Raw genomic sequence first — 121,546 nt, forward strand, 5'->3', positions numbered from 1 at the left:
AGAAGATACCAATTACCATATTATTTATAATAATAATTTAACAGAAAGAGACAGAGACTGGTAAAACAAAATAAAGGTAAAATAAAAAAAAAAACAAAATAAAGAAAAATATTACAGCATCTCTACTCTTGTGTGCACGTAAAATAACAGTGAATTTAACTCATAGTCACAATTGATAGGCAGGTATTATTAAGATACAGAAAAGTTAAATAAGTTTAGCTGAATATACCAGTTAGGACTGTGGTCATTTTATGTGAAACAATCTTGTATTTTATTGAAACAAAAGTTTTTTTTCCCCATTTTTGTAAAACTTATATGACAATATTAGATGGATGATTGTATCCATAATATGAAGTTCATAAGTGCCAGCGTTGCGTGTGAAGAATTTGTAGGTTTTTTTCTTCACTTTATGAGGGGGAATAGTTCAATCTCTGTGTTTATTTATTTATTTATTTATTTATTTATTTATTTATTTATTTATTTGTTTGTTTGTTTTTGGTTAATTTATTTTTCACTTAAAAACCTCAGGAACAACCTAAACTGCCTTTCTTCATGAAAGAAGTCACAGGGCACATTGGAATTTGAAAACCTTTCCCACAATAGTTTAGTTGACGCATTTACTGATGACAATAATGACACATTTTATTGTGTACGAAATAGCTAAAATCCATTACCATTTGATAAATCACTGATCAAATCATCTTTATTTATATGGCACGTTTCAGACAATCACCGGCATTAAAATACATTTCGAAGTGTAAATCATTGACAAAACATTAAATGGAAAGTTATTTCTAAGCATGCACATTTGCTAAAAACACAGACATGTATAAAATAGTGTTTTGATGAAGCATTTTTTATACAAGATAGTAGCAGAAATATTTTTGCGTCTTGAAAATAAAGAACCCTCTATCCTCACAGATCACCTCCCCGACCTCGATCTCTCTACACTCAGATGTGAGAATGAAACAAACTGAGAATATGAGGAATAACATAGAGAAAAAAAACAAATCCACACTGATAAAATAAAATGAACACTTGAGTATCGTCAACCAGTGTTGACAAACCACCATATCAGGGAGGGTGAAGAACGTCCTTGAACTTCCTACAGATCAGTAGTAAAATACAGAAACATGCCATGCATAAGCATGTCTGATAAATTTGAACAGCTGTAATGGCTGCCAATAAAATAAAATAAAAAAAGAACAGGATGTTACATGTGAAACTTTACTGTACAATTATCTAGTCGTATCAACAGAATCAAAGAGGTATTAAGAAAGTTCATTTAAATAATAAATTGTCATCTCATCTTCAATTTGGAGTATATCACCAACTCAGACATCAATATTTCCTAACAGTTTGATTGTGGATTTCAATGCTTTCGGTAAAAAGGAAAACAACATTTTGGATAAACTGTGAGGTTGTGTATGAGGGTGTCATTATGTTAGGAAAAGAAATATTTTTTTCTTTTCTCATTCAGTTTAAGGAGGAGATGTTCAAGAACGTGATTGTAACAAGTGGAACATTGCCTTTTTCATTGTACACAAGGATTTTTGTAGACTTTGATGTGTAAAGAAAGCAGTATAATCAGTTATAGGACTGAAAAATAACACTGGACATAAGGTTAATTTTAATTATGGGGATCAGAAAGTGTTTTTGATTTTTTTTTTTTTTTTTTTAACTTTTTATTGTTCTCTTTTTTCTTGTCTGTAAAACTAACTTCAGTATCACATTGGGTATTTTTGTTTTGTAATGTCAGAATGTTTTTATGCTTCTTTTCTTGAGTATAGTGGCTTTTTTTCTCCCAGATACTTTTTCCTCATACTATTCTATTCAATGATTGGATAAATAAAAGGATCAAGTTTAAAGATTCCAAAATAAGTTATAGCTATAATTTTGTACTGAACACATACTTTTGTATTGAACACTAGATGAATTACACAAACACAATATTAAAAAACACAAATGGTACACACAAAAACACACATACAAACGTGAATACAAAAACACACTCCCACTTCTGTGGCTGAAATTAGATTAGGGAGATATGGCATGGCACTGAGGATCATTGAAAATACCACCATTTAGGCCATCCACTCCGGGAGAAGGCATAGGCCGTGACTGGGCACCCACAACAGCACCCCCAGCAACCAACCAGATCCAGGGCCCTTTCACACCAGCCCTATAAAATCCGGATTTTAGACCAAATCAGGATTTTCTCATCATAATTTAGATCCAGATCTTTCAGGCGAACTCTCAATCCCTCGAATTGCTCGGGTCCTAGAGCGGATTATTCAACAGCTGCAGTGAGAGGACGTGATGAGGAGCACAATGCATTTGAATAGCAAAATGAACAAAGCCAATGGCAGAAGACACAGAAGCATAAAGAAAGAAATAGAAACTGATGAAATTTTTAAAAAAATATATTAGATATGGTAAAATTTGATGTAAAATAAGTAAGATAGGGTTAAAAAGTAAAGGTGCATAATAAAATAAATGACAACAACAAGAAAAAAAGTAAAAGGTCAGTTAAAAGCCTGATTGAAAAGGTGTGTTTTAATATTCCTTTAAAATGTTGATAGTCTCTCTCTGCGCTGTTCCACAAGTGGGGGCCATAGTGGGTAAAGTTTGCCTCACCATGGGTCTTGCTTCTGTCTGTTGGAACGCGCAATAGGCCACTGCCAGAGGACCTCAGATGTTAGCATCAAAGATGCTAACGTAGCTACAGAAGATACTGATACCAGCCCTAACTTAGCCACCCAACAAGCTAGATTACTGGAAAGCATTTCATCTCTCATCAAAGAGCTTTTGAATTTCAAACAAGACCTTGGTGACTTTAAAGAAGAGATGAGAAAAACCATGAAAAATGACTTCAAAGAGTTTAAAGAGGAAATGGTACGGAATCTTGAAAACCAAAATGTTAACTTTGCTGATGCTCAGTCACGCATAACAGACCTTGACACAATGTGTGTGGAATTGACAGAAACGCTGCTCTGTACACTCAAACAAATTAACGAAATGCATGACAGATAGTGTCTTTGGAGAGTTGCGGACAGAGAAACAACCTCCGGATATATAGGGTTGCGGAAGGAAAGGAGGGTAAATCTGTCCTTAATTTTGTGCCGGAGCTGCTGAAAACACACATTGAGCTACCAGATGATGTTCATTTTCAAATACAACGGGCTAACCAAGTACTCATCCCAAAACCAGCTCCCACCATTGCACCAAGATCTAGGTATAGCAGTGAACTTTTAACAGTTTCAAGTTAAAGAATTGGTGCTCAAGAAGGTATGGCAACAAAAGATCAAGATCGATAGCAAATGCCTTTATTTTGATAACGATCAAACACCTGACACCACGGAGAAGCGTCTTGCTTACAGCCCATAAAAAGCTGTGTTGAAGGAAAAAGGTGTCAGATTTCAGACTCCATATGATAATGTTCTGGGACTCAGGGCTGCTCTCTCAGAACCTGTTTGCCACGGGAGACCCTACCAGGGGCATAAAGACAACATAACTCCTGGGATCATGTGGGCACCCAAGCCCCCTCACCACATTAAGGTGGCACTTTAGGGGAGCCAGAGAAAGAGCAGCTCAAAAGCCCCTATGAAAAGAATAATAACAAGAACCATGATGCCACCCGGTACAGTGTAGTCAGGGCCCCACGCTGGAGCTCGAATGTGGGCACCTGGTGGACGGACCTATGCCCACGGGGCCCAGCCAGGCTAAGCCTGAATGGCTCTTGTGGCATGGAACATCACTTTGTTGGGGGGGATGAGCTTGTGAGGGAGGTTGAGAGATACCGGCTTGATATAGCCGGGCTCCCCTTCACACACAGCCTGGGCTCTGGAATCCAGTCTCTCGAGAAGGGTTGAACTCTTCACTTGTCTGGGGTTGCCCGCAGTGAGAGGCTTTGGTGTGGCTTTGCTCATAACTCCACATCTCAGCCACCACGTGTTGCAGTTCACCTTGGTGAATGAGAAAGTTGCGTCCCTGCGCCTTCGCGTCGGGGACAAGTTCCTCACTGTTGTTTTGACTTACAGGCCGAACAGCGGTGCAAAATACCCGGCCTTCTTGTAGTCCCTGGGAAGGGTGCTGGACAGTGCTCCGACTGGGGGCTTCGTTGTTCTACTGGGGGACTTTAACGGCCATGTGGGCAGCGACAGTGAGGCCTGGAGGGGGCGAATGGGACGCACAGCATCCCAATCTGAACCCAAGACTTGTTTTGTTATAGGACTTCTGTGCTAGCCACAGCTTTTCCACAACAAACAACATGTTCGAGCACAGGAGTGTCCATGAGTGTGTGGCAAGGATGGGATAAATTATTGTTAGGAGATAATGTATTATTATGCACGAGAACGCCACCTTGGGAATTTCCCCCAGGCAATTAAATTAAATCAAAAGGCACACAGGTTCGTTGCTCAATAGAGGCGCGAGATGTAATGCACATATTCCAAATGTAAAATACAGATTTTATTAAATTAGCCGGTATAAAAGAAATAATATACATACATTAATACTCACACAGTCAAGGGGAAAAGGGGAGATTTATTCTGGCTGAGGAATCATGGGGCATGAGCTAGTGCACGGGAGGGATCCACCAAAAAGAAAAAAAAAACAACTTAAATCACGAAATGCGTGGCAAGCACACAATGAAGTGCGCTGCTCACACGGCACACGGAGCGTCTGGGCGCCCACGTGTATGGTCAACTGACCTTCGGTCACGTGTCTTGGGCACTCGGGTGAAGAAAAAAGACATAGCTGTCGACCAGTCACAACCTGGTGGTGAGTTAGCTGAGGAGGAAACCGGACAGACTTGGCAGGCCCAAACATGTCGTGAGGGTCTGTTGGGAACGTCTGGTTGAACTCTCTGTCAGAAATTAATTTCCCAGATCCAGGAGAACTTCTCCTAGATCCCAAGGGAGGGTGAAGACATTGAGTCCGAGTGGATCATTTTCTCCACCTCCATTGTTGAAGCAGCTGCTTGGAGATGTGGATGCAAGGCCCCCAGTCTCTGGCGGCAACCCCCAAACAGGGCCGGTCCGGCAAGCCCGACACGAGCAGCCCGACAGTTGTTGAGTGGGGGGGGGGGCCAATAATTCCGAGCAATTCCGGGCGATGCCGAGAAGTGTGCTGCTCACTCGAACCGTCAGAGCGGCGCAGAGCGGGGCTCACACTGACGGCCACGGCACCCCCCCAAGTACGTGGCGCCCCAGACAATGAATTGTTTCACCTGTAGGACGGACCGGCCCTGCCCCCAAATCGTGGTGGTTACTAGAAGTAAGGGATTCCGTCACTCTGAAGAAGGAGTCCTATCAAACCTTGTTGCCTCGTGGGAGTCTCGAAGCAGTAGCAAACCATGGCCCGAGTGGTTGTGGAGGCAAAAAATCAGGTCTGGGAGGAGTTTGGGGAGACAATAGAGGACTGCCGGTCGGTTGTGGAAACACTGGCAAACTCTCCGGCCCCTCAGGAGGGGAAAGCAGGTGTAGGAGCCACATGGGTGATTTTGACATGGCACAGGTGACGCACAGCATCGTGGTGGTGGATGTGTCACAAAGATGCATCGGCATTGCAGAGTCCCTCAGTAGGAGCACATTTGGATTCATCGCGAGATTTCACCCGCCATAACCGTGGACATACAGTATATGATGGGGAGAAAGCTCCCCACAGATCTCCACAAAATACATCAACATAACAACATAATTGTAAAAAAAAATATGGTGTCTTTCAGCTTCTAAAATAAAATGATCATTGTCCATGGTTGAACAAAAAAATACCTCTGGGAACCAGTAAAAGTTGTCTGCAGAAATGAGTGCTGATACAGCCAGAAGAGGAGCTGTAGTTTGGAGGACCAGCATACAGTTTTCTGTGGCATTCCAAATTCCCTTTTTTTTCTCCGGTCCTGTGCATGTTGGCTGCAGCATATGGAGAAAATAGACTCGCTGCATATCACCTCCTTGCGGCTGCATTGCGTCATGCCGCAGGTAAACTGCACCCATAATGATGATCACTAAACTAGAATTTTCACAAGATTTGAAGCTGATGGGTCCTTGAAAAGTAACATTTTAAAAGAATAATACAATTACGTTGTGTATCATTGTATTATTAATACAGTTAATATTTTTTTAATGAAAAGAGCAATTTAGTAATGGTTCCCATTGTACTTACACATTAAAAACTTTATTTTTACAATATTGATTTTCTTGATTTTTTTCTTTTTAACCTTCAAGCCTCTTGGTATTTAATGACATTTTCTTTAGACAATACAGAGAATTTGCTTTGAGATTACACGGAGCAGCTACACCCTCTGGTGGCTCCCAGAATCACATGCATTTAATCCAACCCCGGGATGGGGAGCACTGGAGATGATCCCCACTGGATTATGAGTGAGGTCAGGAGAGATCTGGAAACGCACAGACACAGTTATGCACTCTCATTCACACCTCGGCTAATAGAGAGTTCCAAATCTGATATTCATGTGTTTGGATTGTGGGAGAAAACCTGGTAATCAGGTCATATCTGGACGTTCAAGGTGCAGCATCAGCACAGGATGCTCAAACTGAAGTGTTCAAGTACAAAGACAACCTCTATCACTGAGCTCACAGATATCAATCAATCAATCAATCAATTTATTTTTGTGTAGCCCAGTATCACAACAACAGTTGCCTCAGAGGGCTTCAAGATGTTACATTAATTGGTAAAAATAAAAACAGTGAATAAGCATAATATTAATATGTCAAATTCACAGTAACGAGACAAAACGAAGCAACCACCGCCTTAGACCCTCACATCCGGCAAGAAAAAACTCCAAAAACCCAGTGGGAAAAGAAGAAATCTTGGGAGAACCACAGTATGGAGGGATCCCACTCCCAGGGACGGACAGCTTTGGCAACAGCTAGCATGAGACAATAAAAAGTAAAGCCTAGGACTATGTTGAGTACAGTCCGTTGGACGGTCCAGCACAGGAACTACGGATCCCAGAAGTAGAACTGAAGCCAGTCCGACAGGAGTGTCCTCCCGGTCCGGACGGAGCTTGTTCGTAGGCCCTCGTGATAGTGGAGTCAGCAACTGAAACTGGAGAAGACTCCCCCTCGAAGCGGGGAACAACAGGTGAAAAGCAATGAACGGACTTAAGGAAATAACATTCAGACATTAGAGGATAGGGCTCAGTGCACCGTATTTCCCACAGCATTCTAGCTCCTAGGGCAGCTTTGTGAATAGTTTAGTATTTAAACTAGTATTTAGTTAGTATAGTTTAGATAGTTTAGTTTAGTTTAATTTAGTTTGATTTAGTTTGGCTTAGTTTAGTTTAGTTTAGTTTAGTTTAGTTTAGTTTAGTTTAGTTTAGTTTAGTTTAGTTTAGTTTAGAATCCCTAGCTGACCTGATCATAGGCTGCATCGAAGAGAAACAGAGAAACACAAGTGTTACTGCACACATTTTGTAAACAATGTGACTAACAAATAAAATATGAGTGTTTTGTATCAGTGTATCAATGTGTTGATGTTTTTCTGTGTGTATTTTTTACAGTATATTTTGTTTGGCAGTGTTGTTTCAAATCAAAAATCCTCCGGCGCAACAAGCTGTTCTACAATAAGTAAGTAAGTTTGCCCAGCTTTGAGTTCAGTTTAAAAAATAAAAGAAGAAAAACAAGGTACTTTGGGAAATAATTTGTAATTCCTCAAGGTGGAAAGCCTCCATGAAAGGAGTCATTTGAGGTGGTTCAGGGATCTGATTCTGATGCCTCAATTTGCTTTCAATTTGAGATCTACCAGCTACATCAACTGAGAGCAGGTTCCTGGGTCAGTCCAGGAGCTGTTCATAACTCTAGAAGCTGCTTGGCATCTCCCAAGAGGATCTGGAGGATGATGTGATGACAAAGATATCTGGGTTTATTTAGTTCTTCTTATTTCCACTGTGACACTGTGTGAACTGAGTTTTAATGAAAAGGGATGGATAGATGGAAGGACGTGACTTAATTTTCATTTAATACATGAAACTCATTGACCTAACGCTGACAACGAGGAACAGCCAAAGAGCTGCATCAGAGACGTGTCATAAAAAGTTTGCTCAAGGTCTGCAAAAAAGATTTTCTTCTCCTCAGTGTTTGGATACATTCACAATATCGCCAACTCTGCATTTGATATGATTTTATAATGCATACCCGGAGTTGGGAGGGTTACTTATTTAAAAAAATGTAATTAGGTACAATTACAAGTTACTTGTCAAAATATGTAATCAGTAACTTACACTAACCACTGAAATAAAAAAAAGTCATGTACCAGAGTACTTTTAATTACTTTTAGATTACTTCACCAACAAACATAAAAACAAAGACAAGGACAAATACGTGTCATCCGCTCAGTGTGTCAAGAGTTCAGAATTCATTCATTCCGTCCTTGACAGAGGGTAACAGTCTCCGATTAATACGCCAGACAGACTCAACATATTATTGTTGAATTTTCAGAGTTCAATGCTGGTGAGTTTTCGGATCTCAACAGGCAGGTCACTGACAGGTTAGCAAGCTGAACAAACTTTAGCTCACCGAGTTCATGTGTGAATCCTACCTGTAGATGTCTCTTCAGGCTTGATGTCAAGTCCCTGGATGATGAGAGCATTTTCACAGCTGGGAGGCAGAATTTGCATTGTTCAATGACTGTATATAAAAGACGGATGGAGCTGAAGTAACGTCACCCATATCGTTCCCAGCAGGACGTCTCTATATTGAACTCTTGAAACCAGATGTAAACGTGATCGGTAAGGCCTGGCTCATGACCGCATCACAGTGGCAGAGGAGGCGCTGTGATTGGATGATTTATACAAAACTTTAACTCATTAAATAAGATCAGCAGATGACTTTTATGAAAATTGTAGTCTGGTCAAGCAGACATTATTGTGGAAACTAGTGATAGACACCAAAACCAGGCTTTTGATATGTTTATATGCACCCTGGAATTTGGCATTTTTTAAATGATTCCAAAGGTACACGGGCTCGCTTTCAAACCAACATCATCCCAACTGCTGGAATTTCCCTGGAATTTCCAGCAGTTTCCAGCTGGAATTTTTTGCACTTTTGCACCAGAGGTTGCCATCTGGCATTGTACAGAGAGGTCAAAGGTGCAATAAGTAAGAAATTTACTTGAAAAATTATTAAAATCATTCCCATTTTTCACCTGTCACTGAAGAAACATTCCCTTTAAACAATCTGTCGTCTCCACCAGAAATCTCTTTGCCAAGTTTTTTTTTTTTTTTTTTTCTGTCAAAATGACTTGTTCTGGGGTGGAACAAAGGTTGCCAAGGTGTTTTATGACCGCACTGTTGGCCGTACACAGCCGTGCATGCATGCGCGAGATGGCGGCTGCACCCGTGCGTGACACACGTGCGCCACTGGCCGCATGCGTGCGACACCGGCCATGCATGCGCGCCGTGCACAACTGGGATGACATACCTGACCTGTCCAAACTCTCTTAAAGTCTCAAACACTGGTGATCTGCACAACGCTATCTGAAGGGGAGGAGCGGGAGGAGGGGAATCACGTTATGATGTAATATTACTTATTGCACCTTTACAGGCCGTGTCTGACTTAAGTGCAAAATGATGTCTGAATTTCCAACCAAAGAATGAGTGTCTCTCCCTGGGACCAGCCATGACTCCAGAAGCAGGTGGCAAAATCCATGGCAATGCGGAGTGTTTCTCTGTTTTTACACACTTTCATCTTTAAATTTGCATGCACAAGAAAAAAAAAAAAAAAAAACAGAAACAAAAACATAAAAGGGTCCCTGTTATATATGTACCATTTTTCCCATATTTGTTCAACCCATGAACGCTGAGTTACAATTACAGATGCGACCCTTTGACAAAATCCTTGGCCAGGCTGCCCCCCCCCCCCCCCCCCCCCCCCCCCAGGTCAAACAGGTCTACATCCGCCACAACAAAGACTGCTCCAAGACGGCGGTCGATGCGGCGTCAGTGTCAGTGTCTATGGATGCCGTATGCCTCTGGTATATTCCATCTGATTTTCAAGTGTAATACTGTCTCCGAAAAAATATGCACAGATGTGTTGTTTTTGCATTTGATTTAATTTCACAATAAAAGGCCCAGATGAGTGTACATTTAGGCTGATGTTGGCTTGGTTTGCTTGCACCTCCCTCTTATCTGTTGGCTTCTGTTCTCTTTTTCTTGTTTGTCTGAGTGATTCCTTCCACTAAAGTTTGTATATATTCCTCTTTTTTTTTTTTATTAAAAAATCACTCTCTGTAATCAATGTTTTTATCAGATGTACATGTCATGAGATTACACATTTCTTTATGTATTATAATAGATCACCATTAAATTTGTTTTGTTTCCGAATTACATAATGCTATTCCATCACATGGAATTTGTTACTCCCCAACCCTGTGCATATCTTGATCATTTACAAGCCTTTCCTTTGCAATGACCTGTCTTACGTTGTATCAGGTAAATGCTTATGATGTGTAAGAGTCAAAATAGTGCACCATTCCTTTAACACACACATAACGGCATCATGTTGTACATCTGTTTCAGTCATTTGTGTGATACTTTTTGGAAATTAATAGATATCTGATGCTGAGCTTTTATTTAACTTCTATCTTTCAACTATTTGTGATGATTCGGACATCCTAAATCGTTATCCTATACAAGTGTGTCTATGTGGCTACCGGGCTTCATAATGTTGGTGAGTTGATTTGGAAGCATGACGCACAGTGGATATGACCATGCATAGTCTTTGACTTCACTCTCATCTTCAGCATCTTGCGCGTGGACCCGAGCCATCACACATGATAAAAAGTTCATGCAGCCAACAGACAGTTGTCTGACATTGTCATCAGGCCGTAAAGTTTGATGAGTGAAGGTCAAGACTGTAAAGATTAAAATATATCAAGCTGTTTGATGACCTCTTGATCGCCCCACCCTTTTATAAAATCATAGTATAGCATTGTAATCTACATGGCCTTATTTTATCAAGTTTTAGGATACTGAATGAAATCCCTCCATTCAGCAGATTTTTAAGAAGTCATCTGGGGCTACAGTCACCTATCTCCTGGAGATTCACCTGTTATAGTTCATGCAGACTAAACATTATTTCATCAGGAGTATGTCGATGTTACATAATGTTGTGTATATCAGAGTTGCACTTTAAAGACTGGTTTTGTTTGAAACCATTTCACTTGCTTTGTTTTTTAAAATCATCAATAAAAAAAATGAAATACTGATCTACATGGCTTCAGTTATATAATATTTTTTAAACTGTATCTTTTACAAATGAACTTAAAAAAAAAAGCACAGTTTACACTGTAATCTGTTTTTATACCACATTTGAACCCTTTAGCCCACAACTGTAATCAGTATTTTTTTGTTCTGGATATTTGGAGCCAATAAGCTTCATGTAACAGAAATCCTTAATCAATAAACATCCGTGTGTTTGAGTGTTAGGATATCAAAGATCCATTGCAGGGCAGGAGGCGTGGGATTGTTTTGAGGGGGGGGGGCTCGAGCAGCACAGTTTCAATAGACAGGTGTGGGTCAGCACGAGGCAACTCTCAGCCAATCACAATCCAGAGTCCAGGTTCCGCGAGCCTGCAGGAGTTTTACAGGATAAAAGCTGCCAGCCGAGCTCTGTCTGGTTCGAAGTTTGAGTGGAAATCCTGCTGGACTGTCAGCCTGCGCTGCTCACTCCACACCTCCATCCATCTCTCCCCAGCAGATACTGAACATAAAGAAAGGCTTTGAAGAAAGCGTGAAGATGTTTTCCTCCGCGCTGCCTCTTCTTTTCCTGCTTTCCGGCTGCGGTTTGTTCGGTTCCGTGTCGGGAGCCGTCACCGTGGAGCAGGTCTACCGGGACGTGGTGAGCGTGGTGTCTCCGGGCCAGGAGAATCTGACCGAGGAGGCTGTCCGCTCGCTGTTTAATACGCTGGAGGCTCGTGTGCACTGCGGCGACGGGCCGTGTGGAAAGGTACGTTTTATTAGGTTTAACTCCGCAGGCAGGTGTCCGCCCGCCGGGAGCGGTGGACGATCCAAACCCATTCACCACTTTTTACCATAATGATATACCTATTACTTTATTATTGATCATAATAATTCAAGAGAAAGAGACATAGATTGGTAAAAATTAAATGAAAAGTAATGTTTTTACTATGAGATTGATCGTCTGTTTATTTTTGTTTATCTTTTTTAGTTTTGTTGTTAGTACATGCATAAAATAACAGTGAATGTAAAATGTTGGTACAAATGACAGAGTTGTATTATTATAATGTTAAGAAAGTTGAATAAGCCATTATTGATAATAATTTAAAAGAAAGAGAGAGATTCTGGTCAAATAAAATAAAATAAAGTAATGTAGCACCCCGTTCTGCTATTACATTTATTTATCTATTATTCATCTATTGTTTTTTTGTTGTTGTTGTTGTTTTTTATGATATATATTTTTGTTCTGTGCACTTGCATTAAATAACAATGAATGTAGCTAGTAGTCATAAATAACAAGCATGTATTACTATATCAAAAATAAATAAATGTTGAATATATCAGTTAGGATTATGGTCATTACATCTAAAATGATTTTTAATTTTCTATTGTGACTGTATGCCGATGACCAGATTATTTATAGTAATCATCATTTAAGAGAAAAAGAGACAAAGACTGGTAAAATGAAATAAAAGAAAATAATACAGAATCCCTTTCAACAATTAGATTAATCAATTAACTTATTTTTGTTTATTGTATACATTTTTGTTGTGTGTGCGTGCATAAAATAACAGCGAGTTTAACTTGTAGTCAAAATTGATAGGCATGTATTATTATGATATGAAAAAAAGTTAAATAAGTTTAATTGAATATATCAATCAGGATTGTATTCATTATTTGTGAAATGATCTTGTAATTTTGTTTGAAACAGAATGGGTTTTTCCCCTTTCTTTAAATCTTCTATAAAAGTGTTATATGGATTATTTTATAGATAATAAGTGCCAGCTTTCCGTGTGTACATAATTTGAGTATAGTGTGAAGTTTTGGGGTTTTTTTCAAGGGAATATCAAGGGAATAGTTCTTTCTCTCTATATTTTTTTTTGTGTTTCTTTTTTACTTCCCTCAGGAACACCTCAAACTACCACCAAACCTTTCTTTATGTAAGAAGTGACAGGGCAAATTGCAATGTGAAAACTATTTTATAATAGTTTAGTTGAGGCATTGATTGACAACAACAATGATACATTTTAGTGTGCACCAAAAATCCCATCATCTGATTTGATGAATCACAGATCAAATCGTCTCTAATTATATAGCACATTTTAGACAAGAAAATGGATTGAAGTACATTTCAAAGAGCAAATGACGAACAAAATATGAAAAGGAACGAAATTTATCTGCACTTATAAAGTGCATGTATGGGGAAAAAAGAGTGACATATGTCAGTGTTTCTAAATAAAATAGTATTTTGATCCCAAACAGTAGCAGAAATACCTTTGCGTGTTGAAAACAAAGCAGTTTATGTCCTCACAGATCACCTCCCCAACCTCGATCCCTCTTCACTCAGGTGTGAGGATGAAACAAACTGAGAAAATGAGGAATAACATAGAGAAAAAACAAATCCACAATGATGAAAAAGCTCTAAAACAGAATGAACACTTGAGTGTCTTCAAACAGTGTTGACAAACCACCATATCAGGGAGGGTGAAGAACATCCTTGAACTTCCTACAGATCAGTGGTAAAATACACAAATATGCCATGCATAAGCATGTCTGATAAATCTGAACAACTCTAGCGGCTGCCAATTTAAAAAATGGATATGTATTATATATAAAACTTAACTGTACTATTGTGAAATTATATTGTAAATGATGAATGGAATCTCAGCAGTAGCGGTATTAAGGAAGTTCATTAAAATAATAAAATGTCATCTTAACCTCAGTTGGGAGTACATCATGTCAACGCAATATTTCTGTACAGTTTGACTTCGGATTTAAATTGTAGACACAGTCTTCCCTTTGGTAACTAAATACAAAAATAATCCAACCGCCGAACAGATTATTTTGATATTTTGCCGCACACTTTATCGCCTTCCTTTTAACTACAGTATAATAACACCCTCTACAGAAACTTGTAGTATATCCACAATGTTGAGTATTTTTTTGTTTTTGCCCAAAGCAAGACAATCATTTTATCATTCAGTTTAAAGAAAGCTGCCTTTTTCGTTGTACACAAAGATTTTTTTGGTCTGGTTAAAGAAAGCGGCATAATTACTGATAGGCTTGAAAAATAACACTGGACATAAGATTTATTTTAATAGTAGGGATCAGAATGTGTTCTTAATTATTTTGTTATGAGCGTTTATTCTTTGTTTCTTTTCTTGTCAGTAAAACAAGCTTGAATATGACTGTTGACTTATTGACTTGACTGTTGACTTATTGTATTGACTTGAATAAGACTTATTTTTTCTAGTACTTTTTTCTGATACTATTCTCTTCAGTGAATGGATAAGTGAAAGAATAAAGTTTATAGATTCTAAAGTAAGTTAGTGGTATTTTTGTGTACATTGAAGACTAGATTATTTGACATTAATGCATTTTTAATATAAGAAAACTACAAATGACAGTTCAACAGTTTATAATCTGTCTTCATTTTTCTTTTTCTCTTTGTAGTGTGATCTTGCAGGATCTGTTCACCAGCTGTTCCACGATCACGATCACGACCACATTGAGGAGAAAGTTGGAAAAAGTGGTGAAAACTCCGTCAGTGTCTCTCAGTTCCCGACTTTTGCTGCCGGCTCCGTCCTGTACCTCTCCTCTCCCAGTGTGGTCTGCGCCGCGATTGCAGAAGAGAAGTGGGGAGAAAAAACTGAAGAGTTCTTACACAATGTCACACATCACGATCACAGTGGACACACAGACAGGGCAGGACACCCTCACAGCGAAATGGACATTCATGGACTGGAGACTGTGTTTGAGGAACTTCAACACCACTATGAAGCCGTACCACATGAGGTAAACGTCAGATCTTATAAGTGAGTGCATCAGTGATGATAATATAAGGTCATGCAACGGTTGTGCAAAAGAAACTGGCTTTTCCATTTACCACAGCTCTATTACTGGGCCTTTAAAACAGTTTTTACAACATTACTGTGGAATTCAAAGTCACATATGTATGTATTTGCTTCTGCAGCCTTGATATTTATTGTATTATTATTGATACTTTTTGAAATGGTACTCGAGGAATTAGCATTTAGCTTAAAACTGTCGTGCTTACACCAACAGGGCGAGCAAATGTACCCTTTGTGTGTGCGTGCGTTTGAGCGTTGTGAATCATTTTTGTGAATGTAGTCAGGGTTAGCTCCTGAAAAAAATGAGCCCGTCTCGACTCCAGCAAAGCTGATCCAGACCTCATAAAACAATGATAACAATGTTTTGTAATCTTTGCATAAGCAATAAGAGTCAACAAGTTAAGCTGCATGTTGCCTCTACAAATTCATTTCTGCAGTTGCAGTGATTTACAATGAGCTATTATGAGCGTTGTTAATGGATGGTATAAAACTTGGACTTTGAAAGCTGCTTTCAGAGAGCTTATGTATCAGCAGTGTTCAGTTTTGTCTTACATTTGGAAATGTCCTGATTAACTTTGGCTTCTTTTTGACATCTAGCACTGTGTGACACCCAGTATCATCATGACGGAGGTCAACGCATCTTCAGGACATGACGTGGTAGATGTGGGAGTCGTTTTGGGCCGTGTCCTGTATCACGCCCTGCACGGACATTGCTTCACAGATAAACTGCTGCCTGAAGAGAAATTCTTCCTGGACTACATTATACATCTAATTGGGTCAGAGGATTTCTCTATTGAAGGTAAACGTCCTGGAAAATGTTTGATCTTTGTGTTAATTCTCAAAACTATTTTATCTTCTGGGAGGTAAAGCTTTTTATTATATCTTCACTGCGCAGCTTTGGAGACACTGATGAAAACGTTGAGTATTGGACCTCAAGAGAGCGACCACGATCATGACCATGACCACGGTCATGAGCATGACCTCCAGCAGGCTGATCACGATGAGCATGCCGATCACGGCAGTCGGAGGCAGAGGAACCTCGAACGCGAAGAGGCACATGACCACAATTCCACCTGGGATCATGTGTGTATACATGCACAATATTATAACATTTCACTAGAAAATTCCAGAGGAAATTTTACTTTGTGCCTGCCAGCTGCTGCCGACTGGTGTGTGGGTGTGTTTGTACAACCCCTCCATATTCACTGTGAGCTCTGAGCTGAGATCAGCCACAACAGAGAGTCTGCAGGTTGTCTGTTGCCATGGAGACCAGCTGCACCCAGCAGCCATGACAGCGAATCAGCAGTTTTTAATCCAGTTTGCACAGCTGAAGAAATGTCGTTTCTGAAAAACCGAGAGGTGAAATTGACAAAAAAAAAAAAAAATGTTGTTTCTTACAGCTTAAATTTGGTACAAGATATTGAAATGGGGTTTTCTCATCTGAATAGAGGATAAAAATTAAAACGTTTTATTATTTTAATAATGCCTCCACCTTAAGTATGACGAGGCACGATGGGCTGGTTTGAGGATGACTTTTATGGTGTATTTTGGGTGACTGTTATCCAGAATACATGGGAAAAAATTGCCAGTTTTTGGAATCTTTTTTTGCCAGAACACCGAGTAAGGTCATAGCACACGAGTCCCAGAATTTAGACATGTTTTGATGTGTTTTTTGTGGTGCTGCTCCAAACGGTGTGAGAATAATTACACACCCAAGTTTTTGTGGCAGAAGATTATGATTAAGTTGGAGAATAAACCGCTGACCAAGATAGCAATTTTTGCACCTTGCCAGGGGCAGGCACAAAGAATTAAGAAGAAGCTGGAAAGTACTGAGTTCTTGAAATATGATTCCCAAATAAACATCCAGTGTTTTCTCCTTTTCTAGCATTGTTTCTCTGCTGAAGATCTGGTTTCGATCTACGGACTACCGGAAAATGGCTCCTCTTTTCTGGGTCGATCTGATGTGGCTCGACTCAGTCCTGCGTTCATCCAACAGATCCTCAGTGGAGCTTGCATACCCGTCACTGAACCAACGATTCCAGAATCAGATTCACTCTCCACGACTGAAAGTAAGTGTATCGTAGACAAATACAACCACTACTTTACTGATCGCTTTAATGTGTTGATAACTTCATACACAGAGATTCCCTCAAATGTGTAGAAGCAACATGTTGAAATGGGTTTATTTCTCAATACACCTCTTATGCTTTGTCTTTTGTCCATGAAGGATACCTCTATGCAACCCTTGCCAACGTGGTGATAACACTGATGGCCATGAATGGAATTGTGATCTTGCTGTTCACCTCTTGCACCAGCGCTTTCCAGCTGTGCATACAGTTTTGCATCAGCCTGGCTGTCGGTTCTCTAAGTGGAGATGCCCTACTGCACCTCGTACCCGTGGTACGTTGTCTAGAATATCTTTATAACAAGTTTGTTAACTAATATATTTCAGTAGTGCTTGTGCTATTTTCTCTTAAGCATTCTGTTGATTGTTTTTTTTACCAGCTTGTACTCATTATGACTTCTTCTGGTCTTTGTCTAGGCCTTGGGTTTGCACTCACATGAGGGCGAGCATTCACATAGTCATGACGAAGTCCCAGATTACGTCTACAAAATGCTGGTTGCTGTGGCCGCAGTCTATTTATTTTACCTGATGGAAATGATCTTTTGTCTTATTACGTATAAAGATCATGGTCATCAATATCAACTTGATCATGGGGTAAGAAAAAAAACCTGCGCTTTTCTTAAATACAGTAGCTCTTTATTTTTATATCTGCAGTGAAATGACTGATTGTATTGTTCTTGTTTCACTTTAGAATGACTCAGACCCCCACCACTGTGATCATGGGAGGGTTTTAGAAATGTATCAACAGGAGAGGGCAGAAAAAAAGAAATCTCAGTCGGCATCAAGAGCAGAGCTGGTGAGAAATATGCACAAAAAGTTTAAAGCTTTATTTCAAGTATTGATTCCAACATCATCCAAGTGAATCACACAAATGCTACTGCATGATGGAAAAGAAAAAAAAATATTGCTTGTTTATGTTTGTGCTGGAATTTCAGTTATTACAGCTTAATGATATCTCCCGATTTTGTGTCAAGCATCGAATAACATCGTCAATAATTCTCAGGCGGGAAATGTGATTAAACTTCACCACCAGGACTGATACTGAATGACCTGCATGTTGCATTATGTATACATTTCAGGTTGATGATGAAAATGACACCGCTGTGGAGGTGAAGGAGCGCACGAGAAGTGAGTAGAGTTCACTGACACAAAAACAAACGTAACATCATCAAGCTGAGACGACGACAGTACTTATGACTGAAGCTTCCCTGTTTGTGTCCACAGGAATGCGTATGCTGCCTTTAATGATCACCATCGGTGACGGGATTCACAACTTTGCAGACGGATTAGCAATAGGTGCGGCTTTCTCCGTGTCATGGAAGTCTGGTTTGGCCACGTCGTTGGCTGTTTTGTGCCATGAACTGCCACATGAACTCGGTAAACACGACTGTCAAACACAATCAAAAGCTTGTTGTCCAATCTGATCAATCTTGTCAGGATTCATTCACGTCATCCTGCTGCCCTTCTTTCTCTGCAGGAGATTTTGCCATTTTGCTCCACAGTGGTTTGTCCGTCTGCAAGGCTTTGCTTTTGAACATTGGCAGCGCCTTGATGTCTTTTATCGGTCTGTACATCGGTCTGTCAGTGGCCACTGACGAGGCGGCCCAGCAGTGGATCGCTGCTATTACTGCAGGACTCTTCCTGTACGTGGGACTGGCAGACATGGTGAGTGTTGCTGAGACCAGATTAATCAATCTAACATCTCTCTCAGGGAGTTGGAGGATGGACCTCCCCTCACAGAGCCTGAACTTCCCCTCTCTTTGTGATTCCAGCTGCCCACCTTGCTCCATGTCAACAGCAAGAGACCCTGGCTGGTATTTGCGCTGCAGAACGCTGGCCTTCTGACTGGATGGGTGGCTTTATTGTTATTGTCACTTTATGAAGGGAATCTGCAATTTTAACGGGACTCTGAGGCTGTTCAATGGGTCCATCCCAGTCTGAGATCAGCAGTGCTGCTTCGAGAACGTAGATGACTCAGAGTAACGTGACTGGGAGTCCAGGACCTCCAGGGATGAGCTGACAAATGTGTCACTTCATAAACTTTGACATGAAGATATTAAACTTTGCTGCAGCTTGTTATTCGGATGTTTTAAACACAAATGGCTTTTTAACCATGTTTATTTTGCTAATTTTAAATTCTGATAAAGCTGCTGTCTTAATGCACTATGTGATATGTACTGTATCTGACACTGGAAAGCTGTTGAGTATTTGAAATCCATGGATGTTATTCAGTTATGTAGAAAACAGGTTTTTCTCTTGTCTTTATCACCACTTTTGTGATATTTAATCCAATTTTATTTCACATTTTGTAAGAGGTGACACATGATGTCATTAAAATGACATTTTAGACAGAAAAGTTACTTCATTGCCAAAGTACGTATTTGTCAGATTTAAATTCACAGTAAATGAGGACCGATAATAATACTGTTTGACTTCATTTTGCTGCCATAAGAGTCCATTGAGGACAAATAGTAGAACAGACTGTAAGTGTGTTTTTGCCAATGTATTAAACAACTTTGTAAAGATTTTTATGCCTTATTTTTAAAATATATCCTTTATGTCAAGCACCAATGTATAATTATAGTGTTTCCCTAAAACGCATTTTGATGAAATGAAAATGAATGATGTTGCCATCATATATTTAATAAATTTTGTTAAAAAAAATAAAGAACTAAAATATGTTAACAGTCTGTTGTTTGTCATTTCTTATTTTGACAGTAGAGCAAGCAATTTTGTATGAACACTGCAGACTTAGATGAAGACTACTTCCCTCATCCACATCACCTCCAAACAGCAGTTTGTTGCTTCAAAATTAAAATTTGGGGATTTTAAATCTAAATCTTCCATTTTCAAATTAAATGGGCGTACTTGAAGAGTTCTGATAGAATATTTTGTTTGTTTTCCCTTTCAATACAGTCATGTGATCAGACTGGAAATGCCTGTTGGAGTCAATGATAAAATCTTTTATATGTCATAGTGTTAAAACAGATGTCATTGGCTATGCTGTATAATCTTTGTGTGAGTGAAGCCAGCAGAGCTGTACAAATCTGACATTATCTTTCTCAAAGGAACTCCTCAACTCAAGGTATATGGTCGTCGTCACTAGGGACAAAGTTCACTGACAACTCATCACGTACAGAAACAGCAGAATGATAGCTGTCACTATGTTGGGCATAAAAAATATATATACAGCGTGTCCTGCATATGTGCACCTCATTGGTGAGTAGAGTCTGTTAGAACACACTAAGTTATCTGTCTAATGAACACAATTAGAAAGTACACTCCATTACATTAAATGCTGAAAAAGCAAAACAATTACATACAAAGCATGTAGCCGAAGGTAGGAAAAAAACAGGTTTCCCTAAAGCATATTTTCTGGCCGTTATGAAGTCTTATATGTTACTGCACCAATACAAAGCATGATTTCACTTCCCCCTTAACCTGTACCTTTGATCCATTTCATTTTACTACCTAATAAAGCCTTAACAGCAGAGCTGTTACAGAAAATGAAGACCCATGAGGAAGAACAAAGGCAGAAAGTGAAAAAAAAACATTGAAACAGACCACAGTTTGTGCGAAATGTTACTGTTGTATGTCATTTTAACCCGCAGAGGCCATAAAAACATCTGTAAAGATATTTTATTTGATGCAAAGGTTGCCGGAAGAAGCACCGTACTGCCACAATGGAAAAGCAAAGTAATGAATTTGATGTTACATTAGTGTCAGGTTTCTTAACATCTTCAGAAATGTCATTACTTGTCATGTCCTGATAACATTCTGAGAAAAATTTTATCACTTATTTACTTGGCACATGTGTGTTCATGAGTGACTTAAAGTGGGAAAGTACCGATTTCTAATGGTAAAAAAATACATCTGACACTGTCAAACTTGACACTTCCCATTTGGAAAATATGAAGGGCTATAACCAGTAAATTTACAACATTAATACATCTGCGTGAGTGTAAGACGTTCACTGACGCCTGCACCATCTGGATGCCACCTCAGGCATGATGGATTGATAGAGCATGTAACTCACCCACATGTTTCGCCAAGGAAATGGCCAGTAGAAACGTAGTCTTGCGTGACACACACTGTAGCTTTGCTTTTGCCAGGGGCTCAAAGGGAAGCTGACACAAGCCCTCCAGCACTAAGTGCAGATTCCGTTCTGAGACTGGCGTGGCTCTCAGGGGGTGAAGCCTAAGAGCCGTCTTGAGGATGGCCGACCCAAGGATGTGGCTCCCGACTGCCGCCTGCAACCTAAGCATGTTGGGCTGATATTGTTGCCACATACACCCTCAGGGTTGATGGAGACCAACCCCTATCCAGAAGAGATTAGAGGAAATCCAAGCCCTTGGGGACTGGGCAAACCATAGGGTCCTTCCTATAGATGATGCACCACTCTACAAACAACTTCCACCTTGTACTGCAGCTGGGTGGACAGCGCTCCATCATTCAGAATGTTCTGCCTGACAGGCTCTGTACAACTGCTCAGCAGCAATTCTTGCCCCTCAGTAGTCAAACGCATAAGAGGAGGCGGTGGGGACTGGAGTGCCAAATCCGCACCATGCTTGGACAACAGATCCCACTTGTTGGGGAGGCACCACAGTCTTCTGCAAGAGAGTCTGTGCAGCAAGGGAAACCACGTCATAGCTGGCCAGAAGGGGGCCACCAGCAATAGCATGTGGCCCTCCTGAAGAACTCTCTGGAGTGATGGCCATTTCAAAGGGAGTGGCAGAAAGGGGTAGAAAAGGCCCTCTAGCCATGGAGGTGCCAGCATGCTCTGGCCCAGAGGGCTGGTGATTTTTCCTCAGGGAGAACCAGAGTGGGCAGTAAGTCGACTCGTCTGAGGCTAAAATGATCGACCCCCGCCCTGCCAAAAAGATCCCAGATTGTGTGTACTATCTCTGGGTGGAGGTGCCACTCTCCTGGTGGAGTCCGACGGAAGAGGAAGTCTGCTAGCTGATTCAGATCCCCTTGTAGATATATGGCCACCACAGAAGTTGTTGAAAGACCTGTAGCAGCCGGGCAGACTTGGTGCCACTCTGGTGGTTGATGTGGAAGACGGCCGAGGTGTTGACTGACCATACAAGTATGTGCCCCCCCCCCCCCCCCTTCAAGTATGGCAAGAAGTGTTTGAGAGACCGGTGTACTACTCACAGCTCCAGCACATTGATGTGATCTGTGCTGTCCGGCACAGACCACTGCCCCTGCCAGTCAACCACTTCAGGGGGGGCAATTACCGCAGACCCAGTGGGACCACAGCTGCATTGATGTCAGCTTGCCTCGAAGCCACAGGAAAGTCACGCATGGCAGCCATCTGTTCTTTGGTAGAAGAGTGAGGAAGTGAAGAACAGTGTTGCTTTCATTAACTATGACGACAATGAAAATATTTAGTCAACGTCCCTTTTTTCCATGTCTAAAACGAGAGGTGACGAGCTAAGAATATCTCTTTAAAGATGGAAATTTGACGAGACGTATCTGTTGTTTTCGTTAGCGAGACGAGACGAGAAGAAAATGTCAGTATTTTGGCTATCAAAATAAATTAAAACAAATGCAATTCCCTCAGCTGGTTCACACACCCGGTATGCTTTACTCTAGAGCTGTGACATTCAATGAATGAGTTGTTCGTTTGAACAGCTCTTTCAAGTGAACACCAAGAGCCGGTTCACAGTGAGAAGCGTTCCTATGTGCAAATTGTCCATGCTTCCTTCACGTGTCTCCTGAGTGCTTTTGAGTCCAAGCTGTCACCGCTGCCTTCATTTGAACAACCGAGTTTCAGTTCAGTTTGAGCTTTTCTCGCTCCGGTCACCTGAACGCAGCAGCTAGCTAGTGGAGGAGAAGTGTCCAGAAACCGGAACGGAGCCGATGTTTTGGAATAACTCGTTTCCCTATTAATTGGCGACTGGTTTTCTTTCAAGTCCCTTGTTACTGGTAGATGTTAAAAACCATACAAAAAGCCAAGTCAGACCTTTTATGATCTGATTTAAACGTTGACTGCTACTAGCAGGAGCAGCAGGAAGTGCTGAAGGAAGTAGGTCACCAGTTAACAAGGAAACCAGTTAATTTTAACACTTTATTGGAGGTTTTAGCAATGCACAACATAGCATAAAATGCTCTGCTCAGTTAAAAGACACGTAGCAGCATTTTGAAACTCTTCTCTGGGGACGGTGTTCAAGGTAAACCAATGTGTATTGTGTGTCAGAAAAACATCTCTTAAATCATCAAACAAATGAAACCACCAGATGAAAACTCATAACCAACAGTAACAGAATCAGACGTCAGATAAATTATGGTTACTTGACGTAACTACTCGACGTAACTCTTGTCCTTGCTCACCACAACCCCAAGGCGTGTGACGTGGTGGAGAACCTGGGCCGTGTGATCCACGGCCTCCTGACGAGAAGACGCCATTACCAGCCAGTCGTCGATGTAGGTGAGAATCAGTGGCGATTGCTCTAAGACTGCAAGGGAGGCTCAACTTCCCCTAAAATGTCAAAAAATAAGTGGTCCAATATTTACTGTTGTGTGAACATTTCATTGACTAAATATGCGCTACAACACGTTCATCTTTTGTTCAGAATCAGCTACTTATCTCAAGTAATTGACTCGGCTTTTTTCTCACTCCTCCTCGCAGCGGCACGGCGCTTTAAACAGCCGGACGCTGAGCGTCCATGCGGAAGCTAGAGTGGGTTGTTCTGCTGCAGTGAAACTGGACACTCATTGGATAAAATACTGGGCTGGTCCCGCCCACGGACGCTCAGCGTCTCTGGGGGTCTATGGGGCAGTGGGCTGGCCTGGACGCTGAGCTTCTGCATGGTGATTGGATGATCTGTCTGAAGCTTGATTGACAGCGAAATGAGCAAATCAGCGATCTTGAAGTAAAAAAAATGCACCAAAGCGCTTCTGAAGTTTTTCATTCTGTTGTTCTGAGTTGATTCGGAGGCTTTGCTGATCCCTGGAGACTTTGTGTTTGTGAAAAACGACTAGCGTTGTGTTTGGAGACTCGTTTCGGTCACTCTGTGGTTTCTGTCCTCGACTAGCAGCTGTGGAGCTTCTCCCCTTCTCTCACACAGCCTCCAGCCTCCAGCAGCTCCAGCTGCTCGCTGCACACAACGGCAGACAATGTGAATGTTGTGGACCGGATTTTGGCGAAGCCATTTGATAGTCTTCCTTACGAAGAGAAAATTGGTGTTAAACTGCATAACAGATCAACTCCTAAGACTGAGCTGGTGCCGAAAGGTGGGGAAAAGTAACAGGTCCTTTCAGCTGTCCTGGTCTGACCAGGTGAGCTGCTGACTGGAAGCGCTGTCACCAATAAAATGTACTGCTGGCCACACCTCTGGATGAAACCGACTCAGGGAGGTGTTGTCTGGTCACAAGTGGGCTTTGAGGATCTGTCTAACTTTGACAGGGCGTACAAAAGGCATGAAAGCTGATAGAATTTACATACAAAAAACAGATTACACATATTACAATGTATGCTGAAAATTAGCTTCCCCTCTTTGGAAGACCAGCAGCCGCCACTGGTGAGAATCCTCAAACCTTGACGAAGGAGTGGCTGCAGCGCAGCCTCGACGCATTTGGTCCACCTCCATATGGTCCACCGAGATTGTAGTTCGACACTGACAACTTTAACAGTGATTCTAGTCTCCCTTTCTCTTAAATTATGCCATGCTTTTTCCATGCTTTATTGATCATTACTGTTTATCACTGTTCCAAGATCATTATGGCCTTTGCAAGTCTGAAATTTCACCAAATATCAATGGGTCCTTTTTTTATTTTTATTTTTATTTTTTTTTTTTCTCTTTCTCTCTTCCCTTTGTGTACTTTTGGTCCCACGGGAGGGTATATGGGAAGGGTTATGGGGAGGTATGTGGGATTATGTTTTCTGTCATTTTGTATGTCTGTTTGCTTACTTGTTTATATAACTGAAAACCTGTTTAAATAAAGTTATATAGATTAAAAAAAAAGAACACAACGAGAACCTACGAGCAATGTTACAGCCCACAAGAGAGAAAGGACTTAAACTAAATCTGGACAATTGCAAAATCTGTGTCCAACAGGTAAGCTACTTTGGCCACACGCTCTCAGACAAAGGGGTCAGCCCAGACCCACAGAAGATCAAGGTCATACAAGAAATGGAGCCACTGCAGACCAAGTCTGAGCTGGAGACTGTCCTCGGGATGTTCAACTATTTGGCCATATTCACACCTCGCATTTCAAAGGTAAACGCAGCACTCAGACAGCTGCTGACAGTGCTGACAGTGAGCTGGGATGCCATCCATGACAAGGAGTTCATCCAGATTAAAGAACTGATCACAAATCACCCAGTTCTGGCATACTTTGACCCTCAGAAGGAGCTCACACTTCAAGTGGACGCTTCGAAATGCGGCTTAGGTGCTGTCCTGCTCCAAGACGGAAAACCAGTTGTCTACGCATCCAAATCATTGAACAGCACAGAGCAAAACTATGCCCAAATTGAAAAGGAGCTGTATGCCGTGTTATTTGGATGTAAGCGCTTCCACGAATACATGTATGGCAGAGGAGTTATTGTGGAATCTGACCACAAGCCACTGGAAGCAATGCTCAAGAAGCCACTCGCTACTGCTCCACCATGACTACAAAGGATGATACTGCAGCTCCAAAAGTATAGCATCCACATCACATACAAGCCCGGCAAGGAAATACCTGTGGCGGACACCTTGTCTCGGAAGGCAATCGAGCACAATGACGACATCATATGTGAAGGTATGGATGCACATGCTCATGAACAACATAACATAACAAACTCCAGGAAATCAGAATGGCCACCGCACAAGATGTCCAACTCACAACTCTAAAACAAATCTCAAAGACAGGGTGGCCCAACAGGCGCAAGCAATGCCCACCACTCACCCACGAATTCTGGGACGAGATTTGTGAAATCAACGGCATAATGTTTAAGGGAGAGAAGATCATTGTTTCCCAGAGCCTCAGAAAAGACATGCTGGACCGCATCCACACGGGTCACATGGGCGTTGAGAAATCCAAAAGCAGAGCACGTGACCTACTGTTTTGGCCTCTCATGGGCCAACAGATTGAAACTCTGGTAGGACAATGCAGCATATGCCAAGAACAATGTAGTGCCAACCTAAAAGAACGACTACTCTCACACGCTATCCCAGAACGGCCATGGCAGGTGCTTGGAACAGACTTATTCACATAGAATGGACATGACTACATCACTGTAGTTGACTACTACAGTCACTACTTTGAAATAGAAAGACTGAACAGCTGTACGGCATCCGCTGTCATCGCCAAACTCAAGGCAGCATTTGCACGTCACAGAATTCCTGAGTGTGTCATTAGTGATAACGGGCCTTGCTATAGCGCAGAAGTATTTCAACGCGTCACTGGAAACTGGGACTTCATTCACACCACCACCAGTCCAAAATACCCTCAGAGCAACGGTCTCGCTGAAAAGACAGTGCAAACCGCCTCAACACATCTTGAGCAAAGCTAAAGCTGAAGGCAAGGATCACTACATTGGACTTCTGGAATACAGAAACACACCTGTCGACAACCTTAAGTCTATTCTCCCTGCAACACCCAAGCAGCTCCAACCCAAGATCACTCCCCAGATTGCTGTTAAAGAGTGCAGAGCAGCATGCCAGCAGCGTCAGCAGTTCTACTACAACCAATCTGCCAGAGCGTTGCCACCACTACCAGCAGGAACGCACATCCTGTTCCACCAGGATGACGGTTCGTGGCATCCAGCTAAGGTGATACAACCAGCTCACACCGACCGGAGCTACCACACTGAAACCGAGGAAGGTCAGCGTCTTCGGCGCAACAGACGCGACCTGTGTGCAACCAAAGACACTTTCCGTACAACTGCAGAAGGCCAGCCTGTCCCGCAGATCTGTGATGATCCACCAGAACTGGCCCACATTGAAACCAGTCCATCTCAGGGCCAGCCCGGTTACATCACAAGATCTGGTAGAGCTGTCAAGCCAAGACAATTTCTTGATCTCTAAATAAAAACAAACAAAAAAAAGTGTGTACTTGAAACAAATGTTAAAATGTGCTGATGTTAAATGCAGCATTTAAAAGGAAAAAAAAGGTCCTATTTGCTCTGGTAATTGTTTTAAAGCCAGCACTTTATACTGTTCATAAGCAGGTCACTATGTAGCAAAAATTTCGGAAAGCCATATGTACTAAACACATTTACACATGTATCTTTAGTTGTGTGCCTTATACGTACATGAAGGTTTTTTGTTTTTTTTTAAGAAGGGAAATGTAATATACTGACGCCAAAGGTGCTATCACAATGTAAATGTGTACTGAAGTATCGCAAGATCTGTATGTACGAACGTGATTCAATCTGGTCGAGTAAAGCGACCTGAGTTCACTCATTCTCTGCGGAAGCGTGCGAGCGCTACCTCATTTTCTCCGGGCGTGCACGGCTCTGTTTACAGTTTCTGCGATCTGCCTTATTTTCCGAAACAGTTGCAGTTTCATTATGTCAGACTCACCATCGGTAAGTACGAGCTGAAACCGAAGCTCAACAGCTATATAAACACTTATTGGGAGCGAGCACGTAGAACAGCCTTACGAAAGCAGCTCGTCAGAATGATTGACAAACAGACTCACCAGTTATTTTGATGATCCACCCGGAACTCAAAGCAAATAGAACATCCTATATTACACGTTAAAGTCACATTTTAGTTTTTTAGTTTTGTTTCGTTTTAGTTAAAATTTAGTCTGTGGAAATTAGTTTTAGTTTTAGTCTTAATTTTAATCTTGATGAAATTTGACAGTTTTGTTGTACTGTAGTATATTAGATAGATAGATAGATAGATAGATAGATAGATAGATAGATAGACAGATAGACAGATATATAGATAGCTTTATTGTCCCAGTGGGAAATTTGTCTTGGGCAAATTGCAAAGTGCTACATCAACATACATATACATATAAAAACAACACAACATAAAACCACAGTAGCAGAAGTGCAAAAGGATATTTGTCACGGTTGTAAAAACTCCATTGTAAGCATATGTTTAATTATGTTTAGATATTTAAATTTAGAATGTATCATAGAACCCTTGTATCATAGAAAAAAAATTAATACATAAACTTAAAGCGACACTAAGGAACTTTTCAACCTTAATAAAACATTTTAATATTTTTTGTGATGATACATTGACTTACAACTAGTTGAATGACCCCTCTGCCATAGCCTGAGGGCGTCAGTATTGCTTTCACTTGGACTAAGCACCTGTGAGGAGGGTGGTAGGAACCCTGCACACTAAAAAACTCCAAATGTGCGGACTGCTTTACGGCATGCGTCATATCATAATATAACATTGTTTAGCCACCATTAGATTCATTACCTCATCGTTATCCATCCTTCACACAGCCACTGGAAACAAATGAAGGCGAGTTCAGTCCGACAGCACGTCCACCGGGAGCAGCATTTTACGATGCCATGCGCTAGCCCTCATGGGAACTGTAGTATTCCTTCAGGCAAAACACTACCGCTTTTGTCCACTGGCGCGGCCAAAATCAACAAAAACTGAAAGTTCCTTAGTGTTGCTTTAAGATTCTTTCTGTAAATTCTTACAACTAATGACAACCTGCAAGAAAAAAATGTGAGGAACAAGCAACATCCCAAGGTTCTCCCCTGAGAACAAGACAAAAAATATTATGTGCACCCCTGCCTATTGAGTTTAAAAAAAGTGTCAATAAAGTTCTACTAACTGTAATAACTAGTAATAGTAAAGTAACAGTCTACTGTCTCTGCTTGCTGCACTTCTGTCTCGTCTGTTTGACTGGAGCAATCACTTGACTTGGTTTTCTTCGAAAAATCAAATATATCAACCATGGAATTGATCAGCTGGTCTCTCAATGCAACTGATATGATTTTTTTACAAAGGAGTGCAGGAGCGGGGGAGCCTGTCTGCCCAGACGGAACTCGGCATGCTGGGTATGTGATGGAGTCCCGTGGTCAGTGGAGGGCCGTCATATGTTTACAATTACAGTTTTACTTAGCAGACGCTTTTGTCCAAAGCGATGTACAACAGTGGGGGCAATTCAGGGTTCAGTGTCTTCCCCAGGGACACTTCAACATGCAGACAGTGGGAGACAGGAATCGAACTCATAACATCCAGATTGTGAGATGACTGCTCTCCCCACTGAACCACTGCCGCCCCCAATGCTTAGCATTGCATTCTGTCTAGCATGCAGAAGATGTGTACATTTTGGATTCATGATGATTGGTCTGCTACTGATTGGCCTGGCTGTGGTCTGATCATCTTGAGGATTAAGAAGACCGCCACCATAAAAGACATTCAAGGGTGGACAGTCTTTTCCAATCAACAGGCAAAAGCTGACCAAATGTGCGAACTCTTTTGAAAGATGGACAATTTCACCGGGACTATGGACGATTTGAGACTCAAGATGAATTTGATCACAATAGGGTTAAACTCAGCTTCTGTCTGAACAACAGTTGAGAACCAGCGATAACTGAAAGGTCACAACGGCTCCTTCCACACCATACCAAGATACCTTCTGACTGCATCTGGCGCCTCTTGGAATTCAAAATAACCTCCCAGAAGAAGATTAAGGACACGTGATCGCTTACTATCTCCCTCTACTGACTCCCGAACGCTACCCTCCCACTCTGGACTGCTTCTATGGACTACATCCCCATGGCAACTATCATCTGCACAGAGGGTACCAGGACTGGAGCACAGAGACGATGGGCCAGTCCACACACACTTACACGGACTGATGAACTGATAGAGCCACACACACACACACGCACACATCCCCCCCCCCCCCCCCCCCCCTTTACTCTCAACATCTCCTCCCCACTCTTCTGCTGATGACTAGTGGTGATGACGTGTTGCGCCGCTGGTGGCTGCGACCGCTGATCCGTTAGTCTGATAGCGATTTGTCTTACATGTCTTGCTATGTTTGTGCGCAGGTTGGCTTTTGGTCTCTCACTTCTAATCACGACTCCCTTTGGAATCGCGATCTGAATTGATGTATCTTTTATTTTTTTACCACCAGCCCTCCCGCCCTCCCCCAATTTCGGTCTGAGTTTCTTTAACTCAGTTTTGCTTTTCAAGACGGCGCGCCGCAAGTGGCTGCCTGGGCGTCTTTAAAGCTCCCATATTATGCTATTTTTCAGAAGCCCAAAAACATAGTATTTAAAGGAATACTCCGAAGATTTTGGACCCAAGCCCTATCCCTATCATTGACAAAGTTAGACAAGCTCATAAATACCCTTTTTGTGTCTCTGCATCCAGTGGCTGGTTCCCAGCTGTTAGCATCGTAGTTAGCTTAGCTCAATTGCTGGAAGTCAATAGGAAACAGAGCCGGACTGACGAAAGTGGACAAAATACTCCTTATAGTGGTCCAGGGGATGGTGTATTAGCATGTGAAGTAAACATTTTAATAGACGTGTTATCTTTTTAATCCGTTAAAATAACATTTTGATACACACAGACCTGCACATGCGCATGCAGGTCTCCTCTGTGGAAGGATATACCGGAGCACAGCAGTAGAAGCCATAGACTTAGACATAGACTTTGGGGCGACAGGAGCTCAGTTGGTAGAGCGGGTCGTCTAATAACCGAAAGGTTGGCGGTTCAATCCCCGCTCCCGCAGGTGTAAAACTGTCATTCTGTCTACTGTATGAAAGCAGTGTGAGAGTGAATGGTTGGTGGTGGTCGGAGGGGCCGATGGCGCAGATTGGCAGCCTCGCTTCTGTCAGTCTGCCCCAGGGCAGCTGTGGCTACAATAGCAGCTTACCACCACCCAGTATGGTGTGAATGAATAAAGTCCAGAAAAGCGCTATATAAAACCAAAGCATTGTGTGCAGCATGTGTGGATTGGTGGATTGAAAAGAAAACACGTCTTTCAAAATGTATTATAACCATTCTGATATTGTATTTTGTCCAGTTTCGTCAGTCCGGCTCCATTTCCAGCAATTGACTTCCAGCAATTGAGCTAAGCTAACTATGATGCTGGGAACCAGCCACTGGACGCAGAGACACAAAAAAGGTATTTATGCGCTTGTCTAACTTTGTCAATGATAGGGATATGGCGTGGGTCCAAAATCTTTGGAGTATTCCTTTAAGTTTGTTCGCCCTAAATTCATCCTATGTTCGGAGTTTCAGCGGTGTGAAAAGTCGCTCTGAGGAGCCCTCCTCAGAACAGGCTGTTTCAGGGCCTGCTTTCCTGTATGCACTTGAACGCATCTGGCCATGCCCACTCTCTCACACACACACATGGCGGGGGCACAGTCAGGGGGAGGAGTTAAATCATTTGCTGACTTCATGTAGGGGAAAAGTGTTTGAGTACACATTTGCTGAAAGGTGGAGTAAGCAAGATAAGGAGAGAATAGAATTTTCTCATTTTCGGGGGTTTGTGGACAGGCTCGGGACACATATTATTGTTACAAAACCATTGTAAAGTGAATTTTGCATAATATGGGAGCTTTAAATCCCATTCATTTTGTTGCAACTTGTAACTTCTGTAAGTTGTTGCAATGACAATAAAATCATTCCATTCCATTCCATTCCAGTAATAGAGTATCAATAGAGCTCCGGTACTAATTGAAAAATCCAGACTAATCAAGGAGCAGTCAGCAGTCAGCACAGCAGGTGTATCTGTTGCCATGGAGACCAGCTGCACCCAGTAGCCATGACAGTGAAACAGCACTTTTTCATCCAGCTTGTCTGGTTGAATAAATGTCATTTCTCGAGAACCGAGAGGTGAATTTGAAAATAAATTTTTAGTACTGCGAGCATCAGAAGCCTTTCATGAAATTATCCTGATATTTCCATGTTTGTGGGGTCAGCCACATAGCTGGAGGGAGTTTAGAAAATGTGTGAACTTTTGGGTTTGAGTGAAAAAAAATCTCTCTTCAAAATGCATTGGAGTGGATGTGAGAAAATTCTGAATTACAATTTATAATTTTGGTTGTCCAAGCATATTTTTTCTGTATCTGAGATGGCTCAAACAGCTAATGTCACTGTTGCTTTAAATTTTATCCGCAGGACTTTTCCAAGATCTGATTTGCTTTTTTGTTGCCTTGCAAATGCTCCAAAATAAACTTTCTTATCTCACCTGGGAGCCTTTTGAGACTCCAGTTGTCCAAGTACACCATATTTTTCAGTTCCATGAAAACTTTTGGTAACTGGCATAAGCGACTTACAATTTCTGTCTGATTACAGTTGAAGTTACCCCTACACAAAGTCATGGAGTTTATAAGCTGGGCATGCAAAATGGATGTTATGATAAAGTGCAGACGGCTGTATTGCTGCATTGCTTCTGTGACTCATTAACTTGGCGAGCCGCAGCCTGTGATCTGAGCTGCACACAGTCTTTCCAGTAGGTGAGCAGAACATAACACCTTGAGAAGATGTGATGTGAAATGTTCTTGCTTGACTCAGTAACTGCTGCGACAAAGGTGACTTTGCATGCAATAATGAAGAAATCCCTGGAGCCGTGCTGAGACAGTGGTCAAATAGTAAAGTAACAACGTGTTGAACTATAAGGATGATCCCACCTCACTTGACTCCGATCAAATCCTGAACTTACACTTCGGTCCTCAATTGGATAGAAAGACAAATATGCTGAACTAAACAATAGTGAAGCACTCAGGCAGAAACCTTCACTAAAACCAGATCAATACCCTTTTTAACAACAAATTAGCAAATGAGAACTTCGAACATTAACCCACACTGTGGGTGTACTCAGTAGAGTTTGCAAGCACAGTAAATAAGTTTATATATAAACATAAATCATAAAAAAGTGCATTATAAAACCCATACTGGACTGGAGCCTCATACTATCCCAGCCCAACCATTATACGTATCTTCAGCCTTGAATGCTGCTGTGTGAGGATCGTGTCATTCCCAGCAGCACAATACAAAAAGTCTGAGATCACTTCATCACACTGAAGCATTCGGCCTGTTAAAGGATTGATATTTCTCAAGAGAGGTTGTGTAAATGAGCAGGAACCAAACCCTTCCCAGAATAACCTAACTCAATGACCCACTTGTTTCCCAATTCACCCGCTGTCGTTCGTCACGTGGAAACTCGAACCCGGGTCACGCAGTCTGTCAGCAGGCGAGGCCGTTAAAGCAGGACTTCACCCAGAGAAAACATGCATTAATCAGGGTTTATATGTGTCATTAACAACACGACAGTGTCTGGAGCATCCTCGCCAAAGCTGCAGCATGAACAGAGGAGAGGAAGTTTGACAGAATCTCCCTGCAGTGTGAGGAGAGCTGTTTGAAGCAGTAAGAGAACAGAGGTCAACGGACACCGTTCCTTACATTTTATGACGTGTTGTTAGACGAGGTGCAGACAGGTAAAAGTCAGAGTCCACAGGTGAAGCCCAGAGACCGGAGAAGTAGTTCAGCTGTAGGTGGGATTATTTTACCTTCTTTCTTCGATTTTTGGTAGTTTGTGAAACAGAAATAAAAGCCAGTTGTAGATTTTGTTTTTCTTTGTGTAAGAAGAACTACAGCAGCATGCATGCAGAGGTAGAAGCAGAGGGAACCAGAGTCTCCTGTAAAAACCCATGCATGCCTGCAGGAAGAACATGCAAACTAACTAAAAGGCCCGTCTAGAGCTAAACACTAAACTACTGCGCCACACCTTTCAAATACACATCTTATTTCTTTTAAAGTTGTTTCTAATTTATATATAGCTCTTTATTTTCTTTTCGTTTTTGCAATCTTATTTTCACCATTATCGTTTCATTTTATAAAGACAATTTATTCTTTTCTCTGATTTCTTTTACAAGTTCAAATCACTTTTTGAACTGGTTTTAAATGTGCCGTCTGAATAATTTCACAGGTCAATGTATAACGAAAGGCTCCACAGCGGTGAAGTGGTTAGCACTGCCACCTCAGTGAAAGGACCTCCTGCTGGATTCTGAGTGGAGTCGACACATTCTCTGTGTGGTTTCCTGCTTTCCCCCGTAGCTGTGTGTGTGTGTGTGTGTGTGTGTGTGTGAGATAAAGAGCCCGCTGTGAACCCGGGGTTGATAAGAAGATGGATGTACACTGACGTGATTCACGATCAGAAGACACACACACACACACACACAGAGGAAGGCAAACTAAAAAAAAAAACCTCCAGCAGTCAATATGAAAAACAATTGAGGACGTACATAATAAAACTTGCTTCTCACATTATAAGTTAAAACAAGTTTGACATTTTGAGTAAAAAGAAACTAAGCAGTCATCCTTACAGTAACGAAACAGTAATATTAAAGTGTGTTCAACATTCTGAAAGGTTCAAAAATGACTGAAGAAGTCGAGCAAGTTTCTAACACAGTGACTCATCGCGGAGGCATTTTTTTGCAACAGGTATTTCAAGCTATTACAGTCAGCAGGAGTCAATATTTGCCTTCTTATCCACTGTTTAAACTTTGACTCACGGTCACTGCTATGTTGAATGGTTACTTGAAAAAAAAAAGAAAAAAAAAAAACTTTTCACTCCCTTATTTCCTTGTATCAGTGCATTTCTAGGTCAAGGCCTGCAGGTCCGAGCTGTTATTCCAAACACGCTTTTTTATTAGTTTTTTTAACCTTAGATCCACTGCCATTTAAAACAAACTTGCACTAAAATAAATTTCCCTCAAACTGAAAGAAAAAAAAAGTCACTTAAAGGCCAACATAGAAAAATAGAAACATTTTTATTTATTGAATTTAATATGATCTTTTTTTTTTTCATTATTTTGCAATGCTGAGTGATTTGACTGGAAATCCTCAGGCTAACACACACACACACACACACACACACACACACACACACATCATTTGAAGCGAATGATCTCCTGCGTGGCCAGTCGGATGAGCTGGTTGAAGTCGAACTGGATGTACTTCCTCCAGTAGCGCCGGTCTTTGCCGTAGGTCTGAGCAGGGTAACACGGACTGCCTGAAAACACACACACACACACACACACACACACACACACACACACACACACACACACACACACACACACACACACACACACACACACACACACACACACACACACACACACACACACACACACACACACACACACACACACACACACACAAGGCTTCAGCTTCAAGGACCCGCTCACACGCCGTGACGGACACACCCCAGGCTTCCGTTACAACAGACTAACTGAGCGCAAATGGAAACAGTAAACAAACAAACAAACAGGAACACCCCTGTGAGATCCGGCGAATTTGTGTAATTTACGGATCAAATTGCTCTGCGTGTGTTTTGGTTCTCAAACTAGAGCTACAACTTGAGGAAACAGAAGATAAGTCTGCTGCTTTAGCCAGCTGTAACAGAAAGAGGAATGGAGTAGGAGCGAAGCTAAAATAAACTAAACGAGGCTTTTGCCGACCTCTAGAGGGCTTAAGATTCACTACTTTTTAAAAAGAAGGCTCCTTTGCAGATATCAAACCAATTAACTCTCTTCATACTTTTAACAAGGAATCCTAAACCGGTGTGTTTAGCAAAGCTTTGATTGTTGACTGATCAAACATGTTTGTGTCTCCAACTGTTCATTTATTCAACAATTAACCACATGGTCATTCCCTACTGGATTCACTTTTACATACATATTCATTTGTTGTGCTTCTTTCCTGAAAAAGTTTTGTCTTGAACAGAAATAAATTATGTGAAAAATGTGGTGTGTGTGTGTGTGTATGTGTGTGTGTGTGTGTACCTATGCCATGCAGGATTCTTGCGACAGCTCTCCCAGAAAACTTCTCATCACTTCGGTTGGCAAGAAAACTTCTGATGTCGGCTCTTATTTGATCTTCCCACTCAAACAGCTGCAAACACACACACACACACACACACACACACACAGACACACACACAAATAGGCATGAGTCACAACATTCCCATTAACATCAGACTAAAGGATTATCGTTCATCCAGCAGACATGGGAAAGGCGTTATTTTCACCTTGTGTTTGTCGTGCTCCTCCAGGTCCGCCGCTTGGAGTGTGTGATCTCTGTCTCGCCGTTTGTCGAAGTACTCGGAGAGAAGCCCTTTCAGCTGTAAACTGCGAGTCTCGTCCAGATCTTCCAGACACGACGACACACTCTGGAAGGCAACGCTGGGGAACCACAAAATGGTGAAACTGATCTTTAGCTTAGCAGTCAAAACTCCTTTGAAATCAAGCAAAAGTTCCATTTTAATGACAGTAACTGAAGGTAATGTGTGATACAGAGACTGAATGGCTGCAGCTGCTTCTATAAGAAACACTCTGTACCTCTTGAAAGCTTTGAAGCAGGCCGTCAGCTGGTACAGCTGCGTCCTCTCTTGGTTCTGCACCCGGTTGTGGAGAAACTGGCAAACTCGGTCCATCTCGTCGTCGCTCAGGTCCCCAAAGGAGCGGAAGTAGAAAGAGAGGGAGGAGAATTCGACGAGCACGCCGCTGCGACCGCCGGCTGAAACAAAGAAGCGACATGTCGACATGCAGCTGAACTGCGACGGCGAGTCGGTCTTCGCTCGAACCCGGCGCCGAACCTCGATCGGTGCTCCACTGCAGCTGTCTGAGTCCTCTCTTCACCAGGGGAAGCTCCCATCCCATCGTGTCCGCCACCTCCACGACGTCGAACTCCAGCTGGTCGCACGTCTCCACCCGCTCGCCTGCCATCCGCCGTCGGGCCAGCACCACGGCGATGGGGGGGCAGCTGCGACGGAGGGAAAACACATTTTCATTCTCATCTGGCTTCCTAGAAGCACAGAACCAGAACGTGTTAAAACGGTGATGAACGTCTCCGACATTTTGGTGACTCTCTGGAGCTGCCTGGGTCCGTCGTAGCAGCTGACTTTGCACACGGACAGGGTGGGGTGCAGCAGCTCCACAAACCGCTGCGGATGCAGCTCCAGATAGCAGAGCAGCGTCTCCACGCCTGGAAACCAAGACGCACAGATTCACACCCGATCAAACACTCAGATCAGCTGAAACCGGCGAGTTTTTAAATCATGATTTAAAAGGAGTCGAGTCAATTGAGTCTGATGAGTTTTTGGAGAAAGTTTGGGTGAAGGAGGAGTATGTAAATCAACATGATGTACAGAGAGCCAGTGGAGATCCTGAAGGACACGGGTGTGTTCACAAGAATGAGAGCAGCTGTTTAATGAAGGCTTCTATGACGAGACATGCTGCTGCAACAGTAGATTTTAGAGGGAATGAGCTCATGAACCCTGGTATTAGCTGCAGGGCGGGAGAGAAATACATGCAGTTTGGTAACTTTCCTCAAAGAGGAAAGCAGGTTTGGGGAATTACTTGGCGTGGGAAACAACAAAATTGTATCAGTATGACTTTGCTTTATATAATGCTGCGGGAAAAAATTAAATAACTGAAAAGATGACTGACCTTCCTCTGTGATGTCCAGCGCCTCGACCGTCTCCTGGATGGGAATCGCTCTCTCGTGTGTGTGACACACTCGCTCTTCCGGCCAGTCGCCGCCGTCTGCTCGCTGGCCCTCCGGACAATCGGCTTTGTTGTCTTTCACCATCTGTTCTTCCTCTTCCTCCTCTTCCTCATTTTTCTTCCCATCATCTCCGCCGTCCCGGAGCGGCTGCTCGGCCGAATCGAGACCTGAAATCTGAAAATAACCTCACATCAGATAAAACAGATTTACCTGTAACTTTTTCTGGGATGTGGAATAATAAAGCCTTATAATCACCTCTGCTGCGCTCGGTTCCGGGTCGTGTGTCCGCGCTCCGTCCTGCTGTGGAGGAGGATTCAGCTCGCCTCTCTGATCGCACACGTCCATCATCTCCAGCAGCTCGGTGTCTTCGGCATCCTGAACACAGAAACCGCTCAAACTGTGTTTTTTTTATAACCTTTAAAGGAAATTTTATTGAATATCACACAATGCAAAACGTGAGACTCACCATCAAGAGCTCCTGCTGTTTCTGATGAATCTGTTTACATGTGCATGCTGGGAAAACCTTCTGAACCAGTCGTTTCACGGTGTAGTAGTCCACGGTGTCCGCATAGATATGGCGACGCAGCTCATGGAGGTCTCCACCCTACACACACGCACACGAAACTCATTATACAGTGTCTGCACCAAGAAAAAAGTCTAAAACACTTGGTTGAACTTTCACCTCTGGGTTTAGAAACAGGTGACAGTGAGCAGGTTCTCCGTCTCTCCCCGCTCTCCCGATCTCCTGAACGTAGCTCTCAAAGCTCTGAAAACACACACAGCGCCGTCCGGAGAACTCCCATGAGGCTCAGTGGACAGTGAGAAACAGGAAGACGAGGACCGCTTCCCCCACCTTAGGCATGTTGTAGTGCACGATACCCCGGACGTCGGACTTGTCCAGGCCCATGCCGAACGCCACCGTGGCCACCACGATCCTCAGCTCGCCGCACATGAAGTTGTTCTGGACGCGGCGGCGCTCGGAGCCCGACAGGCCGGCGTGGTACGACTCGGCCTGCCACTTCAGCGGCTTACGGATCTTTTTACGCGCTGAATACAAAATCAGAATCAATAAGAAGTGTGGTATTATACATTCTATTTCATCTTTTTCCAGTAGTAGTTGAGCTGGACTGTATAAAAATGATTGGAGAAGTCTCTCCCACACTTCACCCAGCTCTTTCTTCTTCTGTCCCACAGGGTTGTTCTGTGATTGGCTGTTGCTGCTGATTTGGTTGTTTTCCTTCACCAGCACCCCCTGCAGGCAGGTCCTGAGAAGCGCCGCCACGCGCACCGTCTCCTCTCTTCTGGTGCAGTAAACAATGATGGAGTCCAGACAACCGAAGCGGTCCCCTTTCAGCAGAGACACCAACGCCTGGAAGTCAAACAGGAGAGATATTCTCGTTTTTTTGTAACTACAGTGACAGCGACGTAAAGCAGGACTCCTCGGACCTGATCCTTGTCTCTGTCCATCGACACGGACAGGTTGAGGTTGGGAGGCACAGCTGCAGATCTGACAGCGATGCCATCTCGATCACTGATGTTCAGATGTTGAGCGATGTCCAGAGCAGTGGACAGCGTGGCCGTAGCCGTCAGTCCCAGCATGCACTGCACTCCCAGACGCTCCCTGAGCACCTGTGAGGAAAGGACAAAGGATAACTGATGTGAGAAATATGGAAATAAAGATCGATCAAATTAAAAATGATGCGCTTTTGTAAAAAAACAAACAAAAAAAAAACATATTGTTGCCAACCAACAATCACATCATCATAGAATTTCCATAGCTGCTCATTTGCACATCTTGGTCAAATTAGATGACATCATTTAAAACAGATACATTGTTGCCAATTCCTCAGTTAAGTTCAAAATGACGTCATCATTGGTGCAAAGACTTCTATTGACATATATCTATTGAATTTTATTATTCTATTACAAATGTAGTAATACTAGTACCTACAGTTGCAAATGAAACTTGATTGGTGTCTTGTCTCATATATCACACAGCAATATTTTAATAATTTAGATTAATGTGTTTCCTGCAATTTATTATGTCAAGTGTCCATTTATTTAATAAATCATATATTCAATTTTATAATAAAAACTTTAACGCGCATCTAAACGTTCCTTTAAACGGGGATTACAATTTGCTGACATATTCAAATAAGTTTTTTTTAAGTAATGTAATATTTATTTTGCCTAGTAATTAGTTACTTTTAAAATATAACTTACCTTAGTTTTTTGAAGTAGTAACTAGTAACAATAACTAATTACTTTTTTAAAATAACTTGCCCAGCTGGTCGTATGAAGCTTAATTATTCTCTAATGCAGTTTCAGACCTTTCTAAACTATCTGACATTTCATTATATTCCAGTATTTCACCTTAGTTTTCCTCCCACATAATACTTAAGCACTTACATTACATATCAACTCATTATCCTGTATTAGTTCCATGTTTGATGGCCATGTAACTTCATTATAATTAGATCATGTTGAAATGGAATTTATTATCATCTGACCTTACAGAGCCTCAGGTAACACGGTCTGAAGTTGTGTGACCACTCAGAGACGCAGTGAGCTTCATCGATACACGCAAAGGCCACAGGGGGGAGCTCCTGAGCAGAGGGCAGACACCCCGACCCCGAGCCGCCTCCGCCCACCAGAGCCTCAGGGGAGAGGAGCAACACGGACACCTGGCCCGACTTCACCTGAGGAGGAGGAGGAGGAACGAGCACATGGGAGGCAGAAAGGAAGGATTAGGTCATGCGAAAAGTACTTCTTCCGTTGTGTGTGTGTGTGTGTGTGTGTGTGTGTGTGTGTGTGTGTGTGTGTGTGTGTGTGTGTGTGTGTGTGTGTAAAAATTTACCTTTTCTATGGCAGCTTCTCTCTGCTTCATCGTCATGTTGGAGTGTATACAGGCCGCCTTCAGCTTGGCTGGCACGCCAGACAGCTACATAACAAAGATTTTATTAGGTGTGAAGGAGTAAATGTTCTTCTGTAACCAGTAAGTGGAGTTTACCTGGTCATCCATGAGCGAGACCAGAGGGGAAATCACCAAAGTGATGCTCTTGGATCTCTGAGCGTACAGATAAGCTGGAAGCTGGTAGCACAACGATTTGCCCATCCCTGTTGACAACACCACCAGGGTGGAGAGACCTGAAGATACACACAGAAGCATGGACATTACAGAGGCGCTTTGAGGGTGTAGAAGTGTATCTTCAGGTGCTGTACGAACCTGACAGGATCCTCATGATGGCTTCCTCCTGTCCGGCTCTGAAGGATGAGTAGCCGAGCTCACTGAGGGCTGTGAACACTTCATCGGGTGTTTCTGATCCCAAACACAAACAAAACAGTTATGTTCTTCATCTGCTCTTACCTGTGAGTATATATTGATTTCTATGAGGAGCGGTCAGCAGTGTTACCCTGAACTTTGCCGTCGTCTGTGAGAGGATAAAGTGGTTGGACAGGAGGTGGAGGAGCGGGGCGTTTATAGTCTGGACGAATCACGTTCAGCAGAACCTCATCTTTAAGGCCACCGTCTGCTTCTTTTTCCTGGACGTGTGGGTCTTCTTTAGCACCAAAAGATGAGACTAAACACAAAAAAAAGACAATTTCACAAAAATACTTATAAATCAAATGAAATGTTTAAAAAATGCACCAACAACCATTTAATGAGGAAAACCTGAAGACTAATCTGCGTGACTGGATGGGTAAATCAAACAATGACATTAACCCACAACTGTTTGGTTTCACGCACCGACTGGCTGAGGCCCCAGCGTTCCCGTTGCCCTGGCAACATCCTCCAGCGTGGGCAGCTCGAACGGCTCCTCTTCTTCAGGGTTGTCTTCAGGAACGGGAGGTGGAGGAGCTACGAAATGCATCAACATGATGGATGACCCAAAACCTTTTAACATGACCGCTCGACTGCCTCGCCGTTCTAAACCTCGTTCAAGTTTTCCCGTGTTGCCGTCTCACCTCGCCCTCTGCAGTCGGCGGCCCAGTGTCCGGTCCCTCCGCACTTGTAGCAGGTGTCCCCCTGCCGGCTGAGCCCGCCTCTGAAGCCGCCCCTCCCCCTCCACCCCCTGCCCAGGTAGCCTCCGCCTCCACCGAAGCGCTCTCCTTTCAGCTGGAACTTCTGCATGTACAGCTGCACAGCGCACACACACACACATCTTTTTTAGCATACAGGTCAACAGAACTTTTTTTTTTTGAAATCCTTAACGCTTGCTCACAGACGCACTAAACTCACCTGTCTGCGCAGCGCCATCCCCCTCAGAGCGTATCCTTTCACATGAGACTTCTTTTTCAGATTGATCTTCACAAAGTTTCCCTCTGGACCTTTTGCAACTCTGTCAAATTGGAAAAAATAATAATCATGCAAACTTAAATAAAGGTTCCAGTTTAGCAGTCTTTGGATGTATCTGGTCGTACCTGGCTCGGGCAGACTGCGTTCGATTCATCCTGTTAGCTCCGATTTCTTCCTCTACTTCTCCCAATAGGTTCTCTTGAGGGAGCTAAACAGAGACAATCAGGAAGAATATTACAGCTACACACAGAAACTCACTGCAGCTATTCTGAATTAATTAATTTCTACAAACTAAAGGGCTGATCTTTGCATATTTAGAATAGTTTTATTCCTTGTAATTCGCTCACCTTTGTCACTGCTGTGGTTTCTGTCTTTGTTTCAGTCTCTCTGTCTTCTTTTCTCTTGCTTCTCTGTTTCTTGGCGGTCCCTCCTGGAGCAGGACTCAGGTTTACATCAGAGCTCTCCTCTTTCTTTTTACTCTTCCTCTGCCTCTTCTTTACTCCTCCTGCTTCAGTCGCATCTCCACCCGGGTCTTCCTCTTCCCTCTGTCTTTTCCTGCCCGTCTTCTTTGGGCCGCTCTCTTTCGCTGGTGTTTCTGGTGTCTTTTCCTTCGCCTTGCCTCCCTTCCTTTTCTGTTTGCCGTCCTCTCCTCCTTCACGTTGCTGTTCTGACTTTGGGGTACTATCGCTGACATTTGTGTCGCTCTTCGTGGAAACCGGACTTCCATCTTTTCCTAGTACCGGTGCTCTCTCCTCTCCTTCTCCATCCACACTAACTTCCTGTTTCCCTGCTGCTTCGCCTCCTTTTCTGTCCTCTGCTCCACCTCTCTCGCCTCTTCCCTCCAGGTTTACGTCCTGGTTTCCGGCGCCAGGCTTCTCCTCGTCTCCCATCTCTCCAAACACCTGGCACCGCTCCAGCCACTTCCTGTCGATGAAGCTCAGCCTGCTGGCTGGAGACGCTCTTCCTACAGGTCCTCTGGAGCTTCTGAATGGCTGCACACATCTTTTAGAGTCAAAGGAAGTTTCAGGAGTTGCTGAATTTAATGCATTATGTTGAGTTTTTAATAAGTCAGGACTTTCTTTTCTGTCTCCTGAAGCTTCTTCGCTTTTACTTGGTGTTTCTGTGGCTTCAGGTTTTCCTTTGGAACCTGCAGATTCATCGCTGAACAGCGTCACGGGTTCAAATGGATCAGTGGGCTCTTCAGGTTCGACAGGATCCAGCATCCTGGAAGGCAGGGACCCCAGAGTCGGTGTGAAACTCCTGTGAACAACGACGTAGTAACAAAGAAAGACAGATCATCTCAGGGTGATTCTATTTATTCTATTCTATTGGCTTAACTTGTCTACCAGAACTACGTCGCTGGACTTTGTTTTGCTCCAATTTTGCCTCTTAAAATAATTACAGTGGGTTGTTTTGTCTGTTCAAACATCTTATGGTATTTACTGTGCAACGATTCATGAAACTTTTTTGAATCAAATTAGACATTAAGTGACAGATTGCTGAAAAGAGTAAAATGTAGAAAAACTGCCACTAATATTACACCTAGAAAATAATGAATAATAAAAACATATATGCAATTTAATAGTGATTCTTACTGATAATATACAATGAGCATTCTCCAACATTCACCTGGGTGAAACTGTTTCACTGTCTGTGATCTTTGCAGGAGTTCCAGGTTTGACTGTTGGCGTAACTTTTTCATCTTTTAAGGAGTTTAGAGGCCGCCGGCATGAAGGGAGGGATTTCTTCAGAGACACAGGACGCTCCTTTGAAAGAAAGTCACAGCAAGATTATCTAGATCTGATTTTCTCTTGGCTCACACACAGGAAGAAGGGAAACATATTTCAGTATGCAGTATCTGATGTGGGTGTTTGGACTTCTCCCTAACCTTACTGAGCGAAGCCAGGTTGCTTTTGAGCTTCAAACCATAATACTGGGAGGAAGCTTTGAGGTTGTCTCTGTCCTGGGCCGTCAGCCTGGGAGAGGCTGCAGGGAGGGCGCTGCGGTTCAGATGAACGCCCCACGAGTCTGACTCCTGAAGGACAGGAACAAAAAGCACAGTACTGGTTAAGATATGAGGAGATGTTGATGTCCACAGATGTAGTAGACACACTGCAGTACCTTGGCTGTGTTGATCTCAGCTGGAGCCGGAGTTTGAACCCCAGATTCATCTCTCCTGTTTTCTTTGGCTTGTTTCAAGCTGCGATACTCCTTATACAACTCTGACACAAAAGACACAGTGTTATTATTTCCCCTAACTCATCTGATTACTGCATTTATTTACTGTCTGTTTGTGGGGATTTGCATGGCCAGTACTCACTCCTGGTCTCATCAGCAGCCTGATCAATGTCCTCCTGCAAATCAAAATCAACTTTCAAGAGTTGCCAGCAGCACCATCTGCAGCAGTGACTTGATACCTGAGTAATCCCAGCCACAGCGCAGCCATGAAGAGCCTCAGCATCAACATTACAGCTGCGTGCTTCTCTCACCTTGTTGGGTTTCCTGTGGTGCTTTTTGAAGAAACTTTGCTCCCAGCGTTTCAGCACAAGTTTCACCTCGTTGTAGCGATCCATCGTGACCACGCTGTGAAATGACAGCTCTCTGTCTTTACACTAAACAGGCTGCAGGTCTCCGCTCAGACAAAAGCTGCCCATAGTGTCTGCGTTAAACTGGCGCTTTTAAGTAAACAGCAGCCAAATATTCTTGTTTGGAAATGCCAGTATGTCGCTTTAGCTTCTTATTTCTCCAATAAATATGCTTTCATCTCCAGATGGTAGAAAAACACAGTACAAGGCGCACAACTGTCTCACACAAATCCTTCCTGTGGCGGAGTGTTGTTTTTCCCGCGCCGGAAACGTGACAGCGTAGGTTGCCAGATCTGTCTATGTATCCCCCTGTTTCATAGAAACTTTTCATCTAGTTACATGCAGATTTATTTAAGAGTAGATGAGGACGTTTGTGAAGCGTCGGGGTGTATTGACGATAACTATATATTAAAAGTAATGATTATTAGTTGCTATTAAATTCTATATCTACACATATAAATGTAACCTTTCAAAAAACTATAAACCTCAACTCTACAAACCTGGCATCTCTCATTAGAATATGGGAGTGAAAAAGCGTTGAACTATCACAATGCCAAATGATGTTTATTTAATACAGTACCATCAAAGTGAAAAGCAAATGACAACAAAGATACAAATTGAAAATAATGGAGTGCAAAACCTTAACAAGAGACAGAGAGATGAGTCAAAGTCAGCTTTACTGTCAGTTCATGTGTGATTGACCTTAAGCTCACCTTTATGCAGCTTCTTAAATGAGGTAATTGATGATAGCTGTTTGCTTAAAAAAAAAAAAGGCTAATAATTCATCAGCCTTGGGTTGTGATTCATAATATTTTTGTCTTATTCTGAAATGTGAGAATTCTGTAACGAGACATATTACACCCATATTTGAACTGTGTTAGAACTATAAGTTTTTTTTAAGTTGGTCTCAACGTTTTTAAATCTGTCTACAATTACATCATGTATTGCAAAACTACTTTTCATATAAGAATTACAGCTCCACGATCAAACCTTCCCAGGTTGTCCCCACAGAGGGCGCTGTGGCGTCTTTGTCTCAGTGTACACGTCTCAATTTGACCTCTTGATGCAGAATTTTGTAAAAGAGATTAATTTAATCTCCACTTCGGCATCCAAGCCTTTTTGCTAAAAGTCAGATCATCCACTCTGTAAATGCGTGTAAGAGATCTTTGGAAATAAGGAAAAAGATAGATCTGTAGCTATATCTCAAAAGTTGTGTCTGAAGCCTCAAGACAATGTTAAATCCAACTCCACACTACTGATATATAGAATGACACTTTTAACTTTGTGTTTTTCAAAAGACCTGAGATCGAAGCAAGTAAACCTGTCTGGTATGTTCAGAGGAAGGAGGAGGGCATTAAGGATCCAAGACTTTCTTTAATGCACTAAACTTAAAGGCTCTTTGCAGGGCTGAAGAAAGCCTGCTGAACACGTTTGGCTCCGCCAAGAATATTACACTGATTTAAAAAAAAAAAAAAAAAAACAGTTCCACAATCACGACAGATACCTCTGAGCAAAATAAAACATTAGAAAAAAGATTACTTTGATACAATACTGCTGTATTAAGATTCAGTTTGGTAATCGAATAGTGTGGGACAAGAGCGAAAAGGCATTTCAGCAGTAAGCCAGACATACTTTGTATTTTAAAAACATTTTCAAGCAACTTTCATTTTATTTAAATTTTGTTTACATGGATTATTTGTAATTTCAAGGCTGGGACATGAAACGACCAATTCTGGAATATTTCCAGGCATTTGTTCCTCAGTTGTGGTTCCTCTGTAACTTTGTCCAGTCTATCTTGCAAAAATATGTTTTGCATTGTGATGCAAAACTAAAAAATAAACTTATGTATTGTAAATGTTGTGGTTGTATATCATTCTGTGATATATATTTGTCAAGGCTCTGACTGGAATCTGTTCATCCCAGGCTGAAGTTCCATTCCGGGGTGGCCCAAAAGATTCCATTTTAATTTAAGTCATTTAATTTGTTGCTTTGCTCATGTTATCAATAATCTTCCTGGATCAGTGTTTGGTCCGGAGAGACTGTCGAGGTGGTTTAATGTGTGGGCAGTCGATTCAATCATTCATCAAATAAAGAGAAGAAAATATCAAAAACCAAGACCTTTATTATTTGAGAAGTTTATAAAAGTGCTGATGTTTCATGATACCACACCATTCATGGCCCCCATACTGAAGATGCACAAATATTTAATACTTTCTCATGTTGTGACACCGTCGCTTCATTTCAACTGGGAAACCTCGTGGAAGTATGCTCCCAGCATCTTGGTTCCCTGGATGTAGTTGGATCTGTAAATGGAGAAATGCAATTATGTGAGTAATCCACAAAGCATGATAGTTACAAAATGTTCTTTTTTCCCCATCCGATATTTGCTGTGAATGATCCAAATATGTGTTTTTAATGCTTGAGACCTGTTGATCTTCTCGTTCTGAGAGTGAGCTCCGTCATCGGAGGAGCCCACGGGCAGCAGCATGACGTTCCGGCCGGTGGCCTCCTGGAAGGTCAGGGTGACCGGGATGCTGCCGCCCTCACGGGTCAGGTCAGGCTCCACGCCGAAGACTGCAGCACAGCGAGGAAGAGGAGGAGGAGGGATCCAGAACAACGGTTAGTCGGGGTATAAAGAAAGTGAAGTGTGAAAAAGGATGTCAGCTTCTTCCACACCTGTTTTCATGGCCTTCCGGCCAGCCATGTAGTGCGGGTGGTTGAAGTCGGAGACCCAGGCTTTGGCCCCGTGGCCCATATCCACTTTCATCTTATTGGGGCTCCCCAGCTCATTGAACTTACTCTGCAGATGGTCAATGACCTTGATAATGGCAAAAACACAAAAAACAAGAAAGTGATTAGCAATCGCTCTCAGGGAACTGCTGAGGTTAAACAATCATCAGTGGATTTTACTTATGATGCACTTTTCACAGCTTGATTGGTCTCAACATGCTTTACATTAATCCATTCGCAGCTGAAATGTAAGCCGCTTGTAAAAAATTCTCTGGAACACACTGACAAAGCCAGACCTGCCTCAACATGCAAGAAAAATAAGGCATGTAACGACGCGCCTCCCTCCTCCACCGCCAGCCCCCGTGTTCAGGTGGAAGCAATAAATCGGACGCTCACCTGCTTCTCCACAACTTTGGGATCCATGTCAGGCACAAGGCGGATGGAGAACTTGCCAATGACCTTGCGGGGGATGACGGTCTTCGCTCCTGCTTCGGCGAAAGCCCCCTCGATCCCATGAAGAGACAGAGACGGGTACCTCCAGCGGTGCATGAGGATCAGCTCCTGCAGCGAACAAAGACCGAGCGCCGCGCTCTCAAACTGGACCCAACAGCCAGAGCGACACAACAGATTCTGGACATCTTCATCTTGCCTTGGTGTCGTGCAGCAGCTTCCCGACTCCCACATCTTTGCGGTACTCGTGCAGGTCGAACTCGATATTCTCGTACTGCTTCTTCTCATCCTCGGTCAGAGGGGCCACGCTGTCCAGGATCCCAGGAACCAAAATCCTTCCCCGCTTGTCCACCAGAGATCCTGTGTGGGACGCAGCAACCACCGTGAGATCAAAACTCTAAACCGTATCAATAAAAGACAAAACAGTTCTCTGATGAAACTCCACTCAAATGGGTTGAAAAACAGCTCAATCCTGAGCTTTACTTGCCCATAAGTGCAATGAGGTCAGTCATGGCTTCATGAACCGAGCCTCCAAACACGCCGGAGTGCAGGTCCTTCTCGCCACACTCCACCTGTGTGTTTCAGGATAAAACACGTCAAATCTAAAGTCGGCAGAAGGCAGAGGTGGATTTGTGCCATTATGAAACACAGCAATTCAAAAGAAAGAGATTTCATTTTGACATAAAAGATCTGAAATACGTATCTAATGCACCTCAATGAAGAAGTAGCAGATTCCTCTCAAGCCGTAGGTGATGCAGGGTTTGGTCTTGCCCAGCCAGTAGTTGTCGGAGATGCAGACGTAGTCGACGTCTTTCAAGAAGGTGTCCTTTCTGGCAAACACCAGGTCGTCCAGGCCCTCAGATCCCGATTCCTCCATCCCCTCGAAGCAGAATTTGATGTTGATGGGAAGTTCCTGTAACATGTAGAGGGATTTAAACCATACCAGCAAGATGAAATGTAGTCGAGTTGAAAATCTGGGAAACGTTCAGGGTTTATAAACAATTTATATATTCTTCCAGCGGTGATCAAACAGTTCTCACTACAGTACTTTAAGTTTCTTCCTTCTGTGAAAATAATAATACAAAATTGTGGCTCCCAGTTATCAGAAATATTACTTTTTCCAGTTTCCCCTTTGCAAAATTCTGTAAATCTGTGGGGGATTGAAAACAACACATTGGTGACTTGTTTCAGTGTAATCATTACGTGGAGGCTGGATAAGCTCAAGCATTTCACTCCACCACCTTTGACCAGGGTTAGCACTGCTGGCACTTCTACTCATAAGAAATGAGCAAATCAGTGAAAACCAGCCTCTAACTTCAACCATCACATTCCTAATTATTTCATATTGATTCAATATATCCACATTTTTCAAAGTCAGTTCAACAAAAAAAAAAAAAATTAAACAGTCATCTTTCATGTGTTTTCAAACTATGATCTTGATAGTGTCACAGAAAAACATGAGTCAAAAAGATGGAGCGCTCAGTATTTATTGTGGTTTGTTTTGGCCACAAAAGAAGCTGACAAATATCTGATCAGATTTTAAAAGAGGACAGAGAAACCGAAAGCACCACTAGAGCTCCTGACCTTATCTGCATTCATGTGAACAATTGAGATCAGTAAAGTTTTGCCAAACAAACTAAACTTTAATGCAAGTTTTTTTTTTCAAATGTCCCATCCTGACACACACACTACTAAATGTGGTGATTTCAGTACCTGACAGATCTTCTGATGGGCTTCGATGCAGTTGAACCAGGCCAACACTGGACCCTTGTCATCAGTAGATCCTCGACCGTAGAGCTTACCTACAAATGAGAAGTTAAACCAGTGAACCACTTGGTTCATTTTCATTGTAAAAACTGTCAATAAGAGCAAAGAAATTGGGTCAAAGGTCGAGGGCAGCCCTGAATGTGTCTTGTACAATATGACACAAGCACTAAGAAAGATGACCAGGCAGCAAGGAAACGGGGAAGTGGCGGCGGGGGTTTCAATCAGCTGATGATCGACACGTTACGAGTGTCTGCAGCTTAAATCCGTCCCGCAAAAACAGAGGAAGCTAAAATCTGCAGATGAGGGCTGACATAGAAACTGTGTCACCAAAAGATGTGACTCAACAAATCTATAAATCATTCATCTGAAGAGCTTCTCTGTCAGATACATCAGAGGGGAAATAAAGAGGCTGAACGGTTCAGCTGGGCTGGCACACGTTACAGAATTCACAACTTTTATAGGATTTTATGAGCAACAAAGTCTGTCTATGAAGCTGCAGATGCATCACTTTAACTTTGATGGGAAAGCGGGGGATTTGAATATATAACAGATGTTTGAAGTAAAACAAAAACATGTAATACAATTACTAAATAAAATGTCTCATTTGAGCCAGTTTTCCCTTTAAAAGCAGAATGAGTTTGGGTTCATCCTGCAGTGACCTGAGAGGTTTGCAGATAAGACGACTCCGCTGGACTTTGGAGATATGCAGCAAATTGTGATATGATCACAAGAGCAGAACTGATAAAAGCTCAAAGAGCATTTAAATGTGCTCTAAATACGCTGCTACTTGGCAATAAAGGCCTCTTTGATGGAAGTAATAATAGTGAGACTGTTTAATGTTAGCGTCAGTGACAGGGTCACATAATCCTTTCTTCATTTTTTTTTCCAGGGAGATCTGAAACCATAAGTTTGCCAAGCCGGTAAAAAATGGGGTGTATCTATTACCTGAACACAGAGAATAAAAGCCTTTAAATAGCGACATGGAATCTCATCTTGTACACCCAAACTGCATTCCTGGCATTCTACAATACTTTCACTTCCTCTTTTGTTTGGAACTGGCTAAATTTGGATCACATGTATTTTGGTTCCAAACTGATCCAATGAGAAAGCGAAGGCATTCCGGTCTCACCGTCTTTTTCCACCAGAGTGAATGGATCTGTGTCCCAGCCGTCGTCGATGCTCGCTGGCTGGACATCGAGGTGACCGTAAATACAAACTGTCTTCTTTCCCGGATCGGATCCCAACTGGCCCAGAACAATCGGAGGCAGGGGGATCTCCTCTCCAGAGGGAAGCTGTTGAAAGGAAATGCAATCTGTAATCCAAAAAGCACATGAGTAGTACCACAAACTTCACACACACACGCCCTCACCTTCTGTTTGCCGATGTCCACCAGCTCCACGGTACCGCCCAGCCTCTTGATGTCCTCAGCTGCCATCTCCATCATCTTCTTGATCTCCCCGCGCTTCTCGGGCCAGGCAGACACGCTCTGGACACCCACCCAGTCTGCAAGGCGCTGCAAAATCACAACAGCTCAGTTCACTCACAGATCCTGCTCGAACAATCCTTCGTAGAGCAACATGACCGCTGCTTAAAGCCTCGGGTCTTCAGAGCACAAATGATCTACAACTAAAGTGAATATCAAATTGACGTCCTCAGGTCTGGCACATGCTTCAGGTCCAGTTAAAATGAATGAGCTCCACTAATTGATTGATTGCTTTATGAAATAAAAGCTTGAATGAATGAAAAATCTCTCTTACCTGCACATACAGATCCTGGTGTTTATCGACATAATCGAAAAGCTTTGGCAGGTGAGCCATGGTTGCTGGAGACAGGATCTGAGGGCTGAAAGGGGGACAGCTGGTGTGAGGCTGCATCGGACTCTGCACTGTCTTATAGGAGGATAAAACCACACCCTCCTGCAAACCTGCTGACTGCTGCTGGATGAGGAACTCCTCAGTGTGTACAGACAAGTGGTTTAAAGTGCCGCACAAGCATGTTTCGCATGAAGAAGTTAATAGGTTTTGCAGAACTAATAGCAGATCTGAAGTGTAGGTTTTCAGGGAGATGTGTGTGAAAAGAGTCAAAGGACATCATTACAGGGAAAACCTAAAATCCATCAGACTGACAATCTTAGGATGAGTAAACATCACATGAACACATTCTCTTTTTATAAACTTATTCAATTGTTTTTGACACTCTTAAAATATGAACTATTCCCATAGGTGAAAGTAAGCCGGAACGCACCGGAACGCCGTGCCGGTAAGAAATATACTGGCCTCTTCTACAGGAACGCCCCGGAACGCCTCTGAAAAGCAACTTTCCCTCATGCATACAAAGCGAGCCCTTTTTTTTCCAAGCAAATTTTACCGAAATAACTGTAAAATTGATGAATACATAAAACTCATTTCCAGACTACATCTTCTGTGACGTGTTGAACAAGGTTAATACGCCTGACGACCACTGGAGCACTCGCTTACCATGACAGGTTGCAGCTTGTAGCGGCAGTCACTCGCTGTAGCGTAACGTTAATCCAATGTCCACTGTTGTGTGTTTTTAGCAGACAACAGGGAATTCATTTTTGCAAAATAAAAAAATATATAAATCCACAAGTAATAAATTGTGAGGATTCACGCATCGTAAAATATTCTCCATCTCTCTGTCATGCGAGCAGCATCACTCCTTCCACAAACAAGCACATGTGGAAGTGAGGTAAACTCAATGCGTTCTTTTCATTGGATGGCTGGTTGCCTAGGTGATGTAAGGACACTCCCCCCCGTCCCCGTCTCAAGATACAACCAGGACAGGTCAAAAATTTTAACTAAAAACAACATGTGTATATATATATATATAAATATTATTGTTGCGCCATACTGTTTGGTGCCGCAAAGCATCATGGGAGGGGATTGTTCGGGCCGTTTCAAGATGTATTTTGTGTTAAAATTTGTTAAAATGTACTTCGTTTTGTTGTAGGTGTGTTAAGTTATTGTTTTTCTATGTGTTGATGCAGTTTTTCCGGTCTTTTTAAGTTAAGTTTCATTTACGTTATGTTGGACCAACAGTGAGTGTCGGTGTGAGAGTGACCTGGCCTCTGTGCGGACATTATTTGGTGTGAGCAACATGCACCCGGTATATACTTGTTGTTACAATAACAAAAGTCTTGGTTGAGCAGCAGGGCAACAGTCCTCATCAACTGTTGCCTCCATCATGAAGAGGCAACACGATATGTATTGTATTTACACATTCAAAATAAAATTAAAACAGTTAAAAAGAAGACATTATGCTTTCAAGGAAGTCAAAAAAGCAGGCTTTATCAATATCTGTTTTGTACGACGCTCGCACGCTTTGCGCGTAAACTAAAACATGTTTTTGAGTTGCACAGTTCCTGCAAGAATCTTATCTTACTTTCACCCCTGACTATTCCACCTTGAAAAATACGATCCTCAATCTATACAAGTTAATTTTTATATTATCACAGATACATGAACATACATGGGACATAACTATGGTCAACAATTTGTTTAGACTTAACAGAAAGATGCACTGCCTTTCATATTTATGGTTGGCTGATTCTTTCGAGTTACACACTCACAAAGTATTCACACAAACATTTGCCCTTAATACGCAGTTAAACAAATTTAGTTAATGCAGATTGCAGAACTGTGCGGGATCTGGGACAAAAGCAGGGCTCCATTGAAACTTCGTGTTACGCTGCAGATACGTGTCCAGCTGATGTGCACGCGACTCTCCTCAACTGACAGCTACTTCCTGTGTCTGCAACAAACGGGACAATCTGTCGGCTGTAAAGTCGAAACTAAGCGCCGCTATTTTACGTTAAAGACAAAAATAAGGTAGTTGAACTCACAGGTGGACGCCTCTGACACCTCCTGCACGCACCGGAAACCAGATATGTTGTGCGCATGCGCACAGCGGGAGCTTCGTCATGCTCGTCATTTCGGTTCAGAAATGTTTTAAAGACAAGATTGAACCCAAACAACAGACGACACAGAGCGCCTTCTTTTACATAATGTTCGGAAAGGTTATGGCTTTTTTTTTTTTTATATATAAATAAATATTACTTTGTAGTGTGTGACTCAGATAACATAGAAATGATTCTAAACGATTGTTTCCACAGAATTTCATGTTCCTGGACTTCGACCAGGATGTCTCATCCATGAGATTTTCCGCAGATCATCTGCTTTCCTCCCGCTGTCCACAAACATTCATGCAAGTTTAATATGACAGGGTGTGAATGTGTGTGTGGTTGTCTGTCTCTCTGCGTTTGACCAGTGATAGAGTGGTGATATAATAATAATAATAATAATAATAATAATAATAATAATAATAATAATAATAATAATAATAATAATGTTTAATTTTATACATAAACCAAACGTATTATATTTTTATTGTCCAGTCTGTTGTTTTTTTTTTTCCTGGAGCCGTCACGTGACCCTCATACGTCACATCTTTGTAGTCGCTCGTTGCAGCCATTTTGGGGAGGCTGTGGACCGTCGAGCTTCTTCGTGCCATTATTAGCTACCCAAAAACACACACACACACACGCACATACACACACGGCGCACACAAAGAAACCGAACGGGAAAAACGTTGGACGACACGTCGTTAAATATGGGCCCGCCGGGAGAGAGAACACGCCACATGTCGACTGCAAGAACGGAGGATTCCAGCTGGATTGTCGATTTATCTTGACATGGCATGCAGCAGGGCGAGCCGGAGACTGTGACGACTGAAGAAAAGAAGAGAAGGAAAACAAACACCTCCAAACTTCAGACGTGGTGAAAGAGGGGGCGACATCCTGTTTTAGCTAGCGCTTATTTCGCCTCTCAGCGTCTTATCCTGTCGGTTGGCTGTTGATTTCTTAATTTATCGATGAAGTTGTTGAGACGCAAATTATCCAGCTAAGAGAGAGAGAGAGAAAAACATGCTGAGCTCGAGCAGAAACAGCTAGTCCGGGACGCCCGCGGCTCTCCGGCGGCCTCTCCGCACCGGCAGTCACTCTGAGCGCACAGAGAAGATGTAAACGCGTGGAAAGATGACTGTACGCTAGCCAGGACACCACACACAGGCCTCCATTAAGCCAATCAGTCAGGAGATAAGATGTAGCTACACCGTCGGTCCACTACTAGTTAGTGTCTGAAGTGAATGCCTAGGTTAGCCTGCTAGCTCACTTAGCTAGTGTGCTAAAAATACGCCCACATCATGACTACCAGCAGTGGCACCGCCGAATGAGTGGCAGGCATAAAAAAAAAACCCACACAAAAAAATGTCAAGTTACTTTCGCAGTAGCCTTCGATGTTACCCAGTGCCAACATCTCCTGGCATCTGTATTTACCTGCCATGTTCGTCTGTATCCCCAGTCCGTCTGTAACACGCACGTAACAGCAGTCTGCAGAGAATCAGCCATGGATGTGGGACTTTGAAATGGCCCATATAGTAGAGGAGTGTGTCCGCTTGCTGTAGTCCACAGTGTCACTAGCAAAAATAAATACTACCAGTATGGGTTTCTGTAGTGGCAGCCGTCTCTGTTGATTTCCAGTACCATCTCGCAGAGGAGAAGTTAGTCCAATTTGAGTTGCTGTTCCATTTAAATCTGTTGTTCTTCCTTTTGTCTATGGCAGGTTGAAAAAAAAAATTGCAAATTTGGCTTGAAAGACATGTCTTAAAACATGGATTTCTGATCAAGTATCAAAGGAGATGTAGTCTTAGCTTATTGATCATTCCCCTCCTCAACACTGCCCTTTACCAAAACAAAAAAAAGTGAAATGACTTAGTTTTGTTTCTGATTTGTTGACCTTTTCAGTTCATAGTTAGGTCGAGCTTTAGAGTTTGGATGCATTGTATCTGCAGTTAAGGATAGCTATCTCCATTTTTTTAATCCAACGTATAAACACAAAAGTAGAAAGTGTAGACAAAACAAAGTGCACAGGAGGAGAGCTACCGTCAAAAAAAAAAAATCTAACCATGGGGGACCCAACTTCACGAAGAAATCAAACGCGAAACCGACTTCGAGCTCAACTTCGGAAGAAAAGGGAATCTTTGGCAGATCAGTTTGACTTCAAGATTTATATCGCCTTCGTTTTCAAAGAAAAGGTTTGTCAGCCCTTGTTACATCCATCTCTGTGAGATCTTTTGATTTGTCGTCCTTTTACTGAGTCTTGAATGTGTGTAACGGTCCTCCTCCTCCTCCTCTGTCGTTACAGAAGAAGAAGTCAGCACTTTTTGAGGTAGCTGAAGTGGTGCCAGTGATGACCAACAACTATGAAGAAAACATCCTGCGTGGTGTGCGCGATTCCAGCTACTCTCTGGAGAGTTCGATAGAACTCCTGCAAAAAGACGTTGTGCAACTGCACGCCCCCCGATACCAGTCAATGCGAAGGGTAAGCCCGGAAACCATCCGGAAGTGTGCCAAGTTCGAGAAGAAAACATTTGACCGTGTTGATGTTTTGCTTTTTCTATTCTCCGTATCATCACAGGATGTGATAGGCTGCACACAGGAAATGGATTTTATCCTCTGGCCACGCAATGACATTGAGAAGATTGTCTGTCTGCTGTTCTCCAGATGGAAGGGGGCCGATGATGAACCCTTTAGGCCTGTTCAGGTCAGCACTCTACACCTCATTTCTTTATATTCAGGTTTGAGTTACAGATTGCAGCTATTAGTTTCTGTCATCATCCAAATTTTTTAACGAAAGAAAATACAATGGTTGAAATTTTTCACAGCATTGCTTCACAAGTAAATGTCGATTCAGTTGCATAGTGTCATGTAAGCTCGTCTGATTAGATCAACCCCATCCGATCGGAATTGGACGAGGTGGTTTAACCCTCGTTTATGATCCGATCAAAGTCTATGTACGATAGATGACTTCCCTCTGTCAGAGAGTGTGTCCGTTGTGCAACATCACCATGTGACGCTTCGCGTACACCATTAAAGATCGAGGCAGGAGACGTGACTTACTTGTATCACAAATCAAACCAAATGAACCGATCAATGAGCCTAACTCAGAAACTGGATTTTGAGGCTTAAACTGTGTGTTTTTATCGACAGGCCAAGTTTGAATTTCATCACGGCGACTATGAGAAGCAGTGCTTGCACGCTTTGGGTCGTAAAGACAAGGCTGGAATGGTCATGAACAACCCAACTCAGTCTGTATTCCTCTTCATGGATAGACAGCACTTACAGGTCAGTTTGCCAGTTTAAACAGTATTCTAATTCTGATGAGATTCAAAGAAGGAAAAAAAAACTGTTTTCAATACATAATCAGTTCTTTGTCTTTGTCAAATTTGCAGACTCCTAAAACCAAGGCCACAGTTTTCAAGTTGTGCAGCCTCTGCCTGTACTTGCCGCAGGACCAGCTGACCTGCTGGGGTGTGGGAGACATCGAGGATCACCTTCGCCCTTACATGCCTGATTAAGGCTTCTCGCTCCACACAGCCACACAGGGAAAAGCCCCTCCCCCACCCCCTCCTGCCTCAGCCTTCAGAAGCAAATTGATGTACTCATCTCCACCCTCTCCCCTTGTCAAAGATGTGAACTTATGCTTGGATCTCCTTTTTGTTCCCTACTCGCTCTTCCCTCCCCAACCTGAAGCCGATTCAGTTCCCATCCTTTTTTTTTTTTTTTTTTTCCCTCACGCTCTTCAGTGCCCCACCTTCTTCTCCCTGCCATTTTTGGATTGGTTCTGCCTTTTTTTTTTGTTTCCGTTTTACTTCCTCCTCATTCCCCCCTGCTCCGCACCCGCCCACCCACCCATGTTTGTTCATTTGAACCTGCACGAACATTGATTTTGAGTGGTTGGTTGTTCTCTTGGAGCCGTACAGTCAACAGCACCGGTCATTGAAGGAACTCTTTATGTTGCATCAAAACAGGAACAAACAATACACAGGTCTTCACGGTGGTTCTCAGATGGATGCGTTTTCTATCCTTGCCGTCATAAGAAAAGGTTGTTAAAGCTTGTTTGTAACGTCAGTGGGGTTTGGAGAACAACTTGACACAATCTCTTGACCAAGGACAGATGTGAGCAGGTGTTAACGCACCCGCACAGGCAAAGATAACAAGACGAACAGTATTTGTCAAATCATATGGTGTAGGTATTGCTTCTTATAAACCGCCTTAGTTATTTTGCTGGACTTTTGAAGATGTTTTGGTGTCATTTGCTTTCCTCTGAAACACGCTAGGCAGGCCTTTTCGCTAAAATCTCGAGTGACTTGAAAGGCATTGTGCTCGAAGTGGGGACGTGTTGGTTAGATGCTGAAGGTCATGTTCGCCGTTCATGCACTATTCATTTAAGCTACTGAGATCTGATATTTTATGTTCTTATCGGGATTGTGGGTTGGTGACAAATTGAAATAACTGATTTAATGTTTAACATAACTACTAAAAGTTGCTGGAAGCTAACAAATTTTTTTAATTTGACCTACTAAAATGAATATAATTTGCTGCCATGCTCATCAAATTAAAATTGGGTTTTGCAGGCTTGCTTGTCAATTATTAAGTACATAGTTATAATTTTTTGCTCCTCGTTGATTCATTGTGTTCAGTTGAAAGGGTAAGAGGCGTGTAACTTCTGGGTTTTTTTTTTTCTGTTGGTTCTCAAATCAATACTGCTGAGCATATCCCAATACAGTGCAAATTCTGAAAGCAGAAGTCTGTGTGCATTTTGTTTTATTGCATGTGCATGAATCATGGACACAACAGCCAGATCAAGACTCTCTGACACCAAAGACGTAACAATATGTTACACAGTAACCAGCAGCCAGGAGCTTCAGAGTTTTGGCACCCAGCCCAGTTTGATGGGTTTATAAAGTATATACAGTCACTGTTCCGACATCTTTACTTGGAGTTTTGTGTTCAGGCTCTACAGGTTTACAAGACAGCCACCCGATTCAGCTTCCTCCGAGGTGTTTGGTGTGTCTTCCTTGTGCGATAAGCTTCCCGGTGGCTTTGCTGGTGAGATCGACGGTGGCGAACGCCAGAGTCCGACCTTGCTTCAGGACGTGGGCCGTGATGAGGACGTCTTCCCCCTTCTTGGCAGCATTCATGTACCTGTGAAAGGGGAATTTATAATATGTCGTCTGTATCTTATGATGTGGGGGAAGAAGAAAACATTGCTGAAGGTCAAGGTGGGAATAGTCTGTTGAATGAATTGTTAACGCACTTCATTGCTGCGAAAACAAACTTTTTAAATCACCCATTAACCAGACAAGTGTGCATTTGGACTGTGGAAGTCTGAGTATCTGCAGAAATCTTACTGAATCATTTACTGAAAGGACAGACGTTATACTGCAACTGTCTGTTAGATTGTACTGGTGTCCCTAATGAAGAGGCCATGAGTGAACAGGTGCATTAAAAATATTTCAATTATAAAGTTCTTCCACAAAAAACAAAAACAGTATCTCCAAACATTACAATATTTCATAAATTGATGTTTTTATCCCATTTTTCAAACAATTACATCTATATTAGAGAAACTGCTCTAATAGTATATTTAACATGCACGTGTATATGCATTGGTTTCCCAATATCAGTAACTTTAGTGGGTAAAAAATGCATGAAGTGATAGATGTTTAAATAGCAAGCAGTACAATATCTGAATATAGATATATCAGTGCTGTTTGTCTCGAGCAGCTCTGCTGTGAAGGTTTGGGGGGTCTCTGGACTCACGTGATGTTCATGTCCACACTTACTCCCGGAGCCCCCCGCTCAGAGTACAAGATGGCCATGGTGGAGATGACATCCACCAGGGTGGCCGTGAGCCCGCCGTGAAGCGTGCCTCCCCGGTTCGTGTGCTCCTCCTCCACCCGCATCCCGCACACCACCTTACCCGGGGCGGCGGACAGGAGCTCCACCTGAGCAGCAGCAACACGAATGAAGGCGAATAAAGCTCACAATCAAAAGGAATACCGGTTTAAATCGGCGGTGGAGTAAAGTCCTCACCTTGTTCAGGACTCGGTCGAAGCCTGGGGTGTCACACATGGCCCTCATTACCTGTTTCAGGGAGTTTAAAGTCAGTGCAGACATTTTTTTCCACAGTGAATACAGAACCAATGTCAAACTTGTGTTTATCTCTCAGCGGAAACTGTTGCGACTCATTAATCGTCCGGGTGAAACAGTCAACAGAATAAAAGTGGAACTTAAAGATTTAATCAAAGAAGAAAAATGTTTGAGTATTTCAGCTTATGACGTATATTTAGTAACATTTTGAAGTGGATTTAATACAAACCGTTAATTTTTTGTTATGTTTTCGAGTTTGTAATTTCTGAGAATATATTTTTTAAACATTGTGTGAGTAAAAAATATGTAAGCGACACATTTATTTGTGAGACATTTATAAGAAATTATTCAGTTAGATATTTTATACTGTATTATATAATCAATCCTAGAAAATAAAAGGTCTTTAAGCAAAGATGAATGTAGACTGAACGTGGTAGACAGAGGATGAGAAAACTAAAGTAGCTCGATTTAATTTAACTGAATTCGATTTATTCAATTACTGGGAGTCGCCAAAAACAAATAAAACCAATTGATATTAATCACATCAAGTTTAAACAAAAATAATTCATTTAAACCGAATTCAAACAAAAACAACAAAAACTTGCCGAAAACAGCACCACAATAAGCATCTACTACTTTGATGTAAACAGTCAACCGTTGTTTTTCTTTCAGGTTTTAATTGAATACAAATACAGTTTACAAGTCAGACACACAAATAAGACCTGTGAGACAAATAGACTAAATAACCAGGTAAAATTTATTATTTAAGGTAAAACTGGTCTGGACCTGTTGCATCGTTTTAAGGGAGACAGTGGCCAATTGGCAATGAGATATATAAATAATTATTATGGATATTTACAGATATTCACTGATGGATCAAAAGATCCAGAGTCGGGGGCTGTTGCTGCGGCATGTGTAATACCAGAGTTTGATGTGAGGGTGTCTGCAAGAGTGTCTGACTTTGTATCTGTATATACGTCTGAGCTGGTAGCAATTATTATGGCACTACAATGGGTGGAGCAGGTTAAACCACTCAGAGCAATAATCTGCACAGATTCGTTGTCAGCATTAGAAAACTTTAAATCAGGTAATGTCAATGAACGAAGTGAACTTGTTGGTGAAATATTGGTTCTTCTCCAGTCTATTCAAAATTTAGGAACTCACGTCAGATTTGTTTGGGTTCCAGCTCATGTGGGCCTGGATGGGAATGAGCTGGCGGATAAGTGTGCAAAGTGGGCTTTAAGAGGAAGTACTGTCTCCATCCATTGTAAACTGTCGAAATCGGAGGTCAAGTCGATAATTAAAAAACACATGAGGAATTTGTGGCAGGACAGATGGGATGAAGAGTCCAAAGGGAGGGCTTATTATAATTTGAATCCAAAGGTTGGTTTGGGACGTCAGAGAATAAGGTTGAGGAAAGAAGAAGTAGTATTCACAAGATTGAGAATAGGACACACGGGTCTGAACAAAACACTGCAGTTAATGGGGAAACACAACTCTGGAGAATGTGATGAGTGTCATGAAGCAGAAACCATAGAGCACGTTCTGATTAGATGCAGAACCTATGAAAGAGAGAGAAGAGTTTTTAAAAGTAAGGTTGAGGACGAGAAGGTGATCTTCAGAGTGAAGGAAATTTTAGACAAGTCATCTGACCATGCAGTTGTTAAGTATTTATTTGAATATCTTAGGAGGACGGGGTTAATGAATAGAATCTAGGTTTTATTTATTTATTTATTTATTTATTTATTTATTTCCCCCTGTAGCTTGCATGCTACAGTTTTTTCACTGTTAGTTTTGTGAGCCATAACTGTGAGAGTTCATTCACTCATTTATCAGGAGGGTGGCGGTAATGCGCTGATATAGCCGCGTCTGCCGTATAACAGCTAAAGAAGAAGAAGAAGAAGAAGAAGAAGAAGACCTGTTGCATCCCTCTGCGTTTCCAAGACAAGATCTACCCGGACACATTTCACTGCTGCACGTCGCTAGCTGCAACTTCATGCTAGAGCAGACCAATGTTTTGCATTTAATCAGGCAGTTCTTTTTTTTAACAGCTAAGAGTGGTTTGTGGAGAACATGGCTTCGTCCTCGGACTCGGACAAGCCTTCTGTTTCCAACGTGGAGGAGAGCAGATCTCGGCAGTGTGCAGAGTTCGCAGCGATAGCGGGAACAGACAGCGCCGTGGCTCAGTGCTACCTGGCTGAGAACGACTGGGAGATGGAGGTGAGACGCCTAAATGCCCCCCGAGGGGGCAGATGCCAGGGGATACATCTAGTGACCGATAGGCTTACATTTCAACACAGCTGCATCTCATTTTCACCGGTCAGAGCACGTGGTTAAAAAAAATGCTAATAAACATGATTGAATCTGTAGAATGAAATGTTCAGAAAGCAAGGTCTTTATTTTTATTGGCAAGAATAAATAATATGTATTCCTTTTGCTTTCAGAGAGCTTTGAACTCATTCTTTGAGGCAGACATGGAGAAAATATTTGAAACAGATGATATATTTGAAGTGCAGGATGTTCAAGAGAGAGACTCCAGCCCCAAATCTAAGAGACAAAAGGTTGAGGAGAAAGCCCCAACAGACTGGTGAGTTTGCACACTTTCTTCCTTCAACAGAGTCCAATACGCTCATAAAGTAATTTGCAATTAAAAGGAGGCGTCTCTGGTAAGAATATTTTCAACAGTAGTACTTGCATCTACTCTTAAAAAATAATCCATCCATCTTCTAAGCAGTGCAGAGTCCTGGAGCCAAGCCCAGCTATCTATGGCTGACGAGGATACACCCTGACAGGTCGCCAGTTACACAAGCACTTACAGCTGGGGCCAGTCTACTTAAAGTAACTGGAGTAAAGGATAGTTGACGACGAAGCACCCTGAGACGATAGACTATCGTTTGTTGTGGTATCTAAACATGTCACAGTTTTACGAGTTTAAAAGTAAGACTCTGAATGTTTTGCAGCATAGACCTGACTGAAGACAGCCCGACACCTGCACAGAAACCCACCGAAGAGGAGGGCAGCGACAAGCTGTCTCTGATCTCCTGGAATGTGGACGGACTCGATACAGACAACCTGGCAGAGCGAGCCAGAGGACTGTGTTCATACTTAGTTTTGTAAGCTTGAGTTCCACTTTTTTGGGAGGCATCGTTTCATGTTTTCTTTAAATTAACAGTTTGAATTCACCTCTTTTGTCTTTGTACAGATACACCCCTGATGTGGTGTTTCTGCAGGAGCTCATTCCACCCTACGTCCAGTACTTGAAGAAACGAGCCGTCAGTTACCTGATCATTGAAGGTACGATATGCTCAGAAGGCCTTTGTCACGAAGACCTGCATAGTTATTTATTATGTTGTTGTGTTTTAAGAACCTTTTTTCTTTATCTTCATCTGTTCTGGCCAGCTGGTGAGGATAATTACTTCACGGGGATGATGCTGAAGAAATCCCGAGTCAAGTTTGAGGAGAGTGAGGTGGTCTCGTATCCCACCACTCAGATGATGAGGAACCTGCTCGTAGCTCGGGTTTGTGCACCGTCCTCTGTGTTCCTGCAGAGTCCCGCCTGAACGTGAACTTCACAGGTATCTCTTGCCCTGTTAAACCAGGTGAGCTTCAGAGGGCAGAAGCTGTGCCTGATGACGTCGCACCTGGAGAGCTGTAAGGCTCACGGACAGGAGCGCATGAAGCAGCTGCGGCTGGTGATGCAGAGGATGCAGGAGGCGCCCGATGACGTTACTGTTGTGTTTGGCGGGGACACAAATCTGAGAGACACCGAGGTGAAGTTACAAATATTTCCCGTCTGTTTTATCCAGCAGTGATATTGATCGTTTTTGTCTCTTTACTGGAACTTAAACAGTTGTTTAGTTTGTGACATGGATTGCTGGAGTGTGGCTCTGTGTTCTCTTTCAGGTGGCCAAAGTGGGCCTACCATCCGCCGTTTGTGATGTATGGGAGCGGCTGGGCAAACAGGAGCACTGTCGCTACACGTGGGACACGAAGGCCAACAACAACAAGAGCGTTAACTATGTCAGCCGCTGCCGCTTCGACCGGATCTACTTCCGTCCGGCCAATAAGGAGGGAGTCCCCCGTCTGGCCCCCGACCACATGGCCCTCGTGGGGCTGGACAAGCTGGACTGTGGCCGCTACACCAGTGATCACTGGGGAATCTACTGTAGCTTCTCTGCAGGGTAAAAATGATGTGAACTACTGCAAGGATGCCGTTTTAAAGCTGCTGCTGCTGTTTAGTTTTTAAGCTTTCCAGAGGTGGGATGATCAGCGTTGGGTTCAGACCACACTGACACACTCTCTGTTCAAAAAAAAATAAAAAAAACAAAACAAAACCTTTTCTGACCTCATTTGAGGCGTTCTGTGATTATGCATTGCTTTCCTTCATTGTAACCCTCAGTGTTTCAGATGGAATGCAGTTTTCTTATGAATCAAATTAACAAAATAAAATATGCAATAAATAAAGGTTGTTTTGAAGTGAATTTACAGCTGCATCTGGGAAAAAAATCTAGGATTGTAAGTAGTTTTGTTTTCCCATAGATTTACTAGTTTCCTATTATAATTATGCTGATGAGAAGTATGAATTAAATGAATCTCTTGGTTTATAAGTGTGGAAATAGGCAAAACTCTTCAATGCTATTTTAATTAGTTTAGCTGCTGCTATGAATGTTCATTTTTAGCCTTGAAAAGGATGCCAGCACCTTCACCTTCATGTTTGATTTATTTTTTTTAAACTAATGTGCTTGCTCATTATGACCCAAAAATGACTTGAAAACATGACTGTCCTCTGTGTGACAGTGTCTGCAACCAGCAGCATCACAGTTAAAAAAAACAAACATGTAGATGTACTCTGCATCTGCCCACTAGAGGGCAGTACAGAGGTAGTTTATTGTCACTTAAACTGCTGACAACATACATACTGCTTTATCTAGCTGAAGATACCAGAGCAGATCGATTCCAGCTGACTATGGCTACACATATCCGTCACAGGGAAAACAAATAAGGATCATTCAGAAGCACAAATTAACTTTAAGTTGATGTTTTGGGGGTGGGGAAGTGTTGTCAGAGCTACATGCGTAGCCTGCCAGCAGGCTAAAGTGCACCGACACACCAAGGCTCCCCTGGAGTGTTTCTCTGTTCCTGAGAGACTGTTTGACCATGCTAACATCGACTTGGTGGGTCCCCTCCCCCATTCACACAGTTTGACCTACCTCCTACCTCCTGGACAGAACCACACGCTGGCCTGAGGCCGTTCCCCAGACGTCAACATCTGCAGCTGACATAGCTTGGGCTTGTATTGAAACATGGGCTGCCTACCTTAGCAGCCCAGCCAAAGTTTCCTCTGCACTTCACAGTTCACTTTCGACCTCCGGAATGCCGTGGCAGAGAGTTTGGGAGTCAAGCTCCATCGGACCACCCCCAGGCAAACTGCATCTGCGAGAGGTTTCATCGCTACATGAAAGTCGCTCTCCAGGCCACACTGGCTGACTGCAGCTGTCACGCTGGGTCTCAGAACCAAGGATGCCTAAGGAGGACCTCCAGACCTCCGGGGATGAGTTAGTGTATGGTCAGCCAGTGCGGGTTCCTGGGGATTCAAATCTCATACTACAGTACTGCCCCTTTGTAGGTGTCTCTTCAACATGCCTCACAATGGGATAGCACCAGGACTTTTGGCCTGTTGCCCACTACTCACTACTCAACATGGTATGCCTGGGTCCAGAGTGCCCGCGGATCTACACTCGGTGTGTCATGTGTTCGTCTGCCTGGACGCATATTGTTGTCCCCTTCAGCCCCCGATGGCCCCTTCCGCGTCCTGGAACATAGGACTATGGCATCTGGTTGTGGACATAGAGGGCAGACCTGAACATGTTTTGTTGAACCAAGTTAAACCTGCGTAGTTGGACCTCAGTTGGCACAGCCCCCATGGCGGGGCTGCTCCCCCCGTTGTGGCACTCTCATCTGGTCACCTGCTTGTGCCCCCTGACACAACCCTCTGCAGCCCTGCAACTGCTGTGGCAGAATCTATGTCATCCCACCCATCCCCCTTCCTTGTTTCACAAAGTCGCAGGAGCTGGCCTATCATGCCTCCTCACAACACTGACTTTGGGTACGGGTGAATTATTGGGTGGCCCATGTGGTGATCAGCTGATCATAAAGCACCCTTTGACAACCCAGTCTCACTCCAAGTCGTGTAATACCTACGTTGGTCCACAAAGCATATTGTAGTCATGTCACAGAAAGGCCTAGAAATTTGTTTCATTGCTACATTTCATCGTCCCAGTCTTTCTGAGCTTCAGGTCACGTGACTGCTGTCTTTTTGCCTGGGTGGTTGCTATGGATGCATTTGAAGCCTGAAGAAAGTTGATCTTGTGTCTTTTTCTCTATGAATCAAGTTGCTCTTATATTTGACAAAAACACATTCGTGTGCATTGAATTCAATTAGATTTTCAAAACATCACAAAATCTTAAAACATTTTTTTTTCTTTTTACAGATTAAAGGATTAAAAACAATGGAACTATAGAATGCAGAAATGTCTGTATTGTAATTTACATAATGCTTCTCTAGTGACAAATGTAGTCTGTCTGTCTGCATTCATGTATCATATCGCAAAATTAAGATGATTGCTTTCTAAATGTTTTAATTATATTTCTGAAGATTATAAAGTATTGATGTGATGACAACAACAACAACAACAATAAAGGATGATAAATAACTAATTTCTTTTAACAAAGGAGGACAGCAGCCCACACAAAAACGTTTACAATTTATACAGTTTGGGTCGAATAATGAGTGTGAGTGTATTGTTACACAGTTTATCTGTTTAAAGTATTATATTTCTGTTTATTTGTTTATCAAGAAGCGTTTGAGTTTATGTGCTGTGGTCACTTTAAGAAAGAGCATGGGTGTCAGGAAACAGGGAGGGTGTGTATATGATGTCATGTGACTAGGTTGTTTTGAGAGAAAACGGCGACGTGGTGTGGTAGTGTGATGTGTGTGACATCCACAGTTCACTTCAAGTCTATGATAGCATCGTGGGTATGTATTGATTCAATAATTGCTGGGTTTATTCCTGGATGGTTTTTTTTAAAGGTGCATTAAGGACTTTTTCAACTTTAAAAATATATTTTTTTAATGAATTCTCTGCTCTTCTCACCCATCTTGCCACTCTCTCTCCTAATGTAATTCTGCTGGGTGATTTCAACATACATATGGACAATACAGCTCTTCCCCTTACGAAGGACTTCTCATCACTCAGCAGTTTTGGCTTTCATCAGTTTGCAGATTTCCCCACTCACATTAAAGGACGCACCCTGGACTTAATCTGCTGCTCTGGTCTCACTCCTTCCAGCTGCACTGCTGCTGGTCTTCATATTACGGACCATTTCCTCCTCTCATTTAATCTCCCCCTCCGTCTCTCTGTTTGTCATTTCTTTCCGCAACATAAAAGATGTCAACATGGACTCCCTCTCCTCCTGCCTCTCCACCCTGACTTTGAACTTTTTTTCCACCCCTGATGACCTTGTCTCCCTGTACAATAATGGGCTCTCTCACATCCTCAATTCCCTTGCTCCTGTTAAATCTCGCTCTGTTTTCTTTACTCGGTCTGCTCCCTGGTTCACTCCCGATCTCTGTACCATGAAATCCAAAAATCTTCCGTTTGAAAGGCTCTTTCAGAAATCTGGTCTCAACATCCACAAAGACATGTATACTGCACGTTTATCTCTTTATAAGGACTCCATTGCTCATGCTAAATCACAATATTACTCAGATCTCATCTGCTCTAATGCTGGCAGCAGTAAGACACTTTTCTCTGTTTTCAATAGCATCATCCAACCTCCTGACTCTCTACACCCCCCCCCCCCCCCCCCTCCCGCCCCCCACCTGTACTCTGCAGAGTCCTGTAATTCTCCCCTCCAGTTTTTTAATGATAAGGTCATGAAGATCCACCAACACCTTGGCTCCACTACCTCACCTCTCCCCTCCTCTGAACCCCTCCCGCCATCTCATCTACTTTCCACCTTTGATCTCCCTCTGATATGTCTGACCTCATCATTAAGTCCAAGCCTTCAACCTGTCAGCTGGACCCCCTCCCCACAGTCCTGGTCAAATCCTGCCTCCCCTCTCTTCTCCCCCTCATATCAGCCATCATTCACTCTTCGCTGTCCTCTGGAACTGTTTGCGCTCTTTTAAATCTGCAGCCGTCAGCCCCATTCTGAAGAAACCTGGTTTAGACCATAAACAACTTCAATAACCTCCGCCCCATTTCTCACCTTCCCTTCATCTCCAAAATCTTAGAAGAAATTGTTGCTTCTCAACTCCACTCCCATCTCACCCACTACAGTCTTTATGAACGTTTCCAGTCCGGTTTCCGTCCCCGCCACAGCACCGACTCAGCGCTAATAAAGATCACAGATGACCTTTTAATAGCAGCTGACTCCGGTTTGATCTCCATCCTCATCCTCCTTGATCTCAGTGAGGCCTTCGACACCGTTTCTCACTCCATCCTGCTCAATAGACTCTCCTCCATTAGTATCACACACCCCACTTCTCTGGTTTTACTCCTACCTCACTGGCCGGACTCAGTTCATCCAGCTCAAGTCTTTCACCTCTCAGCCCTCCCCCGTCACTTCTGGTGTACCCCAGGGCTCCGTCCTGGGGCCCCTCCTCTTCATCATATACCTCCTTCCCCTCGGCAGCATTTTCCGGAAACATGGCATTAATTTTCACTGCTACGCGGACGACACCCAGCTCTATCTCTCCAGTAAACCTGACTCCACTCTCCCACCCTCCTCCCTCACCTTCTGTATCTCTGAAATCAAATCCGGGTTTACCTCAAACTTCCTTAAATTAAACAGTGATAAAACAGAACTTCTTCTTGTTGGCACCAAGTCCTCACTCTCCAAATCTAACAGGTTTTCCCTCACTTTCGACAGCTCCACAGTGTCCCCCTCCCCTCAGGTTAAGAGTCTGGGTGTCATCCTCGACAGCTCACTGTTTTTCCACTCCTGCATTAATAACATCTCTCGGTCTGCATACTTCCACCTACGCAATATAAACCGCCTCCGCCCCTCTCTCACCCCCCAGACCACTGCCATCCTGGTCCACAGCCTCGTCACCTCCCGCATCGACTACTGCAACTCTCTCCTCTTTGATGTCCCCCACAAATCCCTCCATCAGCTCCAACTGGTCCAAAATGCAGCAGCTCGCATCATCACGAAAACCTCTTCCTTTCAGCACGTCACCCCCGTCTTCCAGCAGCTCCACTGGCTCCCTGTCAAAGTCCGGATCATTTCCAAAATACTTCTGTTTACATTTAAAGGATAAGTTCGGTTTAAACAGTTTTCACGTTGTTTATAGAATGAAGTACAACAATATACTCACCCAGAATACTTCTCTGATCTGAACAGTGCTTCGGGAGATATTTAGATCCAAAATTGAGCGGCGCACACCCGTATACTGTTAGCAGACGGGGTATCGGTGACGCCGCTCCTAAAATGGCTTTAATTGTCCAAAAACTCATAGTTTCACCAATATTTCATCATGGTCTGCTCACGCCTCTCCTCCACGACAGCCCGGTGTCGAGATTGTCATATATGTTGCATTTGAATTTACTACTTGGTGCAGTGCATGCGTATCTCGACACCTACATCTAGATATCTCTATATATACTGTATGTCTTGGCAGTAGTGTGACGTAAGCGTGAGCTATGGAAGCCGCAGTGTTGGTGTGTGTGTGTGTGTGTGTGTGTGTGTGTGTGTGTGTGTGTGTGTGTGTGTGTGTGTGTGTGTGTGTGTGTGTGTGTGTGTGTTCTCGTATTTCTATCCTTGTTGGGGCCAAATGTCCCCACAAGGATAGCAAAACGTGGAATGACGTGCCTTGTGGGGACCTTTTTCTGGTCCTAAGTAGGAGAAACAGTGTTTTCTTGACCATGTTGTTGTTACTGAAAAAAGTAAAAGTGCAAAAACATTTCTTTAGGGTTAGGCTTTGTTGTGGTGTGGGTTAGGGTTAGGGTAAGGGTCAGGGTTAGGGGCTAGACATGAATGGGAGTCAATGGACGGTCCCCACAAGGATAGAAATACAAGACTGGGCGTGTGTGTGTGTGTGTGTGTGTGTGTGTTTTTCGACTGCCGATGCTAACGCATGTTTCTGATACCTGCTCTTGGAATAAACATCCTCACGCTGCCACACACCTCTGGACTTCTTTCAAGCATATTAGCATGAAACGTGCAAACTCCTTAATGCACCTTTAAGAATTGATGTATCATTTTTGAGTTTTGATGGTGTGATGGTAAAAACATGTGTGCAGCTTAACAACATGGCATTATTTAATTAAAACAGAGTTAAAATACAATAAATACAGTATTATAAGAAAGTTAAGAGTATGTATACAGAGGAAATAAATACGGATTTAATTCATGTGATCTTGTTTATTCAAATTGTGTTCATGTACATACCAAAGATGGCAAAAGGCCGATTTATGCTTTTTCTGTGTTTAGTTTCACACTTTTCTGGCATTTCAATAAACCTGTGGACAAGTAGAGGACGTCTTCAGAGTCTTGGAATGGGAAAAGAGTTAGGCTGCCTGTCAAGATATATACCAGACATATATTAAGGACAGAACAGTGAGTGCTTGTGTGCATGCACATGTGCATGTGTGCCCTATCTGAACTTTATGCATGGCGGCATTTATATAGTGTTACATAATACAAGGCCTAATGTTGTTCTTGATACTGTCAGTATCAGTCACTCCTTCAATGGAGCTCCAACCGGTCACTGTTCAGCCAATATGTGAGTGTGTGTGCTGTTGGTGTGTGTGTGAATCAGGTGCCGTGAATGAATGATTACGTCATGAGTAGGCGTGCTGATGCAGTGTAGGTGAAGGCTTAAGTTGAGTGTGTGAATGACTTGGTGAGCACACACTTTTTGAACACTTTGTGCCATCGTGCATCGTTCCGTTTTCAGGGCAGACAACCTCTCACTGCCAGCCTTCTTTCAAGAATTTTGCCTGATGTTTGAAAACCCACAGAATATTGAGTTTTATGACTACATAAACACTGAAACTATCAGATGAAAGAGTAAAGTCTCCTCTTTCATCTGGAAAATTGTTTTTTTATATATATATATTTTTTTTTTTCGTAATCAGCAGTAGAAGATAGGCAAGTTTAACCAAAAACACCGTCCTCTCATTAGATAATCAGCATTTGTGAAAACACAGAAATCAAGCAGAAAACTGACTTTGTGCTCATATTTTTTCCTTTAGTGACACCTAAAACATCTTAACAGTAGTTCATTTCCCTGAAAGCAAAATAAAAAACACTTACATCAGGGATTTTGATTGCTAAATAATTCACTTTCAGCTTTCAGCTGTAACTATGGACAATTCAACCACAAAAAACTCAACATTTTAAGATTGAGTGAGAGCGTGTGTGTGTGTGTGTGTATGTGCAAGCCTTAAGTTATTTATAAACATATTTTCAAATATAATTAACCAAACCATGAACTTATTATTTTGTACTTATGTATCTGTAAATATTTTAACCTTAAAATAATCCTTTTGTGTCTCTAACACAAATAACACAATTATATTGTAATCTTCACATGAATAAACTCATAATGTATTTAGGTTTCTATTTCTCTCTCATACCAGTTGTCAATTCCATCCTGGGCTGCAGTTTGTTTTGTTTTGTTTGTTTGTTTGTTTGTTTGTTTTTCCTCTCTCCCACAGCAGCCAAATACAGAGAAGAAGATAGATCATATTTGGTATTGAGACAGAGTATTTCAGAAGTGAAATGAAACTCAAGAGCTTTCTGTGATCATAAGTTTGAAGCTGGTGTAATGGTCATAGAATGTCTCTGTACCTTTCTGCCGGTTTCTAACGAACTTTGGACCCTCTGCTCCTCCTCTCCCATGCCCTGCCACCCCTTCTCTCCTCCTCTCCCAGGTCCCGGTGCCCCTCTACTTCCCGGCTCCGCCACCACAGACTGAACTGAGGTCACCTGAGGACGCTGCTTCAGGCTCCCCGATCCACCGGACCACAGGCACCCTCTCCTGCCTGGATCGGCCTGGTGAACGCCAGATCTCTGAAAAACAAAACCTTTATCCTGAGGGATAGCTCCAGCTCCTGTGCCGTGGATTTCCTCTGCATGACAGAGACATGGATCAGCATAGGTGAGTGCAGTACCTTTAACGAACTTGTAGCAGCTGGCTGCTCATTCTTCAGCTCCCTGTGGACATCAGGCCGTGGAGGTGGAAGTGGTGACTGTTGTTGGAGTTGGGTCTATCTTGCATTTACCGTAACAGCCTTCAAATGGAACAAATACTGTAAAAAGTTAATCAACCACATTTTAGCCAAACCAAGCCACATCTGCTGCAGCAGCACAGTCCATCTTTGTTTTCTAAGCACAGCACAAATGCAAATCAAGCAGATTACTAAACATCTATTTAACTAAAAACAGTAACCCATCAGCAGCATCAAATCAAAGGATAACAGTGGTGTCGATGCAACAGCAGTAAACACACTTTACCTTTACAAGGCTCTTCCTTGTTCTCCTGGCATAGTTGAGGCTGGTAAAGCCCAATTTTCTGAGAAGATCACTGTCAATGACCATCCGAGAAGTGGTTCAGTCTGTGTTGACCCACTGATCTGCAGGACAAACTGAGAGAAATCGAGGGAAGGTCCACAACTACGCAGGAGAGGTGGTGCAGAAGTGTAAAACATACATCAAAATAAAGAAGATCCTGGAAGAAAAAGGCATGAGGCTTCAGACCCTGAATGAGGATAAGAATCCACTGGACTGACGGTGCACGGATCTACAGCAGCGCGCAGGAAGCAGCGAGAAAAAGTAGAATGGAGGTCCAGATGAAAAAGCCTGGTGGAGGAGCGGATTTGAGGAGCCTCACTGTGGCAACGCGTCTGAGAACCAGGGATGAGAACTGATCTCACTCAGCTTGCTACAAGAAAGCTGCACGAGTTGCGGAGATTGGAAGAGGAGGATTCAGAGCTACTGGTGTAAAAAGGAACTCATGTTTGTACTTGGCTACAATGAGTCACGGTTACATTATGTCTTAGATTAAGATACAAGGGATTTATGAAAATGCAGGAAAATAGAATTCTGTATTTAAGATTTTACAATAACCTTTGTGCATTGTCCTTGTGGATCTTTTTTTTTTCTGTTACACTGAAAGTTTGAAGACAAGACCCCAGCATTCCTAACAGTACAAGGCTTTTCTAACATCTTCACAGACTGGTGAAGTGGGAACATTGATAATGTTGGGCATCACCAGAAGGCAGGTGGGGGTCACATACTGGACCCCGAGCTACCTCTATAGCGAGGGGCTCTCCCTTTCCTGGAGGTTTTTCCCCTCCCCTCCCAACAGGGACACGGGCATGGTTCAAGAGGCTCATATTTACTGGAAGCACCGTTCTTGTGTTACTGTTCATATTGTTATAAGTGTTCTTTGTATCAGCGGGAAAAGGGGAAAAGAACCAAGGGAAGTTAAGTGATGCAATGTGAACACCAGGAGAAGGAATACCGTATGGAGAATAATTGTTTGTAGAAGAAACAATCCAGGGCCTTTTGAGGAAATTAAATCGGAAATACAGACATACAAACAAGAGAGTGACAATGGGGAAGTGAATCCCACTATCCTCTGGGATGCTATGAAAATAGTCTTACAGGGAAAATAATATCTAGATCAACATACAACAACAAAGTTAGACAGAAATTTTACCAGAAAGATCAAAGAACTTAAAAGTTTGGAACAAAGACATAAAGACTGAAATGATACAAGTACGACAATATATTAAATACTGAGGGAAGAGGTAGAAAAGAAAATATGGGTTCCTGAAACAAAATTATTTCATGAACCAGGCCCAAAAGCTATTAAATTATTAGTTCAACTATTAAAAAAGCAACTACTCATGAATACAACTCAAAAAAAATCAGAGACCCTACAAACAATACAGTAGAAATTGATCCAGAAAAGACAGACGTGTTTATAAGCTTATAAGAAAAAGGTTTACACACAAACGAACTCAGCAGAGGAGGAGACAGTAAGAACTTTAGATCCTCCAACAGTAGGAGAAGAACAAAACAAATGTATGAATTCATGTATCACAGCAAAGGAACTGCAAGAAGCCATAAACAAATTAAAACCAAATGAAACCATGGAGCAGTGACGGCTTTAAAGCCATAAAATACCGAGACGTGTTACTTGTCAGGAGCTTATCTAAAATGTACAAAATTAACTTGAACTTTGAATCAGGAAATCCAAAAAGATCTGGAAAGGTGGTCAGCACTGACACTGGACTTTAGCTCTAGAATAGAAATAATTAAGACGAATATACTACCTGGAATATTATACCTATTTCAGTCACTGCCAATAAGAATTCCCAAATCACAATTTAAAGACGGGAATAAAAAGATCTCAGCCTTCATTTGTTGGGGTAGAAGACCCATTCAACCAGCTCCATGTCTCCCGTTCCAGAGGAGCTCAGTTCCTGGCTACTAGGGCAGCCAGAAGGGAGCGCCGCAGAGCTCAGCACAGTTGGAATGTCAAGCTCCAACTTTCATTTCAAGTTTTATGTGACTGCTGGCGTCAATACCAGATCGCCACTTAAAGAGAACACCATGGCAAACATTGTCATGTCGCACCACTATGACCCATGTGTGCTTTACCAAACCATAGACTGTGTTCTTAAAATGGACAGTAATTTTAAAGTCGACTCACAGTGGTTCGGTCCACCTTCTTCCACTTAGATGAAGTTCATCCTTGCACATCAGCACTTTGAGACAGTAATCCGTGTTTTCATTACATCTCGGTTCTACTGTCACATATATGTTAGAGTTCATTTGAATATTTTATTTGTTTTTAAATCATTCAATGGTCTCGCCCCGCCTTACCTCCCTGAGCTGCTTCACCTCCCCCAGTTTCTCAGGTCAACTGATCAGCTGCTCTTGGAGGCATCATGGTCCAGACGGAGGCTCAGAGGGGACGGAGCTTTTTCTGTCATTGTCCCTAAGTTTTGGAACGAGCTGCCACTGTGTGTCAGACCGGCCCCCTCAATGTTCATTTTCAAAAGAGGTCTCAAAGCACATTTTTAATCTTTGGCTTTAACCCAGTTTGAGACTCTGTTCCTGTTTTATTGTTGCCATTTCATTGTTTTACAATGTGAGTTTGACGTTATTTGCAAACTGTAAATTAACTGGAGTTGGTTTTCTTTTTTCAAAAAGATTTTGAAAGTGATAAACTGATACAAAGCCATTGTAGCGGTGTTGATAAAGCAGCCTTGAAGAACAGACTACTATTTTTAAATATGTAATTTAAATATGTCACCATTTTACAAATTTGAAAATAAGACTATGAACTTTTTCCAGCAAAGACTTTACGGAAGGCAAACCGACACCAGCACAGAAACCCACTGAAGAGGAGGATAGTGACAAGCTGTCTCTGATCTCGTGGAATGTGGACGGACTCGATCCAGAAAACCTGCCAGAACGTGCCAACGGCCTGTGCTCATATTTAATTTTGTAAGCTTGAGTTCCACTTTTTTCCGGGCGCATCTTCTTGTTTACTCTGAATGGACAGTTTGAATTCACCTCTTTTGTTTTTGTACAGACACACCCCTGATGTGGTGTTTCTGCAAGAGCTCATCCCACCCTACGCCCAGTACTTGAAGAAACGAGCCGTCAGTTACTTGGTCATTCAAGGTGCAATATGTTCAGAAGGCCTTCGTCACTCAAGAAGTTTTAACACACTGCTTGAAACAATGAAATGTTGATTTCTGAATGCAATCGAATGAGCACTTTAAATTTGCTTCATAACCTTCATGTTGATAATGCTAAAAGGATATATAATGCACTGCTGGATAATCGTGTTTGCTTGCATCAACTACACCCATCTATGCTTCACAGACTGGTAGTGAGGTTTCTTTAAATTCCATCTTTAACAGTGCCGAACATCTTTTAATAGAAAAAGAACATACAAATAGCATTTAAAATGCTGTTAAACTTAGTGTCACTCACCAACTTAATTTCCCTGTTGATCCAAAAAACACCTGTGAAGAAATATTATGTTGAGTATAACAAAGTGCTGTTATCTGTTCTGGCCAGCTGGTGAGGATAATTACTTCACGGGGATGATGCTGAAGAAATCCCGAGTCAAGTTTGAGGAGAGTGAGGTGGTCTCGTATCCCACCACGCAGATGATGAGGAACCTGCTCGTAGCTCGGGTTTGTGCACCGTCCTCTGTGTTCCTGCAGAGTCCCGCCTGAACGTGAACTTCATAGGTATCTCTTGCCCTGTTAAACCAGGTGAGCTTCAGAGGGCAGAAGCTGTGCCTGATGACGTCGCACCTGGAGAGCTGTAAGGCTCACGGACAGCAACGCATGAAGCAGCTGCGGCTGGTGATGAAGAGGATGCAGGAGGCGCCCGATGACGTTACTGTCGTGTTTGGCGGGGACACAAATCTGAGGGACATCGAGGTGAAGTTACAAATATTTCCCGTCTCTTTTTAAGTATTACTATGTCATCTGGAGTTCAGTTGCTCCAGCAGTGATATTGATGGCTTGTTTTTATTAGAACTTAAAAAGTTATTACATTTGTGAACCTCTGTGAGAACAGTTCAAACGCTCTTTTGGAAAATATAAAAACAAAGGTAGTTAAGTCACATGGTATGGCACAGCAGTGGCCCCTCATTACAGCCAGGCCTGGGGTTGAGGCTCATATGCGAGTGCCTGGGGGCCAGGCCTTTGCCCAGGGGGCCCGGCCAGGCTCAGCCCAAAGGGACGGCATGGGCCTGACCTCAGGTGGACTCACCACCCACCGAGGGAACCATAGGGGCTGGGTGCAATGTGGATTGGGTGGCAGCTGTCGACAGGGAGCCCGGCAACCAGATCCCACACAGAGACTGGCTCTAGGGACAGGGAATGTCACCTCGTTGTGGGGGGAAGGAGCCTGAGCTTGTGAAGGATGTTGAGAGGTACCGGCTAGATATAGTCGGGCTCACCTCCAAAGAAAGCATGGGTTCTGGAACCCAATCCCTCGAGATGGGATGGACTCTCCACTTCTTTGGCGTTGCCCATGGTTTGGTTTGGCGGGTTGCTGTGGGTTTGCTTAAGGCCCCACAGCTCAACTGCCTTGTGTTGGAGTTCACCTCAGTGAGGATCGTGTCCTTACACCTGTGGGTCGGGGACAGTTGCCTCACTGTTGTTTCGACTTACAGACTGAACAGCAGTGCAGAGTACCTGGCTTTCTCGGAGTCCCTGGGAGGGGTGCTGGACAGTGCTCCGACTGGGGACTCCATTGTTCTACTGGGGGATTTGAACGCCTTTGTGGGCAGTGACAATGAGACCTGTTGGGGGGTGACTAGGTTGCACAGCCTACCTGATCTGAACTCGAGTGGTGTTCTGTTGTTGGACTACTGTGCTAGCCACAGTTTGTCCATAACAAACACAAGGTTTGAGTACAGGGGTGTCCACAAGTGCATTCGGCACCAGGACACCCTAGGTCGGAGGTCGATGATCGACTTTGTTATTGTGTCATCTGACCTCCAGCCACATGTCGCAGACACTCGGGTGAAGAGAGGAGCAGAGCTGTCGACCGATCACCACCTGGTGGTGAGTTGGATCCGCTGGCGGACGAGGAAACCGAACAGACTTGACAGACCCAAATGTGTTGTAAGGATCTGTTGGGAACGTCCAGCGGAACCCTCTGTCAGCATGGTTTTCAACTCCCACTTCCCAGGGAGCTTCTTTCATGTACCGAGGAAGGCTGGGGACGTTGAATCCGGGTGGACCATGTTCTCCACCTCCATTGTCGTAGCTGCTCGGAGCTGTGGTCGTAAGGTCTCCGGTGCCTGCCGTGGTGGCAACTTCAGAACCCGGTGGTGGACACCAGATGTTAGGGCTGCCATCAGTCCTATCGAGTCTTGTTGGTTGGTAGGACTCCCCAAGGAGCTGACAGGTACAGGCAGGCCAAGGGAACTGCAACCCAAGCGAAATGCAGCCCAAGAGGTTGTGGAGGCATAAACTCGGGTCTGGGAGGACTTCAGGGAGGCCATGGAGGAGGACTACAGATCAGCCTTGAAGAAATTCTGGCAAATCATCTGGTGCCTCAAGTGATTTGGCAAAGCAGGTCTCATTGCCGGCAGTTAGTTGGACCAGTTGCCAGTGCATGTTGGACTCCGGCAGGGCTGCCCTTTGTCACCCGTTCTGTTCATCGTTTTTATAAACAGAAATTCATGATGCTGCAAGGGGCCGGAGGGGTCCAGTTTCGTAGCTGCAGGATTTTATTTCTGCTTTTTTCAGATGATGATGTCCTGTTGGCTTCATTGAACCCAGACCTACAGCATGCACAGGGGCAGTTTGCAGCCGACCATGAAACGATGGGGATGGGGATGAGGGTCCGAGCCCATGGTCCTTGACCGGAAGAAGGTGGTGTGGCCTCTGCAGGTCGGCAGAGAAACCTTGCCCCAAGTGGAGGACTTCAAGTATCTTGGGGTTATGTTCGTGAGTGGGGGGGCGGATAAAGCATGAGATTGACAGGCAGATTGGTGCAGCGGCTGCAGTGATGCAGTCGTTGTATCGGTCCGTTGCGGTGACGAAGGAGCTTCACTCCTGCCCTCACCAATAGTCATGAGCTTTGGGTTATGACCGAAAGGACAAGATCCTGGATACAAGTGCCTGAAATGAACTTTCTTTGTAGGATGACTGGGCGCTCCCCCAGAGATAGGATGAGGAACTCAGAGTAGAGCTGCTACTCCTCCACATTGAGAGAAGCCAACTGAGGTGACTCGGGCATCTGTTTAGGATGTCTCCTGGATGCCTCCCTAGGCAGGTGGGGAGGTGTTCCGGGCGCACCCCACCAGGAGAAGGCCCTGGCGAAGACCCAGGACACGCTGGAGAGATTATCATCTCTTGTCCGGCCTGGGAATGCCCCGAGATGCTTCCGGAAGAGCTGGAGAAAGTGTCTGGGGATAGGGAAATCTGGGCATCCCTACTTACACTGCTGCCCCCGTGACCCAGGCCGGATAAGCGGTGGAAAATGGATGGATGAATAGACGTTTGTGACATGGATTGTTTGAGTGTGGCTCTGTGTTCTCTTTCAGGTGGCCAAAGTGGGCCTACCATCCACCGTTTGTGATGTGTGGGAGCAGCTGGGCAAACAGGAGCAATGCCGTTACACGTGGGACATGGAAACCAACGACAACAAGAGCGTTGACTTTGTCAGTCGCCACCGCTTCGACCGGATCTACTTCCGTCCAGCCACTATGGAGGGAGTCCCCCGTCTGGCCCCCGACCACATGGCCTTAGTGGGGCTGGAGAAGCTGGACTGTGGCCGCTACACCAGTGATCACTGGGGAATCTACTGTAGCTTCTCTCCAGAGTAAAAATGACATGAACTATTACAAGGATGTTGTTTCAGAGCAGCAGCAGCTGTTTAGTTTATAACATTTCTTCACGTTGGAAGATCAACAATGGATTCAGACCACACTGACACATTCTCATTTTAAAAACAAAAACATTTCAGACCTCATTGAGGCTTTCTGTGATTATGCATTGATTTCCTTGATTTTAACCCTCAGTGTTTCAGATGGAATGCAATTTTCTTGTGAATCAAAATGACCAAATGAAACATACAATAAGTAAATGTTGGTTTATTTTGAATTGAATTTACAGGTGCATCAGGGAAGAAAAAAAACAGGATAGAAACAGTGCTGGGCAAGTTACTATTAAAAAGTAATTAATTATATTTATTAGTTGTTTCTTCAAAAAGTAACTGAGTTAGTTACTAAGTTACAATATCTTAAAATTAACTAATTACGTGGAAAAATAACAAGTACTGCCTTAAAAATATGGCATTTGAATAATTTAGATCCTGTCTTATTTCAGATGCATGTTCAAGTATTTATTATAAAAGTGAATATATATTAATGAAATAAATGCACACTTGACAGAATAAATTACAATCAGAAAACACTACATTCATCAGAATTATTCAGATTTTGCTGTGTGATAATATGAGACAATACACCAATCAAATATTTGATGTGTAACAGTAGATAGCATTTCTACATTTGCAAAAGAATAATAAAACACAATAGATATATGTCAGTAGATTTCTCCACTTCCATTTAAAAGCCGCATTTAAATGATCAGAGCTCTCTTCATGTTATTGTCAGTAACAGTAACGGCGAAAAAATTTATTAGTGAGATTACTCGTTACTAAAAAGTAGTAACGCCTGTTAGTAATAGTTTATTTTAAGGTCATTGCTCCCATCACTGGGCTGGTCAATAAAACTCAATTTGACCAAGATATGCAAATGAGGTGATGACATCATTTATAGCTTTCCTGACTGAGGCGATGGTAACAATGGATCTGTTTTAAAGAGACACTCAGTATTTTTTTTCAAAACACAAGGTTAATTATATCTAATTTAATTTTTAAGCATTTAATGCAAATATTTCACATTATGTACTTTCATCTAAATTATTATGACATAATATGAACAGCACAACTCACCAGTCAGCTTTATTTATATTGTGCCAAGTACAAAGTCATTTTGAGGCACTTTTACAGATAATCAATCAATCAATCAATAAATCAATCTTTATTTGTAGAAGCACTTTTCATATTCAATAAAGACCTAAATGAGTAAGCATAAGCAACTGTGGATGGGGAAAAACTGAAGGAGAGAGAAAGGGAGCACAGACTAGAAGAGAGGAATTTTTTTTCTTTTTACATTATTCACTGAAATTTAAATATATGTTAGATTTACTAATTTCCCATTATAATTTAAGTTTATAAGTAATATAAATTAAATGAAGCTCTTGGTTTATAAGTGTGGAAATAAATAAAACTAACTTTTCAAAGCTATTTTAATTTTTCAAGCTGCTGGTACTGTGCTCTTCTCTACCACTGAAATGGATGCCAGCACCTTCACATTCAGCGTCATGTCTGATTTTCTTTTTTGCTGTCCTCTGTGTGACAGCGTCTACATCCTGCAGCATCAGATTCCAAATATGTAGCTGTATTATTTGCATCTGACCAGTAGAGGGCAGTACAGAGGTAGTTTATTATTATCACTAAAACTGCTGACAACACACATACTGCTTTATTCTGGCTGAAGATACCGGAGCAGATCGATTCCAGCTGATTCCAGCTACACACATTCATCACAGGGAAAACACATTCACAAATAAGGATCATTCAGAATCACAATTTAACGAGGTGATGTTTTGCGGCTGTGGAAGTAACCCCTCATGTGTCTAATATAATCCAGCGGCATAAATCTCCACCCTTAATTAGAGCAAATAATCTAAATATTTCTCACCTCTTCTGGTGACACATAGTCGACGAAGCATCGTCCGGTCAGCCTTTTCCCCTCAAGTGAGATCATGAGACAAAAACACATGGCGAGTCACGAGCAAAGAACAGCAGGAGAGTTTTCACTTGTGTATTTGAAACATTAAACATTTGATATTGTAAACTGTGATTCAAAGTGAAATCCTACAGGCTTAAAATAAGCTATTTTTATTTTTCCACTGAGGGAAATGATCGGTACATCATGCTGATTTCATAAACACTATCAGAGTTTAGAGTCAAATCCACCAGCAGAAACATGAAAACACAATTAATACTTATACTTTTGGTATGGCATTCTGAAATTGTCTTGCTACATAAAGACTTATGCAAAATAGGCCTCTTGGAGCCACATTTGGTGTGATTCACTGAGATGCACAATCTATATTTTCACTGCTTCACTTCTCTGTGGAACCAGATGTCATCTCCCTCCTCAAAGCCGCTGCCAGCGCGCTGTCAAGACGTCTCCCCCACTTCTCTTTCAAAGGCACCCTTCAAATCCATCCCAGAGAGTGTTTTCTTGTTTGTGTCACTGAGTGGGCTGCAGTTTTTTTTTTCTCTCCCACAACAGCCAAATGGAGAAGAAGAAGAAGAAGAAGAGACCTTTGGAGAGGACACAGATGTGACCCAGGCTCCGTCCGAACAGAATGTCATTCAAGCAGCCGTCAGGGAGACAGCCGTGTTATTCCCTGGACAGCAAAGCATGGTGGGAAATCTCAGCTGGATGAACTCCCGATCCACCAAGTACGGTGGAGGAGAGCAGCGCGGCGTCACGTCACGGCACAGACCGGACGAGGCGATCGGCAGCAGGTCGGAGAGGGTACAGATGGAGGCAACAGCTGTCCGAGCCAGGAAAGTGGTCACGTGACCGTCCCCTCCGCCTCGAGCAGCATCCTCCTGCCTGAGGCCAATCAACATCTCCCTCCTCCACAAACATCCGCAGCATAAGTTCCCCTCCAGAAAGCTGCGTGGACGTGTTCCAAGATCATCTCCCTCGCTCTCCGGTCCGCGGGTTTTTATTTCTCTCTTTCACAGTTTGGCTCACTGTGTCCTCGGGCGGCACGGCCCTCACAGATGTATTTTTGGAGTTTTTCCGTCCAAAAGCGCAGCCCTCAGTGAGAACCGCGGCTCTCGTCTGAGGGCCCGTCAACATCGATGTTCTTGGCTCTGTGCAGACGCCCTGCACGTGCTGGCGGGGAGGCTCCGGGAAGGGGTTTGTCCTTTGAGGTGGTGCCGGACGATGATGGATCTGACACAGATCTAACCCGAGCCCGGGAAAGATCAGCGGGTTGTGTGACGAGCGGCGGAGAAAACGTGCCGCGGCTTCCGGTAACAGACGGCGGAATAACACGCAGGAGTCGTCCTGGCGTCCGCTGCTGTGATTGATAGACCTTGGCTGGACTCTCTCTGGGTTCTGTGTCTTTGTTGGATCTGAGATGAGGGCAGAGCGCCGCGGGCGACGTCTCAGCTGTCTGTGTGTGCGGTTACACGGGACGCAGCGCACTTCACAAGCGTGATCTGTCTGAACCGTTGAACCATCCACACAAACCACCCACCTCCCCCTGAACGGATCGCCTGTCACAAGCGAGGCAAGGGCGAGCCTAAGTGGTGCTCCAATCTATATCAGCAGCACCGCCACATCCATCACCGCTTCACTGCAGAGTCGCCGTGACAAACTGCCCCAGAAGCCAGTATTATTTCTGGCCGTACAGTGCTGCGGCTGCAGCTTCTGCTGCATATTTGAGTACTGATGGCTATTTAGAGGAGTGCAAGATAAGGGGAAACATTCCCAAGCAAGAGCGTTTCCATCACTCTGAAAAGGTTCGGGACGAAGCCAGGTGGTATTCAGCGACTCTCGCTGGGATTCGGGAAGGAGGGGAAGATGTTTTCAAGAAAGGTGTGGCGGCCAGACAAAGATAAACAGCTTTCAAACAGGGATGAGACATGTGGAGAGAAGTTAACGGTTTGCCTCCGAGTCCCTTTCCTTTAAGCTGCTTCTCGATTCTAAACGACACACAAACTGGACTGAGGTCAAACAAGGAGAGATGGTCGTTCCAGATTACGTAAGGTCTTCTGACTCCAACAAAAAGAGGAGAGCGCGACATTCAGCGTCACTAGTTCCAACGATGCATTTTCAGAAAGGTCGTCAGGTTTGAGAAATGAAACACAATTTCTTTTGAGTAGCATTAAAAAAAAAACGAGTGTAATTGAAAAATAAATACCTGAAGAACGAAAAGTTGTAACAAATTCTGACAGGATTTATTTTCTCTTTCATAAATAACACTGAACAAGCATCGTACAGTGATAAATAATATTTATACACTGTAAAATTCTCTGTATTACAAAATACAGTATATGTGTAATGCACTTGATACAGACGGGGAAGTATCTTGTTTCATAGCACAGACATGACCTTAACTTGACCCTGGAGGCGAACGGTGTCGCCTGCTCCACTCTAGAACACTGCAGGTGTGCGGTTACATCTGGGATTCAGGTCTTGTGTGGGTGTCTATGAAGCGTACTTCCCTCGGGAATCAGTTGTTGCATAACTATATCTAAGTTGAGTCGAGCCCACCGAGGAAGAAACAAAGCCTGCTGTGAAAATTAGATTTCCCACAATCTTGAGTCCCAGCTGAGAGGTTAAAACATGATGAAGTGATGATTTTTGCATTTCAACACACTGCGATGTTCACTCGGGAGCAGAACAGCTTGTTGGAAAACACTCTGACTGTGGAGAGTCTCTGCTGGGTGACGCTGGCAGCAGGTTCTCATCAACCAAACTAAAGCAAAACACACAAATAAAGGAAACGGAAAACGACATCTCTGTACTTTTAAGACATGAATTTGAATTTCTCTCCAGCAGCCGTAAGACATCGTCTCTCTCGTTGTGTAAACTTTCAATTCAAGTAAGAAAGTAAGAAAGTGTTTTGATGTCGTGGTGGTTGATCAATAATCGATAGTTTTGGGGACTCGCCAATCGACGTGCTCCCAGTCTGAACAAGCCGTTCTGATCCCAGATGTTATCTGTGTGGCGATGCGTCGTTCACGTGGTCGGCGGCGCAGAAACGTCCGACGGAGGCAGCGGGAGGTAAAAGGCAGGTTGAACACTGTAACACAAACCGAGGAACGGAGACGCTCAGTCTTAAAGCCAGATATTGATCACTACATGCAGGTTTTCCTTCACTTCCAGGGTTTAGAGAGATTGGCAACAGTGGGACTGAATATGTTCCAACAATTTGCTCAATAGTGGGATTTTGATCAGATGTTTTTTTGTTTTTTTTTGCTTTTAATTGTCAAATATTATTGCTATATTCAAACAGGAAGGGGCTTTAAACTAACATTTAGCATGAAAACAGCTCATCAGAGGACTGACAGTATGGAATGTGTTTGGACAAATGTCTGTTTCGGCTTTTAGAGGGGAAAAATGGAGAAAAAAAATTGAGCTGACAATGCGTCACCTTCACAAAACAGGCTTTTTTGGACAATTTGGGGACATAAAGATGGATATTTCGTGTGTAGGAGCCCTTAATTTCCCTCAGTCAGCCGAGTCTGAGGAGCAGCATCACAAGAAATGTAAAAATAAAAAGTCGTAACGCATTCATCACTTGGGAGTCCACGTTTTGTTTGATTGTCAGTTTCTGAGACGCATCTGGCTCGACTTATGAGCAAGCAAACCCCTTCCTAGTTTAACGTGTGTGGATGAAAATAATGCTTGTTCTGTGCAAAATAACCCACAGCATGAGAGCGATGCTGTTGTATTAAGAGCGAAAACAGGTAATGTCTATCATTACTGACAACTAGGTTAAAAAAAAATAGAAATAAGTAATAAGTCACATGTAGCCTCATCTCGGCGGGTCATGACGTACCGACTGCTTCACCAAATGATGGCACATTACAAAATAAAAGCCCCTTTATCTCATCTAGCTTATTCATTATCTAGTGTGAGTAAAACAAAGACAATACAGACTTCGGTTTCACTGGTTTCGTCTGCATGAGAGCTTTTCTGATTAGTTTGGTTTCAGCACAGAAATATGACATTCATGCCTCTCAACATCATCATCATCATCATCATCATCATTCCTCGATGTATTGCACTGAATTATCAGAAGTACCATTTAAACTAAAATTATGGAATAATCCTTTTTTGGATAATCTCATATCCAAATTAAACAAAAAAAAGAGAGAAAACATTTAAAAAATGTAAGTGAGATCATTCTAAACATTGAATGGAAAGCTTGACATCTGAGTTTTAGTTCAATGTGTGACTGGTTTTGTCGCGCGGCGCGTGGCTTCGCCGCAGAGGGGCCGACCACGCTGCACTTCGAACGTCCAGCCAGAAACATTCCTGAGTTTCCCGCTGCGAAACCTGCCCTCCGGTCCAGCTGCTCACGTCACAACTGCTTGAGTGTGAAAATGATCTCCGGGCAGGCGGGACCGATTCGGCCGCTGTGGTCAGAAGCCAAGAGGAATCATTCAGAGAGGCCTCCTTCCTCATTCCTCCAAAATAATAAGACACTTTCAAAATGAACGGTTGCTAAAAAAAAAAAGCCAAATCATTCAATCAAAAAATAATGCCCTCATTATTCTCTTGTGAATGAATACTCGATGCAGGGAAGCAGGAACCCGAATAAAAATCTCCTGAAAATGAAACAAAGGTGCATAGGTTGGTATTTTTTGACACTGAAATGGAAAATGAATTCCTTGGTTCTCTAGAAAGCTCCAGATTGCACATTCATAAAGACAGCAGGCAAGCCAGTGCCTCACTCACTACACCTTTAAACATCACTGACGGCTTCTGTAACAGAGTAAATGTCACAAAGTACCTTCATTAAAAGGAGTTGAAAAATTTAAAAAAAAAAAAAAAACTACTCTGGAGATGATGTCGTACAAAACGGTTTTCATCAGCACCATTTCTTCAAAGGTGCATGGTCCCATCTAAACGCTGGACTGACTGAACATGACTGAGGCGGTTTCCCCCCCCCACCTGCAAATGAGATGTCAAGACAAAAAAAAAAAAAGCTCTGCCACCAACATGTCCTGGAAATGCTTGAAACTCAGCGTTTCTTTGAAGCTCAGCAGTTTTACAATTCATCCGGACCGGAGCTGCTGCTCAGACCACGTTGATGCAGTTCCCGCTGCCGGCCATCGCTCTCTTGCTGCAGTAGGTGAAGCCGCCGTGGTTGGCGGACGAGCCGTTCATGTGCGACGACTTTAACTCCATCTGGCAGGCGGCGATGGCGGCGTTGAGCTCCAGCTGAGCGCGGTGCACGACGTAGAACATCAGGCCGATGCTGATGACGATCTGCAGAGGAGGACGGTGAGAGAGAAATGCTGACAGTGTTTTCCCTTATTGTGGTGAGAAAACCTCAAGGAGGTCGAACACTTCTGACAAAGAAATGGACATCTTTTATAACATCACAACTTCATATCATTCATTAGAAATATTATTTTAATGTTTATGCTATTTTAAGTGATTTTTTTCCCCACAGCAACAAAACTAATTGAAACACATGCACACACAAGAATGAGTTATCTTGTCACCAACACAGCTAAAACAACGGTCAGCTGAAGAAAAATGATAACTAGATACAGTTATAAAGTCCATAATGATACATGAGGTCTGCCTTTGGTAAGATTTGCACAAGGAGGACTTTAGTTTCTGTTTACTCTGCTGAAACAAACATCCCAGCAAAGGTCAGAGCAACCTGGAGCGGCTCTGACCAGGTCCAGAGTCCTCTGCCCGACATGGCAGCTGCAGCGTCAAGCTACAGGCCTGGATCTGTCAGCTGCATGCTTTTTTTCTTTGTAATATCTCTTCCTACAAAGACTTATTGGTCAAATATCTTGATTGCATTGACACGACGATGCATTACGGAAGTGACAGATATATATATATATATATATATATATTTTTTTTTTTTTTTTTTTTTTTTTTTAAACATAATAAGGTCGTTATGGGATGTGACGCCTAGAAAACACAAGTCGTCCATACTTGTGAAAACAACAGATGTTTTCATGTCGGCTGGCAGCGGACTGAAATGTGCATCTGCTGCTCCTCCCAAACGTTCCCACCCTGACCGAGCGTCTGTGTTTACAGCCAGTTGTCCCCGTGAAACGGCTTATAGTCCTGCATGAAACACGGATACAGCCGTATACCTGAACTGAACTCTGACCTCTGACCATTACGACCCTGTACCATGTTGACACAGTAACGACCTTTGATCTCTCGGCAGTTGCGAGGTTTAAACGAAGCTCAACAGGAGGTGGGAGTCGTGGCGACAGCTTGAACTGAACTGTTGGAATAGTCTGTAAATCTGCCAACAACAAGCGCTCAACCACAGTGAAGGAATGATGTTTCAGATTCTGCTCGACAGGCTGGGTTACATGACAAGAAAGACACACACACACACACACACACACACACACACACACACACACACCCTTACAATAATGACACATGCTTTCTTCGTGACACTGAAATGTCTCATGTCTCTAGAGTCCATATTCAGCGCAAACTCAGTTTCTGCAACTCAAACAAAAACGTTTCTTCTGGACGTCTGCAGCGTTCGGTCTCTGTGAGCTGGAGGCCGTCTGGAAGTTATTCCCTCTCTGTTACATTACAATGAGTTGGAACACATCAATAACAACACATCGAGTGTCAAAACAGCAGCTTCTAAAGCCGGGTCAGCTCACCTGGAGGCTGAACACGAAGTAGCCGCTGACGCTCTGCTCTGCTATGACGTCCTCCATGGTGCGAAGCGTGGTGCCCAGGTAGGAGTTGAGAAGCTGCGTGGGCAACAGACCCACAGAGGAGGCCACCAGGTAGTTTGGCAAGGACACATCTGTGATCTTCAGACGGAGGCAGAAGAAAGATTTTCGATTAAAAAAAAAAAAAAAAACCCAAATCAAACCAAAACATGCCCTTAACCACACGAGAAATTGTGAATGTTAATTGAGAAAAACATCTTATTTGTGAGTAAATTTTTCAAACATGCATCCATCTTCTGTCCAGTTGACAGTGGTGTGGGAGCTGCAGCTATTCCCAGCTGATAATGGACACAGACAGAGAACACCACACTCAGTCGCTCACAGGGAAAACAGACACAGACACACACACACACACACCGACATTCATTTAGGTCGACCTCAAAAGCACGTTTTTGGACTGTGGGAAGAAACCAGAGGAATTAGGAAAGAAAATCATACGGGAAGAGGGATCAACGTGCACAGTGAGGTCCCAAAGCCTGAAATAGAACCAGGGTTACTCTGCTGTGAGGCAGGAGTGCAAACCACTACACCTCTCCAATGACTGCCTCTCAAAAACAAGTGTGGTAACTGTGTCATGTAATTGTTTTTCATATTCCAAAAGCAGCAGCAAATATTTCAGTTCACTCTGGCTCTGTTGAGTTACTTTTTTATTTATTTTATATTTTTTATTTAAAATGGGCTGAATTAAAGCTCGGGTCGACGATCTTGGAAAACTAGCATGTAGCACGAATGTAGCGTCTCCCCAAGGCTCCCCCCAGCTCCCACCCCATTGGAGGAGCTCCGGTTGGGAGCGAACGCACTGGGCGCGGAAGCGCCACGCGCACGGAGTTTGTGATCGCCTCCAATGTTATTAACCTTTCTGACCAACCGCACACAACGTGCATAGGAGCGCAGCGCGCCCGCTCCGCTTCCTTCTATTTTTCACGCGAGCGCCGAGAGCTCCTTGGCAACGCGCGCGCGCGCGCTCTGAACCAGGGCCAGTGCACGCCATTGAAATGTACGCGCAGGGGGCTGGTAGAACGGCGAAGGGATTTGATTGGTTTCTTAAGAGCGGTCCGCGCCTTACGATTGGTCGGAGTTTTTACACTCCTGTGGCCGCTACAGTGGTCAGATTTTTTCCGCACTTTTTTCCGTCCACATAATGTATTGACTTCTCCCAGGGGGCAAGGAGCATTTCACTCAGTATGACAAAAAATGCTTTTGGACAACATCGTCTACCCTAGCTTTAAGTTAAATAAGCTGTAAAAACGCACAATGTAACTGAAAAATAACATGTACGCTGTGGATCATTATAGGATATTATACATTTCCCCAACTTGTTTCTCCACATCAACATATCTGATGCATCTGGAACATGAAGGGATTTTAATTAGACTTTATCTGAACTGACTTCAGGTTTTTCAGGTTGAACCATTCAGTGGTAAGAAGTTGCGAGAAACAAAACACAAATATTTTAATGATGTCTCACAGCAGGACGACCTGTACTCCATTGTCTGCAGGAGTCTTTGTGAAATATCTGCATGTTATCACTGCCATGGGGTTTTCCGTTTTCTCTTTTTTGTAAATTTTTTTATTTAGAGTTTGCAATTACAGCGCTAAAGAAATTTACCAGGAGAAACAAATGTCTCACACTGTGTGCTCCCAGCCTGTGTCCCAGTTATTCCCTCGGTGCCATCCTTTCAGTTTTGTTTTGTTTTTTCTTTTAATAAATGCACAGTAACATGACATTTTTAAAATAAACATGAGGGCAGATCCCTTTATTTAGGGCCACATTAATAACAACTAGATTCACAGCATCCTGATTCTGCTGATCAACCATTTCTCAGCACCATCTGGTGTAACTACAATGAGCAGCGACACACCGTCACACCTTCTGCTCTGCGTCTCGTTTCATATCTTGGACCAAGCATCTAAATATAAACACGTCTGCGTGTTGCTGCCACGCTTGATCCTTTGATTAAGTGATGGCATCAGCCGCTGTGTGTCTGAGCGAGGATGTGACCTTGGCACTGTGTGCTCTGTGACAACACGGCGGCTGATAGTGGTGTGTCAGGGGCGATGCGGTGTTGCTGCAACATATTCTCTGTGCCAAAACCTTATCGGGGCTTGAAACCGTCTTTGTGAGATCCAGCCCAAGCGTTTCTTGGCAGTGGGGAATCTCAAACCTCTCTCCTGTTATCACACTACACACCAACAAACGCCTTCATGTACTTCATAGAACACAGGCATTATCAAAAACCTGATTAACTATACTCATGTTGACTGTTTGCCACCATGTAAGCAATAATTCATTGGTCCGATCACGTAACAGGGCCTTCACTCCTACAAGATCAGCACCGATGTACCGTGGAAACCCCTTTCAGCGGAGACATGCGAGAGCAGCAGAAGTGAAGGAATGCAGTCTTTCTCTCAGCTGTCATGTCTGAGTTGTGAAGCACGAGCCCTCTGAAGTCTCTTCCCACCCAGGCATCCAGTGCTGCAGCTGCAGCTGCCTTACCCATGACAAGGGAAGGGCTGGTCGCTGGTATTTTTATAACAGACGCACAGAAGTAAGTAAGAGGTTCAGTGAGAATTCTGTGCTTGGAGTATCAAGATAATTTACAAATTCAAGAGAGAGAAAAAAAAAAAACTCCCTCTCTTCATTTGACCTGATTTACTCAGCAGCAATGCAGGTCCGACTTTGTGCTCATAAACAAAGCCATAAGGAGGGTATCTTGACGGCGTAGTAAATTTCAGGATGGCTACTGCGATTCCGTTTCCCCCTTTTTTTTTTTTTTATCTCAACAGACACACACACACACACTTTGTTTACCCTTTGTGATGAAGGGCAGAGCACTGTAAGTAAACGTGCCCTTAATGCTTGTAGTCAGGTCCTACAAATCACACAATGAAATACCAAATGTCTTGATCAAAGCATCAGAGAAGAAACAGATCGTAAGAGGACTAATCCCGTACATTTCATCCTCAGATGCTTCACAGTTTTCCCGTCGTTGTGCTAACGGCTGCAGTCTCTGTGCCGTTTTAGGTTACCTGCTCTAATGTAGCAGCGTCCACTTCAGCAGAAACGAGCGGGCGCGACGGTGAAATGTGGCCTCAACTGCAGAAAGTGCTTACCAAGGGCAGAGCAGACAACACATAATTCCACCGTGAGCCGGTTGCAGACCTCAAAGTAGCCACCCACGGCTAGCCTCATTTTTTATTGTTGAGAATAAGATCGTGAAGATACAATATCGGCTGGGCTTAAAACCCGAGACCCCGGGTGAGAGGAATTACCGTGTGTAGAGCGAGAGCCTGAGCCGGGCTTAAAACCTCCCTGGACAGAGAAGTGAGCCTTTGGTAGAGGAAGGCAGGTGGCGATGAGGATTCGGCTTATTAACCTGCATCTGTCAGGGCCGGTGTGACTGCTGAAGTTTACAGTACGGCATTTACACCGAGGTGTGTGTGACAGTCTGGTCTGAATGCTGGTGTTACTGGTGTCTCAAAGCCTTTTTATCTCAACACTATGGCCGTCTGCGATCTGGTGTAGACCTGGCTGAAGTAAAACCAGAAAGCAGAAGAGATGAATCACGTGATGTCTTTCACACATTTACTGTGACACCAATCAAAAAAACATGCTCGGTACTTCCCTGAAACTTTAAATTAGTTAAAAATTACAGTTGTCAGTGAATCTGTAACCTGAAAAACAAAACAAAACAAAAAAATAGTTGGAAGGAAAGCTGTGACAAAGAGTCAAATATTGACAGGTTTTCAAAGACAAAACAGCTGTCGAAAGCTGAAACAATCCAGCAGAAATATGACAAATCCAGACTGACATTTAACAAAATGTGACCCACTTCTGCAGGAGTGATGATTTAGCGACTTCAGAGTCACAGTCTGTGCTGTTGCTTGGGTCTTCTTGTAAACGGCGACTCGGAGCGAACTCATCTGAGTAATTTACAAGACTGTCAATTAGCTCATGCTGCAAAATGACCCTGACAAACTGCCAATGACAGTGGCAACAGCTGCGCCGCGCAACGTGGAAAGCCTGTCCCTTTGACTGCGGCGCCTCATTTTCACCTCGTCACACAGGAACAACACGCGAAATGCTGCCATAACTATTAAAGTTGCGCCGCGGATCCTGCCACTGGAGGAACATGACAACCTTTGGAATCTGCGCTACGCCCCGACGCTGGAGCCTGAAGTATGAACCAGTGAAGAGCAGAAGCCACTGCGGGCAGCCAGGCACGAGAAAGCCATCTGCTCACTGTGGTGACGCATGTCCCGTCCAACTAAGTCCATTATCAGGTAAACTGCTCAGCACAGTGAGGAAATAATGCACAGCAATGACGCTGACGTTTAGTGTCATGCGATCTCTTACAATTCATAACGGCAGCCCTGCAAAGCACCTTCTACAACGGCGTGAATAAAAACTTCAACCTGTATTTATTCTGGTTTTAAAAAACTGAACATAATTAGTGGTGCAACAATGTTTGCAGAAAAAAAATTACACATAATGTGAATATAATTCTAAAGTGTTTGTCCTGTATATGAAAACTACGGCTAATTTGCTTTACTGATGAATGTTTTTTCATAGTTTACTACATTTAAAGGTTGATTCATCATTAATGATATGATCACTTAACACTGAGAGGATAAATTCCGTTTGAATTACAGATTCTGAAGAGCACCTCGACTCTCACCGTCTATTTCTGGTGTTTTTGTTCGTGCCACAATCTGCTCGCTCTCCACTCCACTCCGACATTACAGCCCAAGTACTAGAACCAGAGTGTGCTTCTCCAATACCAGCGGATCCCTCCACATACGAGTGCAGCGCAAACGCTTACTGCCGCAGCCACGGTTGTGCCTTTGAGTCAGCTGATTAACGCGAAGACCTCATCCGGCTGTCACAAAATGACCTATCCGAAGGTCCAAAGGTCGTCTTCACAGTAATGCTGCAGATATATTTATGAACAGCCTTAAAACAAGTGTTTAAAGACTCGAACTTTTTGATATGTAAATGGAGTCGCACTGCTCTCAGCTTGTTGATTTTGATATCATAAAACGCAACAAGAACATGAAAATCCTGATGAAGCCTGATTTGCATTTAATGAAGCAGTGATCAAGCGCGCGATAAAGTCAGCGATGACGACAACGTTCCTGTGTGTGTATGGAAATGTCAAAAAGCCAACACTGTCTGTGTAAATGAGTAACCCAACTGCTTTTGCACAGTACAATTATTGCACTTGTGAAACACACTTACATCATTTTGCTTCTTTTTCCCCCCCTGCCTTGGGTCTGTGCATCAGTTCATTCATGCTGGAAGCTATAAATGCCTTTCAAGCTCTTCATATTGCATCCACTTTGTTGTGTTTGCACTGCTGTTACTTTGTGCTTTCAGCAGTATTTTAGCTCTCCTCAAGTTCCTTGAACCCCATCTCTCTGAGCAAGTTCCTTAAAGATAAATTATAAAATATGGATGATGGACGTCGTCTATTTGTTCGAGCTGTCCACTGGAGCGGTAATGGTTTTTGGAAGTGGTTGCTGTTCAGTGAAACTACAATAAAACAGAAAAATGTATTATTCATCAGTCTTGACAATATTTTCATGGCAATAATATTCTGTTGTTTTCCCTTCGTCTGAAAATGTACAAATGTGAATATCACACACAGTGTGGTTGACCTGAAAATAATCTAGGTCCAGCTGTATGATCGATTTTCCAGATTTAATTATCCACAAAGTCACTAAGTAAAAGGCTAATTACCCAAAAAGAGGGACTGATAACATACTTTTCAGCTTCTTTAGTAGGATGCTTGGACATAATGAAAAAAAAAAATGCAGATTTATTGTTGTTATCAGGGTTTGTTCTTTGACAGGTTTCCGTCTACGCTCCAGAGGTTAAAGGTTCAGTTTTACCCTCAAGTCATTATGTAATAAGCGTACAATAAATTCAATTTGTGTTTTGTGGAGTGGCCTCTCAGCCGATACCCTGCAGTTCAGTGAAATACCCCTTCAGGCTTTTACCATGTGGATGTATCAATGAGAGGGGTAATCAGCGGTTATAAATTATTCATATGCTGTATGAAGGTCAAGGTCCTCGGGTTAAGAGAGCAGCTTGAAAGTAATATTATGACACTGCCTGGCTCGGTAATGGGTCACGTGTTGGTTGACTAGTGATTTCAGATTCACAAAATGTGTCTACACATTAGTTCACAGTGCCTTCTTGTCATCAGATGTTCAAAGTTCACCCAGTTATCATTTCAAGCTGTGATAAAGACTACCGAGTTGATTTTATTCAAGCACCATATCTAACAAGATAAGTACGCTCTCTTTCTCTGGAGATTGGAACTGTATTTCACATTGCAGCTGCAGATTGTGATCAAAAACATGACGCAACAGATGCAAAACAACATTCACAGCTCAAACTTCCTCACACCGGCTGTTGTTCCTGACAGCTCTGCTCTCCTTTGAGTTGTACAAGCTGCAAGAACATCACAACCTCCTGAAAGCAAAAGGTCACGTGTTTATTTGTCAAGTCTGGAAGTGACTTGTTAAATATTGTTCCAGCGGGATAATGAGCTCTGCTCATTGATAGTCTCGTGTGGTGACCTTTCTGCTGACACTGGAGTTCGCAACCACTCATCCGATGTTCCCGTACTTACATTGGGGAAAATGTAGAAATGAGATTTTTCATACTCACCGAGAAAACTGCATTTTGGAGCCCAAAGGGAATGGGGGTGAGTCTTGCTAAGGCCACAATTTTGAGTCCACTTCCTCCCTCCACCACACGGATGACAGCACTGAGCTGTTCACTGTTCCCAACTTTGTTCAGCACCCAGTCAGTCAATAGTCGTTTGCACACCAGGTGCGCCACAAAGGTCCCTATTAAAACCCCCACCATCACGAGTCCCATGCCCAGCACAAAGCCGTAGAGGTAGCCAGCTGCCACATTAAGAACAATATATCCCCATCCGCAAGGGAACGACACGATGATCAAACCAACTATAAACAGCATGGCTCCAACCAGGCTATCCAAGCTCTCCACCCAGAGCAGGAGGTCCTTGAGGTATTGTCGCACCAGGGCAACAGAGGAGAAGCACACAGCAGTGAGGATGCATGCCAGCAGGGCGCTCTTGAAGCAGAAGGTGGTGATACAGCACGGGTGTCTGAACTCTCCGCTGTTGCTGGTGAAGGTCGTCCCTCCTGCCTCACCGACCACCTCAGGGTCGATGTCTGATTTCCCCAAGCCGACCCCTCTCTCATCGAAGGCGCTGCATATCAGGATGTCGATTTTGTCACACTCGTCCGTGGCAGTCCTCTGCAGCCAGCGGTTCAGCTGGATCTGCGTCTTGCCCACTGCATGCTTCACAAGCTTGGTGAAGAGCTGCACGGTCGTGGCCCCTGACATGGACATGGTGGCCCCCTGCGGTCAGCTTTGGGGGACCAGCAGCAGGGTTCACGGGACCTGGAGACAGCTGAGATGTCAGAGGTGTCCAGATAAGATTTACATCGAGGACAAGTTCATTAAGAAAAAAACAACTATTGATAAACTTTCCAGAAGATGACTTCAGCAGACGCGACCCATCACTGTGTTACTCTGCCAGCAGGGCTGAAGCCAGAACCGGGGAGGAGGTGTCAGTCTCCCGGGCCATTACAGGGAGCTCCGGCGTGATGAGGCTTATCTCGGGTATGCTAGTTGGTCGACATGCCAGTGCAGAGACTTGAAGGAGCCGATTTTATCATCGCAGTCTGAAACACTCGCCATATTCGGAGTTGTCATCACTCGGCTCCGGACAAGGTTGAATCGGCGGATGGAGGCGGCAGAGGTCCCGGGCGGGAGAGACGGGAGCCGTTTGAGGACAGGAGCCGGGATGCTGGAGGTGGGGTGGGGAGGGGGGGAGAAGGAGAAGAGCTGCTCCGGCGGGCGTCAACTTTCGTCGCTCCCGCAGCGATCCGGTCCGGCTAGCGCGCTAGCATAAATCACGGCGCGGCTAACTCACTAGCTCGCTCCTGCGTGGAGAAAACTCCAACGTTGCATTTCCAGAGAGCGAAAAGCTCCGCCGCCGGCCTCCGAGCGCCACTCTCTCCACGCACAGGAAACTACGGACAGGAGCGCGAGGACGTGACAGCGAACCCCCGCCGTCACTGCTGCCACCACCGCTCCCGGCTGGCTGTTGCCTCGGACTGGGTGTTGTTGTTCCTCCGTCTCCCTCCTTCTTCCACGGCCGCCGCTGTCGCTCTTAAAGCCACTGTTTGTGTCCCAGAATGCCAAGTAACCCCTCAGCACGTGACCCGCCGTGCACGCCCCCGCCAATCACAGAGCCCGGACGGCTCTCGCGAGATCCTGCGAGATTTCATCGCAAGTTTGTGATTGTTTTCCAGCGAGTTTGTGTTTTAAAACTGTCAGACGCTGACCTGTCATGAAGTGAGAAGGCAGGAGCAGTCCTGGCTCTATTCCACGTGAAAATCCTCCTCTGAAAAAATAAGAAAAAAAGTCTTGGACAGCTATTATAAAACCATTTAACAGATAATGACAGGTTTCTCCCAAACAAAAGACACAAATTGACATAATTCAAAAAAAAAATCAAGGCAAGGCAGGTCTATTTAAATAGTACCATTCAAACACACGGTAATTTAATTCACAGTGATTACAAGGAAATACAGTAAAACAAGGTGATTAAAAATCTTATTTTTTTAGGCAATTTAGATAATGAAAGAAATTACAGTTAGATCAACCTCCACAACATTTACTCATTAGTGCTCATCATAGTAGCAGTTTCTCATTCCTTCCAACAAATTTCAAATGCTTTTGAACATGAATCAATTGCTTTCCTGCAACCCTCTGCTTTTTTTTTTTTTTTTTGATAACATTATCATTTGCTTATGTCCTGTTAGTCAAAATGAACTATACTTGTGAATGGTGAATAGTCATTCTCTATGGAAACCAATCATACTCATTTCAATGCCTGAAAAAAAAGTTGAACTAGCTGTCAAAATCTGTCAGGCAGAGTCCTGCAGAGGGTGGATCCGCCAGTCCAGTCCTAGCTTTTGTAGTGCATGAGTGAAGTAAAAATATATTGAAAAGTACCTTTTTTGTTCATGTAAAAGTTTGATCTATTGAAAATAACTATGATCTTCAGCAACAGATCTGGTATTTTGACATGTGTTAATGTTTTGACATATTGCATTTCTAGTAAAAATGGTGAACAATGAAGCAAAACAGGCTTTATGCCTGAATGATGATATGAAGTTTCATTGTTTGACTTAAACTATGCAGCCATGAACTTTTCCGTTGCGGTTATTGTTTTCTGTAACCTTTCTCATGAAAGCCTTGCTCTCTGTGAGCGACAATCACAGTTCACATCAGTGTCAGGCGCTGTTTCATTGTGACGTTGCAGGTTAGTGTGTGCAGAAAACTTGTTGTGTGTGTGTGTGTGTGTGAGAGAGAGAGAGAGAGAGAGAGAGAGAGAGAGAGAGAGAGAGAGAGAGAGAGAGAAGTATTTTAAGTGAACAGTCAGTGAAAAAAAACCTCCCACTCATTGTAAAATGTTTCATTTTCTGTAGCAATGATGCAGGGAGGTTGTTCCTGGAGGTTTATAAGATTATTCTTCCACTGGTACAACCCTTCAGTCATGTATTAGACATCATTTTGCCTTTCATGTCCCACACCCTCAGGATAGAAAGAGCCACCAGTCCTGGGTGTGAGCCTCTGGGTGGAGCAGGTGGAAGCATGAAGTCTATCAGGAACAACGCTGTTCGATAACCCGGGTCTGACAGGAGACGATCTGTCAGTAACCACCATGAATTCTTTCATTTCAGTTTGTTCATTAATCACTTGTATCATAATTGGATCAACATTCCGAGGTTCCACGTCCCTGTGCTCCTATTTTATGTTAGTCTTTCACATTTTAGTACTTTATATATAATATTGATATTTTTTACTTTTATTAATACATGGCTGTGGTGCAGTTTTAATTCAAACATTGACAAATATTTTTACTAAACAATTTCCATAATTTCATTTATTTCCTTAAGAACAAATTAGGCTACAGCTACATAAGCCGTGATAGTGTGCATTTATAATATAACTGCTTTTAACTCACTGGAAATCAGTGGTACAAGCTGCACACACACACATTTCATTGTACTTTTGTAGGTTAAAGATAGAGATTTGAACAGCTGAATCAGGTTTCCATTGTGTTGTTTTCTGAGGCGTAATTTATGACCTACTTATGTGTACAAGTTAAATCGGCCATTATCAACCAAAACCTGTTGCAGTAGAATAAATAACTACAGTGAAGGATCTGAGGGAAATTCATTAACATGTTCTACATAAAGTAAAACAGTCCACAGAGTTTGTTTGTAGTCAATTGTAGACAATGTGTGTGTGTGTGTGTGTGTGTGTGTGTGTGTGTGTGTGTGTGTGTGTGTGTGTGTGTGTGTGTGTGTGTGTGTGTGCGTGCGTGTGTACTGCTCTAAAGCTCCACTGAATGGCACTGTCGCACAGTTTACCACCAGACTGCGGCGCTTGGAAGATCACACCGCTTCACAGTCAAATCTGATGGACGGGATGGAAAGTTGTTCTGCAAACAAGTAGGAATTTAGACTAAAAAACAAACGTAATCACACACATCAATCCATCCATCCCACCGTCCTCTGTACCTCTTGGGTGCGAATAAGAATCCACATAATTCAGCTTTCAAGACGAATTTAAAGTTTTTTGTTTCATAATCAAATTTCTCAACGTAAAATCCTTCGATTTATTAATTTGCTTGTTTGTTTATTTCAGTATCTCAGCAAACCTTGAGAAGTCAAATGGTTAAATTTCTCCTTTAAAAGATTACTCAAAAAAAAAAAAAAAAAAACGCCAGAGGGTGAGATGTATTTAGAACAGGACATCAGGAATGACTCGGTGAAGCTAAATTGACCTTTTGTCTGGCTTTTTGTGTACATTTGACAAAAGTTAGGCTATATTTAGGTCTGTCTTGCTTGTGTTGCTCATTTGGTTTCCACTGTAGACCTTTCACCTGCTCATGTACAGTACGCGACTTCAGGTTGTTGAAATATTAAAAATGTTGTCTTTCACATCAGATTGTAAATTGTAAAGCAGAATTAAAGTCATATAATGCACATGAAATATGAAAAGCAGAGGAAGCCTGAACAAATCAGGATGCGTGGTTGTATGCCTTTCAGAATAAAAGCTCTTATTAATGAATAAAGAGGTTTATATTAGTATATGTTGGTAGATATAAAGTCAGAATTGTGAATATCTTCCTAAAAAAAACCGCTATAATATCAATATTGTATGTAGGCTTAAATGTGGGAGCTGATATTGGCATGCTGTTTAGAGGAAGGTGTTTTATTTTCTGTCTGATTTCCTCTCTGTGCAGTGGTGTTGGGTGTCTTTCTCTCCTCTTGCGATTCAGTGACCAGATAAGAGGTTCTCGGGTACAAACCTCTGCAGATTGCAGCTGGAGACACACAGTGAGTGATGGATTGTTCAGAAGAGGTGCAGTCTGTGTGTGAGGAGCCCAGCGCCCAGCTGGAGCTCAAGAAGGGAATGTCCATCTTCATTGATGTGAGTATCTATTGACATTTCCTACGGAGAGCAATCCATGCACACTTCTATTTTCCCATCAAACTGAAAAAAAAAACCCCAAAAAAAACTTGCATGTCATTTTTTATTCCACTATCTTTCTATGTTACTTTAACAACAGTCAAGCAAGACAAAGATCATGGCAGAAGTTTAATAATCTTTGGATATGAACATGTTTAAATGTCATTTTAAATGTTTTAAATGTTGTGCATGGAGGCTCTCAGACCTCAGTTACTGTCGATTCTTTACATAAGGTTTATTGCTGCTACTTCTAACATTTGATTCAGCTGATTTATTGTTTATAACATACCATGTTCATATCTTTTTATTGAAATTAGTGGCATGAATCTTGCTGGCTTTAATAAAAAAAATTATGTGTGTGTGTGTGTGTGTGCGGTGGGGGGGTCTAAAAGATGATCTATCAGAAGAAATATCTTTCAGCATATAATGAGATGACTACACACACACACACACACACACACACACACACACACAGAGGTCGGTGTCTTTTTCAGCTAATGATCTTCCTCCTCAGCCTCTTCCTCCTCATACCTCTGCTGCTTCCTTTCAGTCACCTCCTGATTGTTTCCCCCTCAGTCCTCGGGGCTTTCGTTCAGCTGTGATGGAGCTGAGTGCTGTCTTCAGTGTTGGGGGGACGACAGGAGAGACTGCAAACACAAGAATTACTGAGTTATTTAGAAGGGAGGCTGTATTGACCTTATCAAGCATCTCAGCGATGCTCAGCCTGCTACAGTGAACGGCTTCGCCTCTTTTCAGAGGAGACTTGTAGACATGGCGTTTTTTTTTTTTTCTTTTTAACACATCTTGTATTCCGAGCATATCCTCAGTGCGCTGTGTTGAAATACACTTTAGACAGTCAGATTTTTCTGAAACAGTTCATATAGTTTTATTCTGCTTTTGCTTTGGGGCTGCTGGAGTCCCAGTGCTTATATTTATTTAGATAATTAAATCTGTGCTACCAGATTTTTAAATGGCATGTGTCATCAAGCCTCTTTAACATTTGCAGGTCAACACAAATCGATCTACCTGGGTGAATGCAGGGTTAAAACAGTAAAACAAAACGTAAATGCATAAGACAGACTGCAGAAAATTCATGTTTTTGGATGAAAAACCTCGCACGTACCAGGAGAACATGCAAACTCCATCTGTAAAGGTGTGTGACTGAAACTTGAATGACTGAGTCAAAAATTACTTTTACAAAAAAAACTACAATTAAACTCATTAAAATGAGATACACTGCATTGACATCAATGTACCACTGTGCATATAGGAATATGTTAAATACATCAAAAACAATTAAATAGGCTGCACTACTGTAACACTATTAGTTATACAAATATTAAGAGTTTCGATGAAGATAAAAAGGAAAAATACCATGTGAGGATTTATTTAGTCGTCTGTCTGCATAATAATGTGGACGTGGACCATTGTCTTGATTTTTTTCAATTTAATGAGAGAAACTACAGAAATAGTAGTAAATGATGACTGGGTTTTGAACACAAGTTTTTGGACAGCAAGAGCAGAAACACAGATAATAGAGTGTAAATAAGAAGACTGAGCCGTCTGCCAAAAGCGAGAACATCGTGGGAGGAGGTTTTCTACTTTCTCGTCTCATCGTCTCGGAAAATTCACAAACATGGATTTTTTTATTTTTTTTTTTAATTCTCTTTCCTGCTTTGACTTTAATCTAAAATTAGTCTCTCTGGGATATTGATTGATCCCGTCGTGTTGCCTGTTTAGGTTCTTCTTCTTCTTCCTCACATGTAAAAAATATGTCAAGTTGAAAAAGTGGGTGATCCCATTTCGAGGCGGCCGCGGTCAAACCGACCGCCTTTCATCGCCTGCCTGCGGACTCTGGGACAGCATGATCAATTATTTAATGACACTGCTTCTGCAAGTGTGATCGGCGATCAACCATCACACACACACACACACACACACACACACACAGTCTTTAGCTTTGAATAACCTCTTCACCCTTTTTTCCGTTCTGATTTCAGATACTGAGGAGGGCAGATAAAAACGGTGAGTAGCTGAAGATCCATCGGATCTACATTCAAACACTTCTTTGTTTGTCTTCGGTGTTATTCCAGCCCCACTGTTCTCATGAGCAACAGCAGATCTACTTTCTCAATGAAATTCTGATCATGGCTCTCTGCTGATACTCTTTTAGTTTCCATGGAAACAGGAAAGTGACCATGCCCATCGATGTGCACTATCAGAGCAATAATGAAGAAAAACACGGAGAATTTGAACAATTTGAAGGTTCCTGTATGAAAGCAGTCCACACAAAAGGACTCAGAAGCTCCTCGCAGGATGTAAACATTTCACATTCAGATGCACGTTTAAAGTTAAGGCAGAAAAAAACACAACACGAGAGCAAGGAAACAAAAAAACCACGACTGGCTTTAATAACACAAAGATCTATTTCTCTCAATAAATGTACAGACTCTTTTCTTTCTGTGTTTGTGTGAGTCACATTCTCGTATCTCCATCTGCATTGTATATTCTGAAAATCGATTAATGTAAGTTAGTCTGTCTTAATGCAATGACGACATAAATGTGTAAAGAAATAGCATTTTCTGCATTGAGACTCAAAAATAAGTGAAATACACGATTACATCTTTAAATGTCTTGAATCCAACCGTTTAAAGTTCTGATTATAAGAGTCCTCAAACAGATTGCTTTGTCAATCATCCGTTTTAACCTCTCGGCTGCTGGCTGCAGCATTCGGGTTGTTCCTGAAGTCACGGGGTGTTTCGGTTCTTTCACAGTCACACACACACACACACCTTCACACAGGTGACCCAGTTCGTGGAAAGTCCTTCTTCGGGACCTGAAATGTTTCTCCTTTGCTGACCCGGTGATTCCAGCAGCACTTTTAGATCTGACACACTTCACCGTGCCCTCAGCGGCTCCTCCGCTCTGCCCTCCTGCGCCGCCGCCGCTGCCACCGCACTCCTGGTCCTCTCAGGAGATCAGAATCTCCGGTGGGAGCATCTGATTCGAAGCAGCTTGTGTCAGCAGCTCATTCATCCTCAGTCAAGTAGTTGTGACTCAAAGGTTACGGTCCAGTGTGCAGTTCGGCAGCACAGATCATGAGCTGCTGGATGTTTTTAACTCCAACATATGGAGATTTTCAGATCAAGCTATTTTCCAAGTCCCAGGCCAGCAGAATTGTTTTAGATTTAGTTGGAGTGCGGTCGCAGTGATTCTGTTTGGAGTCCTGCGGTCTTTAGTGTGCGGCGTTTGGCTTGGAGGCAGCACTTGTCAGACTCTGTAACCGAACAGGTACAAGCTCTCACACACCGCAGCATTTCATGTCTGTTTTCATCGCCGGCGTGACAGAAGTGTCAAGCCGCGGCGCGTCACGGTGTAAACCTGACATGGCTGAGATACAGAAATCAGCCTCGTGTCGTTACACACTGAAAGGGCTTCATCACACGGCCCTGATCCAAATCTCCAAAAATAACCGGTTCACATGTTGACAGGCTCAATTATCTGTTTCGTAACCTTTCCCCACATGCCTGCTTTTGATGTACAAATGGCGGAACTCATACGTCAAGCCCGTTTCAAGCTTGTTTCTGAGCCCGTGTTGTGTTCTTTTTCTTCTTTCTTTCTCACACGATCCATCGCTGGATGACAGCAGTGCTTAATGTCACCTTTCAGGGCAGGTCGGCAGTGAAAGGTCAGAGATCGGCCTCCGCCCGTCACACGAGCAGAAAGACGTGAGGCAGAGCGCTGCGGCAGACAGGCTGTCAGTGGCTTGTTGTCTTCACGCCGCCCGAGGATATTCAAATTGGAGCTCCTCCTCGCTGTTTATTTTCATCTCATGAATATTTCATGGGATTTTTTTTTATTCTATTCTTTGCAGAGCTCCAAAGCATAAAAGTGACTGATTACTGAGCTTATCATCGAGTTAGCCTAATGGAACAAACGCTGATGAACCTGTGCTTTCACACTGACGTGCATGAGAAAAGCAGAGGAAACGTGCCACTGTACTATTATTTTGCCACGTTTTATTGTTCTGTTTTTTCATATTTCAATGAAGGTGATCGGCACGCGCCATCCATCTTTTCGCCGTTCCTGCCGCCACTCTTTATACCTTGACGTACAACGTCTGCTCTGCCAAACGTTGCCTTCGGTTTTCATCAGAATTAAAGTTATGTAACCGATTTCCTGAAATAATGACTTGGAATCTTCGCCATTTTTCCTGTCCGACAGTCTCTCAATCATCAACATGTGTCCATTTTAATTTGATTCGCGATTCACACAAAGAGTCTTGAGAAAACCGCTTGAGTGGGTCTGTGCTGAGACGATCTGTGCTTTGCCCACAGACGACGGGAAGCTGTCCTTTGACGAATTCAAATCCTACTTCTCCGACGGCGTCTTGACAGCTGACGAACTGAAGGAGCTCTTCCACACGATTGACACCCACAACACAGAGTAAGCGAACTCATCGCTTCCTATCACTACGGTTTGTTTTTGTTTTTTTTAATTCCACAGATGACAGAAGTGAGTTGACAGTCGGAGGAATTTAACCGTAGATACAGCGACAAATGACAAGTGTTCTTGTCTCGTGCCGCTCTTTGAGGAGAATAGTTTGTTCCGCTGTTGGCTGGGGGATAGTAGAACCAGACCCAGGTGTGAAGAGAAACACTCCGGGCTGTAAGCCGCCGCCGTCTCTCTGCCGGGCACAAGAGACTCACTCCTCCGTTCTCCCCATCAGCCTCCTGTCTCACTTGTAAGGATCGCAGCTGCCGTAGTATTTCACAACATTATTTTTAGGCTCTTTTGTGCCATAATTGTTCCCACCTTGATGCTTCTTCACACCTCTGCCTCACATCTTTTTTTCGGTTCTCGTTGGATGTTGCACAAATACATCCAGAGATATTTTTAATATTTTGAAGTAAATAAGCAGCTACTCACCCGTTGTCCTTAAATCAGTGCGGTGAGCTCTGTGGAGACGAGATACGATACTTGAAGCATTTAATGTGAAGTAAAGTTACTTGCTGGCAGTTTTTCGTGTCGTCTGTTGCTCTCGTGAGCAACTGTCATGTCAAGTCTTCATTTTGAGCTCTCAGTAGCGGAAGCTGGTAATTGAGTAATTACAGCGGGGTAATTGTTGTCACCAGAGTCACCTGAGGCAAACAGTTGTGTTTGATTTTATTAACACTGCATAATGAACATCCTTATTCCGACGTTCGCCGGAACGATTACTGCAGGCAGCGTGTTGATTGTGTCGCGTCTTTTACTGATGTGATTAAAGAGCGTTTCACAATCAGATGGCGTAATGGCTGGGCGCAGTCTCATAGACGAACAGCTCCTTTCCGTTCATCCACCCAGCCGTCGATCCGTCCAGCCCCTGCGCCGCTTCGTCCAACGTATGGAGGCTGGAGCGGCTCGCAGCGGACGCCGTGGGCAGGATGCCAGTCCAGGGTGAACAGAGAGCAAAATAATCACTGACGTTCACTCCTACGGGCAAATCACTGTCGCCTCAGTCAAACCCAGGAGTTCGGACTGTGGGAGGAAACTGGAACAGCCCAGCACTAAAACTGGACTCAGCTGCAAATATTCTGTCTTCCTAATGAAAACACCGCTGTGAAGCTTCACTGTCAGTCCTGATATTTAAGATTGATCCTTTTGACAGTAAAAGTTAATTCCTTTCTATTTATATGTTGTGTAATGTTTGCCCTGATGTTCTGCGTACACCTGTATCCAGATCGCCTCTGCCTTATTGATCTGTTAAACCAGTAATGAACACGTCTCCCTCTTTTGCAAAATGAGGAAGGAACTCGGAAGACTGCAAAGTTGTGAGAAAGTAATTTGGAAGCCTGCTATCGAATCCTGTATTGATCGGAGAGTGACTCACCGAGCTGGAAGGTCTGCGTGAAAAGGCAGGCGAGCTTCATCAGGTTAGGCTCAAACACCGAAAGATCATTCAGCTCATTGAATTTGAAAAGGACTGCAGGATATAGCGCATAAATCTTGTCCATCCAGACCACGAATCAAACCCATTTTGTGTCAATTCTTACCAGAAATTGTTTCAAAGATAGTTTCATATTTGACCTCTGTCTCTCTGCTCATGGCCGTCCTCTGCGACTCTAAGTGTCTTTTCCTGTTTGGACCGAACGATCGCGGCAGCGTTTCTCCCAGGCGAGCGGCCGCTACGACTCGTGCGAAGCTAAAACCAGCGAAATTCCCCCAGGCTCCCGTTACGAGACATGAAAAGTGTTGTTTGTGTCGCCGGCAGCTCGATGCACGGCTGATAGCATGTCTGAGTGTCCGCTCTGACGTGCGAGTTACGCTCTGATGGTGTCCTTCTCCACAAAAATACACCTCTCCACGTAGATTTATCACAAAAAGGCAGTTTTTTTGATCAGTTTCCTGTACAGAATTTCCTGTTAGGCCCATTCATCTTCTGGTGAGGAAACTCATAAATGATTCAATCAATAATTCTCGTATTCAATCAGTTCTGTCTGCAATCACACACCTATTCATCAAATCAGAGTCTGCGCAGCTTTTCGTAATTAGACTTGACACTACTTTAACATTGGAAATATCTTGTTCCTTCAGTGTTTTTCTAAAAAAACAGAAGAGTTATCTCCCTCTCTCTTTCTCTCTCCGGCTTTTCGCTTCGCAGCAATGTGGACACGGATGAACTCTGTGGTGAGTTTACTCTTCACTTACAGAAGTAAACGCCGTTTCTGAAAAAACCTTGAATGTTTCTGGAGCGGCGCAGACACAAATGCTATTTGACAATTTCCCAGCGTAAGGACAGAAACATGTTGGATGCTCTTGTGTGCGACCGAAGCCCCTGCAGGCTGTGTGACCGAGGTGTCACACCAGCGCCGCTTCAAAAAACACCCACAGCACTGTCCCAGTTACCTAACGCCAAAACACGTCCTCTCCTAATCCTGCTCTCTTTCTCTCTGTCCCTTCCCCCTGTTTGGCTGGTTTGCTGTGAAGAATACTTCTCCCAGCACCTCGGTGAATATGAGAATGTTCTCGCCGCCTTAGAAGACCTGAACATGTCCATACTGAAGGCCATGGACAAAACCAAGAAGGTGAGATGGCAAAAAAAATACACAACTTGACACTGAAGGATTGTTTCCTTCTGTTTTTAGACACTGTCCTACATTTATCGGACGGAAATAGTACAAACACAAACCGCCAGACTGTGAATCCATTCCTGTATCAGTTCACACATTCTGTCGGGTTTCTTAACAGATTTATGGTCATTTACTTTGCCAGACATTAATTATCTTGCGGGAGAATAAAACTGCCGTGGAGTCCTTAATTTGGACGGTATGGTGATAATGGAGAGACGTTACGTTTTCTCAGCATGGAGCTTGCGCGCTTCGCGGTGCACGTCTCTCCCAGCATGCTCGGCTGCTGCCCGTCTGAGTCCCTCTGATCGCCCGTTAATTAGATTGTCTCTACAGAGCTGGAAAGACTCATTCATGCTGCTAATTAAGCAAAAATAAAAGAATTGAATCCTTTTTGGACTTGCAGCCAACATATACGAGACTTTGAGGCTTGTGTCTCCAACCAAACACTGCTTTTAGTCTTTATCTGCCATGATGTCTGCAGCTGAGTGCTTTTACGGTATCAGAGCGGCGAAGGAGGAGGTTAAGTGTTGCAAGAGAGATAAAGCCAGACAGACATAGATGAGGGTAAATGATGAGAGGTGATGATGAAAGACGAGGGACCGAAGGTAGAAATGATGAAAAGAAATTGGTTTGAGATGAACTGAGAGAGCTGGCTCGTCAGATCTGGAGGGAAAACTTGCTCTCCTTCCTCTAGATGCTGAAATCACCCGTTAAGCAGAAACATCTCTAATCCCACCGTTTGGGAGGGAAAGCTTTCGTTTGTCACGCGTAGTTTTGCGTTTCTCGTTCACAAGTGATTGCTCACCTTGCATCAGGCTGTTTTTTTTTTTTTTTTTTTTTTTTTAAGAAGCTTTACAGAGAAGAGACCTTCAGATGCAGCCTCGGTCGTCCTGGCGGAATTCTTCACTGTTCAGTCACAGCTGCTCCAAAATGAGACGAATCACTCTGCTCAAATTGGACACAATTGGCAACAACTTCCAAATTAAATTTCTACACCGAAGTGTGAGAGGAGCGGCAGGATTTCACGCCGCGTTGCGTCTCCTGAGCAGCGCTGTTGAATCCTCAGAAGCATACGAGACACCTGGAAGATTTCTCTGACCCCGTCTCCCATAATCACAGCACAAAAACACAAAAAAAAAAAAAAACTGCGTGACACACTGTTTTCCTCTGATTCTTATTGAGTATTGGCGGAGCGAAGTGGGGAAGAGATGCTGCATTAGTCACGCGCTGAGGCTCAGCGCTCTCTGCCGAGCCGTGTGTGTTTGAGTGGGTGGTCTCTGGCAGCCGGTGTGTGTGAGGGGGCCGCTTGCCTTTGTGCACATTTTCCTAGGTGTTTCTTTTTTACCGGAAGATGACAAGAATGTACACAAGAGCTAATTCATAACTGCACGCGTTCTATATCCGTGCCCGTGAGCGAGGGAGCCGGAAACAATAGAGCGCGTCTAAATCCGATCTGGCTGTGTTTATTGATCTAATCAGAGATATTCTGGGTTTCAGTTTTCATTCGTGTTGCCGTATCAAAGTTCACGAAAGAGGAGCAGCATGAAATTGAGAAACTCTATTGAGGGTTACTCGTCACTTCTTGCAGTTCACCTACTCTGGGTCAATTAAAAAGCTCTTTATTTTTTCAGTTGAAATAAGCCAAATCTTTCTATCGTCAACATCATTTGTGTTGAGGGTTTGACCAGGAGACGGCTGATATATGCTGTCAGGTTAGCGTCCACCTCGTACATAAAGGGTGTGATTTCGTGCTGCGTCAGAAGCCGAGCGTAAAATCCAACAAAAGCGTCCATTTGACCTTTTGTGCAGTTGATAATAGAAAATTGAAGAAAGGCAGAAAGAAAGAAAAAAATTCAGGGGGACCTTCAGCTGTTTAAAATGAATTGGTGGCATACACACACACGCAGAAAAGTTCAAATCGCAAGAGGTAATCCATGCTCGGCTCGCGGGAGACTGACCTTTATCAGTTTAGTCATGACTCACTCTCACTGAATGAATGTGCATGCATGTGCAAGTCTGCGCTCGAGGGAGTGCGCATTGCTGACCAAATGTCAGGGATCAAACAATACCTGCGGCCAATAAAAACACCTTTTCAAACTCAGACGCACCGCAAGCGCCGGGCCGTTTGTGGTGTTTTTTCATTTGCGAGTCGCCGCAGTCGTTCACCTGTCAGACGCAGGAGTCACGGGACTGATAAGAGGGAGTTTAATTATCTGCTTCGTATCGTGTCGAACCTGCCAAGAGTTTGTCTTTGACTGAAGGACTCCTGTTTGGCATGGTTTAGTCAATGTGAATGCGCGCGTGTGTGTGTGTGTGTGTGTGTGTGTGTGTGTGTGTGTGTGTGTGTGTGCTTGTGAAAATGTGTGCGCTCGTACTCTCCCCGTCCTTCTGAATAACCGTCCCTGCCTTTAGAATCACACTATTCATCCTATTTTTTGAGAAGACAAAAATACCCCAAAGGTAGAAGCACTGAAATGCATTTCTTTTTGTCACACACACACACACACACACAGACTTGGACCCATTCTCCCTGTTCTCTAATCGAGCTCGAGTTAGCGTTTTGCCTTGAGTCTCTGTGTTATTAGCGGAGTGTACAAACAGTCGGGCGCAGCGCGAAGCCAGCAAACCGAGCCGAGCAGAGCCGAGCCGAGCATCCTTCACTCTTTGATTAGATACAGAACAGCTCTCAGCCATGCTGCTCCATTCCAGGCACGGCAAATGACTTCTCTTCAGAATGCCTCAGAATTCAATTTCTTCTTCTTCTTTTTTTTTTTTTTTCCTTATCATCTTTCTCAACAAACATGCCATCAACACCTGACTCACAGCAAGGCACAGATGACTCTTTCACATCCCTGATGTTGTTGTCGATGGTGCTTGACAAGCATCATTTAAATGGAAATATGTCGTCTCTCACAGATGATTTCAACATGATGCGTTTAAAAGAGTCAACAAGCAGAGTCAGGGTGCAATTTGCTGGGTGTCCGGATCTCCCTCCTGTTGGATTATTTCCATTCCAGGGTCGGATTACACCTGTTCCTGCTACTCGTCTGTAGATTTGTGCTTTTGCCCTCCGAGCGTTATCGTCTGTTGGTTTTAAAAGTGAGTTCAGACAGATGATGATAAATCTTCAGAAACATTTTCATCCACCAGACAATTTGCATCAAACCGTGTTAAAAGACAGTTTCTCCAAACTACCCTTAAAATCCATTGTTAACCTAACATTTCTCCATAACGTCACTCTGCTTTAATCCAATGAGTAAAGGACGCATCTCTTCCAGCTTTTTCATCCAGACACAAGCTTTAGGTCAGAATAAAAGCGGCTCCCACTCACAGTAATCATCCTGATCTTTGATCTTTTCTCATTACAGGTTAAAAGGAAGCAGCTCGGTGCTGCCAGCACGTCAACATGCGATCAGTAGAGCTCTTTCAAGATGCTGAAAACCAGGCGTTTCCGTCCTGTATTTTTGCAGCAGCACTTGTGTTGTGTAATGTTTTTCTCCATGGGTGATCTTGTCTTGACGAGCGCTGAGGGACCGGACACTCAGCTGGCACGAGAAACGAGTCGCCGCGCTCTCTGCGCTTCACCGTTCCTCCCACACTGACTTCTCCTCCTCTTCCTCCTCCTTCTCCTCCTCTTCCTCCTCCGTCGGCAGGATTATCAGGAGTCCACCCACCTGGAGCAGTTTGTGACCCGCTTCCTTCTGAAGGAGACGACCAATCAGCTTCACTCGCTTCAGAGCTCCCTGGAGTGTGCCATGGAAACCACGGCTGAGCAGACTCGCCAGGAGAAGTAAGGAGAAAAAGAAAAAAAAAGAATCTCTCCAGTCCTTCGCACAATTAAAGCATGAGCAAAAACATATTGTTCAGTTGCGGTCGTAATTACAGTCCACTGCGCTGTCCCGTCCACACACGCTCATGTCAAGACTTTTCTCCGAGATAAAAATACCTGATCTCCACCGTAATCCAGCAGATCTGTGCCTTCATTATTGGTTTGATTAAAATGTAAATCCTCACCCCGTGGGGACGTGTGTGTGCAAGCAGGAGCAAATTAAAGAGGGCTTATTGATCGAGGAGAATCGGAGGACGGAGGTCAAGACAGCACAACTGAATGAAAGCATCAGACGGCGGATTTCTGTGCAGTTCTACAGGTTTTTAGCTTGTTTTCCATAAATGCGTGCTGAAAAATACAAATGAGAAAAAAAAAACTGTGGTTATGATCTGATTATGAGCATGTTCATGAGCATGCTGAGTGACGACGCCCGCTGGAGATTCAACCTGAGGGGCTTGCGTTGCGTGTTTGTGCGGTGTTTGATCGGTCTGGGACTGTTGTGACTAATCAGACATGCCACTGGTGTGCTCCGCTCATTAGCGGAGATGACTCACCAGCAGAAGTGCTCCTCAGGTGTAGATTATCAGGGAACAAGTCTCCGCCGCGGCTAATCAGGGTTCTTTCATCCCGTCCAAACCTGCGGTGACACACGGGTCTCTCTGGAAATGGAGGGGGAGGGAATGCTCTTTGATGACGGCGTCGATTTTAACACCATCTGGGTGAAAACACGACGAAACAGCATGACACGGTACAAAGTATAACCGCACAAACACTCCCAGTGATTATTAAAGGGCAGATTACATGTTGCTTCTGAAGGATCTCCCCATGCTGTTATACTGTCAGTCTTGCACAGGTATGTTGGTGGTAAAACTGTTGACACGTTGTGAGCTGAGAACAAGCTGCCACCATCAGTTAGACAATATAAATCAGTTTAAAAACTCCTTTGTGCCTGTATTGGATTAGACTGGATTGGATCGGATTGGACTGATTGGATTTCAAGCATGCTGCCAAAAACAGACGCTGCTGCCACAGCTGATCGCTCGCTGAATTGATCTACTGATCTATAAAAACGTTCGGATATTCTGGAATCCTGTCTGTCGGTTTGCAGCTCAGTGCTGTACAGGAGCTGAGCAGTCAGGCAGTGAGTTCATCGGCGTGGAAAGTCATCTCAGAGGTGTTGTTTCTCTCCTGCTCAGTCTAACGCTGATATCTCCGTCCCGCTGGATCTTTTTACGGCTTCAAGTAGGTTTTTTTTTTTTTTTTTTCACATCATTATCATCTTTTAACTTATTCTCAGAGGCCGACAATAACGGACTTGGATAATCGACGTTTAAATCAAACAAAACTCTTTTGCCGCTTTCTTTCTTTCTCCTCACCTCTTTGAACTCTCTCTCTCTCTGTCTCTATCTGTCTCTCTCTCTCTCTCTCTCCTTTTCTATTACCTCCCTTGTCATCTCAGAGTGTGACTCTCCCTCGCTCCCCGAGCTGCTCCCTCTCCTCCAGCATCCTTCTCACTTCAAACAATCCCCCTGCGTCGGAGCGCCGCCGCTCTGCTCTCCTGAACGCTTCTGGAGAACGTTGTTTCTCCAGCGGCTTCTAATCGGGTTTTCTGGTCAGTTTTTTTTTTTTTTTTTTTTTGTACCTGTGAAGAGCTGGAGGTCACGGCCGTGGCCCTCAGCTCACTTCCTGCTTCACAAGATGTGCCTTTTTGTTCTCTGAGACAATCCTGTCCTCTCGAATGTTTTTTGTTTTATAAATCCGCGCATTGTCTTCCGGTATTTGCTGATGAGTTATCGTTTACATCTCCAGCTTGTGTTCCCTCCTCTGCTAATCCTGACCGCACTCGTTCGCCCCGGGCTCTCTCTCTCCCTCCCCTTCTCCGCTGACATGAAAGCTGTGGGAGGAACATGCGGCCGGGAGCGCCGCCGGGCTTTGCTCTTATTAGTTATCCCAGACAGTTTTCGCAATTAACGTTTGCTCCTCAGCTGAGATATGAGTCACTGGCAGGCCGAGAGGGACCTGCCACCCGGCGACTCCTCCTCCATGCATCGGGGATGGAGACATATTAGACTGCAGCTCGTGAATTAATTATACTTCCTTTCTCCCGGGGCGTGCACGGCAGCGTTTAAAATAAAAGCCTCCTATAAGTGGAGTCATTTGGCGCAGCCGGGCTCTCCTGAAAGAACGACACCTTATTATGATGTTTCTCGTCGAAATACTTGATAAAATGCTTTTTCCACATTTATTTTTTTAAATTCATATTGATGATGGATTATAAAGACATCTCAATATAAAAATTGGGTCATTTCTTAAAATATATTTCCATCCAGTTATAAATAAGAACCGAGGGCGGCTGTGGTTCGGTTGGCTGGTTCGAGTCCATCGAAATCCATCTGTGCTGTTTCCGATGCAAAAAGCCATTAGTCCTGTAGGGAGAGGAAGACAATACCTTCCATCTCTTCTTGGAGTCGTCTTTTCAGGTTCTTGGTCTGAATTAGCTGAGTTCGATCGAATGTGAGTTCAGATCCACACAGCCTGGTTGTTCTTCAGATAAAACACTTTAGTTCAGAATATAGTTCATCAGTCTCTCTTCTGAATCACTGGAGGCCAGACACAGCGTACACCAACACGGAAGATACCATAGAAAATAAACCCGGCTGAAATACAGAAGAGAAAAAAACTGACAGAAACAGATTCAAAACAGCATCTCCCAGATTTATCAAAATAATGTCATAAATGGAAGATATAGTATGAAATGAATAAAAATCCATTGAGCCGAGGCGTATCAGACATATCTGATCAAGAGTCACTTTTAGAAAGCTGCTTGGAATAGATCATTTTGTGCCTCCACAAACCATATCCAGACAAACCAGAAGCAAAACAGATAGATAAATGGATGAACGTCCAGCTGCAGTAAACCTGAAACACACACGTGAGAAAGTTCCCCGTCGTAGTATTTTTCTGAAGGTCATAAAAAGCTTTCAGTGCGGACTGTTTCACAGAATTTATCAGAGAACACAAAATACTGCAGAATGTTTCATCTAACCTTTTCTTTTTATGTCTGTGAATAAAACAAAGGATTAATCTAAGGATGGCAAAGCCGAGGCCAGTATTTCTATATATAATCTGAGAGAAATCACAGGATTCACACATGTTGTGTATGCCTGTGAAGTGTTGCACTTACAGGGTGTTGATTAGGAACCTTTGACCACTTCAATCAATCTCCTCCATGAAACAAGCAACCATAATTCCTCTAAAATGTCACCTGGAAGACCTGTTAATGGAGAGAGAGACCCGGATAAATTAAAAAGGATATTTTCTTTATTATTCATGAAACCAATTCATCAATATTGTGTGATAAATGTAAACATGACTTATATTTCAAGTTTATATTTATGACAGGTGATGGATAAATACAGACAAATAAATGGGAACGGGGAGGGAAACGGGTTATTTTACATGCACACACACACTCACGCACGCCCTGAGGACTCCTCAAATTACGGGAACAACTTGACAGCAGTGTGATGAATCTTGGGTGACGTCACCCTGTACCTTGTCACTGCCATTAGCGTCACTGTCAGCTCAACGCCAGACACCGAGTACAGGGAGGTCCAGACATCTCCAGGTCTGCTGAATCTATTCAGCGCTGGAGCGAGCCACGCTGTGGGCTCCGGCCACCGGAGAGTGCTGCAAAACCTGAACACAAACCTGAATTAAACCATGGATCCTTCTCAGGTTTCTGGTCAAGCTTGATGTTTTTATTGTTGGAGCAGGTTTGCATTAATAAACATGCAGTGAGAACCCCTCCACAGGATGAAATGTTCACAACAGTCACTGCTGCGTTCTCCTCCAGACAGGGTCCGCTGAAGCCCGAGGTTTTGTCCATCCAGTGGTCGGGTCGCCGCTCCAACCGGAGGCTGCAGAGGAACAGCAGCGTCTCGCCGAACAACCCCCTGCTCAGCCTCGTTAGCTCAGGTGGGTTCACACGTCTCTGAACGCCCACGCTGTGGGGTTTGATCATCTCTAACCTGCCGATATGCTGCTGCTGCTGCTGCTGCTGCTGCTGCTGCCAGGAGCGAAAAAGCGAGAAAATAAAATTGCTGGATGAAAGAAAGAGAGAGAGAGAGAGAGAGCGAGGCGGTGTGTGTACAAACACACATTTCTCCAGCACGTCTTGGTTTGTAGGCCACTGCATGCTCTGGCACTCCTCTGGAGCTCAGGTGGGGGTTTGAGGTCAGTGCATGTGTATATTTATCGGTGGAGTCTGCAGCAAGTCGGACTCAGTGGAGAAAACGCCATCTGTGTCCCACTTTCATAATACATGAGTCCATCCAGTATAGAGACAATACGCAGCCAGCCTCAACAAGGAACAGCAGGGGGGGGATGAAAGTTGTTTCAGTGTCTTTAAAATAGTTTAATGGGATTTATTTATTGGAGAATTTGTCGAATTAACTTCAACTTTGCACACTGTTTGCTCCCAACCCTAAAACCAGACAGCTGGAATGAAAGGAGGAAGCGCTGCAGAGACCCAGCTGAAGTTGAGGACAGGGCACAAGGCTCGGGCATCGATTGTGGCGACTGTGAGTCGCGCAGCGTGAGAGGAAACCGCGAAAAGTCTCCTTTAGCGCCGCCGCTGTTTATTATAGCATTCAGCTGAGAGGCGATCGATGGAGGCGAATGTTTAAAACAGTCGATGTATGCAGCACCTTTCATCCCCCCGACTGTTATTTACTCATTCCGTCTGAAACCCTCTCTCCCTCTCTCTCTCTCTCTCTCTCTCTCGCTCTCTCTCTCCCAGGTGTTTATGATGAAGACAGCCAGTGGTTGATCCAGGTCAACAGACTGCAGAAGCTTATTGACCGCCTAGAACAAAAGGTTACTTGACCTTTCTTTTAACCCCCTCGTCCTCCTCTCTCTGCTCTCCTTCCTCCGTCCTCCTCCTCCTCCTCGCTTTCCTCCTGCCACCTCTATCTGTTCCTGCGTCCGCTCGCCATCTGCTCTTTGCATCATTATCTCAAATTAGCTTCAAATCGCGGCGGGCGGATTCACGGCAAAATCAACAGGTTTCACACCTTCAGACATGCACATATGCACATATATGGGATGTATCGGCGTCTATCTGTGTGTGTTAAAAGTGCCATGAAATATGTTTTTACGGTCCAAAACATTCTCTACATGAAATAAACAAGGCTCTGAGCTCCCAGTCAATGTGAAGCACAATGATGAAAATCTCTGTGTCTTAATCAAGCTGCTTCTCACTTTAATTCAGTCGTTTATCTCGTTCTTCTCCTGCAGGACGTCCGCCTGGAGCCAGTGGAAGAGGAGGTCCTGGAGAGCAAATCGGTTTGTTTACTGACTTCCTGTCTTCTGGCCACTTGCCTCACCGCCGCTGACACTTCTCTGTCACTCTGCTCTCATCGGCGAACACAGAAAAGTCGGGCCAGCTCTGATAATAAGCAGTGAGCGGTTGTCATAGCAACAGGAGGGTTTAAAGTTACCAGAAGCATCCCCCCCCCCCCCCCCCCCCCCCCCCCCCCCCCCCCCCCGACCATCTTTCTTTGCACAGTCTTTATCCTCTATCTTTCAGTTTGAGGCTCAAAATTCTGTTTATCTGTGACTGTTTGGCAGCAGGAATGAAGGAACAAGGGTTTATGGAGGAACTGTGTGTCTGATGTGTAGAGAAATCTCTCCAACAGACTGACAACTCCTGTAAATTTCACAATAAGACGGCATAGCAGAGCAGTTTGAGCTCGAGTTTTTTATGAATGTGCTTCCAAATAATTCTTCTCCAGTCTTAGAAAATCTAAAAATCCCCAACATTTCCCAGGGTGCTTTCAGAGGTTCGGCTGTGACAGAAAGCTTTCCCCCGTTTTGACAGAAGTAGCAGGAGACGGAGACGCGCTCTGAACACAGTGTCGGCGAAGTCTGTCGCCATGGCGAGCCGACTCCATCCAGCCACGCTGAGGTGACGGACACCTGATTTTAACTTTCAGCGCTGAGTAGAAGAGTTAAAGCGTCTGCAGGATTCTCATCATCGTCTGTGGTTCGCTGAAGGAGTGATTGGCGGAATGTAAACCAGCAGCGTCGAATGAAACCATGCATGTGAATATTAAATACAAAAGGTCGCATCTCATCGCTAATTTGCTGCAGACCTCTCAGTACGGCTGTGCATTAATCCACGTGCAGCCGGTTTAATGTTAGATGTCGTTACATGAGCTGCTGAGGAGACCAATGATGACCCACTGCACACCGGGCGTGCGTCTGTTTACGCGCTTGCGTCCGTGTGTGTGCGCGTCTGACTGACTTTCTCCCAAATTAGCGGCTGAGAACAAGTCCTCGGGCACTGTACAACACACACACACACACACACAAACACACACACACACACACACACACACACACTGGTATGATTCCATCACTTCAGAGGACAAAGCCTTGGCTGCTGCTCTCTCCCTGCAGCCTCAGCCTCATTAGCACATCCAGTGTACATTATACGCGGCAGGCAGACCGTTCACTCTCTGTTCCCATCACCGTCTGCCCGGCCTCCGTCAGAAAATCCCCGTCGGCCTCTGGAAGCGATCCGCAGGCCGATAATGTCACGAGCACTCCTGCTGTTCGCACCTTTCAACAAGCGCATATTGTTTTAGAGAGTTTCTCTCTGCTTCCCGTGTCTGCCGAGCCCGAGTGCTGGAGATTATTATCCATAAACGTATGCCAAAAAACACGAGATTCACTGATTCTCGCTTCTGAGCGAGTCGCCAGCTTCCTGGTGTCGCATGGCGCTGGTGTGAAACCCCGAGAGAACATTTCTGAACATCTCACCACCTCCAGCAGGCTTTCTACACACCGGAAGCAAATGGTGACCTTCTGACTCCGTATGCTCAATTGTGTGTGTGTGTGTGTGTGTGTGTGTGTGTGTGTGTGTGTGTACTTGGTCTTCACAGCACATCCTGATCGTTCAGAGGCAGCTCTCGGTGCTGGAGGAGGAGCTGGACGAGTTTCGCCTGGCTCTCAGGCAGTACATGGAGTGTGCCTGTGCCCAGACCGGATGCCTACAGTCAGTCCTCTCTCTCTCTCTCTCTGCTAATGTCGTTTCAGGCCTTCGTTTTCTCTGAATTTCTGCTCTTTCTATTTTTTTTTTTTTTTTAACGATGAGTCAGTGTCATATCAAAAGAGACAGATGTTTGTCCTGGAGGAGGAACGTGTCCTCCACTGTTATCCTTCCTGTTGTCTTCTCATGAGGACCAGAGCCTGGAGACGGTTTTATGTAATAAATACAGATGTGTGAAACAGGACGTGAAAGACGATTTATCGTGATGAGCTTCGAACATCTGAAAGCAAAGATCAGTGATAAGTGTTTCAGATTTTCCCACACAGTTAGGAGTGACTGATTGATTTTTTTCTGTTTTTCTCTTAAACCCCCTAATCAGTAGACAGCCAGGAGGAAAAAAAAGACAGAGGTTATCAATGAGTAAAGAATATAATATCAAAATATTAAAAAGGAAAAATACTTGCAAATGTAAACATACATATATATACTGTATGTATGGGTGTTTATTCATACTCATAAACAAGACACACAAGAAAACATCCACAGTGATTAAAACAAAACAGAAACCCGAAATAGTGTGATAAAATGAACTAAAATAAGGCGATAAAATGTTGAACTTGATTCTGAAATCACCCCCGCGCGCTCCGCAGAGTAGTTTTCCAGCACCGTTCTTCCTCCTAATGTGAATCATAACTCCACAGTCCCTAAATAGTTCACATCTCACTGAGATGATGAGCCCGGCTGAATTCATTAGGATGCATTAAGAAACAGAAAGTGGGCTGTTTCTGCGCCGTCCCTCCTGTCAGATCCCGTTCTGGCTTTAGAGCTGCGTTTGACCCCGGCGTTGTCTTTGTGGATGAATTAATTCTTTTTTTTTTTCCTTAATGTGTAGTTGAAGTTACAACTTCCAGTTTGAGTTCTGACTCAGTTTGACATCCGCATGACTTTTCACAGCCACATTGTGAATGAATGTATCTGAGGGTGAAGCCTCTGAATGCATTAATGTAGTGGTTAATCTGCGCAGTAGTTTCTGATGGAGCTCATAATCTCGTAAACAGTCGCAGGCTGGAGCGCAGTTTAGACAGAGAGGCTGTTGGGGGACATGATGCACCACACTAATTAGTAATTGCATGACTTGTGCTCTCTCTTGTTTTGTTTTTTTGTTTTTTTTGTTTTTTTTGCGTTTGGCAGCATCGCAGTTCAGCGGCTGGCAAATGAATCACGCTTCATTCTCTATGAATTCTGGGAGCACAACAACGTGTGGAAGAAGTAAGAGTGTGTCTGCGCCATATGCACCATGATTAATGCCTCCCCACAACACGCCATCATTTTTCACTCTCAGTATTTTCATGTGATTTTATCATTTAAAAAAATTAAATGAATTTAAAATGAAGTTTATCTGTTTAATTGAAGATCTAAATTGTTATTTTCGAAGCAATCTGGAGTTGTGTTACGTTACACAGCCGTCCTCAAACTGACTTTATTCTTGTTTCTACTCTGCAGTCATTTACAGACCAACTACAGCAAAACCTTCCAGAGGGGGAACGTGGACTTCCTGGAGACCCCCGAGACCCTGACCACCATGCTGGTTCCTGGTGAGAGCCCTCGCCGCTCCGACTCTCGCCCCGGGTCACGCTCGGCCCCTTCGCCTGAATGACAATAAAGACCAGGAGAGACGTCTTTAAACAAAAAAAAATCAGCGCCTGCCTTGCGGGCGCCCTTTAGCGAGGCTGCTATCAATCGCTGAACCCCACTGAGCAGACAAACAAGGCGGCTTTTTACATTCAAATCACAACACCGCCGTTTTGTAAGACGCTGAAATGTCACACGGGGGGGGATGTATGGTCTGTGTGTTTCACTTTAGACACTCCGACACTGAAATACTGCAAATATTCCTTGAAATAGATACTGAACTTTGCAGAAAAGAAAAGAAAACATCATAAATTGAAGCAGAAAAAGAGGATTCGGGGAAACTGTTTCTTAAACTGCCAAACAAATGAAGTTATAACAAGTTATTAGACTTGTATTTCAGATCATAATGGTTTTATTTCAAGTAGCTGTGACCAAATTAACTGTATTACAAACTAAACTGGGGGGATAAAGTGGGTGACACATTCTCTACTGTGTGAAACTGACACACAGAACTAATTAGTGAATTAGCAGGTGGAACAGAGGTTGTCGTTGTGGGTCTTTCACACATTTTATCAACAGATGCTCATTAATGCCTTAGTCAGTCGTGTTTGTCTCATTTCCCTGCGTTGCTACAGAAAAGTGCGGCGGTGTGTCTGATCGGTCGGGGTCATCGGAAAGGTCGCTGACGGCTTGTGTTTGTTCTCTCCGCAGCGTCGTGGTGGGTCCTCAACAACAACTGAAAGGCACACATCAGGAAGTCCGCGCGCACAAACACACTCTCACACACAGATAACCTTAGCACAACTCGTGAAGTCATGGTGATTAGTACTGAGTTTATGGCCTCCATGTTCCTTCATCGTGTGGTGGTAGCTGAACTAGCCCGCGCCTGTTCGTTTCCTCCAGAAAGCAGCGACCCCCTCAGACGGCGACCCGTCTGGTGATCGCAGGACCGTCGCTGTGTTCCGGCGTGCCGTCATCTCCTGCCTGGGGTGCTCCATGGGAGCTGAAGCGTGTGTGTGTGTGTGTGTGTGTGTGTGTGTGTGTGTGTGTGTATGTGTGTGTGTGTGTGTGTGTGTGTGTGTGTGTGTGCATTAACTCATACAGCTATCTTTGTGAGCGCCACAACGGCATGCCAGTCGTGCTGACATTTTGGCTTCACTTTCTAGTTTCAGGGCTAAAACAGGACTGAGGTTTGGCGCTCTAAGGGTCAATATTGAACTGTCTGGATGAAGGTTAAAGGTAACACGGGCTTCAAAATCCATATTGTCAATGAATGTTCTCATAAAGATAGCCACAAAATCACGTGTGAATGTGGAAAAAACCAGGAGTGTGAAAGACAGAGATCAGTACTTTTATCAATTGTAGCAGCTCCGGGGAGCTCATTTAACCATCGATCTGTTATTTCTGTACGTAGTGTGTCAAATTATGGTAAAAGTCTCAAATAAAGATAATATTGTTGTGTATGCTGTGTACATCTTCTTTGTTTTTCTGTGAATGACTATTCGTCTACTGGAAGGATCCCTGGAAAATTCCACATCTCTGTCATCGTTTCTATTTGCACCAAAGTGTCGGTTTATAACATGTATGATTTAGTGGATGTAGTGGCTGTTTTGAGAGGATCTGCTTCTGTAAGTATGTTCATTAAATCACAGAAGCAGACTCAAGTCTTCACGTTGTACATGTCGCAACAAATTGTTTGGAAATACCACCACCTTGTGGACACTTAGTGGCACTGCAGCTAGAAAAAGGTAACGCTATTTTGGATATTCTGTTTTCTTATTCCAACAGGAAGGAAACATCTTCTGACAAAATCACTAGAAGATTTAATGTAACTGAAGGTTATATTTTATTTTAAATTATCAAAGTAATACTTTCGCTGTGAGTATATTGGTGTAATGGTTAGAAATGCCTCAACTTGATAGGCCACCTGTTCATCACACCTATTAGACAAATTATTGGAAAAAATGAAAACCTTCCGATATAAAATCAGTGACAATTCAACTGAAGCTCTGGCCAAACTGGAACTGTCGTCCTGGATTTTCTGTGAAACACTGAACAAAGTGTTGGTTAAGCTCGTAGGCAGCAGCTCAGGAGAAATCCTCACCCCGGGATGTCGGGGCTTCAGCTCAGTGCATCTCTGGGGGTTTGCTGAAGCTAGAAAAACAGCAGAGAGAGGAGAAAGACTCTCCTTCACCACTGTCACCTCATCCGTCACTAAAGGTCACACAAACCCTCAGGAGGGAAGGATTCGTGTCACTTTGCTTTAACTAGAAGCAAAGGAAGCATCCAACTTCACCTCAAGGTGTTATGAAACAAACTATGAGGTTGATCAACAAGTTATGTAATATACCACTGATGATCATAACCTTAATACAGAGTGACATTACCTGGCTGACCCGTTCAAAACGGGCTCATATGGTGGAAACGATTTTGCATTTCCAAGTGAAATTGATAACAGTAATGACTCTTTCTCTGTTTATCTCATGAAAATAGTTCAACCTGATGGCAATTCTTCAATGATTCAAACCTTTATGCTTTTTTGTGATCGTGGTTTTATGTATTGCAAGAGAATGAAAATTAGGAATCAATGAGAATGAATTTGTCTATCTTACATGCACACACATTAATGTTTTACAATAAATAGATCTTATGTGCATTTTCAACTGCTATATTTGAAATTTGCATGAACTGCTCCAGCACTGACACACACACCGGCTGTGAAGAAATCACCAAC

General features: G+C 43.4%; 10 protein-coding genes across 12 annotated transcripts; 6 read left to right on the plus strand and 4 right to left on the minus strand.

Moving 5' to 3' along the window:
- Positions 1 to 11,658: 11,658 nt before the first annotated feature.
- On the plus strand, positions 11,659 to 19,800 carry LOC115409586 (zinc transporter ZIP4-like). The gene is made up of 12 exons (XM_030120826.1): positions 11,659 to 11,969; positions 14,654 to 14,995; positions 15,649 to 15,850; positions 15,947 to 16,134; positions 16,937 to 17,120; positions 17,279 to 17,451; positions 17,594 to 17,770; positions 17,868 to 17,972; positions 18,256 to 18,304; positions 18,401 to 18,553; positions 18,654 to 18,841; positions 18,949 to 19,800. The coding sequence occupies exons 1-12, from the start codon at positions 11,760 to 11,762 to the stop codon at positions 19,075 to 19,077; spliced, it is 2,100 nt and encodes a 699-aa protein (XP_029976686.1). The 5' UTR covers positions 11,659 to 11,759; the 3' UTR covers positions 19,078 to 19,800.
- Positions 19,801 to 34,976: 15,176 nt separating this feature from the next.
- recql4 (RecQ helicase-like 4) lies at positions 34,977 to 44,707 on the minus strand. The gene is made up of 28 exons (XM_030121099.1): positions 44,407 to 44,707; positions 44,238 to 44,271; positions 44,039 to 44,139; positions 43,806 to 43,952; positions 43,547 to 43,683; positions 42,265 to 43,141; positions 42,043 to 42,125; positions 41,861 to 41,960; positions 41,587 to 41,758; positions 41,369 to 41,479; positions 41,034 to 41,201; positions 40,847 to 40,939; positions 40,631 to 40,767; positions 40,478 to 40,561; positions 40,131 to 40,319; positions 39,067 to 39,249; positions 38,788 to 38,989; positions 38,474 to 38,667; positions 38,303 to 38,386; positions 38,087 to 38,224; positions 37,876 to 37,995; positions 37,563 to 37,794; positions 36,969 to 37,098; positions 36,710 to 36,876; positions 36,453 to 36,630; positions 36,143 to 36,296; positions 35,898 to 36,006; positions 34,977 to 35,122 (listed from the first exon to the last, which is right to left on the minus strand). The coding sequence occupies exons 1-28, from the start codon at positions 44,488 to 44,490 to the stop codon at positions 35,001 to 35,003; spliced, it is 4,530 nt and encodes a 1,509-aa protein (XP_029976959.1). The 5' UTR covers positions 44,491 to 44,707; the 3' UTR covers positions 34,977 to 35,000.
- A 1,969-nt stretch (positions 44,708 to 46,676) lies between these two features.
- On the minus strand, positions 46,677 to 53,350 carry cndp2 (carnosine dipeptidase 2). 2 transcript variants are annotated; one of them, XM_030121170.1, is made up of 12 exons: positions 53,312 to 53,350; positions 51,207 to 51,291; positions 50,819 to 50,962; positions 50,579 to 50,741; positions 49,396 to 49,484; positions 48,395 to 48,595; positions 48,170 to 48,254; positions 47,882 to 48,042; positions 47,629 to 47,793; positions 47,179 to 47,320; positions 46,929 to 47,076; positions 46,739 to 46,805 (listed from the first exon to the last, which is right to left on the minus strand). In XM_030121170.1, the coding sequence occupies exons 2-12, from the start codon at positions 51,264 to 51,266 to the stop codon at positions 46,739 to 46,741; spliced, it is 1,425 nt and encodes a 474-aa protein (XP_029977030.1). In that variant the 5' UTR covers positions 51,267 to 51,291; positions 53,312 to 53,350. The 2 variants fall into 2 exon arrangements, with proteins under 2 accessions (XP_029977031.1, XP_029977030.1); XM_030121171.1 differs by lacking the exon at positions 53,312 to 53,350 and having other exon boundaries at positions 46,677 to 46,805; positions 51,207 to 51,266.
- Positions 53,351 to 53,921: 571 nt separating this feature from the next.
- On the plus strand, positions 53,922 to 57,943 carry c22h6orf62 (chromosome 22 C6orf62 homolog). The gene is made up of 5 exons (XM_030120454.1): positions 53,922 to 55,560; positions 55,671 to 55,847; positions 55,944 to 56,069; positions 56,516 to 56,650; positions 56,758 to 57,943. Exons 1-5 carry the CDS (start codon positions 55,432 to 55,434, stop codon positions 56,881 to 56,883), a joined length of 693 nt encoding a protein of 230 aa, XP_029976314.1. The 5' UTR covers positions 53,922 to 55,431; the 3' UTR covers positions 56,884 to 57,943.
- acot13 (acyl-CoA thioesterase 13) lies at positions 57,658 to 59,549 on the minus strand. The gene is made up of 3 exons (XM_030120456.1): positions 59,405 to 59,549; positions 59,132 to 59,316; positions 57,658 to 58,513 (listed from the first exon to the last, which is right to left on the minus strand). The coding sequence occupies exons 1-3, from the start codon at positions 59,486 to 59,488 to the stop codon at positions 58,354 to 58,356; spliced, it is 429 nt and encodes a 142-aa protein (XP_029976316.1). The 5' UTR covers positions 59,489 to 59,549; the 3' UTR covers positions 57,658 to 58,353.
- A 1,229-nt stretch (positions 59,550 to 60,778) lies between these two features.
- tdp2b (tyrosyl-DNA phosphodiesterase 2b) lies at positions 60,779 to 63,913 on the plus strand. Its single transcript, XM_030121279.1, has 7 exons — positions 60,779 to 61,681; positions 61,906 to 62,048; positions 62,422 to 62,574; positions 62,664 to 62,755; positions 62,861 to 62,979; positions 63,061 to 63,231; positions 63,365 to 63,913. Exons 1-7 carry the CDS (start codon positions 61,535 to 61,537, stop codon positions 63,644 to 63,646), a joined length of 1,107 nt encoding a protein of 368 aa, XP_029977139.1. The 5' UTR covers positions 60,779 to 61,534; the 3' UTR covers positions 63,647 to 63,913.
- A 2,513-nt stretch (positions 63,914 to 66,426) lies between these two features.
- On the plus strand, positions 66,427 to 80,242 carry LOC115409933 (tyrosyl-DNA phosphodiesterase 2-like). Of its 2 annotated transcripts, XM_030121283.1 has the most exons (8): positions 66,428 to 66,497; positions 69,959 to 70,084; positions 71,404 to 71,630; positions 74,840 to 74,992; positions 75,081 to 75,172; positions 75,575 to 75,693; positions 75,775 to 75,945; positions 78,570 to 80,242. In XM_030121283.1, the coding sequence occupies exons 3-8, from the start codon at positions 71,617 to 71,619 to the stop codon at positions 78,849 to 78,851; spliced, it is 831 nt and encodes a 276-aa protein (XP_029977143.1). In that variant the 5' UTR covers positions 66,428 to 66,497; positions 69,959 to 70,084; positions 71,404 to 71,616; the 3' UTR covers positions 78,852 to 80,242. The 2 variants fall into 2 exon arrangements, with proteins under 2 accessions (XP_029977142.1, XP_029977143.1); XM_030121282.1 differs by lacking the exon at positions 69,959 to 70,084 and having other exon boundaries at positions 66,427 to 66,497.
- On the plus strand, positions 76,026 to 78,550 carry LOC115409932 (uncharacterized). Its single transcript, XM_030121281.1, has 2 exons — positions 76,026 to 77,970; positions 78,167 to 78,550. The coding sequence occupies exon 1, from the start codon at positions 76,390 to 76,392 to the stop codon at positions 77,488 to 77,490; it is 1,101 nt and encodes a 366-aa protein (XP_029977141.1). The 5' UTR covers positions 76,026 to 76,389; the 3' UTR covers positions 77,491 to 77,970; positions 78,167 to 78,550.
- A 3,816-nt stretch (positions 80,243 to 84,058) lies between the features above and the next one.
- Positions 84,059 to 95,837, minus strand: tmem64 (transmembrane protein 64). The gene is made up of 3 exons (XM_030120685.1): positions 94,269 to 95,837; positions 87,518 to 87,673; positions 84,059 to 86,126 (listed from the first exon to the last, which is right to left on the minus strand). Exons 1-3 carry the CDS (start codon positions 94,980 to 94,982, stop codon positions 85,935 to 85,937), a joined length of 1,062 nt encoding a protein of 353 aa, XP_029976545.1. The 5' UTR covers positions 94,983 to 95,837; the 3' UTR covers positions 84,059 to 85,934.
- Positions 95,838 to 99,021: 3,184 nt separating this feature from the next.
- On the plus strand, positions 99,022 to 119,570 carry necab1 (N-terminal EF-hand calcium binding protein 1). Its single transcript, XM_030120686.1, has 13 exons — positions 99,022 to 99,146; positions 101,186 to 101,210; positions 103,523 to 103,631; positions 105,829 to 105,854; positions 106,155 to 106,252; positions 109,951 to 110,087; positions 113,983 to 114,104; positions 114,928 to 115,004; positions 115,425 to 115,472; positions 117,074 to 117,186; positions 118,372 to 118,449; positions 118,684 to 118,775; positions 119,524 to 119,570. Exons 1-13 carry the CDS (start codon positions 99,060 to 99,062, stop codon positions 119,550 to 119,552), a joined length of 1,041 nt encoding a protein of 346 aa, XP_029976546.1. The 5' UTR covers positions 99,022 to 99,059; the 3' UTR covers positions 119,553 to 119,570.
- The last annotated feature ends 1,976 nt before the right edge of the window (positions 119,571 to 121,546 follow it).

The sequence above is a fragment of the Salarias fasciatus genome, chromosome 22 (genome assembly GCF_902148845.1).
Source record: "Salarias fasciatus chromosome 22, fSalaFa1.1, whole genome shotgun sequence".
Taxonomy (NCBI): Eukaryota; Metazoa; Chordata; class Actinopteri; order Blenniiformes; family Blenniidae; genus Salarias; species Salarias fasciatus.

Bases quoted from the DNA above. Each gene is read 5' to 3' on its own strand.
- tdp2b (XM_030121279.1), top strand. From the start codon at position 61,535: ATGGCTTCGTCCTCGGACTCGGACAAGCCTTCTGTTTCCAACGTGGAG. The intron at 62,049-62,421 runs GTGAGTTTGCAC...AATGTTTTGCAG, and splicing joins GAGAAAGCCCCAACAGACTG to CATAGACCTGACTGAAGACA. The intron at 62,756-62,860 runs GTACGATATGCT...TGTTCTGGCCAG, and splicing joins CAGTTACCTGATCATTGAAG to CTGGTGAGGATAATTACTTC.
- cndp2 (XM_030121171.1), bottom strand. From the start codon at position 51,266: ATGGCTCACCTGCCAAAGCTTTTCGATTATGTCGATAAACACCAGGAT. The intron at 49,485-50,578 runs GTGAGACCGGAA...TCTCATTTGTAG, and splicing joins CACTCTGGTGGAAAAAGACG to GTAAGCTCTACGGTCGAGGA. The intron at 46,806-46,928 runs GTCTCAAGCATT...CTCCATTTACAG, and splicing joins CAGAACGAGAAGATCAACAG to ATCCAACTACATCCAGGGAA.
- LOC115409932 (XM_030121281.1), top strand. From the start codon at position 76,390: ATGTCACCTCGTTGTGGGGGGAAGGAGCCTGAGCTTGTGAAGGATGTT.
- necab1 (XM_030120686.1), top strand. From the start codon at position 99,060: ATGGATTGTTCAGAAGAGGTGCAGTCTGTGTGTGAGGAGCCCAGCGCC. The intron at 99,147-101,185 runs GTGAGTATCTAT...TTCTGATTTCAG, and splicing joins GAATGTCCATCTTCATTGAT to ATACTGAGGAGGGCAGATAA. The intron at 115,473-117,073 runs GTTTGTTTACTG...TGGTCTTCACAG, and splicing joins AGGTCCTGGAGAGCAAATCG to CACATCCTGATCGTTCAGAG.
- recql4 (XM_030121099.1), bottom strand. From the start codon at position 44,490: ATGGATCGCTACAACGAGGTGAAACTTGTGCTGAAACGCTGGGAGCAA. The intron at 40,768-40,846 runs GTTCGTACAGCA...GTGTATCTTCAG, and splicing joins CATCATGAGGATCCTGTCAG to GTCTCTCCACCCTGGTGGTG. The intron at 36,297-36,452 runs GTACAGAGTGTT...GTGGTTCCCCAG, and splicing joins TGCTTCAAAGCTTTCAAGAG to CGTTGCCTTCCAGAGTGTGT.
- tmem64 (XM_030120685.1), bottom strand. From the start codon at position 94,982: ATGTCCATGTCAGGGGCCACGACCGTGCAGCTCTTCACCAAGCTTGTG. The intron at 87,674-94,268 runs GTGAGTATGAAA...CTCCGTCTGAAG, and splicing joins TCCAAAATGCAGTTTTCTCG to ATCACAGATGTGTCCTTGCC. The intron at 86,127-87,517 runs GTGAGCTGACCC...CCTCCTCTGCAG, and splicing joins ACTTCGTGTTCAGCCTCCAG to ATCGTCATCAGCATCGGCCT.
- acot13 (XM_030120456.1), bottom strand. From the start codon at position 59,488: ATGTCTGCACTGACTTTAAACTCCCTGAAACAGGTAATGAGGGCCATG. The intron at 59,317-59,404 runs GTGAGGACTTTA...GCTGCTGCTCAG, and splicing joins TCGACCGAGTCCTGAACAAG to GTGGAGCTCCTGTCCGCCGC. The intron at 58,514-59,131 runs GTGAGTCCAGAG...CCCCTTTCACAG, and splicing joins AGTGTGGACATGAACATCAC to GTACATGAATGCTGCCAAGA.
- c22h6orf62 (XM_030120454.1), top strand. From the start codon at position 55,432: ATGGGGGACCCAACTTCACGAAGAAATCAAACGCGAAACCGACTTCGA. The intron at 55,561-55,670 runs GTTTGTCAGCCC...CTGTCGTTACAG, and splicing joins CCTTCGTTTTCAAAGAAAAG to AAGAAGAAGTCAGCACTTTT. The intron at 56,651-56,757 runs GTCAGTTTGCCA...TCAAATTTGCAG, and splicing joins TGGATAGACAGCACTTACAG to ACTCCTAAAACCAAGGCCAC.
- LOC115409933 (XM_030121282.1), top strand. The intron at 75,694-75,774 runs GTTTGTGCACCG...CTGTTAAACCAG, and splicing joins GGAACCTGCTCGTAGCTCGG to GTGAGCTTCAGAGGGCAGAA. The intron at 75,946-78,569 runs GTGAAGTTACAA...GTTCTCTTTCAG, and splicing joins CAAATCTGAGGGACATCGAG to GTGGCCAAAGTGGGCCTACC.
- LOC115409586 (XM_030120826.1), top strand. From the start codon at position 11,760: ATGTTTTCCTCCGCGCTGCCTCTTCTTTTCCTGCTTTCCGGCTGCGGT. The intron at 18,554-18,653 runs GTAAACACGACT...CTTTCTCTGCAG, and splicing joins TGAACTGCCACATGAACTCG to GAGATTTTGCCATTTTGCTC. The intron at 18,842-18,948 runs GTGAGTGTTGCT...TTGTGATTCCAG, and splicing joins ACGTGGGACTGGCAGACATG to CTGCCCACCTTGCTCCATGT.